This window comes from Eretmochelys imbricata, chromosome 2 (assembly GCF_965152235.1).
Source record: "Eretmochelys imbricata isolate rEreImb1 chromosome 2, rEreImb1.hap1, whole genome shotgun sequence".
Classification (NCBI taxonomy): domain Eukaryota; kingdom Metazoa; phylum Chordata; order Testudines; family Cheloniidae; genus Eretmochelys; species Eretmochelys imbricata.
Genome location: NC_135573.1, coordinates 65,023,456 through 65,167,634, shown reverse-complemented (window position 1 = coordinate 65,167,634; position 144,179 = coordinate 65,023,456). Strand labels below are relative to the sequence as shown.

Genomic DNA, 144,179 nt, shown 5'->3' with positions numbered 1-144,179 from the left:
AGCAGTTCTAGTCCCAATTACAAGGGAAAAAGGTCTTTCAATAAGGAGATAGTCACCAAGCCTGCAAACTGGAAAGCAGTTGGCCCATACCAGAGCACTGCAGAGGAACTGTTTTGAAACATGCTCTGGAAAAGGCTGGTGAAGTATGAGCCAAAAGCTCAAATAAATGGTTTGTCAACCGAGGAGCTTTTCCAGAGATTCTCCAGACACAACGGGAGTGGACAGCCAGGAACAGGTGCCCAGTTTAACCCAGGAGCACCACCCCAACATGCCTTTTGAGGAGGCCAAGCTCTCCCTCCCCCTGGATTTGTGGCTCCACTTAACAACGATAAGTGGGGGAGGTCTCCATCCATCATACTGGCAGGGGAGTTTGGACAGTTAGAGCAAAATATACTGGTGGACACTGGAGCCTCTATGTCCTTAATATGTACCCGAGCTGCTCCACAAGCAGGAAAGATCCCTGTCAGGGAAATTAAGACCCTGGAGAGCTACAATAAGAAAGAGAGTGGTACCATTCACTGTGCCACTGTTTTGCACAGTAGGCCCTCTGATGACTAAAGCTTCATTAGGACGGAAAGCTTTAGACGGGTATGGGATCCTGGGAGCCAACATCCTAAAGGATTTAAAAGTCATCATAGACCTACCCAATAAAATGCTGTGCAGGAATCCTAGTGAAGAACACGGAATGGTCATTCCCAAGGCACACAGGGTAAATGCCCTAAAGGTGCCAACTAAACTGAACTTTCCAACCTGGGAAAAACATGTGATGCTGATCACAAATAGACATAGGAAAGTTTTTGCATGAGACGAAATGGACTGTGGAAAGATAGATCCTGCTATTAGGCTTAGACCCTAAGCCCCAGCGGCAGTATAAATATCCGCTGGAGGCCAAGGAAGGCATCAGGTCAACCATAGAGGCCCTAAAGGCACAAGGGTTGCTGATCCCAGCTGAGAGCATCTGAAACACATCCATATGGCCTGTCTTGAAGGTGGACAAAAAGATGTGGCAGCTTAACATAGACTATTGTGCCTTGAATATTGTAACTCCTCGCCTTGCCACAGTCTTGATTGAGAGGTCTATTGGCTGAGCAGTCTCTAGAAGTAACAGGTTACTGAAAATATCTACATTAGCTGTAAGTTTAAGAGAACTGAAGAGATTTTTTTCTTATGAATTTAGATAAATATATGAAAACTTTAATAAATATCTGTTTTAATCTATCTATGGTTTTATATGTTGCCTCTTCTTTTAATGTTTGAAAGTGTTAATATAAACTAAAAGCTGTTGTGACAAGTTATATGTGGTGAAATTGAGCCTAATTTACAGACATCTTTCCATACATTAAAGAAAGAAGCACAAGGATGATATCTGAGGGGAGATTGCTCTGAGAGAATAATAAAACAGGTGTTTGTAATATACCAAATTAACCCTCTACAAATCCAGTGGATAAGTGGGGAGACATCCAGTACTTGTGTGGAGACATCTATGACATCATTGTAGTTTTAAAATCAGCTTTGTGCTCTAAACATAGACCACAGGCTGTCCTGTGATGATGCCCTCTTTCAGAAAGGACAGCACCTCCCATTGTTCCAAATAGAAGTGAATTCAAGCTGTTTGTGGGAAAGATGGTAGCACTGGATGCTGTCAGGAAGTCAAAAAGAACATTATGAGGAGGAGGTGAATAGCGTCAATGACCATTTTTCTAAAGGCAGCCTCTGGCCTGAGTCTCACTGAGACAGGAACTTGGCAGCCTTTTTGAAAGAGGTCAATTCTTCATGGAATTCTTCAAATATTATTCCTCTGTCTCTTCTGGAGAATTGTTCAGTTACTTAGGGAACTGATGGGCAGGATCCCCTGGGAGGCTAATATGAGGGGGGAAAGGAGTCCAGGAGAGCTGGCTGTATTTTAAAGAAGCCTTATTGAGGGTGCAGGAACAAACCATCCCAATGTACAGAAAGAGTAGCAAATATGGCAGGCGACCAGCTTGGCTTAACAGTGAAATCTTCAGTGAGCTTAAACACAGAAAGGAAGCTTACAAGAAGTGGAAACTTGGACAGATGACTAGGGAGGAGTATAAAAATATTGCTCAAGCATGCAGGGGTGTAACCAGGAAGGCCAAAACACAACTGAAGTTGCAGCAACAAGGAATGTGAAGGGTAATGAGAAGGGTTTCTACAGGTATGCTAGCAACAAGAAAAAGGTCAGAGAAAGTGTAGGACCCTTAATGAATGGGGGAGGCAACCTAATGACAGATGATGTGGAAAAAGCTGAAGTACTCAATGCTTTTTTTGCCTTAGTCTTCACAGACAAGGTCAGCTCCCACACTGCTGTCCTGGGCAACACAGTATGGGGAGGAGGTGAGCAGCCCTCAGTGGTAAAAGAACAGATTAAGGACTGTTTAGAAAATCTGGATGTGCACAAGTCCATTGGTCCAGATCTAATGCATCCAAGGGTGCTGAGGGAATTGGCTGATGTGATTGCAGAGCCATTGGCCATTATCTTTGAAAACTCATGGCGATCGGGGGTGGTCCCGGACTATTGGAAAAAGGCAAATATAGTGCCCATCTTTAAAAAGGGGAAGAAGGAGAACCTGGGGAACTACAGATGGGTAAGCCTCACCTCAGTCCCTGGAAAAATCATGGAGCAGGTCCTCAAGGAAACCATTTTGAAGCACTTGGAGGAGAGGAAGGTGATCAGGAACAGTCAACATGGATTCACCAAGGGAAAGTCATGCCTGACCAACCTTATTGCCTTCTATGATGAGATAACTGGCTCTGTGGATATGAGGAAAGCTGTGGAAGTGATATATCTTGACTTTAGCATAGCTTTTGATACCGTTTCCCACAGTATTCTTCCCAGCAAGTTAAACAAGTATGGATTGGATGACTGGACTATAAGGTGGATAGAAAGCTGGCTAGATTGTCAAGCTCAAAGGGTAGATCAACGGCTCTATGTCTAGTTGGCAGCCAGTATCAAGCGGAGTACCCCAGGGGTCAGTCCTGGGGCTGGTTTTGTTCAACGTCTTTATTAATGATCTGGATGATGGGATGGACTGCACCCTCAGCAAGTTTGCAGATTACGCTAAGCTGGGAGGAGAGGTAGATATGCTGAAGGGTAGGGACAGGCTCGAGAGTGATCTAGACAAATTGGAGGATTCAGCCAAAAGAAATTGATTAGGTTCAACAAGGACACGTGCAGAGTCCTGCACTTAGGATGGAAGAATCCCATGCACTACTACAGGCTGGGGACCGACTGGCTAAGCAGCAGTTCTGCAGAAAAGGACCTGGGGATTACAGTGGACGAGAAGCTGGATATGAATCTACATTGTGTCCTTGTTGCCAAGAAGACCAATGGAATTTTGGGATGTATAAGTAGGGGCATTGCCAGCAGATTGAGGGATGTGATCGTTCCCCTCTATTCGACATTGATGAGGCCTCATCTGGAGTACTGTGTCCAGTTTTGGGCCCCACACTACAAGAAGAATGTGGAAAAATTGGAAAGAGTCCAGCGGAGGGCAACAAAAATGATTAGGGGACTGGAACACATGACTTATGAGGAGAGGCTGAGGGAACTGGGATTGTTTAGTCTGCGGAAGAGAAGAATGAGGGAGGATTTGATAACTGCTTTCAACTACCCGAAAGGGGATTCCAAAGAGGATGGATCTAGACTGTTCTCAGTGGTAGCTGATGATAGAACAAGGAGTAATGGTCTCAAGTTGCAGTGGAGGAGGTTTAGGTTGGATATTAGGAAAAACTTTTTCACTATAAGGGTGGTGAAACACTGGAATGCGTTACCTAGGGAGATGGAGGAATCTCCATCCTTAGAGGTTTTTAAGGCCTGGCTTGACAAAGCCCTGGCTGGGATGATTTAGTTGGGGTTGGCCCTGCTTTGAGCAGGGGGCTGGACTAGATGACCTCCTGAGGTCTCTTCCAACCCTAATCTTCTATGATTCTTTGAGTAAGGGCTTGTCTACACTACCGTTTAAGTCGATGTAAGGTAAGTCACTTAGGGATGTGCCACTCGAGTGGGGAGGTGGGGGGAGAAGAGGAGGGACGCACGCTGTGAGCAGGGAGGGAGCCAAGCGGGGAATGGAGTGGGGCCTGGAGTAGAGCAGGGGTGGGCCTGGGGTGGAGTGTGGGCGGGGCCACAAGTGGAAGAGGCGGGATGGGGAGCTAGCCTCCCTGAGGGGAAGCTTCACCCGCCAACCATGAGGCTGGGGGAGGCTAAGCCTCCCCTAATGCTCCCTGCCGCAGCCTCGAGGCCAGGCCACGGTGGAGCTCAGAACTCCTCTGAGCAGCCTGGGCTCAGGGCTCAGCCCTAGTTGGCTGACCAGCTGGCCAGGGCTCCTCTGGACTATTCCGGGTGCCGGCGGCCCAGCTCGGGTTCAGGGCTGCTCTGGATACTGGCCATCCAGGGTTCAGGGCTATTCAGGCACTGGCAGGCCAACCTGGGGCTGCTCCATGTGCTGACCGGGGCTCGGGGCTGCTCCGGGTGCCAGTGGGCTGGGCTGAGCTCAGGGGTGTTCTGGGAACTGGCCGAGGTACGGGGCTGTGCCAATGAGGGCAGGGGGGAAGGGGCAGGGCCTTGAGCGGAAAGAGGCAGGGCAAGGGGCTAGCCTCCCTAAATGGTGACCTTTGAAAGCACCACCTATCAGGAGGCAGTGCTTCCTCAAATATGTGATTATACTCCCACCCTTTTCTACAGTTGTCTCCTCCCACAGTGGCTACTGTACACATTTCCATCTCGGGCATGGTCCTCCTCTTGAAATTTAATAATGAATGAGTAAGTCAAGTTGTTGCCTTATTGCTTAGGCAGAAGATGAACCTATTCTCATATATCTTTGTGAAATTTGTTTAACAATCATTAAGCGAACACTTAATATTAAAATGTAGAAATAGCTCATAGATCAATTAGTCACTGCACAATAACACTTTGTGCTCAATACCTGGTAAAATAGATTAATAGCTTAAAGAGAATTATTTTGAAATGTTTAAGCTTATTTGTAAAGCAGGTGACGATTGACCTCTAACTGCTGGTGCCACAGAAATTGCAGTTAGTGTGGTTAGATTTTGAAGTGTCATAATCAGGTTCCAGTTGTGTTTGAAATTTCTATAACAAATGAGCTAAGTGTACACATGATTTCTTCTAAGTGCTTGCTCTGCAAAATCAGCTTCAGCTTTGAAAGTTACATTAGGTTCTCTTTTGAGCATCACCTCTAGCAAAGGCTCTGCAAGCCAAACTAGATCCTTATCTACACCAGCACAGCCTCGTCCTCTGAATAAGTTTTGCACATTTGTAAATGATTGGAATTTAGAAGAGAATTATGTTGATACACATGGAAGAACAGAATTGAGTTTTCTCAGCAGTGTTGATTCTGCAACGCTAACCAGTAAAATCTCATTTCTTCACTTAAGAAGGAAACTTCTCTTAAGAAATAAAACTCTATACCGGGGTGGCCAAACTGTGGCTCGTGAGCCTCATGTGGCTCTTTTACAGTTAAAGTGCAGCTCACGGAGCCCCCCGCCTATTCTCCACCTACCAGACTGGGGGGAGGCTCGGAGCTTCTGCCCTGCAGCAGGGTGGTGGAGCTATGGGCTTTTGCCAGAGACGGCTGGTGTCTGCTGAGAAAGTGGAGAGTCTGGAAGTCTGCTGGAGAGTGGGAGACACAATTTAAAGGTTCACTACCCCCACAGATTGAATCATGCCCCCCAAGGCACACACCCCTTCTTACCCTCAGCGGTGCCTCCCTGCAGCTCCCAGGTGTTAGCTCCTTGTGGAGAGGTAGCAGGAAAGAGCTGGGAGCTGCAGGAAGCGGCTACTGCTTTAGTTCAGTGGGGAGAGACAGCAACAAATTTCTCCCTGCAACTCCCAGCTGTTTGCCACTCCCTCTCCCCACAGCCACAGCTCCCAGTTTGCCACCTCCAGCAGCTTCTGTGCAGGGAGGGGACCTGGCAGCCAGCACCATGTGACTAAGCGAGGCCAGCAAGCCCTAGCAAAAATCTGGGGGGGCACATTACCACATGTGCCCCCCCCACGTGTCACCTCTGGCTTCTGTCCAGAGGGGAGAGGGGTCTTGGGGCTTTAGCCCCATGGGGCACACTTGCCATGGCTTGGGGCTTCATCAGGAGTGGGGCTGAAGCCCCGAGCCCCAGCAGGTGTGCCTCAGCTTTCAAACTTCTGAAGATTGCTGTATGTGATTTGGACAGTAAGTTTGGCCGCCCGTGCTCTGTACGTGCACACACAGGAACAGAGCACTTGAATAAGAAGATAGCAGGATTTTGGTTTTTTTCATAGTCACATTTCAGAGAACTGCACTTTCACTGGCCCATCACTGATTTTACCTTGAACATGAAACCATGATACACATGTGAAGAGCTACTATCATGGTCCTTATATAAAATATAGTTACATGGGCCCAGATCTGCAAGAACACTTAGATGCCTAAACCCCACATTAAGGCACATAAGTACCAATTTTAGGCACTACTACAATCCAGAAAGACCCTGCTTGGCTATTGCTGAACCCTATATGTGCTCAAATCACTTGGTGCCTAAATTTTTGTTCTAAGAGTCCTCTAGATATTTAAGTTTTTGCCTCTGGGTATGTTCACTGCTTCACACACTTTCTGAAGGGGACTTGATTCAAACTCTTAGCCTAGGAGTTAGAGCACTCACCAGATTGCAGGAGACCCCATTTCAATCCTCCCCACTGCTTGATGGGAAGAAGGGATTTTAACAGGTGTCTCTCATCTCTCAGGGGAATACCCTAGCCATTTGGATATGAAATATTCTGGTATGGGGTTCCCTCAATCTCTGCTGTTGAACTCTAGATAAAGTCATTGGAGCAGGAGAACAAGACTCTGGGTTTCCAGCCTCCCAGGTAGGTCCCCTAACCACCAGGCTATAGCATCATTCTGCTCACTCTCTCTGGGCCAATGATTATTAACATGTTTATTCAGAGTGAAACAGCTTCACAAAGCTTGGAAGCCTGTTTCTTTCACCAACAGAAGTTGGCTCACTAAAAGATATTACCTCACCCACCTTATTTCTCTAGCAGAAACTTGAACCAGAGGTAAAAAGGAAGCAAATTCAATGCATATTTTCAGGGGAGTCAATTAATGCCCTTTACGGAGGGATAAAGTATATATAAGATAGAGGAGAATCAATTTTTCATTAGTTTCTGGTTGGAAGGGTTTGAAATGTGTGGAGACTACTGATGGAACTAAACATCTTAGAAATACAACTGGAAAATAGAAACATATATAATGCATCAAATATATAATGAATTACAGAAGCCTGTGATGGATGACAAGAGGTCCATCGGCTACAACCATGTGAGGAATTGAAGTGTAAGATTTTTTTAGAAGGTTAAAATAATATATTTAAACAATATTATAGGGGAGGTAGTAGAAGTCTATATACTGGGATTCTTACAACCTTTCCTTTGAAAAGCTCTCACCTCTATTGTTGTAGCAGACCTTTGATCATTCAGGAAGGAGAATGCCCTGAAGCTACAGAAATGTGTTGGGATTTTTAGTTGTTTTTTTTGTTGTATGACACACTTTTCATTTTTTACTGATATAAAAATGTTATAAATTGCCACTGCTCATCTCTGACATACATTCCTTGGGAAAACTTTGGCACAATACCAAAATAACTAAACACATGATCATTCTAAGATTGGGCTCATTATGATGATGATAGCATACTTACTGAGGATGGTGGGGTGTTGCCACCATTCTGTAGCTCCCCTCCCAGACTTGCCCATAGCCTCAGAGGCCCATGGCTTCCCATGGGGGCACAACTCCCTCTCTGTCCCTGCACCAAATGGCCTACACCGCGACTGAGAGAGTCTTATCCTGCTACCATCTAAAGCAGTCTCTGTTGTACCTCATATGGTAGCAGTCTGTTCCATAATGATGAAAGTTCAGACTTCAAACGAAACGTAGGGGGAAATCTACAAGTTCCATTTTGCTTAGGCACTTCGCCATTTTGTTTGTGAATAGTTGTTGTTTGTCCACCATGTTGATGACTTTTTTCTTGAGACAATTGACACCTTTTTCCCTCTGAGGTGGGAAAAGAGCAAGGGTCACGTGGTATGTGTTCTGCCTAGTAACAGGAGAACATAAAAGACTGGTGCACCTGAGAGAAGGGGCTGTCCTTCCTGGTGGCAGCATAATGCATGTTGTAGCCAAGACTACGAGGGATCTACAGAAGATCCCAGAAGAAGATCCAAACTCCCGTTCCAGTTACCTGTTCCTGATTAGTTCCTGTCTTACCTGTGTTCAAGAATCCTGTTGTACCTGGTCCATGAAGTCCATTGTCATGGGACCATTCCTCTGAACCTGGTGTAGTATGTCTGTACCTTATCTATGGTAAACTTCCTTGTCTTGTGAGTTTGGGACCTTGACTTCATGTCAGCTTGTTAAGCCAACCTGTACCTGAATACCCTTTGTGTACTCTCTTATTTGGGGGTCCTATTAGTTACTGTTTTAGCCTTTGTTAAATAAATCAATCTGTTTCATAGTTAGGCCTGTCTGTAGTTTCTCGCCGATGATAGATATGGGTTGGGGGAATGAGTCTGCTGGGTGGGGCTTTAAGGTGTGGAACCTAGGGCATATCCAGTTAACCACTGGCAAGATATAAGCAGAGATTATTCCTGGTTAACACCAAGCGGTGATGATGGGGGACTGCTACAGTTGAACAGAATATGACCCTCACATGCAGAAGAGAATAGGACTGTTTACCTTTTTCCTTAAAACAACTCCCCTCCCACACAACTACACACATCAAAGAATTACATTTTAAAACCCTATTTTAAAAGAATGATATTTAGATTGCAAAGTCAATGTATTTAAATGTTAGCAAATGCCATATTTACAGTTGCCCATGCAATCTTAATTCTGCCCCCTTGTATGTATTCAGTATGTCTTCAATTACATATTCACTTTTATGGTTCTATGGAGAGGTCTACCTTTGATCCCTCTTGCTTAGTCTCTCTGTGGGCAACCTGTCCAAATGACAGGCCCACACATGGACTTCTCTTGGGGCAGAGTCCTGCAGTTCATCCTACTCTTAGACTGGGTCCTCGGGTCAGAGAACCCCTGTTCACCATCCATGTCCTCAGCAAGTCGGAATACACCAGATTGAAAATTTTCCATTGGAAAATACTGATTTGACAGAATTGAAAAGTTTCACAGGAATGTGTTGATTCTGCTGAACTTTTGACAGAAATCAGGCAGGCTGGCCAGCCCACCTCCTTGCCAAGCTGGTTTTATAGGCAGCCTGACTCAAGGTGGCCTGCTCCCCAGCTGCCTGCATGGCAGCTGGGCTGCTTGGCTTGCTGCCTCCCCAAGCTATCCACCCAATGAGCAGGCAGCTGCCTGACTTGATGGCTGGTGAGCCAGCTAATTGGCCAGCACCTCACTTGGCTCCCTGGCTGGCTTGCCAGAGAGCCAGCAAGCTGGCCAACTGCCCTGCTCCCTGGCAGCTGACTAGGCAGGCTTCCTGGCTCCCCAGCCATGGCCTCTTGGCTGGCATGTGAGCTGCCTGGCTACCTTGCTGGGCAGCCAGTCAGCAGGCAAGATGGTTAGTTTCCCAGCTGGCAGACAGGCATATGCCAAAATGGATCCTTCTAGTCTGTGGGGAAATTCTGCTATGTTGATGTTTTGTTCCAATGTAAAACAAAACGTCGAGAACCCAGAATTTCCAGTGAAATGGAAATTCCCTTTTCCAGCCAGCTCTAGTTCACAAACTTTGCCTCCATTTTCCCAAGTTTTTGCCCTAATGGGCTTTCCTTTTTCATTGTTTGGGGCCCTGCTGAGCCTCAGTCTCTCCATTGTGAACCTACTCTTGTTGGGATGGCTGATACCAAGTCAGCCATGCCTCTCCTGTGAGGAACCTATGTCCAAAATGGACCAGTGCACTTTTATTGTTCTGCCCAAGGGAGGGGCATATTGCCAATTGATGCTTCATGTGAGGCCTTCTCTAACCGCACAAAGTCCTTAAGAAATCTGCCTCAAACTTCACCTGTTTGACATCACTATGAAGACTTCATTTCCCACTTACCCATCATGTTGAATACTAAGGTGTTTCAATGTCCAGAGACCTATTCTGGTCCACTGAGTCTGATGCTGGTAATGGGCAACTTTATTGCTCTAAAAGGAGCTGATGCCTAAAGTATTCCCCAATGTCAACCAAGAAAACAAGCTTTGACTGCAAGTTTATATCTGTAAATGGGAATCAGAATAGGTTAGCTTCATCTCATCCTATGCATCACTAGCTCTCCTGTCCTACTAGCCAAAGTAGACTCACCAGCCTGATGTGCAGAGACAGTTCCCCAGGAAAGGCAACTAGGAGACCACTTTCATGTCAATTTCATCTTGAAGTCAAGGTCCCTTGAGAGCTGTCTCCTTGTAACTACTTGGAGAATTAGGATGTCGATTTAATAGGCAGTAGGGTTAAAACAAATATAAGGAAGTCATTCTTCACACAATACACAGTCCACCTGTGGAACTCATTGCCAGGGGATGTGGTGAAGGCCAAAAGTATAGCTGGGTTCAAAAAAGTATTAGATAAGTTCATGAAAAATAAGTCCATCTATGGCTATTAGCCAAGATGATGAGGGGTGCAATCCCATGCTCTGGGTGTCCCTAAACCTCTGATTGCCCAAAGCTAGGTCTGGACAACAGTTGATAATTGCCGTATTCTGTTCATTCCCTGAAGCTTCTGGCACTGGCCACTGTTGGATGACAAGGTACTAGGCTAGATGGACGATTGGTTTGACCCAGTATGGCCATTTTCATGTTCTTATGATGTGGTGGAAGAGGCCACAACACATGAGTCAGTGCCACCACCTTCCTCCCCAAAGGCTGTTACACGGTCTGAAATCTGTCCTGAAATACTTAAAGAAAAAGTCCAGGATCTTCAGAAGAGGCATATTCTGGGGTAGAAATTGTCAGTAATGATTGAAAAATAGTACTGACTCTTCAACATCCTGTAGTTCAAGCAATTTGGAAAGTGGTCCTTCCTATCAAGTGAGGGCATTTTATAAAAAGCAAAGAAAGGACTTTTAGCTGACTCTGGCACCCAGTACTCCCATTTCCAGGAAGGCAGCTCTCTATTTCTCTACCAGCTCTCACAGAAGGAGTTTGAGTATTTTGTCACACCACTTGTTTTCTGGTAGGTCATGAGAGGTCAAGACAAAATAGTCATCTTAGCTCACCCCTCTCAACAAAGCAAAGTTGTTATACCAATAAAATAAAAACCAGCAGGATCTTATTAAAGGGGAAAAGGCAAAATGCCACATTTATTGTGAATACAGAAGGAATCATAGTAAGCAGTTAGTTATAGCTATCACATTCCATTCAATTTCATATTTATTCACACATTCATTCATATTCACACACACACACAGGTTCTGCAAGGTTTTTATCATAGTTACCAGCCTTAGAGTTGCTCATGCTAAGCCACTGGCCAGGTGGCGTGGACATGAGGAGGGAGCAGGGCCTTGTCAAATGCTCGTCTGATGCTCCTGGAAGTTGGTTTGCAGAATCAGACCCCAAAGTTCTCACTTTCTAGAGTCCATTTTTATAGGAATTTCTTCCTATGCCAGTCGATGGGAATTGCTTCATCATGCTGTTGCTGAATCAATCAGCAGATACCACATTCCTGACGGCTCCGTGCTGCCAGATGTTATCTTGTTCTTTGGTTCTCTCATCCTTGAGGCTGTTGGGTGGATTCCATTCTGCCCTCCGGGGGTCCTCTGGTTATTTCCACTTGACGCCTTCTTCAGCTCATGGACACTGGATTCTTAGGCTGGCACCTCCCTGATCATTCAGTTATTATCCACACCAAGCATCCATCCACATACATCCTCTATCTCTGTTTTAATCACAACTGTTAACAAAGCAAGATGAATACCACAAAAGGGCGGGGAGTCTCTGGGTGCTGTTTCTGTTGTTACAGAGTATTGCTTTGAGTCTCTCTCTGTGTGAGTAGTTGTTGTTACAAAGAATTGCTTTGAGAACAGACTCTGTCTTAGAATGTACTAACACAATTAGCAGCTTGCAAGTTTCACACAGAGAGGGAGAGAAACAGTACCAAAAACCAAGAGACCTCTTAATTAGTAATACCCTGGAATTTAAACTATGGGGAATCAAACTCATTTGTGATTTTAATACAGAACTTCTTTAATATGATCCAACAAAGTGCCTGGTTCTCCTGGACAGGAAGCTGTACTTTGAACTCTTCAGTTTCACATAGCCAATTACCAAGCTGTCCTGGGCAAGTATGACTTAATGACTTGGAAAAAGCTGCCCTCTTTATATGATGAGCTGCTTTAAGGAGGCCAAAGTCATTATGATTGTAGGTCAACAGGTCAAGAAATATATACTCTGAGTCACTTTTGATTAAGGCTGCAAGTCTGTCATGGAGGTCACAGATTCCATGACCTCCGTGACTTCGGCACCAGCTGGTGCTGGCTCAGGGGCAGCTGGAGCTGAGCAACCCCTGGGCCAGCAGTAGCAGTTTGGGTGTGTGGGAGGGGGCTCAGGGCTGGGGCAGGGGGTTAAAAGGTGCAGGGGGGGCACTTACCTCGGGGTAGGGTGCCCCCTGGCTCCCACTGGCTCCCACTGGCATGGCTCTGTAGCTCCTAGGCAACAGAGGGGCTGGGGGAGTGCCATGCAACACGCTGCCCATGCCTGCAGGCCCCACCCCTGCAGCTCCCATTGGCTGTGGTTCCTGGCTAATGGGAGCTGCGGCAGCCGGCGCTTGTGGCTTATGTTTAGTCCATACGCTGGGAAATTCTTGTACCCATGGATCACTAACGGAGGCCATTCTCCCCCTAAGTTTGGAGCCTTTGCAGCTCAGCTTGTAAGGAGGGATGAGTTAATTGTCCCTTAATGGGAGTGAGATCCATTCCCAGTGAAATGGGGGAAACCCCCTTGTAGAGCTCTGGGATAGGCATTCAAATGTTGTACAGTCCATACAGGTACAGCAAACTTAATATCACAACTAACCATGGTGTTTACACTACCGAAACAGGAATTAACATAAGGCACCATGGGTTGAATCCAATGTCCATTAATCTATACAATATTACATCTCGTTCTCACACACACGTATGCTTTACCAACATAGACAATAACAGACCCCTCTTCCTGGATAACATTGAAGGAACAGAGAGACTTATTCCCAGGTTGTGGGAAGAAGCATTCATCATGTTCCTCCAATGCTTGGTCTTCACAAATACAGCTCAAACCTTCTTTTTTCCTACACCCTTTTATATTTACTGTGTTCCACGCATTATCTTTCCGCCAGGCCCAAGGGTTAGGATCTCTGGAGTACATTACTGAGTTACCATTAATCTGTAATCGCAGTAGGACTACTGGGTGGATTACTCTAATTTTTTTGCCTGCCAGTTATCAAGAATAACTGCAAGCTTTGTTGGTGGTGATTGTATGAAGCAGTAACTAGTCTCCACTAATTCTTCCTCCGTTACATGGGGCCGAATCAAGCTGATTGCCTCCATAGGAATATGTCCTGCTATGGCTTGCCAAATCATTCCCATGATTATGTTCTGGGGGAGAGCCTGAGCTTGCTCACACACCGAGGTCAATGAGACATTATTCTGGAGCAGGGATGGGCAAACTGCAGTCCGCGGGCTGGATCTGGCCCATCAGGGCTTTGGATCTGGCCCATAGGATTGCCACCCCCGTGGTGCCGCGGGCCCCGTGCCGCTCCCCAAAGTGGCAGGTACCACGTCCCAGGCACCATCCCCCGCAGCTCCCATTGGCTGGGAACGGGGAACTGTGGCCAATGGGAGCTTCGGGGGAGGTACCTGCAGGCGAGGGCAGCGCATGGAGCACTCTGCCCTCCCTCCCCCAGGGGCTGCAGGGACGTGGTGCTGGCCGCTTCCGTAAGTGGTACAGGGCCAGGGCAGGCAGGCAGCCTGCATTAGCCCCACTGCACACCGCTGTCACCCTGGAGCCACTCCAGGTAAGCAGCACCAGGCCAGAACCCGCACTCCAAACCCCTCCTGCACCCCACACCCCAACCCCCTGCCGCACCACGCACGCCTCCTGCACCTCAACCTCCTGCCCTGAGGCCCCTGCTGCAGCCCTCCTGCACCTCAACCTCCTACCCTGTGCCCCCAATCCCCTGCCCTGAGCCCCCTGCCACACCCCACACCCCTCCTGTACCCCAACCCCCCGCCTGAGTCCCCTGCCATACCCTGCACCCCTCCTCCGCCCCAACCCCCTGTCTTTAGCCCCTTCCTGCACATTGCACCCCCTCCAATACCCCACACTCCCTCCCGCACCCCAACCCCCTGCCCCAGCCCTACATTCATGGCCCTGCAAGCAATTTCCCCACCCAGTTTTGGCCCTCGGGTCAAAAAGTTTGCCCACTCCCGTTCTGCAGGGACTGTACACCAGACATTATTAACTCTTCATCTTTTTCTATGAGTCTTTCCTACCCAGGAAGTACCTTACTTATTACCTGCTGTTCCTCACTTAACTGTTTCAAAGATGCTGTTAATGGGGTTCCCATCTTTTTTATATTTTCGGTGGGATATGATCATTTATTAGCCAGAACTTCTATGTTTGCAGCCTCAACCAAAGAGATTCCTGTTCCTACAGGTGCAATCCAATCACTTAATTTCCTTTTTACTCTATTTAGGTGGTCGGCCCCTTGCAACATTCTTATCCATTCATCCCAACCCTTATAGCTAGTTCCAATCAAGGGAGCACATACAGGTGCAATGTGAGAGATATTCATGCCTTCTAAGTGGATTTGAACCTCCTTCAGAGAAGTCTGAGATTGAAGAACCAAATGTTCTTGTTGATCCAATTTCAACACAAGGGGCCCTGAAATTGGGACTCTTAAATGTTGGAGGGGAGCGAGGTTTGTGATCAGGGCATCGAAATTTAAAACTGTTTTTTGTTGTTGGCCCAATTCCATTCTGTACAATCCGGGCTCATGGAATCCCTCCAAAATGGCAATGTGCCCATACAATTAAAACCAAATTATTGGCATGAGCTTGTCACAATGTGTGCCTTTTAATGGGACTACCCGGTCTGGGGGACCTTGCTGAATCAGGTCATGTCCAGCTAAAGTCTAGTTCAGCAGTTCCCAATTTACGAGGAACCACATGATATTCTTGCCTGCTGGTGTAATCAGAGACAGGTGCAGTTCATCTCCAGGTAACGGAGGCATCTGGGTTCCGACAACAATGATGACATGTAGGGGCATGGTTACTCCCCAAACTGCAGAGGAAACCAGGACTATCCTGAACCTTCCGCTACCGGGGACGCTGTCACTGGTTGCATTTGATGGTGTACATCCCTTTTGAGACCACAACGACTTACAGAAGAATGGGATGGAGTCTGGTATGGTCTTAGATTCATAATAAAACTTGAGTGACTCACCGGTGGCACTCTGCGTGCAATTGGCAACGCTTTCCCAGGGCAACCCAAGGAGTTGCCGACAGTGTAAAACTGATAGCGACGCTGCAGGGCTGGGGGGTTGCTCCCATTCCCATAGAATCCATGTATGTGGCACAGCAATTTTACTTCCTGGGCTCCAACTAGCAAGCACCTCCAGAGGTTTAGAGGGATCACAGGTTTAGCATAGAACCTGGACAGCATCAGACTCTAGACACTTATGAACAGCAGGGTACCAGTGGAACGGTAGGATGTCATGACTTGTGTTCGGGACCTATGAGGGGGCAGAGAAGAGAGAAAAAACTCCCACGCTCTCCACGTATATACTGGGAGAATCTGGGACCAATATTGCAGGGTGAACATGAAGCAGTGACCTTTGTGAGGGTGGCCATAATAAGTCAAGGACTCCTTTGGCCTTTTCCTGCCTCAAGATCAGGGTAGGCACTGACAAGCCCACCTGATGTGTTTTTTCCAACGGCCCCAAGCCATTCCTTCTTGCTAGCCAAGAAGGGTGGCTGGCAGGATGGAGAAGACAGTTATACTATTCCTTGTGGGTCAGGAGGTTTACCCTTCCTCTCTTTGAGCTGTGAGGAATGAAACCATTTCCGCCAGGGTTTCCCATTTTTTCCATTCAGGATTTCTACCTGATAAACACTGGGGCCAGATTCACAATAAAGCAGGGGCCATCCCAGGTGTGTGTCAAAGAGTACTCCTTCGCTGAAAACCTTCTGTACATTACTGGTTGGTCTAATTTCCATATCAAAGGAGGTTTTTTTCCAGCCTAGTTTCTTTGTCCGTGTTTTGCTGTACTATGCCCAGCTGTGCTGCCATTTGCTTGTGTAGAGCAGCTATCGTCTCTATTTAGGTTTGTACCCATTCATCTGTTATCACCTTCCCTTCCCAGGCACTAGGCAGTTCCACTCCCAATCACCAGCTTTCAGGCATGCACATTTGCCTTCCAGTCATAACTTCAAAGGGAGTATACTCATGTATTCGCCTTAGAGCCTCTTACAGCCATTAAGATGATTGGAAGCTTTTCATCCCAATCCCTCCCTGAGCTCTTTACTTGTTTTCTCAAAGCTTCCTTTAGCGTGTGATTGGTTCATTCAACTTGTCCAGAGGACTCAGGGTGTCCAGCTATGTGGAAACATCGCTTAATGCCTAAAGCCTTACATAGCTGTTGCATAACATCTCCCACAAAATGGGGTCCCAAATCTGAATAAATTGCTCTGGGAAGTCCCATTCTTGAGAAAACCATGTTAAAGAGCTGCTTAGCAGTGACAGAGGCAGTGTTGGTTTTAGTAGGGATGGCTTCCACCCTTTTGGAGAAGGGATCTACTATTACCAGGCAGTATTTATTCCCTCTGCTGGTGGTGGGTAAAGGGCTCATGTAATCTATCTGAATCTGGGACCAGGGACCCTCTATTATTTGGTGCCCCAATGCATTTTTTTGAACCTGGCGATCAGTATTAACCAGGGCGTACTGCAAACAATTATCACACGACTGATCTATATCCGCTTTCATGCCTGGCCACCACCCTGTATCATTAACCCTATTTAAAGTATCCTGTTATCCTCTATGCCCTTCCTCATGCACAAACGGAATCAGGTCCCCACTGTACCTGGCTGGGGACTATCCAGTGCCTTTGACCATCTGTATCCACTACCCACCAGACATCTCCAACCTGCTCAATTCTATATTTTCCTGTGGGATCTTTCCCTGTCTTGGTTAAGGACTGGATTTCTGAATCCCCATCTTGAAGGGTACTTAAGTCCAAGGTATCTATTCCTTTGCCTAAAGTTTTTCTCCAGCTACTGCCTCTATTTGTTCTACCTGGTCCATGTCTCTAGTGTGGTTACTAGTAGCAGCAACTTTGGCTAAGACATCAGCTCTATTGTTCCAGTGTGCTTTTCTGATGCCCCTTTGTGTGAGTCACCCAGGTGTCTCAAGTTCTTTCCTTGATCAGATTTGCAATTTGTCTGAATGAGAAATGGAGCGCCCATCTGTGGCTACCATTTTTCTACTCAACCAAAGGAGGAGCTACACAATGATGGCTCTGGCTGGCCAGTCAGAGTCAGTGTAAATAGTAACAGAAGTGTCCCGAGATTCATAAGCTAGGACAGCTCTAACTGCCTCCACCTCAGCTGCTTGGGCAGAATGGGGGCGAACTGGTCTTTGGAGCATCTTTCTCTCATTTATGCAGATGGCTCCATACCCTGTTTGGGGATGACCCATATGGTAGAAACTTGAGCCATCTGTAAACCAAATTGCAAACCCCTTCTGTTTAGCATCTGCAAGCCTCATGCCTCCCTTGACTGGCCACTCCAGGTGTTTTACAAGGGGGAGGGCACAGGTATGCTCCTCTCCTTCTAGCCCATACAGGGGTGGCAAAACGGCTTGCTCTTTTTTAAACTCGACTCCTCAGTTTACTAGGCTGAGGGTCCATTGAGCAATGCAGGGGTTAGAGACCTGGCCATCCTGTATTTTCCTCAATGTGATGTATTTGAGTGGGGAATGCACAGTCTGAACAATGACCTTTGACCCTACAATAATAAATTCCCAATCCGTGAGGCTCCAGACCAATGCAAGACACTCTTTTTCACAGGGGGTAAAGCCTTGCTCTGTTTGATCCAGGAGCCTGGAGGCATATGTGATGACTCTGAACTTGTCGCATTGCCTTTGGTTGAGAATAGCTCCAACGCTTGTCTCTGAGGAGGCCAATTGAATCACAAAGGGCAGGGCAGAGTCCAGATAAACCAGAGCAGGAGCACTAGCCAAACCTTGTTTCAAGGTGGCCAGGGCAGTCTGTTGGCCTGGTCCCCATTCCCAAATCCTGTATTTCTTTAATAATTGGTACAGAGGCTTGGCTTTGTCAGAGAACATTTCAATTAACTCTCTGGAGAAATTAAAAGTTCCCAAGAGAGCTTGAAGGGTGTGTGTGTCAGTGGGAACAAGTAGCTTTCCTATCATTCCTACCCTTTATTGATCAGGAGTCCGGCCATCCTCCCCAAGGCACACCCCCAGGTATTTCCCTTGTTGCTGTACTAACTGAGCCTTTTTTCGATTTACCTTAAATCTGGTTTCCTGCACTATAGTCAACACCTGGTGATTTACTTGTTCATTTCCGAAGTGGGGGTGTGTATTAAAATGTCATCCATGTATGAAATTCCGTGTGGGTGGTGGTCAGGGCACAAATAGTTCCACATCTTAGTGATGTGGGCATGACAAATACAAGGGGAAGAATGGAAATCTTGGGGAATCCGGCTGAAAGCATATTGTTGTCACATAGGTAAAAGCAAACTTATACGAACATGAAGGATGGAGCAGTATGGCCATGAAAGCATTAGCCAAATGGATCACAGAGAACCATTTTGAGCCAGCTGCTACCGCTGCTATGATTTCATTGTATTTAGCTACCACAGGGGCTGCTGCAGGGGTGGCTGCATTTAATGCAGAGAAGTCTACTGTCATTCTGTATGTGACCCCATCCGCCTTAAGGACTGGCCATACTGGTGAATTGCAGATACTTTGCATAGGCATGAGCACCCCTTGTTCCGAGAGACAGTCCACAGTATTTTTAATGCCCTCCTCTGCTGCAGCTGGGTATTTATATTGCCTTTGAAGAGGGGGATTTTTTTCCTCAATCAAAAATTCAGCAACTATTTTTCCACACTCCTTCTTATTTTCAGTCCGTACACTGGGAAATTCTTATACCCATGGATCACTAACGGAGGTCAGGGTGGCTGTGGGTGCCTTTATAGCAGCACAACGATGCATAGCAGAGATCTCTGCAGGCGCCCCTTCTAACTGCCATAACACACCATTAGCTAGATCCACAGTTAGCTGAAATGTTTGGAGGAAAGGAACACCTAAGATTCCCTTCTCGTTTCCCTTGTGAGCACAGAATTCTACTTGTCCCTATAGTCTGTCAATTTGCAAGGGAACACCCTGCCAGAGCGGAGCTTCCTGGATTTCTCCCCCATACCTGCTGAGCTGAACCTGTTTAGCAGTGGGTCTCCCTCCAGAGATCCACTGGTGACTTAGAATATTTACTTATGCTCCAGTTCCACTAGCAATTGGGCTAACATCCCTGGGTTCCCCACTGTAGCCCTCACTGTGGGTCTCCCTCATATGTCGCACTGAAGTCTTGCAATCAGCTGGGGAGGCCCACTGGGCACCCCTACTGATCAGCAGACTCCCTCGAGAGCCTCCACTCAGAAAAGGGGCAGGGATCTGGTTTTGACAGGGAGTGGACATGGGAGACGCACTCCATACCAGGGCAGTGGGCTGAGTGGGTGCTCCCTGCATTAACTCTGTTCTCTGCATGACCTGAGATAAAGCATTAATCAGGATGCTGAGGGGCTGGTGATCATATTTTCCCATATCCTCCCCTAAGTTCAGCAGCTCCGTCCAAATCATGTTTCTAAGGGTCTCCTTGGGTCAGCGTTGCCCAGGGTTGTGGGAGGCAGAGGGATTAGAATTGGGAGGGCGACTGGCAGAGTGAGGACCATTACTTGCAAATGTGAGAGCCTGCACAGGTTCTGAGGTAGTCTTGAAGCCTGCTTGATTTTTGCCACTAGTTCATTCCAGGTTAGGTATTCTACGTCCACAGCCCCCAAGGTCATTTTTGTCTGAGAATTTAGTCCTCCATAAGCACAGGCGCCAACTTTTGTCAGCGCCGATGGGTGCTCGTGTCCCCCCACCTCCGCCCCAACTCCACCCCTCCCGCATCCCTCCCCAAATCCCCACCCCAGCCCCGCCTCCTCCCCCAAGCTCGCCGCATTCCACCTCCTCCCCCTCCCTCCCAGGCTTGCCGCGTGAAACAGTTGTTTTGCGGAGCAAGCGCTGGGAGGGAGCAGGGAGAAGCAGGACCCAGCGGCGTGCTCAGGGGAGGAGGCGGAGCGGAGGCAGAGGTGAGCTGGGGTGGGGGGCAGGGTGGAGAGCTGCCGCTGGGTGCAGAGCACCCATCAATTTTTCCCCATAAGTACTCTGTATTAATTCAGGTCCCTGATAATGGGAAGTGTTAATCCCATTCTCTTCTGTCTTGGGTAATGAATCAGAGAGAACTGCCAGCATCTTCTTTCAAATTAGGTAAGCTTCTGGGGCCTCTTCTGGTTTCTGCTCTTCTATTATATATAGTTTCTTAAGGGAAGAAGCAGGCAGTAATATTTTAAGAGCACTTATCATCCATTCCCGGGGCCCACCAGCAGTCTGCTCCCAAGAACCTGTGCCTATGTCCAGAGCATCTGCATCACAAGGAGATGCACATAACTGAGCCAACTGGGTTAAGTCCATGCCATCAGCAGAGGGGTACATTTGCCAAATGCGAGCCAGCTACGCAATGACAGTGTCATGGTTCAGTGGCCCCATTCTCTCAGCAATAGCTTTGTCTTGACTAGGAGACCATCTTACTACATCTGTGACCAGTTCCGTTGTGGGAAGATTGCTCCTGCAACTATGTGTTTAACCTGCCTGGTGGAAACAGGGAAAACATTATGCATGTGTGGCCTATCGGGGTTGAATGGGTTTTTGGGGCCAACATCAGGGGTTCTCTCTACTTTCCCAGGGGGCTCCAAATCGCAATCCTCTCTCAACCTTACAGCTGCTACCACCCCCTTATGGGCGCTAAATTGGGCACACAATTTACTGATCTCTGCCTCACACTCCTGATGGCCTGTTGCTGCTTTGGCTGCCTTATTCTCATCTGCCAGGAAGCAAGTTGCTGCTCTCACTTATTCTAACAAAATTTTTGTGTGTGTTAACTCTTTCTTATACTGTTCTTCATTCCTGCTTGCCTTGTCTCTCTCTTCTTGCATATTTCTAAATACAGTCATCATTTTAAGCTTTTCTGCTATAAATTCACACTTGTCTGTCTCACATTTGTTCAAACACTGTTGTAACTGTTTTTTCTCCAGCTCCAGCCTTCCCTTTACCATTTCAACCATGTCCAGACATGCATAAAATAATGCTCATGCAGCAGCCGCATCTTTTCCTCTACCACGTGGCATAATGGTTGTGCAATGTTGTTCAAAGCTCAGACTTGCTTCAATCAGGGGATTCTCACCCGTAAAGCACCCCATTTCCCAGGGGCATTTCCCCTTCTTCATTACCCATCTCTCTAACATGTTGGTTTTCTCCTGTCTCAAACAAGCAGCCAAGGGTTTTTTTTCAGCCATCTCTACCTCCTTAGCTCACTAATGATCCCTACCAAAAGCCCTTTCACGCAGTCACAGTATTGCTCTAAAATCTTCTTTATTTTTAAGGCACAATTCTTAACTCCTTATTGCATGGTCCTACAGCTATTCTAAGCACGATTCTTAACTTAAAAGTTACAGGACGTTACCAAATATTCTATGAGAGAGAGACCTTGCTAAAGGAGCTTAATCTGAAAAAGGAAGAGACAGTTTGCTCAGATCTGTGCCTCAGTTTCCCCACTCAGCAGCAACTACTCAACAATTAGCACATGATTAGGGTCATGTGCTACCCACGCTCTCCACCAATTTGTTACAAGATTTGTCCATTACTTTGGGGTACGCTCATTTATTAGGGTTACTTTTCTAGGGGGTGGTGTTCTGTAATTCTATCAATGTATTGCTTGTGTCACTTGTGTTTTCATAGGGAGCTCTACTTCTCCCTTCTGCAAGTTCCCTCCCAACAGAGCTATCCTGCAGGACCTAGGTTCCCCAGGGCTGGGTTCTTCCAGCTGCAGAATCAGATGAACACACACACACATTAACAGAGCACGTCTGAGCAGACCAGATCAATCAGCACTCCCAAGCTGACCCCTTATATGTCCCTGGACACAGCAGGCTGGGTCAAGCAACACTTCCAAGCTGCCACCCTCATATGCCATGGGCACCGCACCAGAACAGAGTATGCTTGAGAAGGCTTAGTCAAGCAGCACCTTTAAGTGCCACCCTTATATGCCCCTGACTCCGCAGGTTGGGTCGAACAGCACTTCCAAGCTGCCACCCTCCTATTCCACAGGTTCAGCACGTCCCTATCCCCACTTTCACATTACAATTGTTCTGGTAGTAACCCACTTGATGAGCAATCCCCACAGGATTTTTCGGCGCTATGGGGATCTTTAGCTTAAGTAAGAGGAGCATTGCTGCAGAGCAAATGGAGAAGTCAAAAACACAAAAAAGAGAGAGGGAGGGAAGCAACCAGTTTAACCATAAAAGTTATTTATTGCCAGGTAATAACCATACAAGGAGAGTCAAACAAACAAAACAGTTACAATATTAAATCTAGCTTAAATTTGATTACAAAAGTCAGGTTTAGAAAACTATACCTGATCACACAAGTCAGGGTTAAAAAGCTATACCTAGCGTAGAAAAAAAAAAGAGAGAGAGAGAGTTGGGTTCTCATCACTCTGGGAAGCTTGAACCAGTCAGGGTTGCTAGGTGGTAGTGGTAGCTGAGTCTGGAGTGATCAGTGAGGAGCAGTGATCATGATCAGTCAGGAGCAGATGAAGTCCTAATGGAACTGATGCAGATTTTGGATCCAAACATCAGAACACTTACTTGAGCTTGGGTAGGGGTTTTTTGTAGGGATACATCAATGGTTCAAGGGAGAACACTAGATTTGTTTATGGGCAAACTGATAGCTCAAAGGAGTACACCAAAGTTGTTTTATTCAGGCTAGACAATAGGAACTGATCATTCCTGGCTATGGGCGGTGTTCCTTCGAGGGAGCTCACAATACAATTAGGCAGCTTTGGTATTTTGGATTAGTAAATGAAAATTAGGACTAAAGGGTGGCCGGAACCAGGACAGTAGGGAGATCAGTAAAGCAACAGCTAAGAGCTTCAAAAGAAAAATAAATATTAATAACATATAATATATAATTATGTAAATGTACATGGCCAATGTAATGTTATAGCAAATAAAAAGTGGAAGTTAAATCAAGCAAGGAGTGTGCATTCCTATTGACCATGCAGTGGGTATAAATAAATAAAAAGGGTAAAAGAAAGGTAAACAAGACATGCTATTTAATTAAAATCCTATAAGGTTTCCAAAGAGGAGCTATGACAGTTTGTGTATTCTTTTTCTGGTGGCAGTGTACTTTAAGAGCAGAAACCAACCCAGCAAATATAAGGAGTAAAGCCCAACCACCAAAATCCTATTCAAAAGTGCCATCTAAATTCTATTTTCTTTTAACAGGTTATTAATTATGAATGATGAAGCTACTTTGAATGGTGCAGTGGCCATTCAAAAAAATAACAAAACCCCCAACCATTGAAAAGTTCTGTTTAACTTCAGGGTAAAATAAATGTTACTAAGAGGGTAAAAACAAAACTATATGATGGAGTGCCATCTAATATAGTATTAATGGTGGTTCAAATGATTACAACTACTATGATCTTGGGAATATGTTTCTGGGTGATGAACTTAAAAAAGAAAGCACAGAAAGACATGAATATGATGCAAATGAAAGAAATGCTAACATAAATAAGAAAAACAAAAGCAGTGGAATGTAGGCATGGATTGACGTGAGTAATTGGACATGAGTGAGGCCCCATTTGTTGGGAGACAGGACTAAGACGTAAATAAATCAGCAGTCTCAAAACAGAATGTCTATACTAGCTAGGATAAGGAGGAACACCCAGGGATCCATTTACAATATGTAAGATAACAATGGACAACATAAGTCAGGAATGTAAAGATGAGGTAGAGAGTAAGTCATGCAGCAACAGCGTGTGGACAGAGCATGCTGTACAGGAATTAGTTCCTATAAAGTAACAAAGCCAATCCCAAAGCTTGTGATGCAATGTACAGTAAATACAATGCAATGTGTACATTTGGAGAAAATAAGAGGTTTGCTGTATAATTTTGGATCTGTGGTATACCCTGTATCCATCCCCTACGCTGAGCCTGGTCAACTCAAGTGTAGTTTAATTGCATGCCAATAAAGAAACCTGAGTGATGAGAATGGAGTTGAACTGAGTCCTTAGGAAACCGAGTGGAAGAGGTCTCAGGGGAACCCCAACACCATTCAAGGACTCATATCTGTTAACTGGGAAAAACAACTGAGTTTATGCAAAAGCTGAAGGACTCAAAAGTCATCTCTATTTTCTCAGGCTAGGAGATGGCCTAATATCATCAGAACCCAGACACTAGGCTAGAAACACACCCCAAAGCAAGCTACCTTCCTGAAGCAGAAATACAAAGTCTTCCATAAACTACTATAATTCAGTCAGCGTCTTCTGCAGTTGGTACAGGATACCAGATTTATCAAACTGCTTGAGAGCCTCAAACTGACCTTAGAGACAGACACTTTCCTTTCCTCCACCTTTGGCAACCATCTTTTTTTCCCCCTTGTGACATGGAATGGAATTATTATGAACCCATGAACCTTGAAAATCACAGAGAAGGACATTGTAATTCACACCATGATGTTCCTTGCTGCCCCTTTTCAGGGATCCCTCTCATGAGCTGATGCTAGGGGATATTTTATCCCTCTGTAATGCTGGCAAGCCAGATGCCAGATCTTGCCTAGGCTGCAGGCATTAAGAACTGACTTGTAGCTGGAGACCAGACCAGGTCACCTGTTATGTTAGTTTTGCTCAAAATGGGTATTAGCCTTATAAGAATGTATTTAGTGTTTAGACTCTATGAAAACTTGTATGTTGCTGCATGTATTAATCTCACTTATAATTCTATATCCCATGTTATAAGGTAATATTTAAGTGTTTGCTCTGAAACTATAAACCCCCATAGTCAGGAGAGAACCATTACCAAATGTGAAATACTCGTTTGCCACAAGAGGTGTTATCTCCCGCCCAACAAAAGAAGGCCCATAAACATCAGACAAACCATTGTGGAACATCAGAGGACAAAAGATTTTGTTGATTGCTCCCACCCTCCCCCACCATGCCCCATGAAGAAGAGATGTGCACATGAACTCATCCCATCATCTTGAATTCTGGGAGAAGGGAATAAAAAATCCTGACTAGAAGGAACTGCATCTTTTTTGGCTGTTTGAACTCTGAAGGGCCAGAGATCCCCAGAGTTTGCCTCCTGGGTCTGCCCTGAAAGCCACTTTGAATAGACAGAACACTACAACTCTGTCACTCTTAGGATTTAAATGATAACTCATTTGTGTGTATATGTTTACTTGCTTTAACCTGTAAATAACTCTCTTCTTCCTTTTTTCTTGTTAATAAGCCTTTAGACAGTTTATTACAGGATTTCTACAGGCATTGTCTTTGGTGTAGGATCTACAGTATCAACTAATCTGGTGCAAGTGACTGGTCTCTTGGGACTGGAAGTAACCTAAATGTGGTGCGATTTTTGGTGTAAATGACCATTTATCACTAAATCCAGTTTGTATAGATGGCAAGCTAGACAGAAGAGTGTAGGGACTGTCTGTGATGGTAAGATTGTTATAGCGATCCAAGCGTTCACATTTATCACCGGCTTCGTGAAATCCAATTATAAAACACACTACCAGTTTGGGCTGTCTGCCCTGATGTAGGCACTCACAACTGTGCGCACCTCCAGACAGTGTGACACCCTCCTCCACATAAAAGTCGTAGGAAAAATCCAACTGCAAGACCAAGGAAAGGGGTTTGACTCTTTACTTCCTGATAGCAAAATTAAAACAAACGGCCACTTAGGATACGCCTACACTACGTGTGCTATAGCAGCCCAGCTGCAGCTCCGCCACCCTAACTTAGTCCATTGCTACAGGGCCGGAAAGGGTTTTTCCATCACTGTAGTAAACCCACCCCCTTGAGGGGAAAAATTTGCCCATTAGATCGCCCACCTACATCACACAGGGCACAGGATTTTCACAGCGCAGGCTGATCTAAGTTTCAGATGTAGACCAGGCCATCGCGCGTAGAGACTCTGGGGCAAAAACCATCTTTTTAGACTTTGTTTGGCCAGCGCCTAGCACGGCGGGGTCCTGGCACCCCGCACAGCGTCCAAGGCCGCCGCAGCAATACAAACAACATCCCACAACGGATCTTAGCCGTCAGACCAAACAGCGACATTCCCGAGCGGGAGGGACACCGACATCCACGGCCCCTTCTCTGCACTCCCGGGAGGGGGCTGCCACGCTCGCCCCCTGCACAGCGAATGGCAGCGCCGGGTATGCCACAGGGCGGTAGGGCACCACAGCCTCGCTCCCGACCCCAGTCACCGGGAGGGCAGGAGGGAGTGGGGGAGGGACAGCCAGACAGGGCACCTGCCTCAGTCACGGAGGGGCCCCCCCCGAAGGATTCTCTCTCCCCTCAGGCACTGGGGCGGGCAGCCCCACCAAAAGTTTTTCTCTCCGAGCCTCAGGCAGCTGCAGGACTCCTCGCGGGTAGGGCAGGGGTAAGAGCTGCCTGTCACACGGGACCTCCCCAAACACCGGCTGCCTCAGCACTTCCGGGTCGGCGGGGGCGGGGCGGAGGAGGAGGTCGCCTTGCGTGACGTTGCTGAAGGGTTCGGGCTGCTGCTGCCGCTGCCTGTTATTGTTCCTGCTCTTGCGGGTTGCCGCCTCCGGACGCGGAGCAGCTCGAGAGGGGGGACAGCGCACGGGGCGCTTGAGAAGAGGGGAGCGGGCTCCGTTAGGTGGCTGTTAACGGTTTCGAACTCTCCGCTGCGCGAGCCCTGACAGCGCGGGTGGGGGCAGAGTGCGCGTCACTGAGGAGCGAGAGAGAGAGAGAGACCGAGAGGCGGCGGCGGCGAGGGCGGGGATTGGGCGGCCATGGCCTACGCGTATCTCTTCAAATATATCATCATTGGGGACACAGGTAAGAGGGCAGGGGAGCGGAGACCTTTACTGCGGAAATGGGGGAGGGTTGCGAGGCGGGGAGAGCGAGAGCGTCCGCGCTAAGCCCGACCCCGGCTGTCCCATTTCCGCAGTGGTGGCGTCGCCGACGTGGTGACTTCCCCCGCCCTGCGCTCGGCAGCGGGCCCCGCCCGACGTGCCTTTGGCCTGTGCTGATCAGCCCCGCACCCGGCTGCCCCAGCCCCGCAGGAGTCCGCGGTGGCAGGCGCTGGGGCCTGCTGCCTCTCCGAGGCGTGTGCAGGGCCTGACTCTGCTCCGGGCCCGGCCCTTCGTGGTGGGGAGGCGGCCCGGCCGGGGTCAGGCCTGGGGCGCTGGAAACCCGAGTGCTAGGGGAGGGAAGGGTGTCACGCCGGAAACATACGACACGGGAGCTGCCTTCCCGGCGGCTCCGGTGGTGGCTGATGCTGTTCGGCTCCCAGGGGCCTTGCAGAGGCCTGTGGCAAGGCCCCTGCCCCAACGAGGCTCCATGTGCAAGAGCCATGGCGCTCCAGGGCACTAGCACCCTCCCCTCCCCCCATGCAGTGTAACAGCACCTGCCATTTAACCAGGTGTGTTGTTTTTTCCACCTGGCACCAATAAGCACCTAGTCCAGCTACTTCAGGGAGCTAAAATGCACCTAAAAATGTAAGAACGGCAACATTGGGTCAGACCAAAGGTCCATCCAGCGCAGTAGCCTGTCTACTGACAGTGGCCAATGCCAGGTGCCCCAGAGGGAGCGAACCTAAGAGGTAATGATCTAGTGATCTCCTGCCCTCCATCTCCACCCTCTGACAAACAGAGGCTAGGGGACACCATGCCTTACTCATCCTGGCTAATAGCCATTAATGGATTTAATCTCCATGAATTTATCCGGTTCTCTTTTAAACCCTGTTATAGTCCTAGCCTTCACAACCTCCTCAGGCAAGGAGTTCCACAGGTTGACTGTGCGCTCAGTGAAGATGAACTTCCTTTTGTTTTTTTAAACCTGGTACCCATTAATTACATTTAGTGGTCCCTAGTTCTTATATTATGGGAACAAGTACATAACTTCCTTATTCACTTTCTCCACACCACTCATGATTTTATATGCCTCTATCATATCCCTCCGTAATCTCTTTTCCAAGCTGAAAAGTCCTAGCCTCTTTAATCTCTCCTCATATGGGACCCGTTCCAAACCCCTAATCATTTTAGTTCCACCTCTGCTTCTGTCACCAAATCTTCCTATTTATAGACTTCAGATGTTGCCTTCTGCCAGATCACCATCTGACTTGGTTCCTTTCTCTTGGTCAGGCACACCCTGGCTCCTTTCCATAGCCCAATGGCACTGGTGTGGCCGGTGTGGGCTCATCTCGAGCTTTGAGAGGCTTTAATATATGAGGCCGCTCTCCATGTTAGGGCTGAAAACAGCTAGCCATGGGTGTTAATATCAAGCTTCCCAAGTGAATGTGTTTCCTCCCCAGTGTGGGCAGGGCCTACAGCTAAGCAAAATTCCACACAATTATTTGGCATGGTAAGGTATCGTATTTTGATTGTGGCTAACTTTAAAAAAAAAAAATCTATGGTGTATCTATCTGGCAAGATTTTCTTTAAGATATTTTAACAAACGTGTAAGTGCTTTAAAATACTTTACTAAATATAAAAAGGCATTTAGACCAGGGATTCTCAAACTTCATTGCACTGCAACCCCTGTCTGACCATTAAAATTACTACATGACCCCAAAAGGGGGGACTGAAGCCTGAGCCCACCCGATCCTGAGTCTATTTTAACTTTAAATGCTGAATGTGGCACAATATGACAAAAGTCTAAGATGGAGGAAAATACCTGTGATTAGAAACAAGTTATTAATTTAAAACTATTTATTATAATTTCAGTTTCAGGATTCAGAATTTCTGATGGAAGCTTATAAAGGAGACAAAATCATGGCTAAAATAAATTTACTTTTAAAATGAGGGGTTCTGCTTGTAAAGGAAGGAGAGTCATATTTCTGTAAATGGCTGAAATAGGTGTATTGTGGAAAATCTTTTGAGAGTTTGTGATGTTTAGACCTCTTGTGAACACTTTAAGAATTCTAGTATGCCATCAAGGAACTGGCTTATCTGCACTAGTGTTTTCATACTGATCCAGAGATTATTTCAGGGATTTCCATGTAGAGTCTTCAGAGTTGGATCAGTTGGATGGTGATTCGGCAATTATTTTTCAATGTGTTGTAAAAAGAAAAACTAAAGGGAGACATTATTGAACCCTCCCAAAAGACTGAAATTAAGTTGATCTCCATTGCTCATTACTTTTTAACAGAAAGCAGGTTATGCAAGTAGTAACAAAAATGGTATGCGGTTATACCAAAACTGCATGTCTCTGATCTGAATCACGATGCCGAGTGCTTTTATTCACTGAAGTGCAGGTATCATAAGTGCTTTTTTTTTAAAAAAAAAATTGAAACTGTAGCTACAGAAAATTGATTGTAAAGTTGGCACTTTTTACTCAACCGATCTCATTGGTTTGTGTGTTCGCCTTACTCTAGTGACTGCTTCCTTCTGTTAGCTTCAGACAAGAACAGTTTTGGTAGAGTGATATGGATTCTGTTCTAGATCATATCTCAGACAGAATTGTTAATGTCCAGTTGCAGAGTTTCTGTTGTGGGTGAGGCACATGCCAAAAATAATATATCTTGTGAAATAAACATGGGAAAATAGTTTTACTTTGTGTAATGACCCATCCACTCCCAGTCTCTATTCAAGCCTAAGTTAATTGTATCCAGTTTGCAAATTAATTCCAATTCAGCAGTCTCTCGTTGGAATCTGTTTTTTGAAGTTTTTTCGTTGAAGAATTGCAACTTTTAGCTCTGTAATCGAGTGACCAAAGAGATTGAAGTGTTCTCCGACTGGTTTTTGAATATTATAATTCTTGACGTCTGATTTGTGTCCATTGATTCTTTTACGTAGAGACTGTCCAGTTTGACCAATGTGCATGGCAGAGGGGCATTGCTGGCACATGATGGCATATATCACATTGGTAGATGTGCAGGTGAACGAGTCTCTGATAGTGTGGCTGATGTGATTAGGCCCTATGATGGTGTCCCCTGAATAGATATGTGGACACAATTGGCAGCAGGCTTTGTTGCCATGATAGGTTCCTGGGTTAGTGGTTCTGTGGTGTGGTGTGTGGTTGCTAGGGAGTATTTGCTTCCAGTTGGGGGACTGTCTGTAAGCAAGGACTGGCCTGTCTCCCGAGATCTGCGAGAGTGGTGGGTCGTCCTTCATGATAGGGTGTAGAGATCCTTGATGATGTGTTGGAGGGGTTTTAGTTGGGGGCTGAAGGTGACGGCTAGTGGCGTTCTGTGATTTTCTTTGTTGGGCCTGTCCTGTAGTAGGTGACTTCTGGATAGTCTTCTGGCTCTGTCAATCTGTTTCTTCACTTCAGCAGGTGGGTATTGTAGTTGTAAGAATGCTTGATAGAGATCTTGTAGGTGTTTGCCTCTGTCTGAGGGGTTGGAGCAAATGCAGTTGTATCATAGAGCTTGGCTGTAGACAATGGATCGTGTGGTGTGATCTGGATGAAAGCTGGAGGCATGTAGGTAGGAATAGCGGTCAGTAGGTTTCCTGTACAGGGTGGTGTTTATGTGACCATCGCTTACTAGCACCGTAATGTCCAGGAAGTGGATCTCTTGTGTGGATTGGTCCAGGCTGAGGTTGATGGTGGGATGGAAATTGTTGAAATCATGGTGGAATTCCTCAAGGGCTTCTTTTCCATGGGTTCAGATGATGAAGATGTCATCAATGTAGCGCAAGTAGAGTAGGGGCATTAGGGGACGAGAGCTGAGGAAACGTTGTTCTAAGTCAGCCATAAAAATGTTGGCATACTGTGGGGCCATGCGGGTACCCATAGCAGTGCTGCTGATCTGAAGGTATGCATTGTCCCCAAATGTGAAATAGTTATGGGTGAGGACAAAACCACAAAGTTCAGCCACCAGGTTTACTGTGACATTATCGGGGATACTGTTCCTGACGGCTTGTAGTCCATCTTTATGTTGAATGTTGGTGTAGAGGGCTTCTACATCCATAGTGACCAGGATGGTGTTTTCAGGAAGATCACCAATGGATTGTAGTTTCGTCAGGAAGTCAGTGGTGTCTCGAAGATAGCTGCGAGTGCTGGTAGCGTAGGGCCTGAGGGAGTCTACATATCGAGACAATCCTGCTGTCAGGGTGCAAATGCCTGAGATGATGGGGCGTCCAGGATTTCCAGGTTTATGGATCTTGGGTAGCAGATAGAATACCCCAGGTCAAAGTTCCAGGGGTGTGTCTCTGCAGATTTGTACTTATGCTTTTTTAGGGAGTTTCTTGAGCAAATGGTGTAGTTTTTTTTGGTAACCCTCAGTGGGATCAGAGGGTAATGGCTTGTAGAAAGTGGTGTTGGAGAGCTGCCTAGCAGCCTCTTGTTCATATTCCGACTTATTCACAATGACGACAGCACCTCCTTTGTCAGCCTTTTTGATTATGATGTCAGAGTTGTTTCTGAGGCTGTGGATGGCATTGTGTTCTGCACGGGTGAGGTTATGGGGCAAGTGATGCTGCTTTTCCACAGTTTCAGACTGTGCACGTCGGTGGAAGCACTCTATGTAGAAGTCCAGTCTGTGGTTTTGACCTTCAGGAGAAGTCCACCCAGATTCCTTTTTTTTGTAGTCTTGGTAGGAAGGTCTCTGTGGGTTAGTATGTTGTTCAGAGGTGTGTTGGAAATATTCCTTGAGTCGGAGACGTTGAACCCCTCAGACAGAGACAAACACCTACAAGATCTCTATCAAGCATCCTTCAACTACATACAATACCCACCTGCTGAAGCGAAGAAACAGATTGACAGAGCCAGAAGAGTACCCAGAAGTCACCTACTACAGGACAGGCCCAACAAAGAAAATAACAGAACGCCACTAGCCATCACCTTCAGCCCCCAACTAAAACCTCTCCAACGCATCATCAAGGATCTACAACCTATCCTGAAGGACGACCCATCACTCTCGCAGATCTCGGGAGACAGGCCAGTCCTTGCTTACAGACAGCCCCACAACCTGAAGCAAATACTCCCCAGCAACCACACACCACACCACAGAACCACTAACCCAGGAACCTATCCTTGCAACAAAGCCCGTTGCCCACTGTACCCACATATCTATTCAGGGGACACCATCATAGGGCCTAATCTCATCAGCCACACTATCAGAGGCTCGTTCACCTGCACATCTACCAATGTGATATGTGCCAGCAATGCCCCTCTGCCATGCACATTGGTCAAACTGGACAGTCTCTACGTAAAAGAATCAATGGACACAAATCAGACGTCAAGAATTATAACATTCAAAAACCAGTCAGAGAACACTTCAGTCTCTTTGGTCACTCGATTACAGACCTAAAAGTTGCAATTCTTCAACAAAAAAACTTCAAAAACAGACTCCAACGAGAGACTGCTGAATTGGAATTAATTTGCAAACTGGATACAATTAACTTAGGCTTGAATAAAGACTGGGAGTGGATAGGTCATTACACAGTAAAACTATCCCTCCCTCCCTCCCCCCCATTCCTCAGACATTCTTGTCAACTGCTGGAAATGGCCAACCTTGATTATCACTACAAAAAATCCCTGCCCCGCCCCCGCTCTCCTGCTGGTAATAGCTCACCTTAAGTGATCACTCTCCTTACAGTGTGTATGATAACACCCATTGTTTCATGTTCTCTATGTATATAAATCTCCCCACTGTATTTTCCACTGAATGCATCTGATGAAGTGAGCTGTTGCTCACAAAAGCTTATGCTCAAATAAATTTGTTAGTCTGTAAGGTGCCACAAGTCCTCCTTTTCTTTTTGCGAATACAGACTAACACGGCTGCTACTCTGAAACCTGCTTCTAAACAGCAGTTACTAGAGGAAATAGGCCTCTATTTTATAGCATTCTAGAAATACTTGGATTCAGTTTTCAAAGACATTGAATTAGCTAGCAGTAATGGCTTCCCAAAGCAGGTAGTAAAAGTTTAAGGTAAAATAAAAATATTGTATTTCTATATTAATGGATAACTAAGCGCTCTGTATCAGATCATTTCCGTCAGACTTTTAAACTGGCAGGTGGTTATTAAATAGTGTTCTGTTTCAGTTGTTTCACATTTGTAACAGAGGACGCATCAAATATAAACTAGTTTCTCTGCAGCTATATGTCAATGCACGAGGGGCCTGATGCATTTTTAAAAAAAAAAAAACTATTGAACAGCTCCTTTTAAACTGCACATATTAAATCAGACCCGATTAAGATGAAGGAAGTCCTTTTAAGTTTACATGTAACACAGGCATCAAGTTCCTCATGTAGAAAGGTTATTTTCCTGATGGCAGTGACTTCATCTTACAGAGCATAAACATAGTGTTGTAGTGATTGATCATCTTACAGTAACCTTTTCAAGGTTCTGTGGATACACCATGAATTCCTTCCAAATGTGGTGATGGAGTCCCATCTTATAGAGTCATTCATCCTGGAAAGGTACTTCTCCCCTCCCCCACCATAAGCTTGAAGGTCCCTTCACTTTTATCGATAGGTTTATTGAAATCCTGGAGTCCACCAATCTTTTTAACATCAAATACAAAAAATAGGATTTCATGTTACCAAGAGAATCATCTGTAAACAATCTGCTGATTGTATCTTGCTCAAGTTTCAAGACTGTCAGGCTGCAAGAGAATCATGTCCAAGTCTTATTCCATTTGGGGTTGTGAGAGGTTATGCTACCTTTCTGGGTTCTATTACAGACCTAAAAGTTGCAATTCTTCAATAAAAAAACTTCAAAAACAGACTCCAAGGAGAGACTGCTGAATTGGAATTAATTTGCAAACTGGATACAATTAACTTAGGCTTGAATAAAGACTGGGAGTGGATGGGTCATTTTCTGGGTTCTAGACAGGGGACCAGGTTAGAAAGTGTTGGGGTCTCCTGGTTTCTATGCAAGGAAGCAAGAGTTAGCTAGCAGGATCATGCAATACCTAGAGCACATTAATCTCACAGAAAGCCAGCCTGGAGCACAGGAGAGGAAGTGCAAGCTAATAAGGAGCTTCGGAGTATGGGTTTCTCCGGCTATGTCTGCACTACAGAACCCATACTGGCATAGCTGTGCATGTGTAGCTCCTTAGTAAAGACATGGCGTATGCCAACAGGAGTTTTCTGTTGGTGTAGAAATGTCATCCACCTCCCTGAATGACGTTTGCTATACTGACAGAAGTCCTTCCGTCAACATAACTGCGTCTACACTAGAGGTTTTGTCGGCATATCTGTGTTGGTCCAGGGTGTGTTTTTTTTCACACCTCTGACAGACATACCTGCTGACATAACTTTTAAGTGTAGACCAAGCCTCAGCAGCTGGACTGGAAATCTACTTTTCATGAAGATAACACTACTAATCTGGTTTTGTTTAAAGGCAGTTTAGGGTTTTTTATGAACTGTTTTGTTTGGTAGTCTTTGAAAGTTTTGTTTTCTCTCTTTCTAGAAGAGGCAATACAAAGACTGCTGCCTGATTCAATACTTTTTACTTGTTCCGAAGAAGAAAACAAATGCGCTGAAACAACATTTCAAGTTACACATACTGTGGGACAGAGACCAAGAGAAGCAGAGACTGAGGAGGAGGAGGAAGTAGTTGTAGGTAGGCAGGAGAATTTAGGGAACAAATCAAGACTGTTGCCTTGAATTCAGGGTCTGACACTAGAACTGCAAGCTATAAGGTTAGTTGGAATTTCCTTCTGCCCTCACTATTGAGGGACTAGTGGAAGAACATGATTGAATATGCTTCAGCTGCCAGCCCCAAGTCTGTTGTTCAATAGATTTCAGAGATGCCAAATGGTAAACTCTTAGTATGTAACCAAGCATTATTGTTTAGATTTGGTTTATAAACAAGAGTTCAGGTTACTTTCTTTCTTGGCAAGGTGTGTCCAAACTGTTGGTCTCTGTCTTGAATTAAGCAGGAACTCAGGATATCTCAAATGTTCACACCCCTTCAGGATGTGTCTTAACCAAATATGTATAACAGCATTAAAAGAATGTTATGGCAACAAAGTGAAGAGCACACCAATTAGGAAATAAGAGTTAAGGCCTGTGCACTTTTAAATCTGCCCCTTTGTTTTTATGTATTATGATAGTAATTTATTACAAGATCACATACTATTTTTTTCCCCAGAACCTCTGCCTCATTTCACATACAAAATAACACTGCTGAATGAATGAGACAGCTGTTTCAAACATTGCAGGGCCATATAGTTTGCTGCCTCGCAAACACTAATGAATCTATCCTCACGACACCCCTGTGAGGTCATGAAATGCAATCATCATTTTAGAGATGCTTAACTGAGGTACAGGAAAATTGACTCCCAAGTTGCATGGGGAGTCTGTTGCAGCGGCAGGGATAGAACATGATTTTTCTGGGTTCCAGTCTAGCATATCATCCCTGGATTGTTCTCAACCTCTTGTATCCACAATACAACTGCAACAAATGTGGTAGGCATGCTCTGCATCTTGGAACAATTCACTATATAGCTCTGCCTAATTCTTGGTCTAATATGATTATGTAATTAAAGATTGTGTCGTGTATACATACAAGAGGGCATAGTTAAGTTTGGGTAGGCCACCTTATCTTTGTTATGTCCTGACTTTTGAGTGCTTCATTTTGCAAACTTAATGTTCATTTGAGCTCTTTGGGTATAAAATTTTGTGGGGTTTACCATATCTAGCTGTGCAGTTAATAAGGCAAAAGACTATCTTGATTCATACACACCTTTCTGCACCAATTCTCATTTGAGATCTGCCTTCCTCCCTCCATATCTTCATTCAAATTTGCTTAAACAATATTTGCATAGAATGTTGACAAACCACTAGGAGGTGTATTATAAAATCTAGTGCAGTGGTGGGCAACCTGCGGCCCATCAGGGTAATCTCATTGCGGGCCGCAAGACATTTTGCTGACATTGACCATCCGCAGGCATGTTTCCCCACAGTTCCCAGCGTCCCTGCAGCCCCCCCTTCCCGCAGCTCCCATTGGCCGGGAACGGCGAACTGTGGCCACTGGAAGCTGCAGAAGGTCATGCCTGTGGACGGGCAACGTCAGCAAAATGTCTCGCAGCCCGCAATGAGATTACCCTGATGGGCTGCAGGTTGCCCACCAGTGATCTAGTACCATTGATCTACTGAGTATGTGCAACAGCCTTCTTAGAAACCTTTATGATTTTCAAAAATCACAATTTACTTTTCCCAGACTACAGAAAGGCATATATGCCCCATAGACAGTCTTATACAAATTCAAATTTTTTTCAAATTGCCAAGTCACTATATCTGTCATCCTCCCTCCCCACCTCCCACACACAAAAACCAAAGTAGCAAAATATACTTGATAACTTGGAAAGGTATATTTTTACTCCACTTTTGTTCAAACTTTGATTTTTTTAAAGTTATAAGCAATTGAAAATGTAAGTGATCCCTCAGAATAGAAATGCTTGTGCAACTTTAATTATATGTGTCACTGACTAATAGAAAGGAGAATAATGAGAGGAAGAACTGTCTTGTAGTTAAGACTCTGGACTGGGACTCAGGAGATCTGAATTCAATTCCTGGCTCTCCTACAGACTCATTGTGTGACCTTGGATAAGTCACTCACATCTCTGTGTCTGCTTCCTATCTATAAAGATACTATTTTCCCCATCTTTTGTCTGTCTTGTCCATCTATGGCAGGGATTGGCAACCTTTGGCATGTGGCGTGTCAGGGAAATCCGCTGGCGGTCCGGGACAGTTTGTTTACCTGCACCGTCCGCAGGTTCAGCTGATTGCAGCTCCCACTGGCTGCGGGGGTTCGCCGTTCCAGGCCAATGAGGGCTGCAGGGTGCGGCGTGGGCCAAGGAATGTGCTGGCTGCCGCTTCCTGCAGCCACCATTGGCCTGGAATGGCGAACCGTGGCCAGTGGGAGCTGTGATCGGCCAAACCTGTGGACGGTGCAAGTAAACCATCCCGGCCTGCCATCAGATTTCCCTGATGGGCCACTTGCCAAAGGTTGCTGATCCCTAATCTATGGGGTAGCAACTGTTTTTGACTCTGCATCTGAATAGTGCCTGGCATAATGAGGCCTGATCTAAGCTGGGGCATCTAGGCATTACTGTAGCAAAGTAATTATTAACATAGTGTACACTTTAATCTTGAAGATGAGGAATCCACTGAGATTGGTTTCTTTTCTTGAGAGAAGAGAATTACTTGTATATCTTTACAGAAGAAATGCTTCATCTCAGTGGACTTCCACTTGTCCAGTGTCCTTTCCATAGGCTTGATGGTATTGTTACTCCTGGGGGAATTCTGCGCCACTGTGCACATGCAGGACAGCCCCCGCTTCCTTAAATTCTCTTTGCTTCCCTGCAGAAAAATGGTTTCTGTAGGGAAGCAAAGAGAAGCTGCACCAGTGCTCATTCACCCCTTCTGGGCAGCACAGGCAGGTGAGAGGTAAGTCACCGTGGGGGAGGAGATGGAAAGAAGGAGGGTCTGGGGATGCCCCAGCTGACCAGGGATATTAGTCCCAGCTGTGGGGAGATGGGAGGAGGACGACGAGGGAAATGGAGTTCCCTCTCCCCTGCACAGAGCAGGCGGGGCTGGGTCATATCAACCCCCAAAAACCTCTGCCAGCTGCAGGAAACTCTGCATTGGTGGGGATTTGTCAGGGGGATCTGAGTGCAAGGGGTGAGGCTCGGTGGAGTGGGGGTTTTGGGTGCAGGGGGAGAGACTTGGCGGGGGGGGAAATCCAGATGCACGGGTTGGGCAGACAGCGCAAGCAGTTCCCCTACATTGACCCCTTCCCCCACTTTCTTACCCTATTGCGCCTCAACTACGGAAGGAGGGGTCACTGTACGGGGAGCTGCTCCTCCTATCCACCCAACCCCTCCTGCCGAGCCTCACCCCCCCCCCTGCAACCAGAATCCCCCTGCCGAGCCTCACCCCTGCATCAAGAGCCTTTGACCGCCCCAGAACCCCACCTCATCCCCGGCATAGGGAGTCCCCCATCCCATTTAGTCCCAACCAGCTGCACCCTGAGCCCCCCACCCCGTGCTGAGCCCTAACCACCTTCATCTGGACTTCCCTGCAGGGGCCCATTCTCCCTGCACCCAGAACAACCCAAGAAGCCCTTGTGCATCCAGATCCCCCTGGACCCCCCCCCCAGCTGCGTGCACCCATGTTGCACCACACAGAACCCTGATACTTTTGAGGGAATTCTGTACCAAAAATACCATATCATACCATTGGCCAGGAAGGGCGAACTGCAGCCACTGGGAGCTGTGGGCAGCCGTGCCTGTGGACAGTCAATGTAAACAAACAGTCTTGTGGCCACTGCAGGTTGCCCACCACTGAGATACATCGTAAACAAAAAAGGGCAGACACCTGAAAGGCTGTTTTTTTTAAGTGTGGTCTGCTTGTTTTACATTGTAAATTTAGGTACAGTGTAGTCTAAAATTCTCTGACTGGAGAGCTAGTCAGATGTCTCCACAAGAGCCAAGAGTGGAAACTGAGCAGTTGAGGAAAAGAGATTTTTAGTCAGACTTAAAAAAAATTAAAAAAATGTTAAACACCTACTTGATTGAGCGACTAATATGGTAAAAAAGGAAGTCTTGGCTGAAGATTCAGCACACTTGCCCTTTTAGTTGAGGTGGCAGAACAAATGATGTCTCCAAGTCTTCCATCAAAACAAGTAGGGCCCCCTCCTCCCACCAACCTTTCATGTTGTCTTTATACTTCAAAGAAACATGTGGAGTGGGGGGAGGATTCATCACCTCTAAAATTTCCTATAATTAAAATGGAATGACTATGTTGAAAACTTATTTACTTTTCATTATTTATGCTGTTGGTGATTTGCCTTTCAATCAGTTTGACAATAAAAACACACACTAGTTAGTTTCACTTTCTTGTCTTCATGGGATAGATTAATGCTACAATGTTTAGATTGCATTCAAGACATGGCATTCTGATATTTTCTGTCTTAGTTTCTCTTTCCTAATGGTTCCTAACATAGTTAGTTTTTTTGACTGCCGCTGGACATTGAGCAGATGTTCTCAGAGAACTATCCATGATGACGCCAAGATCTTTTTAGAACCCATCATTTTTGTATGTAGAGTTTGGATTGTTTTCCAACGTGCACTACTTTGCACTTATCAACACTGAATTTCATCTGCCATTTTGTTGTCCAGTCATCCAGTTTTGTGAGATCCCTTTGTAATTCTTTGCAGTCAGCTTTGGACTTAATGATCTTGCATAAGTTAGTGTCATCTGTGCTGTTTACTCTTTTTCCAGATCATTTATGAACATGTTGAACGGTACTGGTCCCAGTGCAGATCCTATTTATCACTTTCTAGTTTGAAAACTGACCATTTGTTCCTACCCTCTCTTTCCTATCTTTTAACCAGATACTGATGCATGAGAGGATCTTCTGTCTTGTCCCATGACTGCTTACTTTGCTTAAGAGCTTTTGGTGTGGGACCTTATGACAGGCTTTCTGAAAGTCCAGGTACATTATATCAGCTGAATCACATTTGTCCACATGCTTGTTGACACTCTGAAAGAACTGTAATAGATTGGTGAGGCATGATTTCCCTTTACAAGAGCCATGTTAACTCTTCCCCAACATACCATGTTCATCTGTGTGTCTGATAATTTTGTTCTGTACTACAGTTTCAGCTAATTTGTCTGATGCTAAAGTTAGGCTTACTGGCCTGTAATTGCCAGAATTAACTCTGGATTCTTTTTAAAAAACAGAGTTACATTAGTTATCTGCCTGTCATCTGGTACAGGGGCTGATTTAAGCAATAGGTTACATACTGTAGTTAGTAGTTCTGTGATTTCATATTTGAGTTTCTTCAGAACTCTTGACTGAATACTATTTGGTCCTGGTGACTCATTACTGTTTGTTTAATTATTTTGTTCCAAAATTTCCTGTATTGACACCTCAATTTGGGATAGTTCCTCAGGATTGTCACCTGAAAAGAATGGTTCATGTATGTGGGGATCTCCCTCACATCCTCTGCAATGAAGACTGATGCGAAGATTTCATTTAGCTTCTCAATGGCCTTGTCTTCCTTAAGTTTTCTGTTAGCACCTTTAGTGCCCCAACTGATTGATTGTTTGGCAGGCTTCCTGCTTCTGGTGTACTTTTTAAAAAAAAAAAAAAAAAAAAAGCAAAACAACAACCTGTTAGTTTTTGTGTTTTTTGGTATTTGCTCTTCAAATTTTTTTGACCTGCCTAATTATACTTCTATGCTTGACTTGCCAGAGTGTGGTCCTTTCTATTTTTCTCAGTAGTATATGACTTCCAATTTTTAAAGGAAAAGGAGTACTTGTGGCACCTTAGAGACTAACCAATTTATTTTAGCATGAGCTTTCGTGAGCTCACGAAAGCTCATGCTAAAATAAATTGGTTAGTCTCTAAGGTGCCACAAGTACTCCTTTTCTTTTTGCGAATACAGACTAACACAGCTGTTACTCTGAAACCTGTCAATTTTTAAAGGATGCCTTTTTGCCTTAACCGCCTTGTTCACTCTGCTGTATGTATCTTACTTACGATTGCATTTTTTTTTTGCTCTTACTTTTTTTTTTTTTTTTTTAAATTTGGGGTATGTGTTTAGTTTGAGCCTATACTATGGTGTTTTTAAATAGTTTCCTTGCAGGCATTTCACCCTTGTGACTGTTGTTTGATGTGATTTTTGACAGTTTCACTGCTGTTCACAGGGTTTTGAATAGCAAGAGTGGAACTAACCAGAGTTTTTTGTTAGGGCATGTCTACACTGGCAAAGTTACAGTGACGGCAGTTACAGCACTGCTTAGAGAGCACAGAAGGAAAACCACTGTTGTATGTTCACACTGACAATTGCCTGCGCAATAGCGTGTTCACACTTCCGGCACTTGCAGCGCTATTTGGAGGTTGCACTCTGGGCACTTATCCCACAGAGCCCCTTTTTCTCTTTTGCAGCTAAGAGTTGTGGGAAGGCGGAGGGGGTCGCATAGCATCCTGGGTCCTGTCCCAGTGCCCTGTGATGCATTGCTTCCCATCCCAGCAATCCTTGTGCTTCCATCTGCATTTGGCACCATCTTTCAGCAGTTTGTGTACTGTGCGCCCTGCCTCTTTTGGGCTGCAGGAATGGATCCCGAGCTGTTGACCAGTATGCTGCTCGCACTGAGCAACACGTCACGAGTGGCAATGGAGTTATTCCTTAAACTACAACGGCAAGAGGAGTGCGACATCGATCTTGCCATCCATAGCAGCTACGACATGAGATTGCTTGTGGCATTCCCGGAGGTGCTGACCACAGTGAAACGCCACTTTTGGGCTCGGGAAACAAGCACTGAGTGGTGGGATCACATCGTGATACAAGTCTGGGATGACGAGCAGTGGCTGCAGAACTTTCGCATGAGGAAAGCCACATTCATGGGACTGTGATGAGCTCATCCCAGCCCTGCGGCGCTAGGACACAAGAATGAGAGCTGCCCTGTCGCTGGAGAAGCACGTGGCAATTGCACTGTGGAAGCTGGCACCTCCACACTGCTACCGATCGGTCACTAACCAGTTCAGAGTGGGAAAGTTGGCCATTGAAGTTGTGTTGATGGAAGTGTGCAGGGCCATTAATCCCATCCCGCTCCGAAAGACCGTGACTCAGGGCAGCGTGCGTGACGTGGATGGCTTTGCACAAATGGGCTTCCCTAATGCCTAGAGGCAATAAATGGCGATTCCAATTCTGCCACCAGACCACCTAGCCACGAGTACATTAATGGGAAAGGGTATTTCTCAGTGTTTCTCCAGGCGCTTGTGGATCACTGTGGGCATTTCACAGACATTAACGCAGGCTGGTCCAGAAAGGTGCATGATGCATGCATCTTTCAGAACACTGACCTGTTCAAGAAGCTGCAAGCAGGGGCTTTCTTCCCTGACCAGGAGATCACTGTAGAGGAAGTCAAAATGCCCATTGTGATCCTGGGAGACACCGCCTACCCCTTAATGCCGTAGCTCATGAAGCCATACATGGGCAACTTGAGAGCAGCAAGGAGCGGTTCAACAGCAGGCTGAGCAAGTGCAGAATGACTGTTGAGTGTGCATTTGGCTGTTTAAAATTCCGCTGACAGTGCCTCTATGGGAAGTTGGACATGGCTGATGACAGTATTCCTATGCTTACAGCTGGGTGCTATACACACCGTAATACTTGTGAAGGGACGGGTGAAAGCTTCACTCAGGGCTGAACCGCAGAGGCTCAGTGCCTGGAGGCTGAGTTTGAACAGCTAGAGACCAGGGCTATTAGAGGGGCAAAGCGTGGAGCCGTAAGGATCAGGGATGCCTTGATGCAGCAATTTGAAGCTGAAAGCCACTGATATTTGTTGCTATGCTTGGGATTGCAGTGCTTGTAATTCTAGGAGGTGATTGGTACACATGATGCAAGAAGGGGGCTTGACATTATTGTATGTTGCTTTGCAGTGCTCTTTTTGCTTTCACTTAATAGAATAAAGATTGCTTTCAAACCAACACAAATCTTTTATTAAAAGACAACAACCGAAGGGGAGAGTCACACGAAAACATTCATCAGCAGGGAGGGGGACGGGGTGAGGGAAGAGAAGGTCTCAAGAGGAGGAGGGGTCCTGGGACGGCTACAGATCATACCCAGCCTTCTCCTTTGGAGTGCAATGCAGCAGGTACTGTACTTCAGCAGAGCCAAACTGTAGAGGGATGGGTGTTGAGTGTAGTGCGAGTCCACAGTGCTGGACTGTGAGGAGGGAGGAGTGGAATGCTGTGGGTGGAGCCAGGAGGTTGATAAGTGTGTTGGCAGTGTGTTGAGGATGCATGGGAAAGACTTCTGTGGCTGCAGGGGAGGGTGGGCTCGAAGCTGCTAGGTTTGAAGAGCTAGTATCTCCTGGAGCCTGTCCACTTGGCGCTCCATAACATTTAAGAGCCGTTCCGTGGCTTCTTTCTGGTGTGCTGCGTTCTCCTTTCGGTCCCTCTTCTTGTTGTCCCGCCACTTCTTCAATTCCTTTTTCTTGGCAGCGGAGTGCATCATAACCTCACTGAGAAAGTCCTCCTTAGTTCTTCTTGGCCGCTTTCTAATTCTGTGCAGCCGTTTTGCTGCCAGTAACAAAGAGGGAGGCCGGCTCCCAAGGTCATCTCTTTGAAGTTTAAATGCAACCTTTTACAGAAGCAGTATTGTTTACAACACAGACAACACTGATTCAGTGCTTTAAAACACAGCCAGTACTCACACTTGTCACTAACTGGCTGACCGCGGGAAAGCACACCTTAGCCACAAGACCCACAAAATGGTGAGTAGTTGCAGGGGCAGGGTAAATTACTCTTCCCATACCCTACTGTACACTGGGCACATGGCTCTTGGGGAGAACCAGCACTGTATGGGGGGGCCTGATAATCATTCCTGTCCCCACACTTTCCACAGGAGGTGATCATTATGGAAGATATCTCGCTAGCGAGGGTGAGCAGTGAAACAGGGGAGGATCTTCCCCAAGCCTGCGGCTCCCGCCTGGTGCCTATGTGGCTCACCTGTGTGTAGCAATTCTCTTTTCTCTCTCCCACCCCCCGCCGCCCCGTGATGGCACAGTGGCGTGGGAAAGTTACCATTAACGGGGCAAGAAACAAAGCAGCACTACCGAGGAACCCTGCAGCAGTGGATTGCCCAGTATCTCCACTAGAGTTTCCTGGAGATCTGAGGAAGATTCCTGTGAAGTGAGGGAGTCTATAAAAAGCCTGTTCCGCTGCTCAGACTAGGCATGCGGTGGGATACAAGCCTGCTTTCTGCAACCCTCCTGCCCTCAACGACTCGCTTCAGTAGTTCACAAAATCAGATCCACTTACCAGGGGCCTCCTCTCCTGTTTGTGCCTTGCCAAGATCCGACTGCTGTAATTGGCCAGGCTCCTCCGGGGTAGAAGAGAGCTCCTGAATGCATGCATTTCTGGCCTCCGAGTCATCCTCTGCCTCTGGGTCCCTCTCCCCCTCTTCGTCCAAGATTTCCTCCTCCTGGCTCTGTCCACACTCGACTGGCATGCGAGCCAACAAAGTATCCGCAGTTTGCAGTGGAGATGGGGTTGCCACCAAGTATTGCGTCCAGCTCTTTGTAGAACTGGGAGCTCATGGGTGCTGCACCGGAGCCGTGGTTTGCCTCATGTGCCTTGTGATAGGCGTTCTGCAGCTCCTTCACTTTTACCCTACACTGCAATGTTTCCTGGTCATGATCCCTTTCTATCATGCATTGTGAAATCTGTCTGCAGGCATCATCATTCCTATGGGTGGAGCACAGCTGGGACTGCACAGCCTCCTCTCTCCAAATGCTGATAAGGTCCAGCAGCTCAGCATTGCTGCCAGTGGGGGGATCGCCTGGTGCGTGGAGCAGGCATGGCCACCTGGAAGGATGCGCTAAGACCACTGCACACATCACCGAGCAAACAGGAAGGGGACTTTCAAATTTGAAAAGGAATGTACAGGGTGGGGATGACGGCTGGTCATCTGAGGGCAGGGCAGTAGAGTTCAAAATGATGACCAGAGAGGTGTGAACATGCACTGTGGGACATCTCCTGGAGGCCAATCGCAGCGCTGTAATTGCCAGTGTCTATGCTGGCGCTGCAGCGCTGTGGTCCCGGTGCAGAAAGCTGGACGCATCTCATTGGGGTGATTTTTTTAGAGCGCTACAACTGCACAGTTTCTGTGCACTAAGTGGCTTGGCAGTGTGTACACCTCGGGAGTTACAGCGCTCAAAGCTGTTTTACTGCGCACAAACTTGCCAGTGTAGACAAGGCTTTAGTTTCATTCTCCTGCTCCTTAGTAAGTCTGAGCAGTAGCAGAGTGGCTACAGCTGTCTGCAGATTTAGGAAGACAAAACTACATGGTTTTATATTAGATTCAATTTGGAAGGATATCTTAACTGTTAGGTTCAGAAACTTAATTAATTTGAAATGTAATCCCAAATTCAGCAGAAATTGATGGCTTGAGCCTCCTATGTTCTCCAGGAAAAACTTCCCACTTACCATAAATGATTTTTTTTCAAGCTATGGTTTAAACTGCCTAATAGTGTCACTTTGTTTAGCTAAGTCTGAATTTAATTTTCAGTCTAAATACATTGCTACAAAGAAACAAGGACAAGACTTTTGTGAAAGCTTGTTCAGCAATATAGACAGCGACCCAGATCTTTGGACTGTTGCATCTTAAGCTTGCATTAATTTCATAGAAGGGTTATGTTTCCAACAAGGATACTCTACCAAAAGTCTTCCTGTGGCTTTAATTAGACAAGATACTTTACCCTGATGCGTACATTTGCTTTTGTCAGTGAGATGAAACGTTCTTGCCAGAGGTGGTTGTGTTTAAGTGGTGGGAAACAGGAAGTGATTCCTACATGCAAAATGCTTGGAGGATTTCAGATGACTCTATAAATCTATTAATAAAAATATTTTTCCCTAGCCAGCTGGAAAGATGAACTACTAATTTAATGAAAAACTGCAACCAAGTGTTAACTAGGGAATCTTGCCTCTTAACTGTCTCCCTCTATCCCTTTCTGAGAGACTTCACTCCTCTTACATTTAAATTTGCCTCAGTTTTATACAAACCTATTTACATACTTCTGATATTTTTGGTTATAACTCGCTGAATTATGTAACTAAAGCAAAATACCACATTTCCTAGACATGCGTAAAAGTTAAAGAAAAGGAAGCTGAAAGGTCAGTGTTCTATACTGTTGGCAGGCAGCAGTTCTGTCTGCTGATGACGTTATGTCTTCATATAACTTAAGTACATTTTTTTTTTTTTTTTATGGACCTTCTACTTTGTGGTGCCATTCTTATGGCCTTGTTCTGCCATAATGCAACAAAATCTTGTAAGAGTCCTAGTGGTTTTGCTGTCACATTCATGTAGGCTGTTCAATTACATTCTCTCTGTTCTGACCCCACCACCAAGATTGCTATCCCAGACACCCCAAAAATCACTGTAGGATTGGAGTTCCCTGGTGCGCTCTGCTTTTTCTCTGTTTGGTAGGTTGATGATCAGATTATTCTGGCCACATTTTTAAAGGTAGCAGGCATGTATCTGGCAGTGTGTAAGCAGCATGAAGGAAGGGAAATGGAAGAGAGAAAGGTAAAAGTACAAGTGGAAGTGATAGAGAAACTGTTCGTTGGGTACTGAGAGGGAAAAGTGCCGTTCACATTACAGAGTGAGAGAATGAAAGATAAAGTGTATTATTTTAACTGTTAATCTTCGAATTGTGGTTGTCACTTTCCAGACACTTGTGAAGTTGTCTTAAAATATGTAAGACAAGGATATAATAATATAATATGACAAGGATAAACAAATGTCAGGGCCTGTATATCAAAATGGGTCTAATAATAAATTGTCTGATATATATTGTTTTAAATGAGTTATAAATTAGGTTTTAATTGCTGCAGCTTAAATAAAGTTTTTGAATTTGCTTGAAGAAAATATTCTCTCTTTCAGGTGTTGGGAAATCATGTTTATTGTTACAGTTTACAGACAAGAGGTTTCAACCAGTGCATGACCTTACTATTGGTAAGTTCTTCCTATTAAATATTCTATTGAAAAAGTATTTAAAAATAAGGATCTATTTTTAAAGGTGATGGACAGCTAGATGCCTCAGCATGTTGGTTACAGGTTGTATATCCTTTCACTTAATTGCCATTTGTTTTATTGTGGCACAAATCATGTGTCTTTGCTGTCTGCTGCCTGTATCATAACTGATGTGAAATAAGATAATCCAGTTCCTAGTGAGTAAATATTCACATCACAGAAGTGCTCCACAATCATAATTTGCAACCTCCTTAGTTGCCTCTGTAGGAAGGCCATAGATTGAGTGGGCACAGAAACTGGTCAGGCTTGAAGCACGTTAGTAGAATGCTGTGGAGAGCTTGCATTTGCTCAGTGGGTTAGACTTCAGTCTCCAGGGGTCTCTGCCATTTGCTATGAGCATAAAATTAAGATTAAAAATAAAGCAGACTTCAACAAATAGACACCTTTGTTTACTAGATGAGAAATTGTATAGAGTTTCCTGATGGTGAAAGGTCGAATTGTGGATATGATTATCACCTGGAAGGGCAAGGTTTGAGGCCTGGTTGCGCAGCTGGACGGGCATGATGGGGCGGGGGGTTGCGTGTGTGTGTGAGGTGTGTCTGTTGGTGGGAGAGCTAGATGAAATGAGTGAGCTGGGAGGGAATGTATTAGCTATGACCTGACTTTTTTTTTTCTTTTTTTGTATGAAACAAATGTGCAAATTTTTACTTTCTGCTGTGAAGCAGATGGATACTTCTGATGCATGGTATGAGAAGTCATTTTTCTCTTGTGGTCAAGGCTGGTCTTCAGATGAGTTTTTCTTAGGCTATGCTTGAACAGGCACCAGCTAACAATGAAATTGCAGAATCTTTTAACTACAATTCAGGTTATTTCAAGGTCCCTGTTAAGGTAGCCTCCCCAGTTATGCTCAGCCTTCCACAGGATGGACAACATGAGGCTGTACCCACTTTTGCTTCCCACCCTCTTGTATAGTTTCTCGTAGATTAATGAAGCTCCTCTCCTGTGGGAGTACTTAAAATTGACGTGTGCAAAACAAACAATCGTTTCTCTTTTAGCAGAAGAGTGCAAGATGGTCTGTCTCTTGACAGACCTCCCAGACATTGTACGCAGCTGTCTCTGAAGTACTTCAAACTGTCAGCCTTAGCAGCAGCTTTGTTCCCCCTAGTTTTGGAACCAGATAGGCTGGTTGAATAAGGAACTGGGACTTGGTCTTTGGAGGCAGATTTCTTGTCATCTTTCTTTCAAGACCAGGGCTGTCAAGTATGTCAAATCGTGAATAAGATTCACACATTTGCCACACTGTCACGTATTTCTGCAGCTATCTGGATTCTCTTGTATCTGTCTGGGTGATGGTAAAGAGCTGCGGTTCCTATGATGACTACAGTGCCTGCTCTGCCTATCTCACCAGCAGCCAGCATTGGAGACCTGAGGGAAGGCAGTTGCTGGCAGGAGGGGGGCAGGGGTTGGGATCTGGAGTTGTTAAAAGGTTTGGGCCTATCCAAGGACAAAATGGGGGATAGGAACAGAACTTAGGAGCATGGCGGGGAAAGGAAAGAATGGGAAAAGTTTGCCCCAGGTACTCTATCCACCCACCACAATTTTCAGGCTGTGCCACCCACATGTACTTTCTCCCAGCATGCTTTTACTATGTTGTTAACCAATTGTAGTTAATAAAATAGCAATATATTTATAAAAAAAAATATTTCCCCTGTCATACTGTTTAAATATGAACATCTAGTAATATAGTAAATGAAACAAGGACTTCACACTGCTTGGCTCTTTGGGGTGAGGTTGATCACTAATTTGGCTCCTGAACCACTGAGGTCTGAATATCACTGCTATAGAAAGACACTTAGGCTGGGTTTTCAAATGTACCTCTGGGTATTACAGTTCCAACTTTCAGTGGGATTTGGTGTATAACTTCCTTAAGCTCCTTTGAAAATCCCACCCTTGCATGTCTGCAGACACTAGCCAAAATTTTCAAATTAAGTTCCTAAAACTAAACTATTAAATCCTTATTTTCCAGTAGTAGTGAGTACCTGCAGAACCCATTGACTTTGTTATGACAGGGAGAGTTCAGCAGCTTTAAAAATAAGGTCACTTCTGTTTAGGTGCCTAACCCTGAGTTGAGGAGCATAATTTCACACCCAAATTTGAAAACTTTGCCCACAGTATTTACCAAAACTGTTGAAGCATCTGTTCTTAAGAAATAGTCCTGTGCTTATGTACTGAAGAAATGCCCCAGATCCCATCCTGTTGATGTGCCATGTCCACTCAACAAGTCTCTTTTACATGTAAATAGCTCTGCTCGGATGGGCAGCATCAATCTTTTGCTGTTATGATGTGTTAGTACTATTGGTATAATTTATAGTGTTTGTTAAACTGGCCTGTTAGTGAAATATATCTCCTTGACTATGGTCACTTTCACTATACCTTACACTCACCAATAAACATTGCCAATTTAATCCAACCTTGAGTAGAATTCATTTCTTTTTCAGACTAATCTCATTTTTACCACTGTCTCTCCAAGGTTGTTTTTTTTGTTTTTATTTTGGGTACTTAGCACCAGGGCTTTGGAGCGGAGCCTGGAGCTGGAGCGCAGAGCAGTGGAGCTGCAAGTTTTTGCCTGGAGCTGGAGCAGAGCCAGAGCACAGAAAATCTTGACTGCTCCAGTTTTTTTTTTTCCCATTTTCAATCCAAAATGAATTATATTTAGCACAAAAGTCTTAAAGGTGCCAAAAAGTTTCAGATTGTATAACAATTGATATTAACATCTACTTTACCACTTTACGTAATGTGTCACAGTTGTTTTCACTTCGGCCGAAATCAAGATTTAACGTACAGATACAAAATTACAAAGCTTTTGAGATATGTTTATTAATAGATATATTAAAGAATCAGATAATTATCAGACATCCGGCAACACTGCAGACTGCTCCCACCCTTGTGCCAAGGTTAGGCGAGTATATACTCACATAGATTAGTTAGATAGTTAGATTAGTATGTGTTGATACTTCTTTTGTAAGGATTTATCAATGAGACGCCCTGAGTGCTGCGATTACGGAGAAGTGTGACGCAAGATGCAACATTTAAGATATCACAAACAGGTATATTGCAAAAAAAATGTTTTTATTTATTGATATATTAAGATATTGCAAGAGATATTAACAACTTAAGCTCATTTCTCATATGGGCTCCCGTTACTGGTACGTTTGTTCATTTGTATGTGCTCCCGTATCACTCTGGCAGACTTATTTTATATGTCATCTGTTCAATGGTCTTTTGGTAACACTGTTCGTAATTTTAAATTTACTGGAAAAGTCACATGCAGCAGGCATATAAATATACAGTAAACATTTTTGCATAAATTAGGAGTGATTTTTGTGATATATCCAGAGTGAGTGGAAAATGTCTAGCACAACTTTGGGGGTGAATCCTTAGGTCATTTTAAGAAAAAAAGTTTCTGTGAACACATGTCCTAAAATTCTGCTTAAAGGAGCTACAGTCCCTTCAAGGAGGTGATGAAAAGTTAATTTCTGATTAATATCTCAAAAATGCTTTTAATATAATTCCATTACTTTATGTCTGTATCTTAGCGTTAGTATGTACTACCGTATTACATTATCCAAAATTATTTAAACCATAGGCCTCCCAAACTGGTGGTTGGTCATTTTTATTTCATATTTCAAGAAACACTTGTTGGCTGCCCCTGGCTACAAGTGGTAATATTTTGTTCCCCGTTAAAGTTTATTTTCAACCTTGTAACGTGTAGCCTCGTTACTTCCCAACAATTAATGTTGTAGAACAGCGATAGCACATACTAACGCTACAGCACATACCAAATTTCATTGATATATCTATATTAAAGCGTTTTTGAGATATTAAAAACTTGGAAAATATTTCTAATATTTTCCCTCAAAATTTCATAAGAAAACCTAACTTGCAATTTATAAATAAAAATTTATATTCTGTATATTAAAAATACTTATTACTTCATTAAAACTGCAAGAAACATGTTAAAATATACTTTAATAATAATTTTGTGTAAAAAGAAAATGCAATCATTTTTGTCCAGAAAATCCAAAATAAATTAGAAGTACCTTAAGTGGTTAAGATATCACAAGCAGGTACATTATAAAAAAATATAATGCTTTTGTTCATTGCTTTTCAAAGATCATAACAAGAAACATTTGAATGCGGTAGCAGCACAAGAAGATTTGGCCATGGCTTCAACAAAAAAATTCAAATCTGCCCCCCATAATTGATAGCAGATTTACGGAAAAGGATCTCAACGACAGCTTTACTTTTGAATTTGAAAAGCCCAAATTTGGGCTTTTGGGAAAAGCAAAGAAGCAATCAGCAACATGCAAGATGGAAAAGGAAGTGAATAACGAGCTCAAACCATGTAGCTTCAAGACAAGTGAAGCAAGTGCCGTGAAAAGTTTCAACCTTTGGCGGCATGTAAAACTTAACCATCCTGAAAACTATGCGGCTCTGGTTACAAAAAGGGACCAGGAAGATGAGGCAAAACAGAAAGCTGGCACAGCTAAACGACGTTCATCTGGCTCTTTGAAAACTGGAGAAAAGATTTTTTGCAGAGCTTCATCTGATAAGAAAGTCAAAATTGAGCAAACAAAATTTGACTCATATTTGAAGTCCTCAAAGGTTACAGTCACTATGGATGCCAGTACTTTCCGTGAAGGGCTGATAGAAATGGTTTGCTTGAGTTCAACACCGCTCACTACCTTCAGGCTAAAGAACAAAGGGTTCCAAAAAATTGCAGGCGAAATGGGTCGGCAGCTTGGCGTTTCGACGGGGCACAATGCGGTTCGTCATTTACTTGTCAGCACAGCTGAGTCTGGTTGCGAAGAGCTCAAGAAAGCTTTGGAGCAAAAATTGTGCTACCTGAAAATGGATGTGGCAACCCATGGAAACAGAAATTTCCTTGCAATCAATGCTCAGTACTACGAAGAAGGAAAAGATAAAGCTGTGGTAAAAACCTTGGACATAATCGACACTGAAGAGCATCACAATTCTTCGTACATGAAAAGTCAAGTAAAAGCTATTTTAAAAAAAATTGGGATCAGTGAAATGGAAGTGCTGAGCATCTGCGTTGACAATGCAGCAAACGGGACGTGTGCCGTCAAAAATTTCAGCAAGGACAATGAAACCATTTCTACCTCTGAGAACAGGGATGTGGACAGAACTGAAGCTATTTTGCCTGATGAAGGAACTAAAGGAATGGATTAAATTGAACTCAACATGGATGCTGCTGTGCAATGGGTTAATGACCCTAGCCTCATACTTCCAACATGGCTTCATGAGGACGACTCAAAAGTCCAACTGATGAGGTGTGGTATTCATGCTCTTCAGTTGGCAATCTGGGATGGACTGAACAAAGAACATAAGAAATTTCTGGCAAAAATTCAACAAGTTGTTGTCAAACTACGAACCCCAAGTATTCGAAGTGTTCTGCTTGATCTACATGGGGTAACTCAATCTTTGGATACTGTGATTCACCTGGGATTCAACATTTGCGATGATTGATCGGCGTCTTGTTTTTCAATCTTACGGTGAACAAGTGGCTGCTGCTGGAACAAGAGAACTCAAGTTCACAAAAGCTGAATGGGACGAAGTGAAGAACCTGCGAGACCTCTTGGCAAAGCCAAACCAAACAACCGTGAATCTTCAAGCTGTTGATGTAACCCTGGGAGTTTTCATGAAGGAATGGCGAAAACTGTCAAAATTCTTGCAATAAAATGGTGGACAAATTGCAGAAGGAATTCTATCCTCCATGCAGAAACACAAAGAGAAGCTTTTTGACAATATTCATTTGCTTGCTGGAGTTTATGTTGACCCATGGTATCGGATTCTTCTTACCTCAAGGGAAATACTAAAGGCAAAGGAAGGGCTCCTTGATATTGCTCGACGACTCGAAAAACAAAATCTGTTGCTACATTTGAACTCAGTGAAAGAGGTTGAAGAAAATGAAATACAGCAAAAGGAGTCATCAGCAATCGAATTTGCAGTTTCAGGAAGTTCACATCCTTCAGAAATAGCAGGCTTCAGTCTCCACTCTGAATTTGTTGGAGTGTCCATCCCTGAGACGTCTTCAACCATCACAGGGAAATGGAGATAATTCAAGCACCAATTCTTCAGAAGATGACGTCTTCGAAAAGGAATTGGATAGACAAGAAAGACACTGGCGAGTTTCTGCGATTCATAATTGTAATGAAGCATTATTCGAGAGAAACTTTAGGGAAGATTGAGAGGCGATGGAGCCTATTGGTAGGCTAAAAGTTAAGTCTGTTTTTGAGGCCATTCACAGCTAACCACACCGCATTCAGAGCTGCCTGTAGAATTGCTTCAAGCATGCCAACAACTCAAGCTAGTGTAGAGTGACTGTTTTCGGCTTTAAAGTTCATTTTAAATGATTTGCTGCAGGTTATGAAAGACAACTTGATTGCTTCAATAACTTTTTACAGAATGAATTATGAATGATTCTAGTTTGTACCATTGTGGATATTTAAATTGTTTTAAAAGTCTGAATAAAAATGTTCTTTCCAAATTACAGTATGCACTTTTTTTATTTAGTTAAAAATTAATTTGAGTCGGAGTGCGGAGCGGAGTCGGAGCAGTCACTATTGGTGCCGGAGCAGACCTGGAATGGAGCAATTCAAAAATGTGATTGCTCCAAATCCCTGCTTAGCACTTACAGTTGAGGAAGCTAATGGCAGCCTTGAGATACTTTGATTAGTGCTCAAAAATTCTATAATTTTACTTTGACGCATCAAGGTATTAAATTCTAATATAAGCACAAACTTCTCTGGTTAAAAATTGACCCTATCCATCAAAAAAATGCTATTTACAGGTGAGAAACTATGAAATTCTTTACAGGATATTGATTATACAGTGGTAGCAATATTTACTTCATGCTTTTATTGCTGTACTAACTGCAAATGGTCAGAATTTTTACTTTCAGTCTGTTTGAATTTCTTGCTTATGTAAAACATGTATAAATCTATATTTTGAGAAAATAATGAAAATCAACATTATAGCATTCCAATACAATCTTAGGTATAGAGAACAAAAATAAGTACGGTTGTATGTTTATCTTTAATTTCCTCTGTAAGCCTAAAAAGACACATAGGTGTGTTTTTTTGTTTGTTTTTTTCACCCACTTGAACTAAGGAAACAAACACCTTTTTATTAAGTCTTTTGGAAGATTTAGAAAAAGCAGTGTACATTTAAAGCAGTAAAGGCAATATAGGAAAGCAATTAGAGCAGTGGTTCTCAACCTATTGTGGGCTGTATATGCAGCTCTCTGTGTGGCCCTGAGAATGTCCGATGAGCTATAGCTGTGTGCTGATTGGGCCGTGTGTTGAGAACCACTGAACTAGAGTATAATATAAAGTAAAAGTGCACTGCAAGGTTGCCTCCTATGGTTACAAAATTGAGTTAAGTCTACCCCACCTGTTTTAATTTCATGTTGGATAGATTTTTCCCACTTGGGTAGTAACACTGTAACTCTTAAAATCTCTTCAGGTGTAGAATTTGGTGCTCGAATGATAACAATTGATGGAAAACAGATAAAACTTCAGATATGGGATACGGTAAGCAAAATAAAAATGAGTTCTTTGTATATACATTTAAATGTATTTATTTTTTGTAAAGATTAAATATTCACTGGTTCCTCTAAATTTTTATATTCAAAGTACTTCTTAAAAATTGTGCCGTTTCTTCTGTTAAATGAATTTAGCACTGTAACTCTCAGGAACAAAGTCAAAACGCTGTGAGAAGATGGGAAGGAATAGAAATCTGTAATAAGTACTTGTGTTAGGTATAAAATGTATCTCTAGCTGTACCTCTGAAGCATGTTGTGGTGGTGTGAACCTTTCATGGACATGAAATATATTTTTCCTGTGTATTTAAGGAGAGATGCTGCATTTTTAATATTCATTTTTATTTCATTATGAGAATAACCAATTTAATTATAGCCGAGTGTTTGTTTTTTAACTGTGGAGTTTCCTCCACTGCTTGATTCTGTCCAGGAGGTGCTCAACAATTTTTTTTTAAACTTAGACTTACTACTGATAATGTATTTTTCTGTCTCCTTCCTTTCCCACCTCTCATATTTGTGATGGCCAGACACGTGGCCTTTACTAAGTTCAAGTTACCTCATTTGGTTAAACTTTTTGTTAAATGTGAATATTTCCAGCATTCATATGTTTATTTTTTTTATTTTCTATTTGAAATTTGTCAAAATATAACTTCAGTTACTTTTTCCTGAATTTGTGTTGTTCAGGGGTTTATTTATGGTGACAGTGAGTTAAAAACTGCACTCAGTTTAAGGTCCCATATTTTTCTAAGTATGTAAGAAATAAGTGATTTGAGAATCTTTGTTGCATAAACTAGATAATGAGAAAAACATCTTTCTTTTAATAAATCCCCTCCTGTTCTTGGAGCTTGTGGCATCAAACCCAACATTTTCCTGTATTTCCAAATAGAGACTCTCCAACTGAATAGTGTTGTATGTATTTATCACCTTTTTAAAAAAACAGTAAATTTCTGCAAGAGAAAGTATAACCACCACAAATGTCTCCATTCATGGGACCCATAGTAGGATTTTTTTTCTTAATATACTTTGCAAATGCTCTGGGTTTGGATGGAAATGCCAGTGCTGGCTTTGACAGGTCAGTTAATTCAAGTTCTAGTTTCTTAAAACCAATTAGTAACACTTTAGTTTTTTAGTAGCATGAGATAAAATTCACCAACAAAAAGACTAAGTTAACACACATATAAGTGTCTTCATTCTGTGAACCAGTTTTTGTGATTTTCCTGTAAATACCTCCTTACAATTCTTCACCTATTTTGTGGTATTTTCTTCCTCTTCTGTTGGTACTATGGACTACCAGAAAGTGTTCTGTAGACCATAGTATGAGAACTCCTACTCTGTTGCCTTGGACTTACTTCTGAACTTGGGTAGCTACAGGTTTATATCTAAATATTCTGGCTCAAGTTATGGCTGTGGAAGGCTCTGAATTTAGTTAGTGTAATTCTGCTTTATAACTTATACAGTCGGTATAAAGAAGTACACTGAGAGTTTGGAGTGGGGCAGGCTTAGGCCAGGGGACAGGTATAGTTGTGAATCCACTGGCTATTAGGGCCCTACCAAATTCATGGCCATGAAAAATGCGTCACGGACTGTGAAATCTGGTCTCCTCCCATGAAATCTGGTTGTCTGTGTACTTTTACCCTATACTATATAGATTTCAAGGGGGAGACCAGTGTTGTTCAAATTGGGGGTCCTGACCCAAAAGGAAGTTGCAGGGGGGGTCACAGGATCGTTTTAGGGGGGTTGCGGTATTGCCATCCTTACTTCTGTGCTGACTTCAGAGCTGGGCAGTTGGAGAGTTGCAGTTGCTGACTGAGGGCCCAGATCTGCAGTCAGCAGCGCAGAAGTAAGGGTGGCACTACCATACCATGCCATCCTTCCTGCACTGCTGCTGGGGGTGGCTCTGCCTTCAGAGCTGGGCTTCTGGCCAGCAGCTGCTGCTCTGCAGCTGCCCAGCTCTGAAGGTAGCACCAGCAACAGTGCACAAGTAAGGGTAGCAGTACCACCTCCCCCAGTCCCTGCTTGCGCGCGCGCACACACACATGCACACACAGACACACACACACAATAACCTTGCGACCCCCCCCCCCCCCCCCAACTCCTTTTTGGTCAGGATCCATACAATTACAACACCATGAAATTTCAGATTTAAATAGCTGAAATCATGAAATTTATAATTTTTTAAATCCTACGACTGTGAAATTGACCAAAATAGACTGTGAATTTGGTAGGGCCCTAACTGTAAGTTTATTTTGTCTTGTCTTTGAACCTGAGTTCAAAAGGGGAGTAGTCTGTACCTTCAAATAGTTTTTTTTCCAACACACAGCCTGTGTGCAAGGACCAGTGTCTGAACCACAATGAGGGTTTACAGCTAAGTTGTAATCCACATTTCACCTATAAGTATCTCCATCCCAGCTATCTTTTGAGAGAGCCTCTAACTTTGCATTCACATATGTTTTGGTTATACAGTGGATGCCATCCTGATGAAGACAACTTTTGGTTATTAGCAACGTTTTCCCAAGAACCAATTCTGTCCCATTGACTTGAACATTAATAGAGTTTGGATATTAGCAACTGTCGTGCTGCTTATTGACAACTTCTTTGGAAGAGGGGTTCCACTAGTAATTAATTAATTGGCTCTGAGTCTGCAGCCTGGAGATGGCAAGAAGAGGAACTATGCAGCATTGTGGCCCCCCCTCAGTGTCCTCGTTCCCCATGGAAAGTCCTAGCTGCAGGCAGGTTTACAGGGCTGCAGCCAGCAAAGAAAGCATTGGGACATGCCAAGCCTGGCCCGTCAGTGCCAGGGCAGGGTGCATTCCAGAGAGTGCAGAGAGACGCATAGACTTTAAGGTCAGAAGGGACCATTATGATCTTCTAGTCTGACCTCCTGCACAACGCAGGCCACCGATTCTCACCCACCCACTCCTGTAACAAACCCCTGACCTATGTCTAAGCTATTGAAGTCCTCAACTCGTGGTTTAAAGACTTCAAGGTGCAGAGAATCTTCCAGCAAGTGACCCATGCCTCACGCTGCAGAGGAAGGCGAAAAACCCCCAGGGCCTCTGCCAATCTGCCCTGGAGGAAAATTCCTTCCCGATCCCAAATATGGTGATCAGCTAAACCCTGAGCATGTGGGCAAGACTCACCGTCCAGGCACCCAGGAAATAATTCTCTGTAGTAACTCAGATCCCACCCTATCTAGTGTCCCATCACAGGCCATTGGGCATATTTACTGCTAATAGCCTTATTTTTGCAATTAACTGATCTTTGACTATCTCATCATACCATCCCCTCCATAAATTTATCAAGCTTAATCTTGAAGCTAGATATGTCTTTTGTCTCCCATGCTTCCCTTGGAAGGCTATTCCAGAACTTCACTCCTCTGATGGTTAGAAACCTTCGTATAATTTCAAGTCTAAACTTCCTGATGGCCAGATTATATCCATTTGTTCTTGTGTCCACATTGGTACTGAGCTTAAATAATTCCTCTCCTTCCCTGATATATTTATAGACAGCAATCATATCTGTCCTCGGCCTTCCTTTGGTTAGGCTAAACAAGCCAAGCTCTTTGAGTCTCCTTTCATAAAACAGATTTTCCATTCCTCGGATCATCCTAGTAGCCCTTCTCTGTACCTGTTCCAGTTTGAATTCATGCTTCTTAAAGATGGGAGACCAGAACTGCACACAATATTCCAGATGAGGTCTCACCAGTGCGTTGTATAATGGTATTAACACCTTCTCATCTCTACTAGAAATACGTCGCCTGATGCATCCCAAGACCACATTAGCTTTTTTCACATCCGTATCACATTGGCGGCTCCTAGTCATCCTGCGATTAACCAATACTCCAAGGTCCTTCTCCTTCTCTGTTACTTCCAAGTGATGCGTCCCCAGTTTGTAACAGAAATGCTTGGTATTAATCCCTAAATGCATGACCTTGCACTTTTCACTATTAAATTTCATCCAATTACTATTACTCCAGTTTACAAGGTCATCCAGATCTTCCTGTAGGATATCCCAGTCTCTCTCTGTATTGGCAATATCTCCCAGCATCATGTCATCTGCAAACTTTATTAGAACATTCCCATTTTTTGTGCCAAGGTCAGTAATAAATTAAATAATATTGGTCCCAAAACCAATCCCTGAGGAACTCCACTACTAACCTCTTCCAGCCTGACAGTTCACCTTTCAGTATGACACGTAGTCTCCCCTTTAACCAGTTCCTTATCAACCTTTCAATTTTCATATTGATCCCCATCTTTTCCAATTTAGCTAAATAATTCCCCATGTGGAACCATATCAGATGCCTTACTGAAATCAACGTAAATTAGATCCACTGTGTTTCCTTTGTGCCAAACCAACCTGATCTCCTCCTTTGAGAAGGTAACATATTTTTTGACAGTCTACCTTTTGTAAAGCCATGTTGTATTTTGTCCCAATTACCATTGACCTCAATGTCCTTAACTACTTTCTCCTTCAAAATTTTTTCCAAGACCTTGCATACTACAGATGTCAAACTAACAGGCCCGTAGTTACCCGGATCACTTTTTTTTTTTCTCTTTCTTAAAAATGGGAACTGTGTTAGCAATTCTCCAGTTATACGGTACAACCCCTGAGTTTACAAATTCGTTAAAAACTCTTGCTAATGAGCTTGCAATTTTATGTGCCAGTTCCTTTAATAGTCTTGGATGAAGATTATCAGGGCCCCCCGATTTAGTCCCATTAAGCTGTTCGAGTTTGGCTTCTACCTCGGATACCGTAATATCTACCTCCATATCCTCATTCCCATTTGTCATCCTACCATTATCCCTAAGCTCCTCATTAGCCTCATTAAAGACTGAGGCAAAGTATTTGTTTAGATATTGGGCCATGCCTAAATTATCCTTAACCTCCACTCCATCCTCAGTGTTGAGCGGTCCCACTTTTTCTTTCTTTGTTTTCTTCTTATTTATATGGCTATGGAACCTTTTACTATTGGTTTTAATTCCCTTTGCAGGGTCCAACTCTACATGGCTTTTGGCCTTTCTCACTTTATCCCTACGTGTTCTGACCTCAATAAGGTAGCTTTCCTTGCTGATCCCTCCCATCTTCCACTCCTTGTAGGCTTTCTGCTTTTTCTTAATCACCTCTCTGAGATGCTTGCTCATCCAGCTTGGTCTACAATTCCTGCCTATGAGTTTTTTCCCCTTTCTTGGGATGCAGGCTTCTGATAGTTTCTGCAACCTTGACTTGAAGTAACTCCAGGTCTCCTCTGCCTTTAGATCCACAAGTTCTTCAGTCCAATCCACTTCCCTAACTAATTTCCTTAATTTTTTAAAGTTAGCCCTTTTGAAATCAAAAACCTAGTCACAGATCTATTTTTGCTTATCCTTCCATTTAGTTTGAACTGAATTAGCTCATGATCGCTTGAACCAAGGTAGTCCCCTACAACCATTTCTTCTATGAGGTCCTCCCTACTCACCAAAACCAAATTTAAAATGGCATCCCCTCTTGTTTGTTCAGCAACTACTTGGTGAAGGAATCCATCAGTTATCGCATCCAGGAAAATCTGAGCCATATTATTATTACGAGCACTTGTCCTCCAGTCTATATCTGGGAAGTTAGTCCACGATCACACAATTACCATTAGTATTTACTTAATTAAAAACATTGGAGGTCTCTATCCGTATCCAAATCGGATCCCAGTGGTCTATAGCACACCCCAAGTGCTGTCCCAGGGGAGTCTGTGGTAGCTTTCTTCCCGAATGTGATTTTTGCTGTCACAGGGGAGTCTGTGATTTTCTTCCCCAATGTGATTAAGACAGACTCTGTCTTATCCATTCCATCGCTTCTCATTTCTGTACAGTCTACCTCATCATTGATATACAATGCTACTCCACCACCTTTGCCTTTAGTTCTCTCTTTCCTAAACAGCACATACCCTTCAATACCTGTACTCCAGAGAGAGAGACAATGGAAAGCCCTGGGAGCCCTTGCCGGCAGCCTCCCCTTCCAGTCTGTAATGCTGGATCTCCGTCAGGGGCTCTCCTGGCATTTGGGCTGCAGCCACCTTCTGTGCTGTTGCCCTGCCTCCAGGCTTTCACTTAATGGCAACTTTCAGAGAATGGCAACTTTTTGCTGGCAACCGAGAGGTTGCTAATAACTGGCATCCACTGTAGTTGTAATATAGGTTCAGTGTCTGAGAGAGCAGATGTTCCTGTTTCAGAAACTGGCTGTACACCTCCACAATGAAAGAAGATTCTTTCCAATTCCTTCAGTGGTGTTGTATCTTCTTGTGTTCATCAGGAATTTCTCCAAAGTTCCCTTGTATGTGGCAGCAACAGAATTAAACCAGGTCCTTGCTTAAGATGTGGCTTTAGGTGGAAGAAGAGGGGAAAATGTTTCCTGTTGCCCTTATCAGGACTTCATGACCTTTAAGGAAGCTAAAATTGCTTCTGCAGATAAGTGTAGGCTTTATTTAAAACCTGAAGACCTCAACAGTGTTCATGTTTTCACACAGTGATCTCAGTAGTAAACAGGAAAAGCTTTTGGTTTCTGTGACTTAAAGGAGATATCTTTAATATGTTCAAAAGGATGGATTTTAATTTCACAACCTCAACATAATAAGCACAAGTGTATCTAATTTAGGATGGGAAGAATGGGCACTGGATTTTGCACTTGGATATCTTTATCCCTCTAGAAAGCCAAACTGTTTTTTTGAGATAAGGATCTCAGATTTATTTATTTTTTTCCTCCTGCTGAGAATAGCTCATCTTAATTAGCCTCTTACAGTTTGTATGGAAACTTCCACCTTCTGTGTGTGTGTGTGTGTGTGTATATATATATATCTCTATCTATCTTACTATATGTTCCATTCTATTCATCCGATGGAGTGGGCTGTAGCCCATGAAAGCTTATGCTATAATAAATTTGTTAGTCTCTAAGCCCTGATCTACACTGGGGGGATTAATCTAAGTTACGCAACTTCAGCTATTTGAATAATGTAGCTGAAGTCAACGTACTTAGACCTACTCATTGCGATGTCTTCGCTACGGTAAGTCGACTGCTGCCGCTCCCCCGTTGACTCTGCCTGCTCCTCTCAAGGTGGTGGAGTACAGGAGTTGACGGGAGAGTGCTCGGGGATCAATTTATCATGTCTACACTAGACAAGATAAATCGCCGCCCCTTCCCCCCCCCCCCGATTTGGCGGGTAGTGTAGACATACACTAAAATGCCACAAATACTCCTGTTCTTTTTGCAGATACAGACTAACACGGCTGCTACTCTGAAACCTGAGAATGCTGAGGATTATTCTGAAATCATATGTTACTTTCTAGGTACTAAAAAGTGTCCTAAAAAGATAACTTTATCTGTGGACAATTCAGCAGCTATTTGTTTTACAAATCTTTAGGAAAAAGCTCACTCTTATGATAAATGTGTGTCTTGAATAACTTTGCAGGTAAGTTACATTGCTTTTACACAGATTTTCTGAGAATGCCCTGAATTAGTTGGAAGTGAACCAAATTTTTCTGGAATAAATAATTGCAAGGTGGATCAGTCGTTTACTCCTGGTGGAATTCTGTGCACAATATTTTAAAATTTTGCATATTTTATTTGTCATAATTAACATAATATAATCATGGCAGTTTCAATTATTTTCGTAATTTATTTCAGAATACCTGTCAGCAAGTATATCTCTAACAATACAGACCAAAAAAAAAGATTCAGGAAATGTTTTTTGACAAATAGATTCCTTACTAGGCAAATTAATACAGAACTTTGAGTAATTCATTTAAACTACAATATCGAAGATATTTTCCACACCCCTCAGAAGCAGTGCAAAGGCTTGGGGTAGTCCGGGGTAATGGAGAACCTGAGGGAGAGGGAGTGAACCTAGAGGATTGTTGGGTGTGGGTGGGAAGTATGGAACAGGTTTTTTGCAGGGGAGGGAGCGATTGTTAGGGAGTTGGGGAGCCTTGCCCATGCTGACCTGACTGACTTCTAGCTTCTCCCGTTCAGTCAGGCACATTTGCCCCTGTCCCCATGCGGCTCTGCAGCCCACCTGTCTCATGTTTCCATGTGGCCCTGCAGCCCCCCTTCCATTCAGCCCTTGGCTCAGTGCTGTCACCCCAATAGCTCCTGAGTCCATGCCCCAGTTTATTGCCCCACTAGCCCTTCTGAACCCCAGCCTGTGCCACCTAACCTGGTTCCACAAACAGGGTGCTGTAATGGCCATAGTTGGCTGCTGGCCGTTACTGCCAGTCAACTGGCTGCTGGCTGTTCTGGCACCACAGCAGCCTCTAGTGGGAGAAAGGCAGAATTGCAGCACTTCTTTGGCAGAATCTATTTTCTGTGCAGAAAATCTGCGCTAAACATGAATTCTGTGCGTGCGCAGAGGTGCAGAATTCACCCAGGAGTAGTCATTGCATGAAAGTGTGGGCTTGTGTGTGGTTGGATTCTCTAATTTATTTACACATCTTGGGTGTAAAATTTCAGAAAATATTGCAGAACTACAGTTTAAGGGCACATATTTGTCTCCCCTTTCACTCCATCTAAAATATTTTATTCCACAGATCATACTTTAAGAACTGTTCCAAAGTGGCAGCCAACCTGGATATCCTTTTGCCCAAATTTCATGGGCTAGTGCTTATCTTTAGATTTACACACACAACTGAACTGAGAGCTTATAAAATGTGTGTAAATTAAATTAATTATAAAATCTCAGTTACGAATAGATAATATTTGCAGTTAAAGGTCACGAACTTTCACTATGTCTTGTAAAGTTTGTATAACTTGTAGCACAAAGGGACCCCACTACTGAATGGGGCCACTTCGCTACTGTAGTACAAACAAGTAAGTCACTTATGTCCAATATAATTTTTTTATGCATTATATGCCACAAATCAGAAAATAAAGCTTTCTACACAAGAAAAAAAATATAGCAGTGGCACAATTTAAATTTAGTGAGGAAACTAGTAATTTGAGTGTGTCCAGCATCTTGTATTTCTAGTGTCCAAAAACTTGATTACTGAGAAGAAAAGGGTCTTTGATCCTTACTGACAGCAGTCTGATTGGAAGTAGCATAGGCTTGTTTGCACATAAAAGGCCAAGCAATAAGATCCATTTATAGTCTCAAATGAAAACTGCAAGTGTGTATTATGCACCGTACAGTATGGTTGACAACAAGCATCTTTCTGGGGCAATAGGAAGGTTAAGTTTCACCGCTGAGCAGAGGGCCAGCATATGTCTAGTGCACCACTTATATCCCACTTAAATTTTCAAGATAGAACTTAGGTGGGACTTAGGAAAGGATTAGTGAATGACAATTTGAATTGTTTAAGAACACTTTACTAGATATCCAAAAAGCCATAATCCCAAAATCAAGGAAGGCGGCCAGGTGTAATCGGGAAATAAAGAAAGCTATAAAAAATATTTTTAAAAAATAATAAATGGAAGAAAGGGGAAGTTGATTATAATAAATATAAATCAGAAGCTAGAAATTGTGGGAAATTGATAAGAGAAGCAAAGGGACACAACGAGAAATCTATGGCCAGCAGCTTTGAGGACAAAAAGGAGGAGTTCCTTTAAGTATATTAGGAACAAAAAGAATCCTAACTATGGTATTGGTCCATTGCCATAAGGATAAGGTAGAATTATCAATAGTAATGCAAAAAAGGCTGAAGTGTTCAATAAATATTTCTGTTCTGTGTTTGGGGGGGGCGGGGAGAAACAGATCATGTTGTCCTATATGATAGCACTCTTTCTGTTCCACTAAAACAGCAAGGAGTCCGGTGGCACCTTAAAGACTAGCAGATTTATTTCGGCATAAGTTTTTGTGGGTAAAAAAGCATTTTTTCAGGCAAGATGCCACACATTAAATGGATAAAAGCTGGCTAACTGATAGGTCTCAAAATGTAAATGGGGAATCATCATCGAATGAGTGTGTTACTAGAGGGGTCCTGCAGGGATTGTGGTTCTTGGTCCTATGCTATTTAACATCCTTATTAGTGACCTGGAAGAAAACATAAAACCATCACTGATAAAGTTTGCAGATGACACACACATTGGTGGGTTGGTAAAAAATGAAGAGGACAGATCACTGATTCAAAGTGATCTGGATTGCTTGGAAAATTGGATACAAGCAAACAGTATATATTTTAACATGGCCAAATGTAAATATATATATCTAGGAACAAAAAATGTAGGCCATACTTACATGATGGAGGACTCTATCCTCAGAAGCAGTGATTCTGAAAAAGATTTAGGAGTTGAGGTGGATAATCAGCTGAACGTGAGCTTGTAATGCAACACTATGGCCAAAAGGGCTAATCCAGTCCTTGGATGAATAAACAGGGGAATCTCGAATATGAGTAGAGAGGGTATCCCTCTATTTGGCACTGGTGCAGTTGCAGTTGGAATACTGATTCCAATTGCAGCGTCCACAAATCAAGAAAGATGTTGATAAATTGGAGAGGGTTCAGAGAAGAGCCATGACAACGATTAAAGAATTAGAAAATATGCCTTATAGTGATAGACTCAAGGAGCTCAATCTGTTTAACTTAACAAAGAGAAGGTTAAGGGGTGACTTGATAATAGTCTGTAGATACGTACGTGGGAACAAATATTTAATAGTGGGGTCTTCAGTCTAGCAGATAAAGGTATAACATGGTCCACTGGCTAGGAGTTGAAGCTAGACAAATTCAGTCTGGAAATAAGGCTTAAATTTTTATTTTATTTTTTTAACTGAGAGTAATTAACCATTGGAACAATTCATCAAGGTACATTGTGGATTCTCCATCAATGCCAATTTTTAAATCCAGATTGGATGTTTTTCTAAAAGATATACTCTTGGAATTATGTTGGGGAAGTTCAGTGGCTGTACTATGCAGGAGGTGAGACTAGATGATCACAGTGGTCCTCTCTGAGCTTGGAATCTATGAGTAGGTGTTGTGCAGGCCTTCTGCGCAGTGGTGAATTTAACCCTGCTCTTGGAGAGTTTTTGCCTGGGATATTTTAAGCCATGAGGATACATTTTCAGCCTCATAACTATATACATGAAATTATAACCTGTAACATTACTATAACAACAATTACTATAATATAATTGTAACAACAATTACTATAATATCACGATAGCAACAATGCTTGGTGCATCATGAGCCTTCCGCAGACACCCAAGATGACAAACTTTGCATTGGATACCACACAGTCATTTTACAAGGATGAACATGGGGATGCTGGGTGTTCCCCCGAGGTACAGAGCGTCACAGCGTGGTAAAGTTCCTACAGCGTGGGGGAGAAACAAGGCAGCTCTGCCAAGGAGCTTTCGGCAAAGGATTTTAATACCTATGGGAAAGTTTCCTAGAGATTACTATGGAGGATTCCCAGGACATCCCAGTGTACATTAACAAACTTTTCTGCCTGGCTCCCACAGGCTGTATTGTTAATTTCTGACCCTTATCCCTCCTCTTCCATGTAACAAAGTAAATGAGAGCTCAATCTCCATACACTATGCAGTATTAAAGCAGAATGAGCACTTACCGGAGTTCCCTTCTCCTGAATCGTGTGCACCAGAGCTGGAGTGCTGGGACTGGTTAGACTCCTCTGAAATCAAAAAGAGGTCCTGATTTGCCATGCCACCAGATGACCCTGTTGACTTTTGTCGACAAAACTGACAAGGTCTGAGTCAGTGGGGCTGTGACAGCAAGGCTGCAAAGGGTTCCCTGTGCTGCACCTGGAGCCTTTCAGAAGCAGGGTAGCTTCCCCCATGGCTGGGGGGTCGTCCTCGCAGTCCTAGCCAGGGATCTCGGCTCTATCCGAACCTCTGTATTATTCAAATCCCTTCCTTGTACTCCAGCATGAGATACGTGCTGTGGAGGTTTGGATAATAGGGTTTTGGATAAATGGGAATATACTGTATTGGCTTTTACAAGGAGCCTGATTAATCCTATTTCTTTATGTCTATTCTATATGAATGTATAATATAGTGTCAGACCCGTTTTTAATTTTGGATTCAGCTTCCAGTCTGCTATTTTCATAAATGTCATTCGTGGCATCATAAATAGTTAAACTCAAATTGGTCCCACCAGATCAGACTTGCAAAGTAGTAACATGAAGTCTTTTTTATAAATGTCTGAATCAATGTATTTAATATAAGGTTATTGGAAAAATGTAAAGCTTATTTTATGGCTGCTTAATAAACACTGCTTTTCTCTTTACTTTTTTTTTTTGCTGGTATCAGGAAGCCTTAACATGTATGTGTTTCAGATTAGCAGGGTTTAAAATTATGCATATTTAAAAATCAATTGTAGACCATTTTATTTGGTATTCTATGTGTATTTACCTGCTATTTTGGCCTTCTGCAGAAACACATTTTCAAAAAGTACAATATTTGATACACGCTTTTTTTAGAATAAAAGACATTACTTATTAAAGAGCAAAATCATACATTTAGATTTATATGCAATTAATTGTCTTCTCTATAGAAACTTATTTATCCACTCTCTTATTCTATGTAGGGTGAAAAGAAACTACATTTAGTTAGAGTGTTGAGAACATATGTATGAGGGCATGCTTGATGTAATGCTGATGATTGTGCCCTCAAACAAGTATTAATTACTGAGCTGTAAATTCACTTATCACCTCTGTCAAGTGGTGGTGGTAATAACTAGGGTTGATTATTTGTGGCAAAAAATGGCAAAAGTGATGACTATTCTGGCAATAAAATAAAAGTATAGACTATTGTGGCTTTTTTCTAAGGGGAAGTCCTGGTGCACGATATTTTTCATGAAGGGAAATTATGATACTACATCAGATATTTGACAATAAATGTTTACAATAACTTCAAAACCCATGTGCTGTATGTACATGGAGCCAAATTTGTAAAACTTCATAGAGCCACTTGCTCAGTAGCAGGCTAGACAGGGTGACCAAGACTACGATTTTTCAGGGGGGTGGGGGGGAGAAACCTGTCATGTTTTTTGTGATGGCATTTATGATCGTGGCAAACAGGCAACCTTAATGTAGTAGTATCTGTGGCAAATGCCTAACCATATCAGAATAGCATAAATACGGTCTGATGTGATTTCAGCATATCACATACAGTACTTTGGAACACTAATATTTCTGTTTGTGAGGAAAATTTTTTTGAGTAGATACAGACATGTATTTCACTTAAGGATGCGTGTGCCCAGCACACAGGAGCCAGAGACTTTTGCCTAGCACTACCTGGAGAGGGTCAGCACTCGTACCTCGTGGCTGTGGCCCCTCCCGGCTATATGAGGCGGTGCGACACTGATTCCCCTCAGGGTGGCGCGCACACACTCCCACACAATGTTGCTAAGGAGTCTTTTTCACTCAGCTCTCTCCAACCAAGTCAGTGACTACCAACATTTCCCTTCTGGGTTTGAGGGAAATGGGGCACATCTGGACTCGTTGAGGGTGCAGGGCCTGTGTCCAGAACAGGAAGCCTAACTCCATACCAACGTGTTGGAACCTTGGGCCATCCACAGTGCACGTTGTGTCTTCTGGGACTACATCATACACTCAGTGGTTCGCATACTCACAAACTATCAAAACAATGTACCATGTGAACAAGCAGGGATAACATTCCATGTTACTGTGTCTGGAGGCAGTCAGCCTGTGTCAATGTTTTTGCATCAAAGATGACAACATTCCAGTAGCAATCCATTTGCCAGGAACGTAAAATCATCTTGCAAACCATCTCAGCCACGAGTGGTCCTTGAAGTGTTCTCTGGGTCGTCTTTGCAACATGGGGCATCCCCATCATCAACCTGTTTGTGACGAGGGAAAACAAAGTCCTCTATTCTGCTCCCGGAGAGGTCTCAGTCCAGGCTCCCTCTCCAACAGCTTCCACTGCAGCTGGCAGTGGGCTCGTTTTTATGCCTTTCCCCCTATTCCGATCATTCTACAGGTCATCCTCAAGCTCAAGGCGGATCAGGCCAAAGGTCATCCTCGTTGCTCAAGTGTGACCAAGACAGTACTGGTTTTCAGACCTCCTTGCTCTATCAGTTCAGCCTCCCATACTGCTTCCTCTCCGTCCCAACCTCCTCACTCAGGACCATGACTGCACTCTCCATCCTGCGATCAGCTCCCTGCACCTTATGGCATGTATGCTACATGGTTGAATGAAGAGGAGCAGCAGTGCTTGGTGGCTTTCCGACAAGTTCTCCTCAACAGTAGGCCGGTCTACTTAGTGAAGTGGAAGAGGTTTTTGGTGTGGTCCTTGACCTGTGGGATCTAACTGACAGGGCTCCCATCCAGGACATATTGGAGTACCTGCTATGTCTTCAGAAATCGGGCCTTGCTCTCAGTTTACTGAGAGCGCATTTGACAGCGGTATCTGTGTTCCACCCCCTGACTCAAGGGAAGTTATTTTTTTCCATGCCATGCGGACAAGATTTCTGAAGGGCAGGGTGGATTTGATTTAAATCATGATTTAAATCACTAGTCAGGAAGACTCGATTTAATCATGGATTTCTATATAAAAGTGTATTCTTGTTGGTTGTTATAACCTTAATACATATTCTTCACAACTCCGAGATAGATGAGACCCAAACTGGGTCTCTTTTATGGCCTGCTGCCATTAGAGGTTTTCCCTTTTAGTGAGAGAATGGTATGGTAGATCTCAAATCAGTGAAGGCTACACTCAGAAAGACCTCAAGACTTCTGGAATATGCTGCTCAGACAGTTTCCTTTTTGTTTCTACTGCCTGTCCCTCCCCTCTCACATTTATCTCCAGTCTTCTTCTCATTGTCCAGATCTGTTCCGCCCCCAACAATCTTCTATTAACTGAACTTTCTGAAAGTTTGCACTCTTAGCCCTGGTCTACACTACGAGTTTAGGTCGAATTTAGCAGCAGTAGCTTGATTTAACCCTGCACCCATCCACACGACCAAGCCTGTTTTGTCGACTTAAAGGGCTCTTAAAATCAATTTCTGTACTTCTCCCTGGCGAGGGGTTTAACGCTAAGATGGACCTCGCTGGGTCGAATTTGGGGTAATGTGGAGCAACTCGATAGTATTGGCCTCTGGGAGCTTTCCCAGAGTGTTCCATTGTGACCACTCTGGACAGCACTCTCAACTCAGATGTACTGGCCAGGTAGACAGGAAAAGCCCCAGGAATTTTTGAATTTCATTTCCTGTTTGGCCAGTGTGGCGAGCAGATCAGCACAGGTGACCGTGGAGTCCCAGAATTGCAAAAGAGCTCCAGCATGGAGGTACTGGATCTGATCGCTGTATGGGGAGAGGAATCCGTGCAGCCAGAACTCCGTTCCAAAAGACGAAATGCCAATATATTTGCCAAAAACTCCACAGGCATGTTGGAAAGAGGCTACAACAGGGACACACAGCAGTGCTGCATGAAAGTTAAAGAGCTGAGGCAAGCCTACCAAAAAACAAAGGATGCAAACGGTCTCTCTGGGTCAGAGCCCCATACAGGCCGCTTCTATGATGAGCTGCATGCAGTTGTAGGGTGGGCCCCTACCACTACCCCATCACTGTCCATGGACATCTGTAAGGGGGGAGTCTCATGCAACAGGGATGAGGATTTTGTGGATGAGGAAGAGGTTGAGGATAGTGCACAGCAGGCAAGCAGAGAATCCCTTCTCCCCGGCAGCCAGGAACTGTTTATCACCCTGGAGCCAATACTCTCCCAGGGCGGGCTCCCGGACTGTCATAAATATAAAGGGAAGGGTAAACCCCTTTGAAATCCCTCCTGGTCAGGGGAAAGCTCCTCTCACCTGTAAAGGGTTAAGAAGCTAAAGGTAACCTCGCTGGTACCTGACCAAAATGACCAATGAGGAGACAAAATACTTTCAAAAGCTGGGAGGAGGGAGAGAAACAAAGGGTCTGTGGGTCTGTCTATATTCTGTCTTGGCCGGGGATAGACCAGGAATGCAGTCTTAGAACTTTTAGTAAGTAATCTAGCTAGGTACGTGTTAGATTATGATTTCTTTAAATGGCTGAGAAAAGAACTGTGCTGAATAGAATAACTATTTCTGTCTGTGTATCTTTTTTGTAACTTAAGGTTTTGCCTAGAGGGGTTCTCTATGTTTTTGAATCTAATTACCCTGTAAGGTATCTACCATCCTGATTTTACAGGGGGGATTTCTTTATTTCTATTTACTTCTATTTTTATTAAAAGTCTTCTTGTAAGAAAACAGAATGCTTTTTCATTGTTCTCAGATCCAAGGATCTGGGTCTGTGATCACCTAGGCAAATTGGTGAGGCTTTTTACCAAACCTGGTCCAGGAAGTGGGGTGCAAGGTTTTGGGAAGTATTTTGGTGGGAAAGACGTGTCCAAACAGCTCTTCCCCAGTAACCAGTATTAGTTTGGTGGTGGTAGCGGCCAATCCAAGGACAAAGGGTGGAATATTTTGTACCTTGGGGAAGTTTTGACCTAAGCTGGTAAAGATAAGCTTAGGAGGTTTTTCATGCAGGTCCCCACATCTGTACTCTAGAGTTCAGAGTGGGGGAGGAACCTTGACACGGACCATGAAGTCGGAGAAGGCACCTCTGGTGAGTGTACCTTTGTAAATATAATACAGGGTTTAAAAGCAAGCTTGTTTAATGATTAATTTGCCCTGAAGACTTGGGATGCATTTGCGGCAAGTATAGCTACTGGAAAAGTCTGTTAACGTGTCTGGGGATGGAGTGGAAATCCTCCAGGGACATCTCCATGAAGCTCTCCTGGAGATACTCTAAAAGCCTTTGCCATGCAGTGGAGGGAGGCCTATTCATGCTGAGCTGTTCACGTTTGGCTGAGAGGGATCTTCCCTGATACTAGCCACGCAGTTGGGGTGGGGCGTGGTGAAGCACATGTGCTATGTAATGTGAATTGCTTGATTTAGTGTGAAATAGTCTTCTCTTTGTTCTCTAAAATGTATCTTTTTAAATACTACTCTCCCTTTTTTTTCCTCCCGTAGCTGTAAATGTTTCTACGCTCCCCCTATCATCTCCGTCCCAGAGGCTAGGGCAGATTAGAAGGTGAAAAAAACGCACTCACGATGACATGTTCTTAGAGCTCATGCAGTCCTTTTGCACTGAAAGAGCTCAGCAGAATGCGTGGAGGCAAACAATGGCAGAGTCCAGGAAAGCGTTAAATGAACATGTTGAGAGGAAGGAGGAGCACGCTAAGAGGAGGCAGGATGCAATGCTGAGTCTAATGGGGGAGCAAACTGACGTGCTTAGGTGTCTGGTGGAGCTGCAGGAAAGGCAGCAGGAGCACAGACCGCCACTGCAGCCCCTGTATAACCACCTGCCCTCCTCCCCAAGTTCCATATCCTTCTCATCCCGACGCACAAGAACATGGGGGGGAGGCTATGGGCACCTGGCCACTTCACTCCAGAGCATTGCCCAAGCAACAGAAGGCTGGCATTCAATAAGTTTTGAACTGTAGTGTGGCCTTGTCCTTCTCTCCTCTCCTCCCCTCATCCATCACCCCACCCGGTGCTTCCCTCCTCACCCGCTTCTCCTGGGCTACCTTGCTAGTTTTCCCCCTATTTGTGTGATGAATTAATAAAGAATGCATGATTTTGAAACAATAATGACGTTATTGCCTCTGAAAGCAGTGATCAAAGGGGGGAGGTTGGCTGGCTTACAAGAAAGTAGAGTCAACCAAGGGGGTGGGTTTTCATGAAGGAAAAACAAACAGAACTGTCACACCGTAGCCTGACCAGTCATGAAACTGGTTTTCAAAGCTTCTCTGATGTGCAGGGCGCCCAGCTGTGCTCTTCTATTCACCCCGGTGTCTGGCTGCCAAGGGATTTGCCTCAACCTCCCACCCCGCCATAAACATCTCCCCTTACTCTCACAGAGATTGTGGAGCACACAGCAAGCAGCAATAACAATGGGAATACTGGTTTTGCTGAGGTCTAACCTAGTCAATAAACTGCGCCAGCAAGCTTTTAAACTTCCAAATGCACATTTTACCACCATTCTGCACTTGCTCAGTCTATGGTTGAACTGCTCCTTACTACTGTCCAGGGTGCCTGTGTATGGCTTCATGAGCCACGGTATTAAGGGGTAGGCTGGGTCCCCAAAGATAACTAACTATAGGGATTTCAACATCCCCAGTGATAATTTTCTGGTCTGGAAAGTAAGTTCCTTCCTGCAGCTGTTCAAACAGACCAGAATTCCTGAAGATGTGAGTGTCATGCACCTTTCCCAGCCATCCCACGTTGATGATGTCAGTGAAACATCCCTTGTGATCCACCTGTGCTTGCAGCACCATTGAAAAGTACCCCTTGCAGTTTATGTACTGGCTGCCTTAGTGGTCTGGTCCCAAGACAGGGATATGCGTTCCGTCTATCGCCCCACCACAGTTAGGGAACCCTATTGCAGCAAAGCCATCCACTATGACCACATTTCCCAGAGTCACTACCCTTGATAGCAGCAGCTCAGTGGCTGCGTTGGCTGCTTGGATCACAGCAGCCCCCACAATAGATCTGTCCACTCCAAATTGATTCCCAACTGACCGGTAGCTGTCTGGCGTTGCAAGCTTCCAGAGGGCTATTGCCACTCACTTTTCAACTGTGAGGGCTGCTCTCATCTTGGTATTCTTGCACTTCAGGGCAAGGGAAAGCAAGTCACAAAGTTCCATGAAAGTGCCCTTACTCATGCGAAAGTTTGGCAGCCACTGGGAATCATCCCAGACCCGCAACACTATGCGGTCCCACCAGTCTGCTTGTTTCCCGGGCCCAGAATCGACTTTCCACGGCAGGAATCTGCCCCATTACCAGCATGATGTCCAAATTGCCAGGGCTCGTGCTTTGAGAGAAGTCTGTGTCCATGTCCTCATCACTATCGTGATTGCGCTGTTGTCACCTCCTTGCCTGCTTTTGCAGGTTCTGCACCTACTGCAGGATAATGCATGAGGTGTTTACAATGCTCACAACAGGAGCGGTGAGCTGAGCGGGCTCCGTGCTTGCTGGGGTATGTTCTCTGCAGGAGAGCAGAGTTACAGCGGAAGTGGTGGATGATGACGGATGCCACGAGAATAGATATTTATACAGAACGACGAGAGGACCTGCAAGGTGGATTCATGGCACCAGGAGAGCAGAGTTGCAGTGGAAGCGGTGGATGACTATGACGGTTAGCAGTCCTACTGCACCGTCTGCTGACCGCAGTATGGCGTCTGCACAGAAAAAGGCACAAAATGATTGTCTGCCATTGCTTTCACGGAAGGAGGGGCGACTGACGACAGGTACCCAAAACCACCCATGACAATGTTTTTGCCCCATCAGGCATTGGGAGCTCGACCCAGAATTCCATTGGGCAGCGGAGACTGCGGGAACTGTGGGATAGCTATCCACAGTGCAACACTCGGAAAGTCAACGCACACCACAGTACTGTGGACGCACTCTGCCAACTTAATACGCTGGGGGTGGGACGACAACACAGTCGACTGTATAAAATCGCTTCCTAAAAATCAACTTCTATAAATTCGACCTAATCTCGTAGTGTAGACATGCCCTCAGAGAGAGGTAAGGGACTGACTGTGTGTATGCAAATTTGCAGAGGGACTATAGGGTTGAGGTCTGTTATTTGTCACCTCTATATATCTTTTTTTTATTTATTTTAAAACATTTTTGCTGTTAACAAGCATGTTCTCTCTGGAGACACAAATTCACAGTTTGAGAACTGCAAAACTAAGCCTCTCTGATGGTATCTTCTAGACTTAGCACTGAGTCCCATCGAGTAGATAGAAAGATTATTTAGGTTAATCTATACACAAGCCGCTGGAACCCCATAAGATTGGGTCCCCCCTAATCCATTAACTATTGGAATTCATTTACAAAACTTTTCTTAAACATTACATGAATATATTGTCTCATACTATAGAATTAGAATGTATAATCCATATTACATTATAGCTCAAAGTTATCTCATCATGGATCTTAATTAAAACTGTCTTTAGATAGGGTTTTTTTTTTCCCCCCTCAAAAAGCATTTTATCAAAAAAAATCTGATTTAAATTAAAAAAATCTGTGGGATTTTTTTTATTTTTTTTTTATCATTGATTTTTTTATCCACCCTGCTGAAGGGGCTTCTCTCCTCACATCCTCCAGTCTAAGAAACAGTTCCCTTGTGAGACATGAACACAGTCCTGGCAGCTCTGATGGGCCCTTCCTCCAGGCCCCTTGCGGCCTGCCCACTGTCCCTCCTGTCTCAGAAAACCATGTTCCTGATTGCTATCACTTTGGAAAGAATGGTGTGAGAGTTGCAGGCCCTAATGGCTGAGGCACCTTATACTCATTTCCCCAAAGACAAGATAATGTGATGACCACACCCAAAATTTTTATCCAAGGCAGTCTCTCAGTTGCATCTGAATCAAGCATTGTATTTATTTGTGTTTTTCCCTGAGATGGACTCTTCCCCAGAAGAACAATGCCTTCATGCTCTGGATGTCAGGGGATATCTAGCCTTTTACCTAGACAGGAGCAAACCATTTTGTGTTTCTCCTTGCTTGTTTGTGGCAGATGCAGACCGCATGAAGAGGCAAGGGATCTCTGCACAGACAATCTCTAGATGGATACTGTCTTGTATCAAGGCTGCATATGAGATGGCTTTGGCTATGCCTCCTCATTGCACACGGGCTCACTCCACAAGAGCACATCGATAGCGTTCCTCAGTGACGTTTTCATACTGCACATACTGCACACTTGCTGAGCAGCCACGTGGTCATCCATGCATCTGTTTAGGGACCATTATGCTATTTCTGCATCTTCCAGGCTGATCCAGGTGTAGGGATTGCAGGGCTGCCCTTCCAATTGCAGTAAACTCCAAACCTCTCTGGATTCGGGTACTGCTCACAACTCACCTAGTTGAAATACACGCCTGCATCTACTCAAAGAAAAATAAATGGTTGCTAACTGTAACTGTGGTTCTTCAAGATGTACTCCATGACCACACGGATGGAGGGTGGGAGTCTCCTCTCAGGCTTTTGGTGCGAAGCAACTGAGGGGGATCAGAGTGGCACCACCTCATATAGCCAGAGGAGGAGCTACAGGCATGTGGTGCAAGCACTACTCCTCAAAGGGCACTGCTAGGCAAAAGTCTCCTACTCGGCACACTGGCACGAACACACCTCAGTGGAATAAACGTCTACGTCACATCTCGAAGAATCAGTTACAGTAAGTAACCCATTTTTTACCAGTGTGTGAGTTTGAGAACTATTCACTTGCTCGGAAAAACAAAAATCATATTTGTAGAATTCATGGAGCGTCTGGGTTTTGGAACTAAGGACAGAGTTGTAAAACCTTATTGGCATCCTGTCTGTGGTACATATAAACTTGAACAGCGTACAGAGAGTAGCAGTTTTTAACTTTGTAAAGATGTATGTGTGGGCATAGCACCTGAAAAGTAGCTAGAGTCCTGTTTGATACAAGTGTTCCAAGAAAGCAATTTAAAAAGTATAATTTTAAGTGTGTGTCTGTGTGTGTGTGTTTTCCCCAGTGTGCTTAGGGCATAAGCTTTTAATAAACTGTTTGTTACTGGTTAGCCTGGAAGGTCATAATGTTATTTGAGAAACCCATGTACACCACAGCACAACTCTGCTAAAACAAAATATTCTTAACAATGTGTGTGGGTTTTGATTTTGTTTTCTTTAAAGATTTAATATTATGGATTCTTTTGTAGAGTAGATATGGCCTATGTCACTCTTGCTAGTGAACTCTTCTCCCTGATTCAAGAGGGCCTTTCTTGGAAGATAAGCTTATTCAATGGGAGTAAGTTCCTTGCAGATCCAGTAGGCATATATGGCAGAAGCCTCTCTTTTTCGATAAAATATCATGTATGCTTAATATTGTTTTCATTTTTCAAAAATCATTATCTTAATTTCAACTGAGTAACAATATTTTACTACCTGTGGGGCCTTCTCCACATAAACGTTAGTATGTCCTAATCCTACTCAGTGGCATTTTCTGACATCACTGGAAGACATATTGTACTATGTGGCTTAGAATTAGAGGTGAACGTTTCACATCTCAGTATTTATAATAACATGGTTGTCAGATGCTGGTGAGCATTTCTCTTGGGAAATGGGGGAAGGGAGCTCAGAGTCTGCTGCTGTGAATTTCTGCATTTTCCAGGAGCTGAATCTTGATTAGGCCTACTCTTCTGTCCACTGAACCTGTTTAACTTTCTGTAAATTGTTTACTTACTGTACAGTTGACTAACTACATTTGTCATTAGTTCCCTTGCCCTGAAGAATTTAATACTGTCATATATGCAGAAATGGATCTCTACGAATAGAAATAGTACAGGTGAATCTTCTCTGAAAGCTGCATGATGACACTTCCAAGGGGTTAGGGACATTTTGGTCTGCGCAAAGGGGTAAAAATAAACTGGAGAATCTTTCACGATGACCACAAATATCAATCGGTGGGCCACATCCCTTGTGCAGAGATACCTTTGTAACAGAAATTCTTATCTACAAAAAAGAGAAACTGCCTAATATATGCAGGATCTCTGGTGTTTGTTTCACCAGTGGGTATGAAGATGACTCTTACATCCTGTTGCCTTTTGGCAAGCATTATATATCAAATAGAAAGGAAACTGATTAAGTGGAGAGCAGAATGATATGAAATTAAATTCTGAACCATTTTCTGTTTTTCATAATAAAATGATTACTGAAAGAATTCCATCTGAAGACTGTTGAAAGCTGGCTGCAGTTTATGATATAACGGATAAAATCTGCATCCTTGGCCTTCCAACAACCTTTACACCAGCAGATGGTGGGCGTAAAGATGTCATTCATCATTTATTTACAATGGGCTTTATTTATTCTAGTGTCAACAGCTGCCCCAGGGAGCGGGTTATTGAATTCAAATGTGAAGCTCTGGGTTATTTGCTTCCTTTCAAATTTGTCTTCAGAGCTTAGTTGCTAGGAGTCCATTCTGTGTTCTAATAATGATTCATGTATTGTGAAGCCATTCAGTAAATTGGGTTGTCAGGGATTGCCAAAAAAGGTTTAGAGGTCTTGTTCCTGATCTTTCTTTCTCTCTCTTTCTTTTTTTATTAATGACATTCTGCTGTAGTCATCTTCTTATATGTGACTTTTCTTTCCAGAACTAGTGAGGTTTTGTTCCCCAAGCCCTCCCCACTCCCACCCCAAAAAAACCCTCAATGTAATTAATAAGTTGGTAGCTTTCGTCACAGATGGTAATTTAATAAATGAAATAACTGTACTTTGTTTTCCTACAGGCAGGGCAAGAGTCCTTCCGTTCCATCACAAGGTCATACTACAGAGGGGCAGCAGGGGCTTTACTAGTATATGACATTACAAGGTGGGAAACTTACTGAAGGACATCAGAAATATTTTAGAATGTACAATTTTTTTTTTTGTCTGTAGAAATGTTATTGATACGTTTAGATGTCAGTGAGTAAAATAAACTGAAATACAAGCCACGCGAAAACTGTAGTAAATGGAGTATTAATGTCACCTGGTTTAAATGTTGAAAAGTTAAGAAATGCCAAGTGAAGGTTGAACCTTATCTCTGTACCATATGGTCTTTAATTTCATGATTTACTTTTTTTTCCTCAAATACAACACGTACGCACCTGGGATCCTAGGTGGGCTTGTACTTGGGTGGCTAACCTTTGTTGCCATCTGTGTTGCCACAACTTTACGCCTATTTTTAGTGAGCTATCACAATCAAAACTAGCTCAGGTATACCTGCATGTGTTGCAATCATGTCTCCTATGCAGTATATTCTTAGAAGCCCCGCGGGATGTATAATCAAATAATTTCCAATTATGGAATTTACATATGCTGTGTGCTCATTTATTGCAAACCAATGGAGCTTCCAAGTTAGGGAGAGTAAAGTGCTTGTCAGTAGCTTTTCTTTTGCCCATTTCTTTTTTTTAACCCAGAAAACTAGGAAATTAGGACTGTCAATTAATCACAGTTAACGCAAGTGATTAAAAACAAATTAACTAGATTAAAAAAATAGTTGTGATTAATCACAGTTTTAATCACACTGTTAATAGAATACCAATTTAAATTTATTATAAATATTTTTTGATGTTTTACTACATTTTCAAATATATTGATTTTGATTACAACACAGAATACAAAGTGTACGGTGCTTACTTTCTATTATTTTTTTTATTACAAATATTTGCACTGTAAAAAAGATAAACAAAATAAATAGTATTTTTCAGTTCACTTCATACAAGTGCTGTAGTGCAGTCTCTTTATCCTGAAAGCGCAACTTTCAAATTTAGAATGATTTTTTTACATAACTGCACTCAAAACCAAAACAGCATAAAACTTTAGAGCCTACAAGTCCACTCAGTCCTATTTCTTGTTCGGCCAATCGCTAAGACAAACAAGTCTTATGGAAGATAATACTGCCCACTTCTTATTTACAAGGTCTTATTTACAAGGTCACCTGAAAGTGAGAACAGTCATTCGCATGGCACTGTTGTAGCTGGCAATGCAACGTATTTACGTACCAGATATGCTAAACATTCGTACACCCCTTCATGCTTCTACTTGTAGGCTCTAAAGTTTTACACTGCACAACTGTACTTAGTTTGTAAGTGCAATTGTGTAAAAATAAATAAATAAATAATTTTACATTTGTAAGTTGCACTTTCACAATAGAGATTGCACTGCAGTACTTGAATGAGATGAACTGAAAAATACAATTTTTGTTCATTTTTTTTACAGTGCAAATATTTGTAATAAAAATAATATAAAGTGAGAATTGCACACTTGTATTCTGTGTTGTAATTGATATCAATATATTTGAAAATGTAGAAAAATATCCAAAAATATTTAATAAATTTTAATTGGTATTCTATTGTTTAACAATATGATTAAAGCTTCTATTAATTGCAATTTTTTTTTTTAATATTATGACAGCCCTATAGGAAATTCTGTACAAGATCTTTTAAAAGTTGTTGCAGCTGCATGGGTAAGCACTAAGAAAATACCAGAGTTCATGCTGAAAGCAGAACTTTACCGCTGCTCTCTGCGTCCATTGTCAAGTCAACCTATACACCTCCCAGTTGCAGTGTAGATATACCCTAAGACACATCGGAGGCTTCTGAAGGGCTTACACCATTAGCCCCTGCTCCTGGCTTGAAAACTGTGTCGGTAGACATGAGGTTCTGAATTCAGGATTAAAGCATTAGTGTTTTCAAAGTGTGCAGCAGACCTCCCTTTGCACCTTACAACGTTTGCCGAATCCTTGCCGTGGTTCATGCATGTTTTCATTACAGTTTTTCATTACATATCTAACTTATTCACATTTACAAGCTAACAAAAAGGTGAAAAGTGCAATGTATAATTTTTTTTCAAGGATTATAACTACTGAGTTAAAACAAATTTCATCAGAACAGGTAGCAGCTTTCTCAATAAGGGCTATTTTCATTCTAAGTTTCATCTTTTGCAGCCTCAATTGTACATCTGTTCAAAAAGAGTTGTAATTTTTTTGTGATTTTGTTTATAATGGAACAAGCATCTTTGTGCAGAAACTGTTTTTGGGGTGGGTTTTAGTACAAGGAGAGTGAAGACTATGTAAAATTTTTCACTTTTCTTAAAAGAAAAAAACTTAAACTTCCTAAAATATATATTCTTTTAGGCAGACACTAAACCTGGAAAATTGATCACCAGAAAATGGGGGGTAGAATAGAAATCTTTTATCTTGACTGTAGCAGTTGCTATTGTATCCACTGCATTGGTGTGTTTTGTTTTTAAAGTTTGAATTATTTAGGTAATTTAGAAGAATTCTTTACAATGTATGGAGCCTTTTATTGATTACTCTTAATGAAAGTTATAGTCATGAAATCTACAGTTATATTGGTGAAAGCATCTTGTTTGAACTTACTTAGTAGCAAACTTGCTGATTTTTAGGTGAAGACAACCACCATTTTGTCCTTGCTTCACTGTTTACTGCTGCTTGTCTGCTTGTTCCTTTCCCCCAGGGGGCTAGCTGTTGTTAGCAGGCATGTTTTAGAGCTCAGTGAGTTCACTGCTTGAGTCATGAGGTGGAGCTTCTGAGGCAGCATGTCTTCTGACTGGCACTCTGAACCCTGAACCTTGCATGCTGACTCTCTCTGCTGATAATGAAACAACAAAAACCCTGGAACGCTGAACTTGAGGTGTCTTTGAACTTGATGAGCTTTCCTTCCCATCACCCACCTCCTTCATCCATCCCTTTACCCCTGACTCCTTTAAGCTGATAACATCCTAGCTATCAGAAAGAAGGAAAGATGCAGTTAAAACCTCCCATACTCCTTGTGGCCAAGAAAAGGAAGAGGGAGGTATGGCAAATAGTGGATCTTGCAGCAAAATGGAGCAGCAGCCTGTGGCATAACTCAAACTGGAAATCTTCATTAAAACTACATGAATAACACAATCAATACATATATATTAGTTTAACAAATCTTCATTTTCTGCATCCTTTTCAATGCATTTCATGCTATTATAAAACTTTATTTTATTTTTCAGACTGCCAAGATGTACTTGCCACGGAATATGGGTGAAATCTTGGCTCCATTGAAGTCAGTGGAAGCTTTGCTATTGACTTCATCGGGGCCAGGATTTCACCCTTTATGTCTTATGTGTCACAGAGTATATTGAGCTTTGATTATGCTTACAGGATATTGGCTTGTGTGTGAACTTAATGTAAGATATTTTATCACTGAAGTAAATTACTAAAGAAAAATCTGTGGGTGATCGCATTTGAGCAAATACTTTTCTTTCTTGAAGCATCACTCTTAATTTTCATTCTTGTTCAAACTCAGGAGAGATACTTTCAATCACTTGACAACCTGGTTAGAAGATGCTCGCCAGCATTCCAATTCCAACATGGTCATTATGCTTATTGGAAATAAAAGGTAAAAATAAACCTTTATGAAATAGAAGCTAATGAGTTTTCAGGTAATAAAGCTTTATGACCTGCTTGTTTAGGTAATAGTTCTCTGATATTTGTGGTTCTTTGTAATCAATGTAGTAATTTTAGATCATTTTTAATCTTTAATGAACATAAAGATTTTTCAGTGCACAAAAAAAACCAACCCTTTTTTAAATAGTCTGGATGTAATAACCTCATACGTGGATGAGCTATATGCACTCCTGCTCTGGCTAGATCATTCAGAAGTCATTTTAATTTAAAAAGACAAAATCCAGTAATTTGTTTAGGTTTAGTTTTTGATGCTGTTTATTAATCTTCTAAGATTATATGCATCTCTTTCTGTTTCTAATACTACTGGAAATGCAAATTTTTGCATGTTTATGCCAGAGTGGTTACAGTTTTTCCCTAAATTTGACAAAAATCTGTGCCTTTTCCTGAAAGAATGGTGAGGAGGGGGAGAAGAAGCATTTTTATATATAAAACTCAAAACTCATACTATGTGATTCACTTCATAAGCACATTTATTCTGAAAAAATTAAAAACACACACACACACTGTCCAAAATGAAAAGTGTGTTCACTAAGTGAAACTAAAGTAGATCTGGTTACATTTTTAAAAAGCTTGTACATCTCTGTAAACTAGTTGGAAAAATAAAAAATGTTTGCAACAAACTGACACAGTAACTGATTATCTAGACCTATTTTTCTTGTGTCTGGCCTTAGATACCGATATACTTTTTATCCTACTTACTTGCATTTTCAACACCTAGCCTATTAATTTTCAGCAAAAGCAATCCAAATGTACTAAAAATGCTCTCTTGATTCTGAAACGGTTGAACAGGAACTTAGGTCTTTAGAACAATGACAATTATTAAATCAACTCTCATCTTGAGTTTTCTACCATTTTGATTCAGCAAACTGACAAAACATATTAGCAAACAGATTTTTTGGTAAAAATCTGGAACTTCAATTTCAAATACTAAAGGAGAAGGTAGAATTTCAGGATTTAAGTGATCTGTCAGCTATATTATAGTTGCCTTTTCCTGGTCTGAGCTCAAGCTATCTCCATGCCTGAGCAATTCTACAAAGGTGTCAGTTGTAATGGTGATTTTTGTAATGTGGATACCTGTCCACTCAGTTGAACTGACTACCAGCTCATTTCACAATCTGGCTCATTCATCTAATATTTTTCCATGAAATCTTATTTCCCTGTAAAGTTAACTTTTAACATGCTCTGAAGTCAAGTAATTGTGAAAGCTGCCTAAAAATTTCATAATGCATATAATTTGGAAAAGGACTGTATGGCTAACTGACAATTTTCCATTAGCCAGTGAAATGGATTGAGTAGTCAAACTGGCAAATGCTAACATTACTGAATGAAATGTACAAACTACACCTGTTTTACTTAAATGAGTGGTCACACATTCTTCCGGTCATGTGAGCTAAAATATGGCTGTGGGGGAAACAGCATATCTTGTGGCAAATTAGATCTGTATTGTGTGTATTTGAGATATAAATACCACATCAGTTTGCGTAATACATTTTCTCTTTGTCCAGCCGTGTTAGAAGAAAGACAAGAGATGATAAATGTGGTAGGCTGCAATTTCATTCACTTAAAATATCTGGGAGTACCTGGCAATAAACGGTACAGTGCAGGTCATGATCATTTTCTTAATAATTTCCACGTAATACCCAACATTGTCCCAGCCATCCCATTGCTGGGACCCTTCTTCTGTCACCTCATATAAGATGAAATGGAGGCTATAAAAGATTAGCTCCCTGCTGTTCAAGTCATAGGAGCCCTAAAACCCCTTTCTCAGGTCCCGTAAGGGATGCTTTCCATCAAATCCTTTTTCCAGTCCATTTTATCAGATAGCCATATCCCTTGCATACCAAAGACCTGCACTAGACATCTGCCATGAGTTTTATGTACTGTGTTGCAAAATATTATGCCATGAATCCCGTGCTTTACCTCACTGGGTCCCAGACCTGCTGATGGGGAAGGCGAAGGAGAACATCCTGTCCCAGCCAGTCCGGCAGTGAGGAAAAAATTCCTTCCCAGCCCCCAAAGAAAAGGGTCAATATTGCAATCCCCACAGCTGGTCATGAGAAAAACACCTGGTCCTTTTGCATAGTTGTGGATGGGTGCTACCAGCTCAATCCTGGTAAAAAGTGCTTCTTTGGAGCTGCCTGGGGTATAAATAACCCCCATATACACTCATCTCATCAGCAGGAAAACCAGTGACCTGACCCTGACCTGGCCTCAGCTGCTTCCTGCCCATCCATGTAAACTTTCTGCCTCCTTCCCACCCATTGTAGGGAGATCCCTTAAAGGGGCAGCATCCCTTTTCCACCGACCAGCAAGATAAAGACCTCCTGCATGAAGGCTACCGTGAGCATGTTTTCCCAAGCTGCTAGGGGACTCATCTGTTTCTCTTCTGCTAAGATATACTGCATATTTTGAATGTATTATTTTGCAGTTATGCTGATATGTTTACTATAACACACAACTAGGAGTGTGATGATCTGTTAGTTTGCGTGCCACAATAATTAATATCACACTTAGAACTCCTATTGCTTAAACATAATCTGTTAATGTACAGAAATCTCATAACTTTGTTACTTTACAATGTGGTGAGATTTTTTTAAATGCCTTTAGAAAGCTACAATCCTGAAGCAAAAGGAGCAGTAATCTCCAAGAAACAACCTTTCTAATTTTTCTTTAGATTTCACTACACTTTAAAGGAAAAAATACACCCAGCTAAAATGTATATACTACAGCAGTAGTTTTGTTTTATTGAATTCTGGTAATGGGGAAGATTACTTAAGATATGTAAGTGTCCCTAACACCACAATCCAAGATATTGCTTAAATTGATGTTTCATTGTAAACATTTGATAAAGTATGTGCAAATAATATAGTCAGAATAAGACTGTACAGTGCAAACTGCATTGTTACATCTGCACAATAACAAAGCACCAAAACAATACAGTTCCTATCACTTAATCCTTTCAAAAGAAGAAATAATGGCAAACCATTATAGCTATACTATTCTGACAAGACCAAATACTTTAAATTACTGGAATGGGTGGGTAGGGATAGGATTGCAACCTGGGGTACCAGAAGATACAGATAAGACTTTACCTCCTGCCCCCCCTCAAAAAAAAAAAAAAAGAAAGAAAAAAAAAGTTGAGAAATAGTGGGTTTGGACTGGATTCACCCCTCAGCTTACTCCAATTTTAAACTGGTGCAGCTGCATTGAAATCAATGGAGTTGTTGTAGTAGTTTAAAACTGGCATAACACTGTCATGGGTTAATCTTATAGTGGCTGAGACTTAATACCCAGCATTTCTTTTCTTTACCCCTTTCTCCTCCCCAGTCCTCAGATTTTAGGAAATGTTCCTTTACTTTAGCTCTTCAAAAAAGTGAATAAGTAGAATTTTGGGGAATAACTCTGACATCTCCTTAGGAAGATTAAGTTGGAAACAAAGAAGCCTTAACTCATTAAGTTAAGAAAACGAAGTACAGGAGAATTTTCAGTTTTTATAATTATTTTTATAATGATGCACACGCAGGGGTGCGTGCGTGTGGGTGGGTGTGTAATATCAAGGCAGCAACCTGTTCTGTCAGATATTTGCATGAATATTTGAAATGGTTACTTAAATTTAGAGCTTTGTTCTGCATTTGTGTTTTAACACATTAATTGTAAGGACATTTTAAAATAGCCTACAAATTCTAGACCACTTTTGAAACTTGCAGATCTCAACTGACTGACAGACACACTGCATATGCATATTAGCTCAAGCCTCAAAGTCATTATCAGGGCAGGTCTTCCAGAACAAACACCCTGCTAACTTGCCCCAAACTTTGAGTCAAATGTTTAATATGATGAAAAATTTTTTCTTAAGTCATATTCATTACACTGGTTTCAGAGTAGCAGCCGTGTTAGTCTGTATTCACAAAAAGAAAAGGAGTACTTGTGGCACCTTAGAGACTAACCAATTTATTTGAGCATAACCTTTCGTGAGCTACAGCTCGCTTCATCGGATGCATTCAGTGGAAAATACAGAGAGGAGATTTATATACACACAGAACATGAAAAAATGGGTGTTATCGTACACACTGTAAGGAGAGTGATCACTTAAGATGAGCTATTACCGGGGGCGGGGGAAGAAAACCTTTTGTAGTGATAATCAAGGTGGGCCATTTCCAGCAGTTAACAAGAACGTCTGAGGAACAGTGGGCGGGGGAATAAACATGGGGAAATAGTTTTACTTTGTGTAATGACTCATCCACTTCAGTCTCTATTCAGGCCTGAGTTAATTGTATCCAGTTTGCAAATTAATTCCAATTCAGCAGTCTCTCGTTGGAGTCTGGTTTTGAAGTCTTTTTGTTGTAATATTGCGACTTTCAGCCCCCAACTAAAACCTCTCCAACGCATCATCAAGGATCTACAACCTATCCTGAAGGTTGACCCATCACTCTCACAAATCTTGGGAGACAGGCCAGTCCTTGCCTACAGACAGCTCCCCAACCTGAAGCAAATACTCACCAGCAACCACACACCGCACCACAGAACCACTAACCCAGGAACCTATCCTTGCAACAAAGCCCGTTGCCAACTGTGTCCACATAGCTATTCAGGGGACACCATCATAGGGCCTAATCACATCAGCCACACTATCAGAGACTCGTTCACCTGCACATCTACCAATGTGATATATGCCATCATGTGCCAGCAATGCCCCTCTGCCATGTACATTGGTCAAACTGGACAGTCTCTTGCGTAAAAGAATAAATGGACACAAATCACATGTCAAGAATTATAACATTCGTAAACCAGTCGGAGATCACTTCAATCTCTCTGGTCACTCGATCTCTGACCTAAAAGTCGCAATATTACAACAAAAAGACTTCAAAAACAGACTCCAAAGAGAGACTGCGGAATTGGAATTAATTTGCAAACTGGATACAATTAACTCAGGTTTGAATAGAGACTGGGAGTGGATGAGTCATTATACAAAGTAAAACTATTTCCCCATGTTAATTCCCCCGCCCACTGTTCCTCAGACGTTCTTGTTAACTGCTGGAAATGGCCCACCTTGATTATCACTAAAAAAGGTTCCCCCCCCGCTCTCCTGCTGGTAGTAGCTCATCTTAAGTGATCACTCTCCTTACGGTGTGTACAATAACACCCATTTTTTCATGTTGTGTGTATATAAATCTCCTCACTGTATTTTCCACTGAATGCATCTGATGAAGTGAGCTGTAGCTCACGAAAGCTTATGCTCAAATAAATTGGTTATTCATTACACAGTATCTCTTAGTATCTTTTATAAATGCAGCTATAGTCATAGTATATATACTAAGCCAAAGTATACAGTCAAAATTGTTATATTCACACAAGACAATCAAAATACCAGATACCTGTCTTATGATGCAAAATTGAAGTGCAGTTGCTGTGATTAAAAAGTAAACATGTAAATAAAATATTATACAGATACTTCACTCTGGTATACATTGTGTTCATGAGAATTGTCATTATAAAGTCAATATGGCATTAATATCTGTGGCTGACCACTACAAGATCTTATCTTTTTAAATGTTTGTTCAGTTTACAGTTAGCTATTTTACTTGGAACGCTGTTTGCAAATACATATTTTGCATGCACGGTTTAGGTACAACTTTTTGAAAGTGTAATCCCTCCTGTCCAAAATGAAGGTAAGCAGAATGGACAGGAAATAAATATATCACTCTGCACATGTAACAAAATCCGAGTTAAGAATGAAATAGCCCCAGCTATTACAATTACCTTATGTAACTCACAAAATATGATGTCATTTTTTTAGTTGTCCAATCCAAATACACTATTTCCTAACCTACAATAATAAATTTTCACCTAAACTTCTTAGGAAGTCGAAAACGAGTAGTTTTGTATATCAATCACTCAAGCTCACCTGTCTGTTGTAAAGGAGTCTTTATGGGTATGCAACTTCAAGACCAACAATTAGTTTTTGTAAGAAACAAGGTTTAAGGCAACATAGAATCATTTAGAAATGTTTCTCTTTATGATTTGTAATAATTTTTTGTCTGAGTATAAGCTTTCTTTTGTTTCATTTGCAAACCCCACATGGCAATGTTGTGTTACTGCATGTGAACCAGAAAATGAAGATGACTGGTCCCTTTTTATTTCACAAAAAGTCTCTTATTTGTATAAATACATGCTTTTTACCAGTTTAAATTTCTGGAGGGTGGATCAATTGATGATGCTACATTTGAGAGGAGAGATACTTGCCTCTAACAGTAGTTCTCTGAAGTTAGTGTCTATGCATGCATGCTCCCCTATATTTTCCTTCTGGAAGCTGGTTTATTACGGTTCATGCTATGGTTAAAGTCTGGGTCAAAAATAACTTATTACTTCAAACAGATGTGGTATGACTATCCCTTATGGTACCACTGCTGCATATCTTATTTGAGGTAAAGATCTAACTGATAGATATGAATAGTTCCCTTGATGGGAAGCACATGAAAGCCATGTGAGGTACGTCTCTAAAGAAACTGCTTCTGGAGTCTTTTTACTTGTCCAGGTAAGTAACTCTGTCTCTTCTTTGGTCATCTTAGTGACTTAGAGTCTAGAAGAGAAGTGAAAAAAGAAGAAGGTGAAGCATTTGCACGAGAGCATGGACTTATTTTTATGGAGACATCTGCCAAAACTGCTTCTAATGTCGAGGAGGTAACTGCTCTTATAATTGTTCTTGATAACCTTTTAATTAAACAGTTGGTTTTAAGCTTTTAATCTTTTAACATATTTTCCCACTCCTTTATCCTGAAATTTTTTGGAATCTCATTTTACTCTCCCTTTTAGAAATATGACTTGAACCCTACTCTTCATTTTTCTATTTTGTTTTTTTTAATATTCTGAGACAAAGTTCAGTAAAATGTAGTGGACACATCAGACTGAGTAAATTGCTGAGATTGCAGTGTTTAACTTTCCTGCTATGCTACCTTTCTACAAGAATTGACAGATATTTATCAGTTTAAGAAAGCTAAGATGTACGTTTACAGCATTTCAAATATAGTGTCAAAATACTGAGTGTCGTAAACCTAATTTGCCATATGCCTCTTTCTCGAGTTTTTGTTAGCAAAAAATCATTGGTCACCCGATGAAATTAATAAGCAGCAGGTTTAATACAAACCAGAGGAAGTACTTTTTCACACAACTCTCAGCTAATCCGTGGAACTCATTGCCATGGGATTTAGTGATGGCCCAGAGTATAATTGGGTTAAAAAAAGAACTGGATAAGTTCATGGATCCATCAATGGCTAGTAGCCAAGATGGTCAGTGATGACCCTAAACCTCTGATTACCAGAATCTGGGAGTGGAAGCTGGGAATGGATCACTCTATACTTGTCCTGATCAGTATGTTCCCCCTGAAGTTCTGATATAGGCCGTTGTTGGAGACAGGATACTGGGCAAGATGGACGATGCTCAGACTCTTCTGTTCTAGTATGTATTTCTGACTGTTAAGTCTGATTTTGGCACTTTTCATACTGTGTTCACTTTTGATAGTGGATTTGTTGCCCATTAGCTGTCAGATATCAAAAGGAAAAACAAGGTAAAACTACTTCTCGTAAAAGGAAGCTGGAAATAGAATTACAGCCTTCTTACTCCCAGTTGAGGCATAGGGCTTTCATGTGCTGCAATCAGAAGTAGTCCAGTTCTGTCTAGGGAAGTTGAATACAAGCTTCCTGAGCTATGTAAGATATAAATTCTCTCTGCCTGCTGGAGGGATCCATACTTTGTATGAGTCAAGCTCACATCTAGAGTCACTAAACAGGCTCCTACTTATATTTTCCCAGACTGGTCAAGGTTTCATGTGGTCTAAAGCAGTATTGCTCAAGCTATCTGATGTGGGGGACCGGCAGTTTTTTTTCCCAATGTGCGCACAGACCAGCAGCCGATGGCTTGCGGACTGGCACCAGTCCGCGGACCACCACTTTGAGTATTACTGGTCTAAGGCACATGTATTCACCAAAATAAACTTTAAATTTACTGAAACTTTCACAATGGTGCAAATTCAGTGCCTGTGAAATTTCAGGTGACTTGGTTTCACAGTGGCAAAATTGGGGTGGTTGTATGAGGGTGAGTGTTAAATGAGGGTTATAAGTGAAGACTTGCTCAGCTTTAACTAAGCCGACATGTCTTCATAATATGCTGGTATAGAGTATGTGCATCCCAAGATAAGCAAATTTTGTAATGTATTTACCTCATCAGTGGCAAGAATTTCTAAAAATGGGGAGGCATTAGAAGAATGTGGGGGAAGTAGTGTGACACTGATATTCTTCTCCATCCCCATGTAATCCCTCAGAAGAATTTTGGGGCAGTGAGCCTGATGATAACCATCCAGGAAATCCAATTTCAGTTGCTAGTAACATAATGGAAGAAATATTGAGATCAATAAGCCTCTAGGGGATAATGGTACCATGAACAATAAACAGCATGCATTCATAAAATAGACATCATCTCACTTTTTTGAACAGAATTAGGCTATTGATGGTCCCTAGTGAATTTAGTAGGACTGTCAATTAATTGCAGTTAACTCATGCGATTAATTAAAAAAAAATGAATCATGATTAATCGCAGTTTTAATCGCACTGTTAAACAATAGAATACCAATTGAAATTTATTAAAGATTTTGGATGTTTTTCTACATTTTGATATATATTGTATTCTGTGTTGTAATTGAAATCAAGGTGTACATTATTTTTTATTACAAATATTTGCACTGTAAAAATGATAAAAGAAATAGTATTTTTCAGTTCACCTTATACAAGTACTGTAGTGCAATCTCTTTGTCTTGAAAGTGCAACTTACGAATGTAGATTTTCTTTTTTGTTACATAACTGCACTCAAAACCAAAACAATGTAAAACTTCAGAGCCTACAAGTCCACTCAGTCCTTCTCCTTGTTCAACCAGTCGCTAAGACAGAAAAGTTTTGTTTCCATTTACAGAAGGTAATGCTGCCTGCTTCTTATTTACAATGTCACCAGAAAGTGAGAACAGGCATTTGCATGGCACTTTTGTAGCTGGCATTGCAAGGTATTTACATGCCAGATATGCTGAACATTTGTATGCCCCTTCATGCTTCGGCCACCATTCCAGAGGACATGCTTCCATGCTGATGACGCTTGTTAAAAAAAATGTGCTAATTAAATTTGTGACACAATTCTCTCCCAAAGAGTTCAATATCCCCTGCTCTGTTTTACCTGCATTCTGCCATATATTTCATGTTATAGCAGTCTCGGATGATGACCCAGCACATGTTCATTTTAAGAACACTTTCGCTACAGGTTTGATAAAATGTAAAGAAGGTACCAGTGTGAGATTTCTAAAGATAGCTACAGCACTTGACCCAAGGTTTAAGAATCTGAAGTGCCTTCCAAAATCTGAGCGGGACGAGATGTGGAGCACGCTTTCAGAAATCACTGAAGAGCAACACTCCGATGCCGAAACTACAGAACCCAAACCACCAAAAAGAAAATCAACCTTCTGCTGGTGGCATCTGACTCAGATGATGAAAATGAACATGTCAGTCCACACTGCTTTGGATTGTTATTGCACAGAACCCATCATCAGCATGGACGCGTGTCCCCTGGAATGGTAGTTGAATCATGAAGGGACATATGAATCTGGCATGTAAATATCTTGTGACGCTGGCTACAACTGTACCATGTGAACGCCTGTTCTCACTTTCAGGTGACATTATAAACAAGAAGTGGGCAACGTTATCTCCTGAAATGTAAACAAACTTGTTTGTCTGAGCGATTGGCTGAACAAGGAGTAGGACTGAGTGGACTTGTAGGCTGTAAAGTTTTACATTGTTTTATTTTTGAATGCAGGTTTTTTTTGTACATAATTCTACATTTGTAAGTTCAACTTTCATGATAGAGATTGTATTACAGGACTTGTATGAGGTGAAATGAAAAATACTATTTCTTTTGTTTTTTGTAGCATAAATATTTGTAATCAAAAATAAATATAAAGTGAGTACTGTACACTTTGTGTTCTGTGTTGTGATTGAAATCAATATATTTGAAAATGTAGAAAACATCCAAAAATATTTAAATAAATGGTATTCTGTTATTGGTTAACAGTGAGATTAATCATGATTAATTTTTTTAATTGCTTGACAGCCCGAGTTATAATAGGAAAGCTTTATGAAATAGGAAGGCTTTGCAGAGTTTTCTAAAAGAGGTAAAGAGCACTTTTTAATTATCTTTTCAGGCAGTACTAAGTTAAGAGGTGGCATGAACAGGAAATAATCAAAGGGATCTAGAGAAGTTAAAACTGTAAGCAGGAAATAATGAGCTTTGGCTTATAACACACGAGATAATGGGTATGGGAAAAATGAGGGAAATACTTAAGAAAGCATGATGCTAAAAGAAGCCTAGGTGAGATGGTGAACACAAGTAAAATTTGATTTTACGTTGAGGGATGGGCAGGCAGTGCTGTTTTGAGCTGCATAGGCAAAAGGTGTCACATTGTGAAGAAGTGAGGTGAATAATAGCTTTCCATAAAACATTGTTGAGGCTGCACTTACCTGCATTCAATTCTGGATACCAGTCAGTAACAAAAAGATGTCAAGAAATTGGAGGGTGTCCAAAAAGAGGTTATTTCTGGCCTGGAGGGATTAATTTATGAGGAAGGAATTATAAAGAACTAGAGGGACATGGTCTTGCTAGCCCTCTTTACTCAAAGCTCCCATTGACTTCAGTTGACTTCACAACTGAAGGGTGGTGAAATGATAGTTTACGTGTATTTGAAGATAATCCAACTAGAATTAATGAGATGAAACAAAGCAAAAGTCATGTGGGTCAGATATCAGGAATGTTTATCTTAATGGTGACTTACAGATTATTTTTCCAAAGGGAATAGTGGAAAGAAACATCATTGCTTGAAAAATAAATTTGGACTATAAAATGCCTTAGTATATGTACTGTTTGGAACAGTTCTGCATTGACAGGGAGATGGATGTGATGACCTAACAGATTTTCCATATTTAACTTCTTTAAGTGTCTGGATTGTTACAGTAACATCGAATATTTCCAAATTAACTCTCATCAAATAAGCATCAAAACAGATTTATACTACTTTCTACTTTTTGTCTATCAGAGACATTGTCAAAATGACTATTGAACCAAGATACGTTTTTACTTAATTAACCATAACTATGCCAAGAGCTATCATAGCCCCTACAGAGGTGGTTCACTATCTTTTCCATGTAGGTGGTCCCCTGCCTTCTATCCCTTCCCATTTAGCAATATGGAAAGAATAGGGTGGTTGTAACCTCCAGGTTGGGAACCCTGATCTTAGTGCTATAAGTATCCAAAAAAACCCCACAAGCCATGTATTTATGTAGCTAATAGGTATATGAATTATGCAATTTAAGAAATATTTAAAGCAGCATAAGCACCTGCCAGCCCACTAGACCCTTTTTTGTATCCCAGTTTGTGGAGGCTTTTTGCATTTTAAACTTACATCATATATTTTACAGACCTTAGCTCAATTTAAAAGACAAAAAGCAGTTAAAAACTGAGGGCACAAAAAGTGTCCTAGGAAGCTGGCAAGAGGGATTGGGAGATGCTTATGCTATTTTATAATAGCAGATATTTACATAGGTATGGAAATGCACAGTTAGTCCACTATACTAATGCACTAGTTGTCCTTTGTCTAGTTATAGAGCCGGGGAGTTTTCTGTTTTTCCTTTTTAAAAAAGAAAGAAAGATGCACTAATGCCACATTAAGTCATACAGTTGGGTGTTAAATTGTGTTGTGAATCCTTAACTTTTCCTCCCTTATACATGCATTACAACTGGATCTTTCAATTCTTGATCACATTATCTTAGATATGTATTGTGATCTTTGTGTGTGAACATGTATATAATGCACATGTACAAAGGGGTAAAATTTAACTTCAACCTATATGTTTCTTGAATGTGCACTGTACAGCCATAATCTTGAATTAGCATGGCATTATGCATTTAATAGGTGACAAAAACAGTTTGGATAAAGGGAGCACCAGGTTGAGTTGTTGGTGTTGGCTGTAAGCAGTAATAGTCTCATTTTAATGGGAAGCAGCATGGTCCATTAGATTAGGAATCAGGAGACTTTGATTATATCTCCTGGTCTGCTACTGACCTGCTGTGTGATCTTGAGCAAGTTGCTTCACCTCTCTGTGTTTCAGTTTCTTCATATGTAAAATGGAGATAATGCTTTATCCTGCTTTGAAACTTTTTGAGAGTTATAGGTAAAAAGTGTTTTATAAGAACTAAATATCCTCTCCTTTTAAAAGGTAAAGTAACAAATTCCTCTTAGCACCTAATGGAGAGAGAAATGTTAGGGTAGATTAGTTCTGAACATACTGAGTCTCTCACACCAACTGAACCTTGAACTTTCAAGAGACTGGGTTTCTGCTCCCAAGAGAATCATTGGTTAGTGCACTGGGCAATCCCAAGTAATGATGAACAGTGCGTTCTGTCTCATGCCCCTGTCTCCATGTTACCATGATCAGGTGGTGAGGAAGAAGAGGGACAAAGTTAGCAGAGCCCAAGAAGGGATAGAGCTTTACAGTAGTTATTGACATATTGAATGGTGGGTTAGTATCTGCAAATGAGGGATCAGCAGATGATTCATTGGGAGACAAATAGCAGGGCCGTGAGGGAGAAATGGATAGTTCAGTAGCCTAGTAACACATACAAAATCTAGGTTGTTAGTTTGAACACAACCCAATTCATTAATATCCCAAAGTTGCTACTATCTTACTACTGCACGGTGGCTACTGTGAAATAAATTAATGGTCAGTACTTCCTATTAGGGTCATCACATGAATTGCATTCGCCACCTTTTGGTAGAGTACACTTGTGGAGAGTGCAGGGAGAGAGGTTGCAGTCATGAGGTTATGGTCATGAGGACTGAACTGTCTTTCCACTCTGGTGAAATATATTGGGACAGAGTTGATGCACATTGACAGGGTAGAATAGGGAAGTTTATTGAAGAGTTGTCTATGCTGGTCATATTTTATGGGTACTTGTGGCTCCAGAGCGGCTGCTTCAACTGTCTTCACAAGTACTAAATTCATATTTAAAAAATTATGGAGATGTCAGATTCTAGGTTCCATTATTTTATGGGACAATAAAGGGACTGTTCATCCTAAGGTAGTACCCTTCTTCCTCCTTCCCTCCCCCCTAGTTAAATATGAGTGAGTTACTGCTGATGGACAAGATGAGAATAACATTTGATATTGTTAGATGGAATATATTCCTCCTAGAGTAGGTAGGGGAGTTGGAGATAAACTATGAGGAACCCGGTGTCCAGTGGGAATAGAATTTAATGGCAAAGTGATTTGTCAATATGGATATTGAAGTCTCCCAAGGTAAAGGATTGTCTCTCTCTTGAGGGTATTAAGAAGTTAATATTAAGGAGTTGTTTAAGGGAAAGGGATAGACCTTGAGTTCTAGCTTTTCAGAAGTGGTTTTGAATCAGTAACGTCTTATTAGTGGATTAGTTGTGTAGGATTAAGTTTCATGGTATGTCTACACGGTAGGCTTAGCCTGCGCTCCTTCCTGTATTTGCCCAAACCTTCCTTCTGTCTACCCACACAACTTTCAGGTATGTGCTCATTTGTGTTTTGAACCCATGCTTGCTTTCATGGCTGGGGGTATGGTTAAAGCCTAAACTGCGCTTTAGCATTGGCCAGCACATGCCCACTTTGCAGTGAGATGCAGGCAAATGCCAGTCCTCCACTGCCCTTCACACCGTTTCCCCTCCCCCAAGGGCACAGGCAAGTTCTCCTGCAGCTGACAGTTGACTGGAAAGAATTCTAGACCATCTCAACACACAAAACCATTGCATATGCCCCAGACACACACAACCAAGTGTAGAAACAGTAAGGAACAGAAACATGGAGAGGACTTTGCTGTGGGAATGCTCATACTAAGGCTGGGCTAACCCAGGTACTCAGATGTTGGCACCAATCACCTGGGTAATTATCAGATTGATAGTGGAGAACTGACTAGTCACATGGTGCTGGTTCTTGTTTCCAGCTCTTAAATTGCACTAAGGGAAGCTAAAAAAAACTTACTCTTTTCTAACATTAATTATCCATGTAAGTAATTAGCGTAGCTTCCACAAGGATAATATCTGATAACAAATGGGATGGAAGGTGGCCCTAGAAACTCTCCATTAAGAAGTGATGCATATTATTTAAAAAGAGGGGGAAATTGACAAACTCTGAACAAAACTGAACTGTTCTCAGAGACCAGCCTTTCTCCAAAGTAAACTTATTTTTTAAAAGCACACTATATTGCACTTCTGCCAGTTAAGTTTGCTTGGTTGGGTGATAGGATATGTCTTTTAAACTTTAATCAGAGAGTAATAAACAGCTATTAAACATCTTGATTTGGCTAGCAGAGATTCTAGTTTATATAACTTGCAGAACGCCATGCTAACATTAGGGGTCTTAAACCTCATAAGTAGGCATATTAAATTCACTTTTTAAAGAATAGGGGACACTTAAGATTTGTAGTGACAATGCATAGATGCATGTTCACTGACAAGTTATCTCTGTTTCTAATAGGAAGATATATTTAGCTTCACTTCTGCTTCCAAGCACACCCTTTAGTTTGTTTTAGAATTAACGTATGACAGTCTGTGCTCAATTGCATCTTATTATTTAATGGTGGAAAATAAGAATGAACATTTAATTCCAGGAGTTGGCTGAATAGAGATGAATATCATATCTGACATTTATTTCTGGCTAACTAAAATTCCAACTTATTTTTAAATTTTCTTGATTATTTATCCTCAAATTGTTATAGCACATTACCTATAAATTTTTGACAGTATTTCAGATTGTTGACCCGGTCAGCTGAAAATTTGAATTAACAATTGATAACTTTAATGTGGCCACCAGATGGCAGCATGTTACATGAACAGAAAACAGTTTGATGTTTTTTAGTTTTAAGCAAAGGAAGAGTTTGTTTCCTTTTATTGCTGTATTTCTGTTTAATTTTTCCACTACTTTTGTGTTCATGAAGCTTCAAAAATCAGCAGTGATTGATTCATTTATTTATAGGCTTTTCTGTAGCTCTCATCTTAGCATCTGAGACCCTCACAAACACTATGCAGGATTTAGCCTTGCCATCAACTTCTAGGGTAGAGAGATGATGTTATCTCCACTTTACAAATTGGAAAAGCAAGCCACTCTTTTAAGTGACCTGACCAATGTGTGTCTCAGCCTGCAGCAAAGTTAGGAATAAAATCCAGATTTCCTGAGTCCCAGTCTACTGCCTTAACCTCAAGATATCTCAATGAATCGATTCTTCTTTATTTGTGGACTCGTGAAGTATTAAGACAGCTGCATGCAAGCGATTCACTTATTCCAGATCTGGAATCCCAGTAGTAATGGGCAGAGTGAGTTCATTCTTCCTGCTTGTTAGTGGTAGGGTCCAGTGAGCAAAGGCTACCTGTCTTGCTTGTTTGGTAGTGTAGATACTTACTGCAGTTGATATCCTAGATGATTATTAAGGTGAGTTGGATTGTTGGAAATACTGCTCTCATATTGCTTATCCAGTAAGCATTCATGTGTGTTTGCTTTAAGGGAATCAGAAGGTCAATGTGCTCCATAAATTCATGAGATATCATGTTATTTTTATTTTCACCCCCAGATAGTTTTCCAATACAGACTGATCTAACACCGTTCATATAATCTCACTGATCACTTTATGCTTAATTATGAAGATGAAAAACTGAGGCTTAAACTTGCACAAGGAGATCCCTGGTTGTAATTATTTTTTGTAATAGTGGTGGGACATTTTAGTTAAATGGAGGTCACATAAACACATGAAATTTCAAAATATATATCGAATGTTTCACATAGTACAATCAGCATATAAATGACTTTTGGTAGAAAGTCAGTTATGCTGAATTCACCCACTTTCTTTTGCTAATTGGGGCACTATAGAATCCTGAAATTGGTATAGAGCTCTTAATGTGAGTCAACTACAATTTTTAGTTAGTTTTCTTAAGACTCATATTTTTAAGTCTCCTGATGGTTTGAACCATGGGCTGACTTAAAGTATGAATTTCTAGGAAATTAACTGAAAATTGTAGGTTTCTTTATTTTTTAGTGGTAGATATGAAGTGTTTCACTTCCATAGCTGACTAGTTCTTTCAGAATCAGTGCCAGCGAAGAAAATTTTAAAAAGTAAACTTACCAAGTATTGTTATAGTACATGAAAATCCAACTTTTTTTGAAATCAGGATTAAAGTTAATATATAACTTCATAGAAGTGGTTATTTCCCAGTGCAGCAGGCTAATGCACAGTGCATTACCACTAATAGTTGGTGCTGCAGAACCACCGGTGTCAAGTGGTTAATCTGTTACTTAAGTTTTCTAAAGATAACCAGTTGAATTAGAATATTTTTATTACTTTTTCCTACCATTGTTAATCACACACTTTTGTAGGCCTCAGTTCAGTAAGTGTGTGCCTAACATGAAGCACATGAGTAGTCACATTGAAGTCAAAAGGACTATTCGCATTCTTAATGTTAGGCACATGCTTAAGTACCTTGAAGAGTAGGAGCCCTGGTTGTGATCCGGGTTCCAAGGTCACTGAACAAAAATGATTTACATTTGATTATTTCATATGAGTGACTGAAGTACTCCTAAAACGGTTATCTGCTGAATGTTAAGTTTGAAATACCTATATTTTCTTTAGAGAGACTTACCACTGTATTTTGTAACATTTATGCTCATAAATTACAATGCCGTTTTCTTTGTCTAAAATAAACAAAGCCCTTGGAACTTATTTTGTTAGTTTACCTTTTATTTTAATAGAATTAACAGTAAGGGTAGGCATGCTCAGACAGTGACTTCTAGGACTAGTCGTCTTGTATGTGCCAATTGTTAAGTGCTTGTTTACATGAAGTTATCATAACACATTTTCAGGACTTCATGGTTCTGTTTAATGTTCTAGTTTAATGGAAACAAGTGAATATCCACATAAGAGCTTCCAGCTGTGTGAATTTCACAAGCTTTGACCATAGTTTTCAATTAGTCCAGTGTATAGGGCCATTGCAATAATTAGTCCGTTATCAGAAACAAAGATAAGTTTCTTCTTTATATTGAAAACTTCAATTTCTGAGGAATGTGAATCAATTCGTAGTTGGCTGAAAGCCAGTTTCTTCTCCTCCTCAACTCTAACACACGGTTGAAAAACGTACTCTCTTCCTAAGTGCCTGTGAATCTGCAATGATTAATTCTTCTCATTATTTTGCTGCAAATTCTCATGACCCTCTGTGATGATTCGATCACCCACTTAGAGTTTATGCATATTCATATCTTTCCGCTCCTGCTGCAGTCGTTCAAGTCTCCTTCACTGGCTGTGGTGTGTGCTTGGTGCAGTAATTGAGCTGCAGTAGATTGATTACTCTGGGGAGCTGTAAGGCCTTTAAAGGTGAAAACATATCAGTCCTGTTAATTAGGAAACAAAGCTCTGGTGGCAAGTTCAGCAGTCAAATGCTTCCAGTGTAGAAATGAGGAAAGGTATGATTTGTTCCTCTCCATGAACCCTGTTTACTTTTTTATATTTGAATTAGATCCACATCAGCTGTGGTGGGCTTGTGCAGAAGATAGAATCCCTTTTATGATTATACAGAGATGGTGTTTCAATCTGAAGAGAATTTGATTTGTAATATTGATTATAGATATTATCTATTGTCAATCAAACCTTAAATTATACATTGTCTTTCAAGAGTTACTTGCCCTATAAAGCTAAATAGGGCAAGATTACATTTTGTATCTCAATACTAATGCTAATCTTTCTCCAGTAACTTCCTTTCATTTGACTAATGTGTTAGTTCTGACCTTAAGTGTAGTATAGCTAAATCGTTACTTTGAATTCAAAGATACGTTTTCTGAAGACAGTATAAAAAGCCCAGGTCTTTGGCTTTTTACTATTCAGATGACTGCCTGTAGCCTCCCAAGTAAAAGATTAATTAAGAGAAAAAAATTAAAATTGGGTGAATATTAAATGATAGTATAAGGTTTTGTACAACAGGCAGAGCATCCTTACATCATATTGTAAGCACCGTTTAGTTTTACATTGCTAAGCACTCTAATCTAGAATGGAATATTACAAAGATATTAAGGGTGGGAGAACCATCTGCCACATTATCTGTCCATAAGGGTCAGAAATAAATTATTTAAGAGTAATTTATACATATTTTAAAAACCACTTTTCTCAGTAATGACTGGACGACAGATTTTGGGCTACATATGCTACTACAAAAAACACTGTTTTTGTAAGCTGTGTGTGATACATGCTATTTCGGATGTGTTAATGGACATGATCTTCATTAGGGCTGTCGATTAATCGCAGTTAACTCAAAAAATAATTGCGATTAAAAAATTAATCGCAATTAATTGCAGTTTTAATCGGACTGTTAAACAATAGAATACCAATTGAAATTTATTAAAGATTTTGGGTGTTTTTCTACATTTTCATATATACTGTGTTCTGTGCTGTAATTGAAATCAAGGTGTACATTATTTTTATTACAAATATTTGCACTGTAAAATGATAAACAAAAGAAATAGTATTTTTCAGTTCACCTCATACAAGTACTGTAGTGCAATCTCTTTGTCATGAAAGTGCAACTTACAAATGTAGATTTTCTTTGTTTTGTTTTTGAGTGCAGTTATGTAACAAAAATGTAAAACTTCAGAGCCTACAAGTCCACTCAGTCCTCCTCCTTGTTCAACCAATCGCTAAGACAAACAAGTTTGTTTCCATTTACAGGAGGTAATGCTACTGTCTTCTTCACAATGTCACCAGAAAGTGAGAACAGGCATTTGCATGGCACTTTTGTAGCCGGCATTGCAAGGTATTTACGTGCCAGGTATGCTAAACATTTGTATGCTCCTTCATGCTTCGGCCACCATTCCAGAGGACATGCTTCCATGCTGATGATGCTCATTAAAAAAATGTGTTAATTAAATTTGTGACTGAACTCCTTGGGCTAGAGTAGTATATCTCCTGCTCTGTTTTACCTGCATTCTGCCATATATTTCATGTTATAGCAGTCACGGATGATGACCCAGCACATGTTCATTTTAAGAACACTTTCACTGCAGATTTGACAAAACACAAAGAAGGTACAAATGTGAGATTTCTAAAGATAGCTACAGCACTTGACCCAAGCTTTAAGAATCTGAAGTGCCTTTCAAAAGTCTTAAGAGAGCAACACTCCGATGTGGAAACTACAGAACCCAAACCACCAAAAAAGAAAATCAACCTTCTGCTGGTGACATCTGACTCAGATGATGAAAATGAACATGCGTTGGTCCGCACTCCTTTGGATTGTTACCAAGCAGAACCCATCATCAGCATGGACGCATGTCCTCTGGAATGGTGGTTGAAGCATGAAGGGACATATGAATCTTTAGCACATCTTGCACATAAATATCTTGCAACACCGGCAACAGTGCCATGAGAACGCCTGTTCTCACTTTCAGGTGACATTGTAAACAAGAAGCGGGCAGCATTATCTCCTGCAAACGTAAACAAACTTGATTGTCTGAGTGATTGGCTTAACAAGAAGTAGGACTGAGTGGACTTGCAGGCTCTACAATATTACATTGTTTTATTTTTGAATGCATTTTTTTGTACATAATTCTACATTTGTAAGTTCAATTTTCATGATCGAGATTGCACTACAGTACTTGTATTAGGTGAATTGAAAAATACTATTTCTTTGGGTTTTTTACAGTGCAAATACTTGTAATCAAAAATAAATAAGTAAGCACTGTACTCTTTGTGTTCTATGTTGTAATTGAAATCAATATATTTGAAAATGTAGAAAACATCCAAAAATATTGAAATAAATGGTATTCTATTATTGTTTAACAGTGAGATTACTCATGGTTAATTTTTTTAATCGCTTGACAGCCCTAATCTTCATACCTTATTGAGATCTGTGGTAAAACTCCCACTGACTTTAGTGGGAGCAGAATTTGACCTTTCATGTGAGTATTGGGCTTTGTAGAGTATCTTGTTATGTCCATATTTGTTTTGTCTCATTAATATGATCTAATTTTATATTGTTTCCATTTCAGGCATTTATTAATACAGCAAAAGAAATCTATGAGAAAATCCAAGAAGGAGTCTTTGATATTAATAATGAGGTAACATTTATAGTATTCTGATAGCATGTTCTAGTGAGTTACTTTATTTTTTTTAGAAAGCACAAAACTTACAAGACCTTGGATCACTTTTTGTAACCCGTGTATTACAGTATTCTGCACACACTGCAGTAAAACATTTGTACATCCCGTTTTTATATAGATTCACTTACTATTGTGATTTAAACAGATTAGAATTAAGTGGCCCTATCCATTGATGAAACATCACAAAACCATATAAATCCCCAAAAGGGAGAAGAAAATCCACTTCCATTCACTTCCCCATATGGTGTCATCTGCTTTCAAAGATAATTTTCCACTGTGTAAATGGGGAGACCATGTTAATGTGCCAGATGTACTACATGAGCTGTCCAGTGTGGAAGAGGTGGTGTGGGAGCATAATGTAGTAAAATCTCATTCCGTGGGCAAATTAGTGATTGGAAAAATAAGGGAGAGGTGTCATTTGATTTATAAAAATCTTACAGAATCATAATTTCAATGATATTGCCCTTTGTGGCATGTCATGGGGACTTACCGCCCTCCCAGCTCCTCGTCCTCCGATTTGTGGAAATTTTGATAGTACGGTGTTGGCCTGAAGCAGCAAACCGCGGTCACTGGGAGCCGCGATCAGCCAAACCTGCGGATGTGGCAGGTAAACAAACCGGCCTGGCAGGGGCTTTTCCTGCACAAGTGGCGGAACAAGTTTGGGAACCACTGATCTACATGTATTGCTGCACCATCCCGAAAGTTGGCTTTGTCATCATTTCAACCTCATTGAATTGCTTCATCTGTTCTGTGATGATGATGATGATGCAGCTCTCCATCATGCTCAACAGATTATTATGAGCAGAATGTACATTGGATTTGTGGAACTGGTCTTGCAAGTCCTGAACCCTTTGGGAAATTACTTTAGACACATCAGTATGCTTGTCAAAGAAGACATGTAGGTAGCATTTTTGAAGGGCAACAAGCATTCTGTTGTGGGCTTCCATAGCGCGTAACATCATTTTCTTTTCAAGAATTTGGTTTACAGTACTATCACTGTTCAGAATCCCCCCCAGATCTCAGGAACACCAGTGCCATCAACAAAGGATCCAATTATATGTATCGCTGTAAAGAATATGTACAGTTCACCAGGACATAGACTCCACCATCCACAAAGATCATCACAGGATGTTGTTTGCTGTTGAACAGACCTGTAAAGGACCATGTCTAGTGTCATGACATATTTGATTCAGTTATGCAGATATATTTGTTCATGTGTTCCAGCTGCATAAAGAATGTTAACTAGCAGGTATGACTGGCAGGATGCATACATGGGTCTTCTGCTCTGGCACCATTTGTAATGTTGTATTAAAGGCTGACCATATTGGAGAATGTACCTTTCTCCTGGAATGTTGTGGTATGCTGTGTCCTGGGTTTCCAACTCATTTGAGGGTGTGTTCTATCTCTTCAACTGAAACCATACTCAATTATTTTTTTTGCCTCTGAAGTGCATCTGACTTTTGCACAAACCAAGTGAGGTCAAGGTTAGTGAATGTAGAAAGCTCTACTGTAGTTTATGTAACTGCTACTTCATTGAAAACTGGACTTCTTGGCTTCAGAATTTTTGGATCTTGATAGGAAAATGAGTGAGTTATGAAGTTAGTAAGCTCCTTCAAGGACTGAGTTTTTTGCTGGTTCAGATAGCTCTTGAGGAAGGGACTGACCCCATTAATTCACTTCTAATAGCAGACCATCACATTGACATAAAGGATACCTTTGCCACATGGAACTGAATGAAGAATTGTGTCTTCCTCCAGACCCTGTCTAGGATAGTTTTATATTTAGTGCTGTTGAGAACTTGGACTTCCTTGAAGATACAGCAGATGGCAAAGAACCTAATTTTCAATTGCAGTCTCCAGGTGGAGTACTCTGTTTTGGAATGAATTGATAAGCCAACAGCTACTTATGTGTAATCTACCACTACCTGTCTCACAGTTGTCATGCATGTGTTGGAAACCTGCCTGTCACTCAAACACATGTACATGAGGCTTGTGCTATTCTTGCTTATTAATATACTTGTTCTGAAGTAATTGAAACTACTGATGCACTTCTTAAAGAGGTAGAACAGGTCACACAGTATATATATATTTTTTTTTTTAGGTTTGTCCTCCATTATGGATCCCTGAAACTCCCATATACTCCAGGACAGAATAGTTTTCCATATAAATTTAGCAGCTGCAAACAGTCTTAATATTACTATTAACATCAGTGCTTTCTTCTGCTTTTGGTATCCTTAAAAGCTGCAAAAAGTTGTGGTGCTATGATGCATTTCTGCAGATAGGATTGAAAAAGCTACATCCATATCCCACAGTTCATCTTCAATAAGTTTAAGAGCCTTTCTGCTAAGCATTCGTTCCTCTTCAATCCCTTCAAAGCACACTGTACTTAGTTCTGCGTTGGCCATCACCACCACTTTCCCATCCATTAGAGCGCTTTTGAGGCAATTTATGAGCTGAGTCGCACAGTTTGCAGTCGTAAAATCAGTGTTGGTTTCTGTTGCTTTGCCCTTTTGACATAACACATTGTATACGTTACTGGCGTAAGGCTTGGTGTAACACATTACATACATTTCTGGCGTAGGATGTGATATGCAATGTCATGTACGTGGGTGTCTTTTGGGTCAATGTACCCACTTTACTTTCCCTGCAGTGCTCTTGCTAAAAGTGACTGCTTCATGTAGTTTCTCACCTGTTGAAACGTGCTTAATGGTTGCCTTTGAGCTTACTGCAGAAGAAGCAGTTGTTGTTCTCAAAATGTATGTTTTGGGACCTACTATTAGGTGTCTCGCCCATAGCTGACACTTGTCCCAGAATCCTCAACTTTTTCCTGTTGCTCAACGTACTTCCTCTCCAACATTGTCAGATTCAGTTTATGGGTGCACTTCTTATAGCCTTATATAGTAAGGTGCCACCGAGCATCGTGTTTAACTTTGCAGTGGTATTCTCCAAAGAGTCAGCTGCTCTTCGTCTCCCAATTGATGCCTAAAAATTATCAAGACCAAAGTAAAAACAAGGATTTTGTAATAAATTACTCTAGGAATGTAATTAATTATGTTATATAATTATGTGCATACTGTTTCCGGACGGATTCCAGTAATTTCTGGCTGGATGCTGACTTCTTAACCGGTACTTCATTACTAAGGCTACACTTTAGTCACAGGTATTTTTAGTAAAAGTCATGGCTGTATCACGGGCAGTAAACAAAAATTCATGGCCCGTGACCTGTCCATGACTTTTGCTATATACCCCTAACTAAAACCTGGGGTGGGGGCCCCACGGGGGCTGGGGGGAACGGCCTGTGGGAGTGGGGTGGGGGCGGACTCCCGACCCAGCTCCTGGGAAGCAGCGACCCTAGCTCCATGTGCTGCCTCCCCCCCAAGCCTTGGTTCTGCAGCTCCCATTGGCTGGGAACTCCGGCCAATGGGAGTTGCAGGGGCGGTGCCTGCGGGCGGAGGCAGCACATGGAGCTAGGAGCTGAGGATGGGGAGTTCCTGTTACCCTTCTGGCGAGGCGCCCCCCCCCCAAGCACTGACCCGCACCCTATCTCCCAGCCTTGAGTGCCCCCACACCCAAACTCCTGCTGCTGGGGGGCGGGAGAGCCCAAGACTGCCCCAGCAGTGACCAGTGCACCTGTACTGGGGCCTGCCCAAGGTGGCCAGGCGGCCCTCGGGCCAGGCGCACCAGCTGCTGCAGAAGTCACGGAGGTCATGGAAAGTCACAGAATCCGTGACAAACATGGAGCCTTACTCATTACAACTCTTTTGGCATAATAAACCAAGCTGATAATCAATACCACTGAGCTGCTTCTTTTTTAACAATAATGGCAAATAAATTTGAGGTACTTCTTCCATTTATAGTAATCTGTGACATTAAAAAATTTAATCAGGTATTATGTTCTGAGCATTAACTGATAACAGAGTACTGTTAGTCGAGAGCCACAATTTAACTTTGAGAGGCCTGCATGTTTGACGTACCTCTGTTAGAGTATAATTTAAAAAGCTTTGATTTTTAAACATTTTCTCAAATGTTATCTACAGAATTATTCTAGGGTTGTCATGTTTGGTACCATTGTGTTCGTGGGAGAAAGGGCTTTTGAATGATATCCAGCTTGACCATGATGACATATTATCAAAATTTCCACCAACCAGGGGATTAGCAAGTACACCCATTCACTCCAGATAGGGTGACACCACTGAAACTGATTCTTTAGATTTTTATAAATCAAATGGCACCTTCCTATAATTGTCCAGTAATTACATGTATTCCCAGACTGAGGGGGGAAGAATTAACTTTGAGAATTACATGAAATATGACTAAATAATACAGAGTTACATAGCTGGTTACTATAGGGAGTAAAATACTGCCCACTGTTAGGAATTTCTGTAGGCAAAGTAAAGATTATGGCTTGTTCTTATTCTGTAGTAAAGAAATTCTTAAAGCCAAAAAAACCCGTATGTCTTGGAACAACTGAAAATTTCTTCTCTGGATCAACGTGTACTGTCTCAGAGTAGATCTCTGTGATGTATGTCCTTAAATTCTCAAGTACATCATATGCCCTTATATTGAATATGACTATGTGAGAGGGCTCTGGGTAGCTCAGGGAGAGAGAGCCTTTCACATCTGATCACTGGTTCAAATTCAGTACAGGTTAGTAATCAAAGTTATCATCTAATATAGCTCTTCATTGCCCTATTGAAGTAAGTTGGTGGGATCAGTCACGTTCTCGGTGGACTAATGTCCACATCACAAAACAGCAGCACAATCAGCACTAATTGGCACCCTTGTTGGCAGTCTGGGATGTCCTTGGCACATAGCCTTTCTTTCACCCGTAGAGATGTCCCTTGAGATCAGTGCTAAGGCCAGTTGGTTGGAACCACATGGAGGATTGTGCACTGCCACCAACCATTCTGTACCTGTTCTGTGGATAGGGCTTTCATTTTCTAGTCATTTTCTGACTGCTTTTAATGGACATGAAAGTCACTGAACTGTTGGGGAAGATGGCACAAAGGAATTAGCAGAACTGCATTAAGTTGTTTCAGCACATGGAAGCTTAAAAAGTAAAAAGTTATTTCTAGTTATAGTAATAGACGTTATTAGTAAGGCATTAGAGAGAAGCTTCACTACCACTCCAGCTGCTTGAACTGTGTGACCTGTAGCTAAATAGGACTTCAGTCTTAAGCATAGGTTCTTAAAACAAAGATCCCAGCGTCTCAAAAATTATTTGTAAATTTTAATTAATATTTCATTATGTTGATATCCTTTTTTTCATGCAGCTTGTTCAGTTTTTCAAAATTCTTCAGGGTTAATATAGCAGAAAATCTTGAGTTGGTTTAAAGGAGATGCCATTCAGTTAGAAACTGATGCTTTATAAATTGGACAGTAATCAGGGCGTCTGAAGAGGCATGCTCATTGTATCTGTCGAGTTTCATATACTAGCTGACTGCTTTACTGTGCCTTATGGAGCTTTGATTGCAATATGCTGTCAAGAGCCAACAGTCCGTGCTATTTATTTGGCTTAATGCCAAGTCTGGCTCCTTGATTCCTCAAGAAGTTGCTACCAGCCCAGAGGGGGCAAAACCAATGAGCCATAGGGCATGCTTTTTATTAAAGAGGAGTCAAAGAGCGAAAAGAAACCACATCAGCTGCTGTCAATACTGAGCTAGTGCCAGAAACCCCAAGGCTACTACTGTTGCAGAACAACTGCCAAGCACTATAAATCTGAGATTTACTGTGACGCAAAGTTTCCTTAAGAGCTTAATTTCTGAAGCTACTGTATTACTTTTCTCAAAGTGCTGTATTTTTAGGTAAAATCCACTTGAGGGAGTGAGGGTTAAGATACAAGTGTGAGTTTGATGAATGAAAGAGCTACGCTGTGTGTGGGTTCTTGGCAAGTTGCCATGTCTTTGGGGATCATAGAAATTATTGATGACACAGAACACTCGTATGCCCTTAGCCTGTACAGCTGATTCAACATGGAAATAAATGCTGTCTAGAGAGGAAAAGTTGTACATTGTATTAAACCAGTGGAGGTTTTGCATCTCTTTTAAGTGTGCATTAGAAATGTATATATGTATTTTTAAAAGTTTGCTACTTTATGTGGAATAGCATTTAAATACTATTCTTCTTGTGTGTTTATGTTAACAGTTTGATAACAGGCAGAGTTCTGTTTTATAGCAGTGAAATGGAGAAAAACTGAAACAAGAAGGAAAATGTCTTTCCCTTAATTTTACTTCCTTATTTGTATCCAGGCACAGTTTTAAATAGGAGTTTTTTCTGTGGTTTATTGTATATGAAAGTAAAAGGAGAACTTCTTTTAGACATGTGCATAAACAAAAATTAATGGACTAATTTTAGTCTTTTCCAGCATATTAAAATGTTTTAAAATAGTAATTGCTGTGTATTCAACTTTTTTATTTCAGGCAAACGGTATTAAAATTGGCCCTCAACACGCTGCCACTAATGCAACACTTGCAGGCAATCAGGGAGGACAACAAGCTGGTGGAGGCTGCTGTTGAACCTATTTTTACTTTCTAGCTGCCCGACTAGGGCCCACTAACTTGTTCTTTCACCCTCCCCCCACTGCAGCTCAACTGAGACATGAAACTATTGTAAGTTGGTTTCATGCGGCAGAAGAAGACTTTATCCTTCAACTTCTTGTATAACTTTGAATAAATGGTTAATGTTCACTTAAAGACAGATTTTGGAGATTGTATTCATATCTATTTACATTTGATTTCTAGTTCAGTTGATGTGATTATTTTTGTTAAATGTTGTCTTGTGCCCTTGACTACAAACTGAATTGTATTAAACACTACAAAATCATCTGAGTATTTTAATCAGTTTGTGTAGTTAGGTTTCCAACTACTGTGGTTACCTAATGTTTAATATTGTAGAGCTGTCCAAGTTTTTGTCAATTTTCAAGGCTATAAAGAAAAGCAGAAGGACTCTTTTAATTCTGTATTTATCATTTACTTTCTGTATATATAGTTTAATAACCTGCTTGGGTGTATTTGCCAAGCTAGAATTCTTTAATGCATTTGCATAAATTCTATACTATTTAGAGCTTGAAAACTACAGAAACATTATTAGAAATCGCTTGGATGCTGAATTTTAAACCTTTTTGACATTGTTAGCATGTTCATCCTTTCCTGCCATTATCTTCAAGTCCAAGAAAAATGCTTAATGTATATTACTGGAAGCTACATATGTGTTAACTATTTTAATGCCAAATGTTTGCTGTTTGTCCACAATTTCCACAGCACCTCTTCAGAAATGGATTAGCAGTTTGCCTTAATGAATACTGTAGGTAAAAACACAGTATAATGAATGAAAAATACAGGAGGAATCGATACCCTTTTAAGATGGCACATTATGAAGACTGATCTTTTCTTATATTTTTTTCTTGTTTACCGCTTGATTTCTCAGTATATTTTTCATGCAGGACAGTTTTTCAACCTAGTTGTACAGTGACCGTGTAAAGTTTTCTTTCAGTGGCAACTTGTAATCCTAAATATATGGTAAGCATCTTGTCTGTTGTGAAAGGGGTGTGACAATAAATCTGCCAGATTGAAAATCTTGATAAAAGCCAAAACTGGAAATGCTTTGGTACTTTACTCAATATGGTGGTTTATTTTATTTTTTCTCATAATGAAATAGTTAACAGTGCAAAATAAAATTCTGTGTTTAAGTATTTAAACTTGTTAAAGTGCAGAATATTAATATTGGTCTGACTGCAAATGAGGAAAACTTCCAATTATTTTTCATATTTATACATTCAAAAATAAAGGGGTGACACTGATGCTAGCTCGCGCTTCATATATCTCTCTAAAGGAAAGAATTTCAGCCACAAGTTTTGTCTTAATGGACCAGCAGAGACTGAGGCATAAATCTGGGGACGTGGACTCCCCCCTCAATTCATCCACACTTACTGTCAAGCTACAAAAGGGAACGTTAACATCAAAAGTGATAAAGCTCACTCTGAGAAGTGTAACATAGCAATGGTTCTGAGATTAAATAAAGTTTAAAAGTATGTGAGATAAAAGTATCTTTTGCAATTTTTATAAAGGGGGGATGTTATTAATGAGCAAATGATCATCACCGATTCTAATTTTAGACCTCTTCCTACCCAGTTATGGTTGTAGAAGTATTGGAATCTGTCTGTAATACATTATATCCTTCACCTATATTTTCAACTAGTGAACATTGTGAGACCATTATAATGTAATTCAATATTTATCTCAGTTATGAATATTAATTATTTGTAATATAACATCATTTGAAGCCAAAACTGTGTACAACTTGAAACATTTATAAAGTACAAAAAAGAAAGGGTTTGCCTTGTGCTGACTCAGAGGTTTGAAGAGTATGGTGCTACACCGATTGAATCCATTCTAATCAGTTACATGGGTAGTGGTGGTAAAAACAAAGCTAAGAATAAAAATCTACCTTGGATCTGAGTGGTAGTCTAGCAATACAACTTGCTACCTTATGTGAGCCAAGAGTCTTTTACCTTATGTGAGCCAAGAGCCCAGGATATTGGGGGCTGGCAGTGCTGCAAAGATAAAGTGCTTGATCCTGGAGCTGTGAGAAAGGAATACAGTGCTCCATAGTAAACTCAGGCCATTTTGGAAATTGGAGCCAGCCTTCCTTGGCCATAGCAATTGTCAGTATAAGAAGTCTAATGGACAAGAGCTTCCCCTTTTCCAATACAGCCTCACCCCCAGGAAAAGGGCAGGGGGTGATCATGTCCTGTATGAGTGATAGGTTTTGGGGTAGAACTAAAGAAGCATCTGACAACCATTTCACCTGCTGAAGGCTTGGTGGACTCTACATTTTATAGAATTGGAAATCTGAGCATCTCTAGCAGAGAGCCAACCTTAGTTTTCAGACTATACTAGTATTGTTCAGAAGTCTGCAGATTGGAATAAAATCTTGACTTTGATCATGCTGCTAATCCTACTCCAGTAGAAGAATGTAGTAGGAGTTCTGCTACAGAATCCACTGCTGTCCTAGTCCTGTTACTGGTCATAATCTGGTACTTTCAAGGAGGAGCTAGAACAGGCCTAATGTTAGTTCCTGGGGGTGTCCTGCTGCCCTACTTCGGCCACCAGCTTAGTGTGAAACTTATCTTTAAAGCAAATACTTTTCACTGTAATATACCATCTGCATCCTTTTGTTGCTTTTGTGTTTTGAGGAATTACCAATTTTTTTCGTGGATATTCAACACTCCCACCAGCAGCAGGCTGGACTAGGGTGGTTGTAATTACACGGCACACTTTACCAAGGTTATGACAATTCTGTGGCAAATATTACAACTTTATTTACACCTTACTAGCTGTGATAATTTGTCTAATTTCCTAGTTGCATTCAAGAAACCCATTGCATTTTTATGGCCAGGAAATTGCTTGGATGACAATGGAATTTAAATATTTGTGTACATCAGGGACTTAAACAGCTGCTGTAATCTCATGAAAAGCCACTACTAGCAATGGAAAAGTCATATCAAGGTACACTATTATGCAACTTGCTAACTGTTTCTGTCCCTCTCGTAACTTACAATATGGAGTAAAAATACTGCTGAGTACAGAAATGGTAAATTCAGGATGGCAAATTCCCTCAAGAAACTTCTAGGCTTTTCTGTATCATTCCTAATGTGAATAGTAACCAATCTCCCGGAATCTAGGAACACTCACTTAAAGATTCTTGCCCACAGTGGTTTTATGCCACTGTAATTCCAACAACTTCAGTCGTTAGCTCTGATTTTACACCAAAGTGAGATCAGACTCAGGCCTTTTGTTAGTTAAAGGTAGCAGTATTCCCTAACACTGTTAAAATACACTAATTTGTTGGGCTTATTTGTTACATAGAATAGTGTTATATAAGTGGATGGATAGACCATCTGTTGAATAATTACCAGGAAAAGAAAATAACTCAAAGTAATGTATTCCACATGTATACTTATTTTGTACATTTACCCCCATAAGTTTGACCTCTGGATAGTCTGTGAATTTGTGGGGGTTAGGACAACAAATTAACAAAGTTGGAGGTTATGAGGCCACAAGCATCCTAAAAGCCAGTTGGCTCTGGATGTTCTAGAATAGCAAGGTCTGCTTCGAAAACACTTCAAACATGACTCTGCCAGAGATCGGCATCAACTGTTCTATAGAAACTTCATGTATCTTCACCCAGTGACAGAGCATTACATCTTTGTTCCATAGTGGTAGACTGTTTTCATGCTCTTTTGTTAGTGCCATGGAGTTTTTCAGTAGATACCATTATAGAATTTAGTGATAGACACCACTTTTTAATGGCTTTTGCTTCTACTCAGTAGTACAAAATGTTTTAGAGAGAGACACCCATAAAAGACTCTTTTAAACAGTGCTGTTGTACAAGACATGTAAACATGCAAGAAATGCTTAGTAGCATTTAATAGATGCAGAAACCTGTGATCTGCCAAATAATTTTCTCAGAGTTGCTTAGAAATGATTTAATATTGCAAAAGTTTATTTAAACATGGTAGAGCTTTTGTCAATTTCATCCAACAAAAGCTCTTCACAATATTAGTCTTCTTTTTTCCCCTTCATATGGTTTAGTAACTTCATTTGGGTTAGAGGAGCATTGTGTGCGGTTCCTTTCTTTGTCTTCAGCCCCACCCCCACCCCCTTTTTTGTGGATGTTGATAATATATTAGGTGATATTTTAAAATACATAATTCTTCTAAGAAAAATACTGTTCTGATTTTTGGTGGTTGTGACAGGGTGTACCTACCCCACCCTGTCCCAGAAAGGGTTAACTGTACATTGCAGACTGAGGAGGCCACACCCTTCCACCCCTGCTGGGCATACTCAGGCTGGAGCTAGGATATAAAAGGAAGCAGCCTGGGTAGGCTGCTGAAGGGGAAACATGCAGATTACACACACTTTCCTAGGAGCTGATACAGCCTCTGGACTACAGAACCAAGGCAGGCCTATCCCCAGACAAATCCTAGCCTGCCTGCAGAACCCAGAGAGGGAAACGAGAGTCAGGAGCTAAGGACCACTGCAGCAGAAGACAGGATAGGAAGCAGCCCAGGGGACTTAGACATTGTTCTGGTTATAGAACTAGGAAATAGGTCAGCATGTTTCAGGGGATCACCACTGACTCATTGGTGAGTACCCTCGCCACTGCCAGGGCCCTGGGCTGGGAGTCATAGAAGCAGGGAGGGCCCGAGTCCCCCTCCCCCATATGCCACAACTCTCTAGGCAGTGTCCACTTACCTGACAGGCCAATAGGCCACACAGTCTCACAGAAATGGGCAACTTTAGTGACTCCAGCCAGTAGGCCAATGCAGCCCTGTGAGGATGGGCTGCTTTAATGACTCTGGCCATTGGACCACTCAGTCCTGGAAGAAAGGACTGCCTATTGACTTGGGCAACCATATCAGGCCACTCTGCCCTGAGAGTGAAGGCAGATCAAGGGACTCTGGTCACTAGACCATACTATGCCACTTTATAATCAGGCTCACTTGTTTTTGACTGTATGTGACCTGACACCCTGCGACAGGGTGTACCCACAACAGTTATTTTTTAAAAGCGGGGGAAGGGACTTACATTTTTTGAATTTTCCTCATCACCATTCTGTCTCAGTTGCTTCTTGGCCATCCCCTGGGTTTGCTGTGAGGGGAATCCAAGCTGCTGTGCTCTGGAGTCCCAGGGCTGTTTCAAGGTCCTCAAGCCTGATTGGAGTCCAGCCACTGCCCCGATCTCAGGGGCCCTAGGCACAATCTCTGCCACGGACCCTTCCAGTTGCTGGAACCCACTGTCTAGCTCCATAAGCCCTCTGGGCACAGACTCCCTGGTTACTTACACATACTGCCCAGAACTCCATCCAGTGGTGTGAAGCTTCTAATTTACCGTGTAACTCTAGCAGGAGCATATAGTACGTGTGAAACAGTCAACACAGGTGTGCACCTCGTCCAGTCTTCATACTCTGTTATATTTAATCCTGGAAAGCGCAGGAGAGTACAGACCATAGAAAACAATAAACATTCAGAACTACAATCCCCTTCCATAGCCCACCCTTTCCTTGGGGCATCCATCTGTGTTATGAGGGGCTGACAGGGTTGTCAGTTCCCTTGCCTATTCTGCCCCTGCGCTAGCCTCCCTCATCTTAATCTAGTGCATAATGGCTCTTCTCCCCTCACCCCGTTCACCTCTGAGTCCCTTTATAGACTCCTATTGTGGTCACCTGCTAACTTTCCATTCTGTTCCAAGCCCACCTCCTTTCAGTTAAGAGGAGGAAGTGTCTCCTTCCAGCTGCAGCAAACGCACTGTGCCAAAGTGGTTTACCTTGAATGAGCCATTGTTGAATGCTGATCATTCAACATTGGCTCTGGCCTGGCAGAGTCATGATGCAATCCTGCTAACTCAAGGCTGATCTATGTACATATAGGCTTTTTATCAGGCCTGCTGGAATGTTGATCGAAGGGGGGGGGGCATGAGGCCCTGCTACTCTCCATGGCCCCACCCTCTGCTCCTCCTCTTCCTCCCTCCCCCAGGCCCTGAGCAAGCTAGAGCTGCTCAGTGGTAAGAGCCGCCCAGAGAGCCTGGGCTGCTGTGTGGAGCCCTGGACCCTCCACCTACTCTGAGGGGGGATGGCCCCCTAGGGCGCACCACCCAGGGCAGCTGGAGGGTCCTGGGCTCCCTGAGCAGCTCTTACCACTGCACAGCTCCAGCTTCATGCGTGGCCTTGAGTGGAAGAGGAGGGGCAGGGCTGCTGAGAGGAGCTTGGCCTCATGGCATGGAGGGGATAAGGCCCACTTCACCCCCAACCACCGGGAAGAGGTTGGCACTGGGGTGGGGGCTGCCACTGGTGCTCTGTGCCTGCCTGAAGTTTGCAGTTTGTGGTGGCAATGTGGGCCTGTGCCCTCAAACTATGCCCATTTTAAAAATTGTGTAGGTATGGCCCTCCCACATTTTAAAGGAGGGGACATGGCCCCCCTTTGTTCCAGTACCCCTGCTTTCTATGACAGTCATTTCATGGTACAACTTCATAAAATCATTCACTACTATGATCGTCTAGACAGAACTCCCAATTTGTCACGTTTCTCCCCCTTTCAAACAAGAATAAAGCAGGGGATGTGACAAGTATCTCAGGATGAACAGGCACTCCACTTCTAGACAGAGCATCTGCTGTTACTACTTATTAATTTGAACTTCATACGTTGTCATTAAACAATTCCAATGATGGTACCAATATGCAGTTTCATGCCATTATAGGTCAGTTCCTGTGTTCATACCCCTGTGGGGAGAGGTGTGTTCCTTCCCCCATCCCATCAGCTTTAATTATATCTCAAATGACCACACAAACTATAAAGTAAAAGGCATCTTTCCCCCTCTTTCCCATCTACACTTCCCCTAGCGGTTGCCTCACATCCTTCTGGGGATTTCTCCATCCTTTGCCAGGTATCATGAATTTGTCAGCACTCTTTACTACCCAGTCTCCCTCATTCCAGAGGAGCGCTGGCATACATCACCTCTTGGCCTCGCCTCAGTTTGCCTTTCCCTGTGGATATTTGAATCACAGCACCTTTTAGCTGTGCCCACTTTCTCTGCTCCCAGTGGAGTTCTGGCATCTTCTAACTGTATCAGTGGCTCACCACTCCCAGCAGGATTGTTGGCCACCACACCTTCTGGTTGTACTACAGTCTTCGCAGTCCCAGCAGAGTTCTGGCCTGTGAACAATATGGCCATTTTCTGTATTATCGTTGGGAGATTTTACTGTATTAAGTTACTCTATCATTGTGGATGCGGGATTGTATTCCATGGGAGAGGATGACCACAGCTTCGTCAGGAACTCAGCACATTGGGGGTGATTAGGCACGTTGACTCAGGTTGTGCGGGGCATGGATCAGCATTCACATCACACGCCTCAGTGCCCAGCCCAAGCCAGGGAAGCTAATGATTCAACCACCTCACCAAATTCGATGATGAATGCTGGTTACGTACCACCTGAGGCATGTTGCTCATATGCTAAGAAGACACAGGTTGTAACACCACCAGACAAGTAGCACCACCTGGAGAGGTTTGCATATACTAGTTTAAACTGGATTCTGCAGAGACCAACAGACAAAGGCAGGCCTTTTGGATAAATAGCCTGAGTTTACACTGATTTAGGGCTTTCTTTCTGATCCAGCAAACAAACAGGACCTTCTGTCCAAGGGGGCTCCCAATCCCTGGGGAGGGGGTGGAAGGATTTGACCTACTGGAGCCCCATAAGACTGAGCAGTGACCTCTTGTAAGCTGTTAGCATGCATATAGGAACATGTTTTTTAATATGTTTTTTCTGTAATGCTTTCACCTTAAGAATAACTGCATGTACCTAGGAAGAGCTGTGTGGTAACTTGCAGCTGAGGGCAATTACCCTCTTCACTGCCTTCAGAGAGAAAACAAAGCACAGATGCTGGCCTTTTAGTCAGTGGGTCTTACAGGGGATATCCTTGTGTAGGCAGGAAACCGTGCAACCAGAAAAACCCCGGTCAGAAGGGAGACAGATATGGGTCCCTGCTCAAGCTGAGGAGCCAGGAGCCTAGAGTGGGTGTCCATGGTGGACCACAGAGAGGGAATACAAGTGCAGTTGCCCTGAACTGGCACATAACAAAGGCTCTGTGTTTGTCACGGAGGTCATGGATTCCAGGACTTCTGCAGCGGCCCGTGCGGCTGGCCTGGGAGCTCAGGCAGCCCCTGGGCCAGCCACACCAGTTGCTGCTGGGGCAGTCTCGACCCCCTGCAGCAGGAGTTTGGATATGGGGGGCTCAGGGCTGGGGATTGAGGCATGGGGCGGTGCTTACCTGGGGCAGGGGCACTCCCCAGGTGACAGAAATTCCCTTCCCTCAGCTCCAAGCTCCACCTGCTGCATCTGCCTGCAGGTGCAGGCACCGCCCCCGCAGCTCCCATTGGCCATGGTTCCCAGCCAATGGGAGCTGCAGAACCAGGGTTGGGGTGGAGCAGAGGTCACCGCGTCTGGAGCTAGAGGTCATCGCTTCCCAGGAGCTAGGTAGGGAACTTGCCCCAGCCTCTGCCAAGCCATCCCCCAAGTTTTAGTCTGGGGTGTATAGTAAATGTTCTGGACAGGTCATGGGACGTGAATTTTTGTTTACTGCCCATGACCTGTCCATGACTTTTACTAAAAATACCCATAACTAAAACATAGCCTTACCCATAACAACTCTTAGCTGAACCACTATCTCACTGCTTCTAGCAGGATTCTTCACCACAAACATTCAGCACTGACTCTGTTTCCCTGGTGAGGGTAGACATCAAGTTTGCCCCCTCAGCCACTGAGTGTGACTATGGCGGGTTTCCTCCTGAGCCCTCAGGGTTTCACCCTGTTACATAATTACAGAAAATTACGTATCAAGAAAAATAACTTCCCCAGATTCCTACAATCAGAATCCTAGAACCTCTTCAGTGTCCATGTTGACTAAGGGCTGCAGGTAATATACCCATAGCTGTTTGCTTGCTAGCCTCTGATCAGGCACACCCTTATGTCCTGGGTCCCATGGGCATGACTTGACTGTCTTCTCCTGTCTGCAGCCTGTTTGTCCTGGTTAGCAAGCTTCTCTTGCTCCAGCTCTGTCTGCTCACTCTGATGTCTGACCCCCAGCTCCATCCATCTTTCTACTTCAGCCTCCATTGCTTTGGACCTCTTACCATCACTGCCACGTTTGCTAGATCCTGTGTGGCCCTGTCGTCTTCATCACCTACAAGCCCTACAGGAAAAAAAAGGGACCCCTTCTGGCCCTATGTCTGAAGCACATGCCCCATCGTGCGTCATGGTCACCAGCTCTGATTTCTTTTGATCATCAGCAGTCAGATCTCACTGCACACAGAAGCCTAGGAGCTTCTCCTTCTTGAGCTGTTCATAATTCATGCTTGCTAACTCACTTTTACCTGAGACAAACCTGCTCCTGATTTTCAGTTTAAGAGCAAACATGTTTTTAAAAGCTTCACACACCAGATAAATCCCAAACCCAATCTCTACAATAGAATGGCTCCTCTGTCTCTAAACTTTTTGTTAGAGATACGTAGATATAACTAGGAAAGGGTGGGTTTTTTTGTGAAGTAGTTTGTCCTATTTATAATCCCATGCATAACAGAGTAAAATCAAATTGCATATTTAGGTTTTTACACTAAATGGGTGTCAGTATTTACTGCTGGGCCCTCATGACTTCAATCCATCTCAGATCAGTTACAAGGAATACCCCATTTCTTATCCAAATGTGTCTTTTTTCCCCCTTTTGATGCTATTTGATTTGTATGTCCTTGAGGCCATCAACTGTGAAGGCTACCGCGAAGAACAGCAGCAGATATTGGAAATGGAAATTGAAGTTGCAGTCAGGTCCAGATGGTATACCACCTGAAGTGTTAAAACATGGAGGAAGAGGCAAAGTCATGGTCCTTTGCAAACTATTTAACCTCATTTGAACAAAGGGTGAAGTTCCTGAAGACTGACAATGCTCAATCATTGCTCTTTAAGAAGGGTGACCCAACGGATTTCAATAAGCACAGAGGAATAAGTCTTATAAGCATTCCTAGCAAGTGATTCTCAACCAAATGAAAAGAGCATAGGAAATCCTTTTTTGAGTCACAAGCTTGCTTTTGATCTGGACGTTCCACCGCAGATCAGAGATTTGCTTTTAATCAAATCTTGGAGAGACGCAGAGTTCAATGCACCCCTGTTTTGCACATTCATTGACTTTAAGAAATGCATTCAACGCCGTTAATAAAGAAATGCTCTGGAAAGTACTGAAGTGGTATGGTTTATCAGCAAGCTGATTCAAATGCTGCAGATTCTGTATAGCATAGGCATGTAATAAGTGTCAATGACAAGCTGGCAAAGTGGTCTGAGGTGAAAACTGGAGTCTTCACAGTTCACAGGGGTTGTTATGATGAAAAGTGGATAGCTACTGACAGCAGAACATTTGCATCCCTGAATAAAAATGTTTAGAACCTTAAATCAGTATCCATGATTACCCACATTACTTTACAGCTATGAAACTTCGGTACTGACAAAGCATCTGGAGCAAAAGCTGCAAACATTTGAAATGAGGTATCTGTACTGTATTGCAGATATGATAAGACTTGATAGATTAAGAAATGCTGACATTTGTAGAAGATAGAAAGTGCAATGCAAGACAACAATCATTAAAACACATCAGTTACAATGGTTTGCTAGAATGACCCCATGCAGAGTGCCTAAAATTGTTCTCAGTGGAAGAGTGCATGGTGATAGAGACCATGGCCATTCAAGGAGAAGGTAGTATAACAGTATATAAAACTATCCAGGCAACCCCCGCAACAGGCTCAAATGGTGGCTCTAAACAGCTGTTGATAGAATCTGCTCGTAACCTCAGCCCCACCCAACCTTAGCACTGGGGAGAAAAGAGAAGATGATGATACATGCTTTCCCAGTTCTGTTACTCTGACTATTTGAATATGCCTCATGCACAGTAGTGTTGACCACAAGGTTTATATATCATATTGTTCTTAAAAGGACACTGTCATACTAGTTTTATGCTAAAAAGCATACATTTTTAAAGTTCTGCATTCTTGTATACAGTAGTCTTCAATTATGAGAGAGTTGGAGTGCCAAAACCCCCTTTGGAAAAACCCCTTGGGAACCTAGGCTGGCAGAGCTGTAATCAGACACTAACAGTGTCGCTTGCTTATAATTACAAAACTGAGAGGATATGTAGGAGAGAAAACAGAAATATCAACAGAAGAACTGGAGTTGGCTTTCCAGGGAAGGAATAGTGGCTTCTGAAGTAGAAAATGGCTTAAAAATTTATTATGATTGAAGTATTTTAATCCAAATGTAAGAACCCCAACCACCCTTTACCCTTGCTACTTTTTGCCTTCAGTTTTCTTACCTTGGGTCAAGTTCTCCCACAGTTCCCAGGGCCTGAATTAGCTTAGTGTGAGGTGGCACTTCTGTCAGTTACTCTAAAGGCTCTTTTTTTCTGGCAGGATGAATTTAGTCACAGCTTTCTTCTTGTTTTGTCTATTTCCACTTTATTTTCTTCCTATATACTCTCCTATTCATCTTCAACTTATTTTGTTTATCCTCTTCCATTCTGCCCCCGTTCTACCACTCCTTCAAGCCCCTTTCTTTCCCCCTTTCCCCTGCAAAAAAAAGTCCTTTTCCTTTGGCTGATCCTGCCTTATTACAGTTTAGGAGCTTTTGTCCTGCTCACACACCTACTCCTCTGCAATTCCTATCATACCTCTGTTCAATGTTCTTCCTAAGTGACTTATACAAAGTGGTTCTAAGAGCCAGGCAGAAGAAGACACTAAAACGACTGATTTTGAGAAGCAGAACTCCCACACCAGAGTTAGGGAGCTGGAGTCCAACCAGTAAAATGTTATTCTACAACCCTACTACACTAGACCAATTACTTCTATGCTTTGTAGGTAATGTAGCCCATATTTCAATTTAGCATGTGAGACAAGGAATGCATCTTTCTCCTCCTGGTTGTAATCATGTAGCAGGTGAAGAATTGCATGGGTGCTATGTGTTCTCATATAATGTATGCATGATTTTGCTTGTGTGGGGGACATAATCTATTTCCTTCTGTTTTTCCCATTCAGTACTGGAAAGATCAAGGTTTTCTTTAATGTAAACCTGCACTAATGTTAATTGTTAGGAACCATGCAGAAGACTACACTATAAACACCTATGTTCCTAGAGAGTTAATGCCTCCCTGTCCCCTGCCAAACTACAGTTCCTCTGCCGTATAGCTATGTGCTAACCTTATTAAAAATATACAGTAGTAATTTGTTTTATTATCGTATCGAAGTCCCAGTTTGTAAATAATCCATGTCACTGCCATATAAGTAGCTGATGAAATGTCTTTACTAGGTTTGCTGAGCATGAAAGAAACCACACCATTTGGCAATAAAAACTACTAACAATCTAACCAAATCAAGACCACGACAAAAGCAGCATGTTGTCGATCTATCGTTTTTATTTTTGGGACAGGTTTTATTATTTTTGGAGCTATTACAAGACCTACGTTAAATATTGTGGATAAGAGGAAACAGACTCTTGGCAAACGTGGAAAACCAATTACAGCATATTACTCTACTCTGGCTCCAGAAAAGGAGGGGCTAAGCCAGACATTTATTGCCTGCTTTCCTTAACAGCTGAAAAAGTGTTCTGCTGAAGGATCAGCTTGAGTAAAGAGACTATAACTATGACAACCTTATTGCAGGCAATCCAAGCTGGGGAAGGTAAAATGACACACTAAGCAATCAGTTTTATCTAAATCTAAAGGGGAATACTGCTGTCAGGGGAGCTTTGATTAAGGAAATCACTATTCTATATAGATATATTGCTCACTTAAAAAATAGTGCCCTTGGTTGCAACCTTCACACTTTAGGCCTTCCTATCAGGGTAGTGAACACTTCTGAAACTTGCTATAGGAAATACAATGGAATATGTGTCTGATCTCCTGACTTGACAGATAATAAATAATTTGATCCTATATTTTTGAAAGAGGTAAAATAAGGAGAGGAGAAAATCATTCTAGTTGAATGTTTTAACCAGCATGTAGTCTAAGTAGCATATTGTTACAAATTAGTTTGGATGGTACCTTACCTGTTTCTCTTATCATTTGTAAAACTACATCTGTGTCAGTATGCAGGTGTACGTGAAGCAATGGATCAGCGTGTGTTGAAGTCACAGAGCCCTATTTCTTCTAGAATGTAGATGGGGTTGCTCACAGTATACCTCCCATAGAGGTTGGAGCCACTGATGGACATATTTATAAATGGGGAGAAAGTCAGTCTTTCACTTCTTTGGGGAGGGAGAGTAGGAAGAGTTATGGTGTACTTACTGTAACCTGGTAGGCCTCAATGGTCCCCCTTCATTTCTGTGTGCCAAGGAAAGCCCAGAAATATGGACTGACTTTGGTGGAAACTGGGGATGCTCACTATTTGTCAGGGTTGGTCAAACAGATATTAGGAGGCAGGATGCTAAAGAGCATAGATCAGAAGAAAATAAGGCAACTGAGAGGGAACTATTAATTGAGCAGACAGGATACGGGATAATTGAAGAAACATATAGGATCTCTCTGATTATGACTGAAGAGCAATTAGAGAAACTAAGTTTAGTTGCAGGAGAGGACACCCTTCATCTCTATGCGATTGTGTATAAAAAAGGTGGATAACAGAAGAGTATTCAAGAGGACAACATTGCAGTTAAACTTACTCCTTACTTCTGAAGGCAGAAACTGAAACTAAGGAAGGATTAGCACTCTCGGGCTCACAGAAACAGCTTCTGTTTAGAGAAGGTAAGTGAAAGATGGAACAGATCAACTCGTGATTGAAAGAGAACATAACTTCTGTTAAACTAATTTATTTAAAATCTTTAAAAAAACAGATAAAAAAGGAGGACTTGTTGAATTTGCACTGTTCAAGCATTGGAACCATTTAAAAAGGCACTAATACAAGCTAAAGTTGTGAACAAGTTAGGTGAAGATATTGAGAAAATGTACTAAAGTACCCTAAATCAGTGGCTCTCAACCTTTCCAGACTATTGTACCTCTTTCAGGAGTCTGATTTGTATTGCATACCCCCAAGTTTCACCTCACTTAAAAACTACTTGCTTACAAAATCAGGCATAAAAATACAAATGTCACAGCACACTATTACTGAAAAATTGCTTATGTTCTCATTTTTACCATAGAATTATAAAGTAAATCAACTAGAATATAAATATTGTACTTACATTTCTGTGTATAGTATAAAGAGCAATATAAACAAGTCATTATCCCTATAAAATTTTAGTTTGTACTGATTTTGCTAGTGCTTTTTATGTAGCCTGTTGTAAAACTAGGCAAATATATAGATGAGTTGATGTATCCCCTGGAAGACCTCTGCGTACCCCCAAGAGTACATGTACCCCTGGTTGAGAGCCACCGCCCTAAATAGCCAAATTCATGGGGAACAGTTGGCCTCTACATCCAAGCGGTGATGTGCATAATTAATTTCTAGGTGCTTGTTTGTGAAACTTGACAGCAAGAAGAACTTCAGGGGCAGAATCTGTACAAGTCCGTGGTCAGAAAACATAAATAAATGTATTTTAGTTCTAAAACTCTCTATATTTTAACATGTGTTGACTTCCCCCCTTAAGCTTTGAAATCATTTTTACTATAGAAAACTATGGCCTAGGAGAATATAAACACAAAGCTAGCTTTACAGAATTATAGCAATGAAAACATTTTAGCAGATCTATCCGTAGCCATGCTAATTAATGGAAACAGGAGTGCCATGTTGTTAAACTCAAGGATGTTCGCCTTCTTTGGTAGCAGCAGAGTGGCTGGAAACCTGATATTCCAATAGTTTTATACTCCCTTTAAATGTCCTGCCCCTCTATACCTTCAGAAGAGGGGCATCAGGGCAGGCAGGGCACAGACATGGGCCAACAAACACTGCTGTTCTAAACAATTCTAATCTCTGGTGTAGAGATATGCAAACACCCAAGACTGGAATACAAATAGACAATCGTTTGAACGTTAGTTACATAAAGTAAGTAACCTCTTTTTCCAATAGCTTCCTGAAAAAGAAATATGTGACCATGTTAAATCTGTTGATAAAAGGTTGGACAACTAGTTGATCACAAAATGTTCATAAGCTAAATTCTAGATCTAGTCAAGATCTAAAAAAGGTTTCTTAAATTCATTGCTTTAAATTAAGGAAGCTTCAATAGAATGAATTATACCTATATGAATACTTATAGAACATTTTGAAAATATAAAGTGTTCTACAAAGTAATTTTATTTCCATGTACTGTAATGTTTTACTTGCTTTGTATGTATTTGGCAGTAAATGGCTTCTTGTACCACTTCCATTTTGGTTTGATTTGAGTAAGTGGGATGTAATATATGTTGTGAGGGAAAGGATGTCCATGAGACAAAATATGGTGCTTGCTGTTTAAAATTAAAAATAAATAAAATAAATCCTCTTCTAAGATTATTTTGTAGATCTATGCTAACTTTATACTGTTCTACCGCTGAAAACCTTTTAGCGGAGATGATGCATAAATCTTGATGGTGGGGGGGCCATAATATTAAGGTTGCGGGGGGCATATGACCACCCCACACATCACCTCTGGAGGGGGGGACATGGGGAAAGTTGAAACTTACTTGCTGACTTTGGCTGGACTTTTGCTGGCAGCTGGAGTAGAGCTGAGAAATCACATGAGAAATCCCATCCTGTGGAGGCAGGCAGTCAGGAGCTGTTTTGCCTGCAGGTGTGAGCCTGGGAGTGGTAGTGGAAGAGAGCCCGACCCAGGGAGCAAGGGGAGGAGGAGGGTAGCTCAGCACAGACTGCTGTCCTATCAGACAAGCTGCTTCGTGTCCTGGTGGAGAATGCAGAGAGGGGAAGGGACAGGGTTGCTGGAACAATTTGTTTAATGGGGTTGCTGAGAGCCACTGAACCAAACTGTAACCCCTGTATATCGGGGTGGCCAACCTGAGCCTGAGAAGGAGCCAGAATTTACCAATGTACATTGCCAAAGAGCCACTGTAATACACCAGCAGCCCCCCATCAGCTCCTCCATCCCGCTCCCAGCGCCTCCCACCCACCGGCAGCCCCACTGATCAGCGGTTTCGTGGCATGCAGGAGGCTCGGGGGGAGGGGACCGAGGGCACGGCAGGCTCAGAGGAGGGGGTGGAGTGGGGGCAGAGCCAGGAGTTGAGCAGTGAGCACCCCGGCACACTGGAAAGTTGGCTCCTGTAGCTCCAGTCCCAGAGTCGGTGCCTATACAAGGAGCCGCATATTAACTTCTGAAGAGCCGCATGTGGCTCCGGAGCGACAGGTTGGCCACCCCTGCTGTATATAATGGAAACCACTTCAAGCCGGGGGTGCTGCAGCACCCTCCGCACCCTTAGTTCCAGCACCTATGGGAAGGGACCGAGCCCACACATCCCACTGCACATAGAGATGGTGCAGGACTGGGTGGGCTTTGCCCTGCTACATCAGCACTTCATGGAAGGCAGAAACAATAGTGATCTGTGGTGCTGATTTACTAAATAATTCTGGTACCTTCACTGGCTTTATCTACATTTCTGAATCTAACTCAGATGAACCACCTGGTTTTCCAAACTCCAAAGATTCTTCCTCATGTGTTCCCCATTGCATCTTCTGCATTTCACTCTTCTCTATTATTTACTCTCTCCTGTTCCCTATGTCAATTGGACCCCCTCTGTCCAATTGTTTTTTGGAGGGGGTTGTTAAAGGATGGAGGGGGGGCAGACGTGAGGCAACACAGGAGAGAGGGGGTTTTACTTGTAGTGCCCTAGCTCTCTGAAAGGGTTGTATTCCAATATCACATGAAACAATACCTTTTTAGTTTACACTGTGAATGGGGTCCCATCTTTCTCTGCTATGTGGAGTGGAGAGGAGAAAAGATGCTTGATTAAAAGGTGCAAAGGGCTTGGAGCCAAAGTGGTCTGCTCTTCTTCCCCTCAGGAAACCCTGAGTCTGGAGTGTGTCGGGAGGGAAGGAGAAGGGCTAGCATTGTAACTAGGAGCCAAGTGTCCTACTTTAGTCTGCTCTCCTCCAAATCTGGGGGTATTCAACTGTGTTGCCTACTTCATTCAAGTTGTGACTATATTAGAGTAATTGGTACCTGTTTTTTGCAACAGTGCAGCTACACTGTAAGCACTAGCATAGATAGAGCTCAAGCAGTCTTACCACTGTGATGAAAATCTAAATTATAGACAAGACCTCAAAGGGGCAGTAGGGCACAAGTATGGTGGGGGAAATCTAATAATTAGCAGCACCTGAAGAATCTGAGCTGTAAGGTATCCAGTAACAGTGCTGAAGGTGTTAGCCCATTCACACAGATGCTCTAGGATTTCTAGGGTTGGGATTCAAAGGCACACGCCTTGTCCTTTGTGAAACCACAAACTCTTTTCTCCTGTGGGTGAATTTTGTGGAATTTTCTGATTCCTCTTTTTCTTTCCTGTGGCAATGCAGGACTTCTGCCATTTCTCTTCCTCCACCCATTTACTTCTGATCACAGAACTAAATATTAATAGTAATTTATGTACAAAGATCATGACTTGATCACAATTATAGTTTACAACCTAAATGAACTCCAGACCAGTAATGTATATAATTGGTGTTGTAGTAGGGCCAATTTCACAAAGCTGAAAACAATTATAAGCCAAATGAGCTGGGAGGAAGAATTTAATCAGAAAAATGTTAATGATAATTGGGAATCATTTAAGAACACCTTACTAGCTGCCCAAAAAGACACAATCCCACAAGTGTCTTTAGAGGGGAAGTGAAAGCAGCTATAAAAATAAATAAAAAAGAAAAATATGTAACAAATGGAAGAAAGTGGGAAGTTGATAGTAATGAATATAAATCAGAAGTTAGGAATTGTAGAAAACTGATAAGGGAGGCAAAGGGATACAAGGATACATATAGGGACAGCAGTGATAAAAACAATAAGGAGTTTTTAAAATATATTAGGAACAAAAAGAATCCTAACAATGGTGTAAGCCCATTACTAGTTGGAAGAGACACAATTATTATTAATAATACAGAAAAGGCAGAAATGTTTAATAAATATTTATATTCTGTATATGGAGAAAAAACAGATGATATAGTCTCATTGTGGTGATTACACTCATTCCATTCTGCTAGTATCTCTGAAAGATCTTAAACAGAAGCTACTAAAGTTAGACATTTTGAAATAACCAGGTCCAGATAACCTGCATCCAGAGTTTTATAATTGCTGATTGAGGAGCTTACTGAACTAGTAATGCTGACTTTTCAATAAGTCTTAGCACATTGGGGAAGACTTCTAGAAGACTGGAAAAAAGTTAATGCTGTGTCAATTTTTAAAAGAGTAAACAGGATGACTCAAGTAAATATAGGCTTGTCAGCCTGACATAGAGCTTGCACAAGATAACGTAGCACATCATGTGGGACTTGATTAATAAAGAATGATGGGAGGGTAATGAAATTAATGCCAATCAACATGATTTTATGGTAAATAGATCCTGAAAAACTAATTTGAGATCTTTGTTTTATGAGATTACAAGTTTGGTTGATAATGGTAATAAAGTTCTCTAAGGTGTTCGACTTGGTACCACACATTTTGATTAAAAAAACAGAATGATATGAAATTAACATGGCACACATAAAATGGATTAAAAATTGGCTAACTGATAATCTCAAAATGCAATTGTAAATGAGGAATCATCATCAAGAGGGGGTGTTTCCAGTTGGGTTCTGCAGGGATAAGTTCTTGGCTCTATGGTATTTAACAGTTTTATTAATGACCTGGAAGAAAACATAAAATCATCACTAATAAAGCTTGAAGATTACACAAAAATTGGGGGAGTGGTAAATAATGAAAAGGACAGGTCACTGATTTAGAGCAATCTGGATAACTTGGAAAAATGGGCAAAAACAATATACATCTAGGAACAAAGAATGTAAGCCATACTTACAGAATGGGGGACTCTATCCTGGAAAGTGTTGATTCTGAAAAAGATTTGGGGGTCGTGATGGATAATCCCCAGTGCAACACTGTGGCCAAAACAGCTAATGGGGTCCTGGGTAGGATGTATAAACAGGGGAATCTCTAATAGAAATTTGGCACTGATGTAATTGCTTCTGGAATACTGTGTCCATTTCCTGTGCCCACAATTCAAGAAGGATGTTGATAAATTGGACAAGGTGAAGAGAAGAGCCACGAGAATGATCAAAGTATTAGAAAACATGCCTTATATTGATAGACTCAAATAACTCAACCTATTTAGTTTAACAAAGAGAAGGTTAAGGGATGACTTAATTACAGTCTTTAAGTATCTACATGGGGAACAAATATTTAACAATGGACTCCATCTAACAGAGAAAAGAGTAACACAGTACAATGGCTGGAACTTAAAGCTAGACAAATTCAGACTGGAAATAAGGCATAGATTTTTGATAGTGTGTAATTAACCAATGGAACAATATTCCAAGGGTCGTGGTGGATTCTCCAAGATTGGATGTTTTTCTAAAATATATTCTCTAGGAATTATTTTGGGGAAATTCTGTGTCCTATGTTACACAGGAGGTCAGATTAAATTATTACAATGGTCCCTTCTGGTCTTGGAATCTATGTATCTACTATTATTTGTATTACCGTAGCACCTGTTGGTCCTTGACTCCATGGTGCTGGGCACTGTACAAACACATAATAGGACAGTCCCTGACCTACAGAGATGTGATTTTTGCCTTCTCTCTAATAGTTCCTATCTGCATCTTCATTAAAGTCACAGTTGTCTGTGTGCAAGTTTTTGTTTTGCAATCTATTTAGAGCATTTTTTCTTAAAGATACTTTGTATGACAGATTCTATATAAAACTTTGGTGGGTATCCATCGTCTCCCATCCTACATAAGGTAGTGTCAGGAACATATACAGTATTAGGACTCCATTTACCAGAAAACAATGATGCAAAGAAATTGTGAGTGAAACTCACCCAAGAACAGCCCCCATCTGCTTCCAGTTCCGGAGACTCCAGCCAACATGAAAGGAGCCCTTGCCTCACTTTTCCTGTTCTGCCTACTCTCTTCCTTCTGATTTGCATTCTTTTTTTATTTCCCCTAGAATTTTTAAAGGAAAAAAAAGAGAGAGAGAGAATAGGTATCCCAGAACCTCCTTCCTCCCCCCCCCCCCCCGCCACTCCCACTGAAGCCAGTTAGGATCCATGCATAAGGGAAAGCTGGTACTCATTCTGTATGTAAGTCCTCTGCTGAGAGCAACAGAGTTCACAGAAGGAGCAATTTAGGGATCCAGTATCAATCTTTATTTTTCTGGGTTGTTGCAGGGTCTGATCTCACATCTGCTAATGGAGCAAGCTGTTCTGTCTGCTCAGAGACCTGTTAACCTTTCAGTTTTCCTGTACCTGCATCCTCTGCAGGGTGAAGCTTGGGGGAGAGCAGTGATTTCTCCTTCAGAAACCTCTCTCTACCTCTGCTCCCATATTGGATTCATCTCGGATTACCTCTAGCCCCCGGCTTTTCAGGAATGTTTCCATCTCCTCCCTTCTAAACTCCTACTAAGACTGGGTCTACACTACTGCAGTAAGTCGACCTATGATATGCAACTCCAGCTACATACCTTAGGTCGAGTTACCGCAGGGTCTACACCATGGGGGGTCAATGGGAGAAAAATCTCCCGTTGACTTACCTTACTCTTCTTGTCAGGGGCAGAGTACAGGGGTCGACTGGAGAGTGATCTGCAGGCAATTTGGTGGGTCTTTACTAGACCTGCTAAATCAACTGCCGGTGGATCGATCCCCGCTGTAGTGTAGACCTGCCCTAAATCCCACCCACTCTGGGTGGTGTACTCTAGAGAAGCTCATTCTTAAACCTGTAGAATGTCCTTGTCAGTAAGAAGTCAAGATTTAAAAAAGGACTTTAGAGCCCTTAAGAGTTCATGCCTCAGCCATCTCATATTCACACGGCCTTATTAGCTCCCATCTTTGTTTCATTCTTATTACAAAGGTCTAGCATTACCCTATTAACACAGTGAGATCCATCTGACATTCAAGGAAAGTAGCTTTGTGTCCTGAGTAGTATAGAAGGCTGGAAGAACAATATGTTCATTAATATGAAATTCTGTGTTCATCTTTGTGAAAAAGGCTAAAAAACATCATTTTCCCTGGAAAGAATGGTAGATATGGAGAGGTATTAGTGAGAGAGAGCACAATTTTTCAGTCCTTTCGACCTTAATAACTGCCAGCCCCAAAACATCTTTGATAGTAATAGATTTTAGAGAATTGTCTCCAATAGGGCCCTGGGGACAATTAAAATCCATCCTTAGAGGTTTTTAAGGGCCGGCTTGACAACGCCTTGGCTGCCATGATTTAGTTGGTGTTGGTCCTGCTTTGAGCAGGGGATTGGACTAGATGACCTCCTGAGGTCTCTTCCAACCCTAATATTCTATGATTCCAGCCTCTGTACAGCTCAGGACACAAAACTACTTTTCTGGGATGTCAAATGAGTTAAGTTTTCCCTATGTTCTCCTCAGGAAAGGTTTAAGTTGTTCAATAGGTTTGAGGGCTGCCATTGAGGAAAAGCTGCTAACCGCTTGTCTACACAAATATTTAGTTTGGAAAGCTGGGGTATAAATCTACCCAAACTAGCCTGCTGTGTACTAAGTGTCTGTGTAGACTCTGCTGCCACACACTAATATTTGCCGAGTGTCCTTTGATCTACCGTGCTCTGAAATGGCAAGACTACCATTGCCAGATGGATTGTGGAATAAATTTGTCTAGTGCAGGAACAGGCAAAGCTCCCTCCTGACATGACTGTCAGGAACCACTGCTAGAAGTCTCTTTCCTTCCTGTACAGTGATAAGTGAGGCATCTTTCTGAGGCAGTAGCCCCAATTTAGATATTTCACAGGATGGGGTGGGGGCAAATTCCAGTCCCTGCCTCCTGCAGATCTTGTCTTCACTCATCCCCCCGCCTAATAGGGACCCCAGGTCTCCCCTCATCTGAGGAGTCATCCCTCTCTCTTAAGCACACAGTGCATGAGCTGGTGCTAGCCAGTGTCAAGTTCTCAGCAGACTCTCTTGTGCTCCATCATACAGGAACAGACTCCCCACGTGCCAGATCACTCACTGAAATCTGGCCCAACCGCCCTTCCCTCTGTACATTGTGGTGCCCACACAGCCAGAGCAGTGCTCAAAACCACTGACAGCACCCATACTTATTTAGTATGGGACCACTGATTGAAAGTGGCTGGGTCATGTGCTTTCCTTCCCCCTGGCTACATGGCCTATGGAACCTTGAGCAAGTACAAAAACACTGGGGGACGAAGTGGAAGTGACCCTCAAATTAGTGCCACTCCTTTGGTGTATGTACAGTGGCAAGTGACACTCCATACATTTATAACATCCTATCAACTGGATCTGCTATCTACTAACTCCAGACCCCACCTTTGCTTGGAAAGTGTTTTAAGTTCCATTAAAAAATTCCTTCTCCTATATGGTGCTTCTTACATCCATCTGTTTCTGACAGACTTTCACGAAATGGGAAAAGTGAGACATAAGACAAGCAAAAATTACATACCAATGTTTCCATTACCATAACTTCCTTTTTCATCCTACACCCTGCCAAGAAAGGGTGCTGCTGCTTTTTGTATACTTCTCTATTTTTTCTTTACATTATTACTATAGCAGTAGATAATTGGAGGAGGAAGGGAAGGACTTGTGTTTATGTACAAGAAACCTGTCTCAGTTTTTTCCTCTTTTGCTTCCTGCACAGTGGAGCAGTAACACAATCTGTCCCTGACCATCCCTTTTGTGGAATGGGAGAAAATGAGACCACAGGCTTGTCTACATGCACAATTGCAGCAGTTAAACTAAAAGTGTGAGATTTAAAATCAGTTAACCTGGTGCAGAAGGCTCTGTGGCACGCTTAGAATGATCTAAAGCTGCTTTCATTTGATTTAGCTTAAGTTGATTAGGACCAGGTTTAGACTAACACGCAGTAAGAGCGTATCTATGTGGGGTTTAGGTTAAACGAGTGCAGTGTCTGCATCTAGACAAAACAAAAACTAATGGAATGACTAATAGTTTTCCCCCCATAAACCTGAACCTCTAAAACAGCGGTCACTTCACAAAAGGGCCAGTTTGTAATATTGTCTTTAGCTGTTTAAGTCTTTAAGGGCCCTGTTTCTGTGGCATCCTGCTTTCCTGGTTAGAAGTGGACTCGTCTCCCCGCAAAACGACCCCTGTGTCATTTCCTGTTTTTTCTTTACCATTAAGTACGTGGGTGCCAGCCCCAGAGCACCACTCCCGCAGCTGGGATTCCTCACAGGAAAGGGAAGGGCTCTGGCTGCACGAGGGCCATCTTCCCTCCAGGCAGAGCTGAAGGAGGAGGCTCCTATTATTTTGTTAGAAGCTGGCCTAGGCAGTAGCAGGAGGCCCTCGCTGAGGTCAGGGCCCGTTGTGCTGCATGGGGCACAGACACAGGGAAGGGCTTTCAGTGTGACTAGCCCGGACAAGGCGGGATGGGGGGAGGGGCTATCAGGTATTATCCTCCCCACTGCCAGGGGCACTCAGGGCGCCAAGGCACGCACACAGCCTGGCAGGGCCAGGGCAGGACAATGGCCCGGCTCACTCCCCCAGGTGCTGTGGCAGGAAGAAGGCAGGGCCCAGAGTCGTCCCCATGGGGTACAGCGAGGGGGACCGCCGCAGCGCGTGGGGGACCGCGAGGGGGATAGCGGGACCTCCCCAGGCCGCGCGCGGCAGCGAGCCTCATTGTCCGGCCTGCCCTGCCCCGCTCACGCGCGGCGCGGTGGTAGGGGCCTGTCTCTTTAAATGGTGCTGGGCAGCTGTTCGGACATTTACGGGATTAGCCCTGGGCCACCTGGTGCCTGAGCTCGCTCGCTCACCCCGCTCTCCTGACGCCCCCTCCCCAGGGAGCGGAGAACCTGCCTGCGCCGCACCAGCCCAGCACGGGCCTTGGGGGGGGGGAGGGCCCCGCCGTTCCCATTGGCCGGAGACTCCAGCCAATCAGCGCGACGAGGAAATTGCCGTCAGGGAAAGGAAAGCCCTGTGATGGTGACGTCACGGGTCAAGCGGCACCTTCAGCGGGGATGGAATCCCGGGCAGAGGGGCCGGACAGGAACTGCGGCTGCCGCCCTGGAGGTGCGAGAGGGGCCGGACTGAACCGACCTATGGGCCGAGGCGCGTGTGACCGCCCCTGCGTGGGGTGCTTGGGAAAAGAGATCCGGGCTTCGGGGGGTTGTATTCGTGGGCGAGGGAATTCCGGGGAGCACAGGGAGCTTCCCACACCTGGGGCGGGGCGGGGCGGGAGGGCGATCACGGGGAGCGGAGGGGAACGGCCCACGGGGGGTGTGGGTGTGTGTGGGAGCGATCCCCGTGAGCTGCCCACGAGGGGGATTGGAGGGGAGCGATCCCGGGGAGTTGGGCACGGGGGGATGTGTGGGAGGGTGATCCCGGGGAGCTGCCCACGGGGGGGAGGGAGCGATCCCAGCGAGCTGCCCATGGGTGTGTGGGGGAAGCAATCCTGGGGAACAGTGCGGAACTTCAGGGGAAGAGCATCGTGGAGGGGAATGGGGCTCTGTGAGGGCGAGCTGTGGGGATAAGGCGACTGCTGGGTAGTGAGAGGTGAGGGGCATTGTGCGCGATGGTGGGGGAGCGGAACTGTGTGTCATGTCATGGAAGAGGAGAGGAAAGGCTCTGCCACAGGAGGGATTCCCAGGGGATAAGTCTGGGGAAATGGGGGGTTGGGGGGTATCATGGCATCATGCTCGGTTAGGGGGACTGGTGGTGACTCTGGAGTAGAGGGGTGAAGATGAGGGGGATGTTGGGGAAAGGGAGGAAGATGTTACAGGGTGAAGAATCTTGGGATTAGGAGGGATTCTTTGTGATCCTGATAATTAGAGATGGCAAGAGCCAGCAAAAGGTACACTTGAGTATTAAACTGACACTGTGTTGGATTTCAGTTCATTTTCAGATCTCTCTTCTAAAGATTAAATCTTTCTGTGTGTTGCCTGAAACTGCCTCTTCTCCAGTTCCCAATAAACTGCTGTTTGTTTCTTTAATTTGGGATAATTCATTCTACTGGCCATCCTTACTGCTATCATCTCCTTGGCCTTGTACAGATTTTCTAGCTGTTTAACTGTATTTTCTTTTTAAAATGTCCTTTGTGGTATTTTCACATCTTTGCTTAATTTTCACAAAGAAGATCTTCCAAGTCTCATTACTTGGCGAGACAGACTCCTCCATTTGGGGTTACTTTGAAGGCAGTTGTTGCAGAGGGTTTCACTATGTGTGTTGGAATGACACATTTAAAATCATACTGATAATATAAAATATTCTTCCTGAGGCTGTCACAACTCCACATATTAGAGTTATCTTTGTTTAACATTAATTCTTAGATAATGGGAATATTACTTCCTACAATAAATATGTCTCTATCAACTACTGAGGCGGCTGATGTATATCTACTGCTATTTATACAGCGTTCATAACCATGCTATATAATATACTCATTTTGAGGCTGAATGTTACATTATAAATAAAACTACAAATATACCTATAGCTAGTTGTTTTCAGTCTTCTTTTCCTCAGTGTAATAATGGAAAATTATTGATAGTTTCACTTTCTTGTATAAAACATACGACATGAAAATTCGCAGTCATCTTTTTCAAAATAAAAATAGAAGCTGTTAGCTACTATTTGAATTACTGATTTAGATTTTAGATTTCCAGACTCTTACTTTTTACTTTTAGTTACTTTTAGATTTTCAGACTACACCTATCCAATTAGTACAAGGGTGAACGTAGTACAACTGCCTATCTGAGCATATTAGACGTTCTAAAAATTAACATTCTCAGAGTAGTCTCTATTGTTCTGGGCATGATACAAATGTATCAAAAGACAGTCCCATCCCATTCTGGTTTAGAGTTTCAGAGGATTCTGAGAGTTTGGCTCCCAAATTACACTGAAATTCAATGATAGTTGGGTGCCTAACTCCCTTAGGCATCACTGAAAATCCCAGCCAAAATGGTCCAGGACCGTCTTTCTGATGTTTGTACAGTGCCCTGCAGAGTGGGGCTCAACCCTAATCAGGGCCCCCTGTGAGCTATTATAAATAATACTTAATAGTAGGTCAGGAAAGTAGGTTTTAAATTTCAGTCTTTATAAACCAGGTTCATTAACAGGTTTATGTGCTTCCTTGGGAATATGCTTTGTAGGAGTTTAAAACAAAGCCAGGACAGGGAAGCTTATTTCTATTTGGTCCAAATTTGTCTAAAAGATATTGTGTCTTTCAAAACTGACATCCCTTGTTAGAAAGAGCAGGTAACCTTAATACGCTTGAGTGCCATCCAGTTGAGAGTGAGTTGCATAAAGTCAGGTCAAAGTGAATCTCTTCTCAATTACAGTACCATGTGGATGGGATCTGACTCTGCAATACTATAATAAACATGGCAATTGCCGGCTTTCTGTCATTCACATGCTAACTCAAAAGTACACAGTAGGGAAGCAGACCCAATAATAAACTTGTGTACTTTTTCAAAATAACAGAGCATTTCAAAATTAATTACTTCCTTATTGTACTTTTACTGTTTATTTCATAACTATTCTTGTAGGTAATGCCCTTTTTCCATGAACATTCTCTTGTTACTGAATGATGGTTAGCCTGAGCATGGCTGATATGCAAGGGAAGTGAGGGATGGGAAAGGACTGGTTTGAGAACCAAAATTCACCTTTGCAGCCTGGGGTCAGGATTCTTGTGGCCACCCCTCCAGCCTATGGGCAGTCACAGCCTGTCACCACTTGCACAATGTTTTGGGACCACTAGAGCTTCATGATTCTATATCACATAGCCCCTTCCTTGCAATATTTCACATTAGCCTTTGCTGTAGTCTTTGTAAAATGGGTGCAGAAACCTTTACTGCAGTGGTATGGAGATCCTCATGTGTGTGTGGCCCCTTCACTCTCCACCTGTGCCCCTATGCCTCTATGTTGCCCCACCACAGGCTTTATGTGGTGTGGAGGGTCTTATAAGGGCACTTGGCACATATGTAAGAATTTCACCCATAATGAATGATCTGATTCAGTTTTTTAGGGGTCCAGTTCTGCTTCCATTAAAGTCAATAAAGGCTTGCCCTTGTTTTCAGTATGGGCAGCACAGGACCGTTAATAGAGTAAATATATACAAGGGATTTTGGTCCCGATCCTCAAAGACAATCAATGGGAGTTAGGTGCCTAAATACATTTGGGCATCTGGGCCTTTGTGGCTATGATTCATATCATAGTTGTTTTTAATCTCCCATTTTATTTTTGCTGTCACTTCTTCATTTCTGACTACATTTGGAACTGATTGTAGAATCCTTACACAGACAAAATTCCTGTCAGAATTCTACCTGACTAAAGATTGTGGGACCTGGGTCATATAAGTAATAATTGCCAGTAAAGATATTTGTGTAGCGCTGATCAAAAAGAGGGTACTCCACACAAAAAATGGAAATACAATATTTCATTCAACAACTTTCATTAATTCTTTCCTTTTATAAAAATTTTCAGAATTAAACATTTATTTTGTTCAACAATTTTTAAAAATCTCATTTCAGTGGAGGAAAAACATTAACTTTTTACTTTTTATAGTGGTGGTGGAAGAGGAGAGTGAATTGACTGAATTTTCCCCCTCAAAATGAAATAAAGAATGTGGGGTGTTTTGGTCAAAAAATGGGGGAGGAGCGAAGGGACAAAAACAAATTTTCTTACAAAAATTTCCTCTTTGTTGAAAACCCATTTTTGTTGACATTTTTGACCAGTTCTATACTTTCAGTACAGTTGATTCATTCACATATGAACTCACCCAAAAACTTCCTGTATTATATGTCCTTGTGCCTAACTTGATATTTTTTGTAGATAAGGTCAATTTAGCATTTACTAAAATAAAAAAAAAAATGTGGGACTCGATATAGGTGTTCTGGATAACCAGTTTTTCATTAACTAAGGCCCTCTCTCCAGAATGCATCCAAATGAATTAGTACTAGACTTTAAGACATAAGCATACTATTTAATACAAAGTTTCTTTCTCACAGAAATGTACTAATACTTGCTTGTTCCAAACCTGTACCTATTTATTATATTCAAAATAAAACTCCCATGGAGATGGTTGAACTTTGGATGCAGTGTATCTGACTCAGTGTAAACTGTTGGTTTTGCTAAAACAACTCCTTTACCTTCAATTTTATTTTCAGGCAGGTACAGTACATCATGGAAATGTCATTTGAACCTGAAAACTATGCCAGTATATTGATGTCATGCTGAGCTATTTGTCATTTAATGGATAGACAGGTTAATTTTAAGTTCAAATTTTAAGGACTTAAAAAACTTACAAGGAATACTACTCTTCTTTCTCTCTGTACCCCTCCTCCAATGTACAGCCAATTTAAAGATGAGGCAATATATTGTATGCCGTATCTAGTTGTTTTGTTACATGCTGATAACGTATCAATTTAACTCTATTTAATAGAAAGACAAGCAGCATCTGAACAAAACATAATATTGAATTGATTCCAGATATAATTGGCCTGCATTTTTCCTCTTATTCCATCTTTATGACCTTCTAGAAATTCTCTTGATCATATGTACTAAACCGGCTCTGATCTTGCAAACACTACCATGTGTATTATTTACTTCTGACTAGTCTCACTGAAGTCATCTTAGCAAGCACTATGTATGGTAGCAGAATTAGGTCCCAAGTTTCCAAAATGTTCTGTTTTGTTTGTTTTCCCTTTCTATATATGTAAAATGATGGTGGAGTGGTAATGTCACCATGTTTAAAGTTAGACCTGGATTTTCATTTTAAAAGGGGTGAAAATGTTTTAGAAAATCTCTGTTTTGAGTTAAAGGATCAATTTCAAATGCTTTTTGTAACTTATAGAAAATTCAAGCCGTTCATGACATTTTGGTTTCTTTCCCCTTCAATATGAGTTAACTCCAATTTATAATTCCAGTCTCTAACTTTTTTCTTTAGACCCCCTTTTTAAAATATACTAGAGCAATCAGGGATATGCAATTTAAATGTGTGTGATTGTTTGCCATGTGGAGTAGAGACAAATGTTTGTGAAAAGTTCCAAGATGATTTCAATGAGTAGTTAAGGTTTAAGAAGTTATTGTTTTGAATGTTGACAAAACTTATGTTGACATAGTGTTATTAATTACACATCATTGATGACAGCACAGGAGTTATATTTACATAATGACAAAGGGCTAGGACAACATAATGTATCAGATATGCTGCCTGATTCTACACTGGAACATTTCAGAAGACTTAATTGTAAACCAGACTAACCAAGAGTATCTTAACACTACCCCCTACCCTGGCCTTTGCTATCTCACATCTCAACTAATATAGCCACCTCCTCTCTGGGCTTGATAAATCCCCAACTTGCTCCCCTCCCCCTTAAATCTTAAAGTTGTGGCAAAAATAATCTTCCTGACTCATTGTTTTGATTACATCACTCCCCTCTTTGTATCTTTCCACTGACTCCCCTTTTCCCACTACCAAGTTTGTGCCAAGAACAAACTACCTGTCCACACCTTGTTTGGAGGCCTGCCATTGGGCAATCAGATTGCCTGCAATCATCAGGATTGGCTGGTAGGTGATAGGGAGATCGCCATATGAAGTGATGCCAGGTCGAAATGGGCCTCTTCCTGCTCCACCCTCCATTCTGCTGCAATTTCACCTCTTCAGAGCAGCAGTGAGTTGAGTGTCTACAGGAAATATTTTGTTTAAGTTATAAGTTTAATAAAGCTGTGGCTACTTGATCATGCCTGTCTCTATCTTCATTTGCTCCCTGCTAAGGAATAACTTTCAATGCTTACTTCAAAATAACTTTCAAAATTTCCTTTCAATGCTTGCTTCCCATATCATCTCATGCTAATATGCATTTAATAAAAATATTTAAGCACTTTGTTAAACAGAAACCAGAAAATAATAGCAGCATGGAATAATTTCATTAACTTCTGGATGTGGGTTTTAGCAAAAATGAGAGTGCATATTATGTTTGAACAGTACAGTATAATTGTTATGTACACTTCTACAAATATTTTTTATTGTGTAAAAGGTAAAGTTATGTATGAAAGATCATGTATTTAAAAAAAACCCAGAGAACTCAGCAGAATGTTCTCACTTGGAGAAAAAAAAAGTATTTGGTAAAATTCTTCCCTGGTGTAACTTATTAAAGTCAAATCAATTAAGTTATTTCACCAGAGATTAAACTGATCCATTGCCCTATAAACTGTGCAGAAAACACTTGTACTGAATATCTGTGTTTCTTTAAAAATCATCTCAGTGTTATTCTTAAAACGAAAACTAGTATTCAGCAGATATTGCTATTTTATAATATAATGTAAAGTAAAATCCTGCCTCCTTAAAGGGAACCTTAATGTATGTGATCTCCATGCTAAAAAAAGTAAGTTCTATTTTTCATTAAAGAGTAATATGGGAACTTATAGCACCCTACAAGGCAACGATACCTAAACTGCAACCTAAGAGCTAAATATGAGGTCGTAGCATCACAAAATGCAAATCACACCTATCTCCTCCATAACCTCAGGATGAAGATAAAGCTGATCAGCTGCATGGTTTTATCACTGATTAACTCAAACAGCAAGCAATTTCTGTTCATCCATCAAGAAATTACAAACAAATATTATGGTTGTGCACAGTTATTTCTAATATAAAAAAGTGTAAGTGAATTTATGCAAATTAGATGTGAATTTGTTTCATGTTAACCAGGTTTCCATTGCAGTTTCCTCTGTGCTGCAAAGCTGAGACACCCCTATTTATGGATAAGGTGGAAGGATGGTCATCTGTACATAGGAAACATGGGGAGAGAGATGCAAAGGAGAGGGATTACTAAAAGTGTAAAACGTGTTCTTTTTAAATATTGTCCTTACTGGACCAGAGACTTGTCCTCAGAAAAGCATTAAAAGTGCCAATTATGGCTGACTGCTTATTGTGTAAAATCTTTGCCACTTTTTTACATTTTATTATTCTTAAAAACTTGAACACAAATGTTCGGATTAATAAAGTTCATTTTGAAAGTTATTAGGCACTATACATGTTTCACCTGTAACAAAGTGTAATAGGTTATAGCTGCATTTTAAAACAATAAAACAAATTTTATTGCTGATGCGTTTTGTCACACTGTTTATTAATATAGGCTAGTACTTATGGTACTGCTTCACCAACCCTATGCTACCTATTATCATGAGAGGTTTGGGGATGGTTTACTGGTTTAGGCATGGAACTGTGAATCAGAATGTCTTGAGTTCTAATTTTGGCTTTCACAGTGATTCCTTCTGTGATGCTGGGCAAGTCATGGCCTGGTTTTCAGAGGTACCAAGCACCTACAACTCCAGGTGAAGTTAACAGGAGAAGAAGATGCTCAGCAACTATAAAAATCAATTAATATCTCTTCCTTAGTATTCTCATCTGTGAAATGACGACAAAGGAAGGAAAGCTCACTTATCAAATAACTGGAATTATCTGAATGTATTGCCTTTGCAGATCCAGACTGTACTGTTTTTTTTTTGGAAAGCACCTTGATTGAACTTGAGATTTTGTTTAAAGAGACATACAGGAATATAGACATCAGATTTCTCTATGAGTGTGTTACCATATTACATAACGAGTATCATTACAACACTTATGACTTATCATTTCTAGTGATTTTTATTAAACTAAGGGAAATATATGATTATGCATATTTAACAGAACAGGCATTTCTATCAATTAATAATATTTCAAAAAATTAGACAGTTATGCAGGTTTTTTGCCGGTTAATGTACTTTGTGTATTGAATAAAAGAGAACCTTTTCCCAGTGTGTCATATATGGACTTGCTTTTGTTAGGAAAGTTGTCTGCAAAGATAAATGATAAATGAGTTGTTATTTTGTTTCCTAATTGACTAGATGATATCGCTTCTCTTAAAGTTAGGTTTCCATATAAAACAGTTCTACAAATTTTGAGAAACATAGTGCCTAACTTGAAAGTACTGGTACCATGGGAAAGTGAAAGTACCATGGGAAAGTAAGCCAGTTCAAGTTAGTTTTTATTTCTAAATTAGAAAAGTTTCTTTATTGAATAGCTGACTAATGGTATGTATTCCATGACTTTCCTAATCTTTAAAGCTCTCTGGTTTGTGATTTGGGTTAATGTCTGGATTATTTGCAATGGGTGTCATTGTTGAGGGAAAAGAACTTTCCCCAAACCCAAAAAGTATTCTTTGCTAAAGAATGTGTATACATTTCTGGAGGCCATGACTTTTTATTAATCTGTGGTAGCATAGCAATGTTTTCACTGCCATAATATTCTAGGTTATAACTATTTATAAGAACATTAGCAACTTAAAATCACACTTCTACTTGAATATTTTTTTAAGCTGCTAACCACTATACATCTAGGTTCATATGTGGTCCCCAAGAGCACAGAACTTGAGTGCCTCTTGAGTATTTTAAAATAGAAAACCACAACAACACTACATGTCTCTTACTTTCCAGGCCCATGAGACATAGCTTGATCAATCTGTTCTTTGCATCTGAAGTCTTTATTGAAGGAAAGCCGAGTTAAAGAGCTGAGTTTGGCTTTCAATTTTTATATGGTGAGGTCCGTGGTCTGTCTTAAGTCTTGTGGGAATGAATGCGATAGTCTGAGAAAGGTCAGAGTCTCCTCTCCTGTTGCCCAAGAGTTCCATTGCTCCAGTGGAATATAGCTGTTGAGAGAAGTTATGATCACAGAGGCAGAAGTGACCTTTAGGTAACTAGTTCAATTCCTATGGATGGTTTGAATATCAGGACAGAGTCCTTCAACTGAGCTTTGTATTCAAGAGGGACCTGATGCTGAGAGGAAAGCTCCAGGCTGATCTGCTTGTGGCAAAATGTGTTACTAAGCAGATGAGCTATTGCATTTTTTACCATTTGGAGCTCTTTCAGGGCATGTGGCTTCATTTTTAAGTATATTGAGTTGCAGGGATCAAGCATGAAGATTAAAAATATGTGGTTCACCATGGCCCAACAAGAAGGGGAGCAATCTACTGAGTAGATGGAATCATGGCTGTTTGGACATTGTGGAGCCCAAAAATACTCCAAAGCTGCAAATTGATGCAATGACCTGAAAGCAAATGTCCTCATGACGGGTATGTTGTAGAGGAAGTAAACTCTTTAGTGTTCTTCACGTGTTATAGAAACAAGAATTGCCATACTTGATAAGATCAGTGAGCATCTGGTCTAGTGCACTGTGTCCAACAGCATAAGTACCAGAAATCCTGAAGTGGGCAGTTATGGAATAACTTGCTTGTAGGAGAAGAAACTTCCCCATCTCCTTTGGTTACACGAGAGTTTATATCCGTTCCAAACTTTTTTCTTTTAATCCCAGTGTAACTTTTCCTAAGAGTTTCACTTGAATCTTGCCTGGAGTTTAGATTTAGAAAGATCTTTCTCTAGCTGCTGATTTCAAATATGTTTTCAGAAAGCTAGAGATGGAACTGTTTGTTTGATGTAAAGAGGATGTAGAGCTAAGTGTCAGCTGTGCTCTCATGGCACTTCAGTATGCATTATCTCATCTGCTCTCCCTGGTTGAATGATATGGAGAAGAAGATTGAGTCTTGTGGGATTCCACTGCCAGGGGCTTTGGAGGCTGAGGAACAGGCTACAGCTCACAGCAATCCTGGCTTCAGTCTGAGATGAACGAATGAAGCCATTTCAGGGCATTTCTGTTTACTCTTGCAGATTTTTGGAGGAAGGACAAGAGTATTTGATTATCAACAGCTGCAGTGAATTACAGCAGGATGTACTCCCCTTGCCTATGGACAAGAGGACTTCATTCCCCAGACCTTCAAGTGCTGTCTCTGGACCATGCTTTGGCCTAAACTTTAGCTGAAAGGTTCCTAGAAGACTGACAGCTACTTGGAGACTGGTTTTTGCTAGCTTCTCAGCATGCTTAAACACTGAACAGTCATTTGTGAGATCATTAACAGTGAGTGATAGATTACAATGATTTTTGGACAGAAAAAAATGGGCAAGAAGAAACTGCACTGGAAAGAATCTGTCACCCACCCTGAAGCATACTATAGCATGACCAATACTAAGTCAGTAGCTGCATGGGATGGGGCACTTTAGCAGAAGAGCCTATAGGAGTCAGGGATTCTTCCTATTTCTTTTATTCCTTGGTTTATTGGCTGGATAAAGGTTTGTGTACGTTTTAGAGTTTGGCTGAGTCCAAGAGTTTTGGGGTGGATCATGATGATCATTCTCTTCTCAAGACAGAGAGAATTCTTATTTCCTTCAGAAGTAGGAAGTGGTCTGACCAGGGCAGGGATGGTTCTTGCATTTATGTCCAATTTCAGCCTGAGGATCCAGTCCGAGGCTTGTGCATCTGGGGATTACCTGTAAGAAACCTAAGGTGGAGAGTTCAGGTAGGCAGGCTGGGGCTATCATATCAAACACAGCATCTTCATCTCCTAAAATGATTAGTCTTGTGCACTTCATCCACTGTGTCAGACAACATTTCTATCAAAACCACTCAAAAGCCTTTGGTGTCTGGGACTTTATGGATTAGCTGGATGTCCAGGTTAACCTTATTTCTGCACTCACAGATTAAGTGGGTGCACTCACTGGATTTTGTTTTGAGTTAACTGTTCCTGCATTTGATCCTGGGACTAGAACAGTTACTTCCTTCAGATTTGTCATCCCTGCTCAGTGAGCTGTTTAAGATTACTATAACAGACATTTTAGAAGGAAAGCTTCAACATCTCTCTGACCTCATCCCACTGAGCTTCCATTGCCCTGGAATCTATCTTGAAGTGTTGATTCCCCATCTCAGTTATTTGATTTGGTGCCTTCACTTGGTGCATAAATTTTACTTCCTTCTTCTCTTTTGAATCTCACTTCAGTCAAATTCAGAAGAGAGAAGACCTCTGAGTATTGTATTGGGCATCTCTTCATGTTCAGGAGACACTAACCATAGCTTATTAGAGAGAATAGAGCACCTGAGATCTCCTGAATCTTCCAAATGATAGTCATCTAAGTCTAAACCATATCCCATCCTGGAGTGCTTCAAAAGGCTCTGCATCAAAGCACATGGCTAATGAGCTGAGATGCAGCCTTTAAAACTCTCCTGATTGAGAGTGAGATGCTTTGAGTCAAGAAGATGTCAAGGTTTGGGATATGTGCGTAGAATGTCCTTTGAACTTCAAGATCCAGAATCAGTGCAAGGCAGCAGCCCTTCAGTATAGATATCCTGAAATCACAGAGATTAAGGTAGATAGGGTCTTCTGAAATGCGGCCTAACTCCTTGCAGTTCTTCGGACATGAAGAAGCAGATGTATTTGCATCTGTAGCTTCTTTACATAGATGTGCCTCCTTATAGTCCCACAATGTTCTGTACTTCACATTGGTAGTTCTTGAACACTCAAAAGTTCCCAGAGTATTTATGAATTGTTGTAGGAAATGAGGCATGGACCAGTGAGACCTTATAGCCTTAAGCCCTGACATCGCACTGATGATTTCTTGGTGTTGTACACATCGGTGTTGTAAAGTTCCATCCTATCTTTCTTTGAAGTGACAGTGCCTAGAGCTGAGTATCACATTTCACTAAATCTGCCTTTTAAAACAGAAAAGTCTACACAACCCAAACTTCCCAATGTATTTTCATGTGAGGGTAAGCCATGCTCGTTTTATAACACTGAGGCTTTAACACAACAAATCCTAATGCCATTCAATTATCTTAACTGTTTTATTTTGGAAACTACATTAACTTCGCTAAAAGAGTAATTATATACCTGTAATTCAACTTCTCTGAATATAACATTTGACTGAATTCCTATTCATGCCTCTTCCTCCCATCACATGGTTTTCTAATGATTATATATATTCTCTGATGGTCTAATTCATATATATATGTGGTGTCTGTTACAGTTAGAATTCTGAACTCTGCTTTCTGCTCATCAAGAAACTGAAAGGGAATGTTTTAGGGGAGCATGAGTCCCTGGCTGTTAGTATCAGAATGATTT

At 42.2% G+C, this 144,179-nt stretch overlaps 1 protein-coding gene and 1 long non-coding RNA gene across 4 annotated transcripts; one reads left to right on the top strand and one right to left on the bottom strand.

The window, feature by feature from the left end:
* The first annotated feature begins 26,861 nt into the window (after positions 1 to 26,861).
* RAB2A (RAB2A, member RAS oncogene family) lies at positions 26,862 to 109,258 on the top strand. The gene is made up of 8 exons (XM_077810227.1): positions 26,862 to 27,187; positions 46,705 to 46,776; positions 54,340 to 54,407; positions 77,614 to 77,696; positions 81,166 to 81,258; positions 87,896 to 88,007; positions 101,453 to 101,521; positions 107,982 to 109,258. The coding sequence occupies exons 1-8, from the start codon at positions 27,142 to 27,144 to the stop codon at positions 108,075 to 108,077; spliced, it is 639 nt and encodes a 212-aa protein (XP_077666353.1). The 5' UTR covers positions 26,862 to 27,141; the 3' UTR covers positions 108,078 to 109,258.
* An 11,338-nt stretch (positions 109,259 to 120,596) lies between these two features.
* Positions 120,597 to 132,099, bottom strand: LOC144261091 (uncharacterized). Of its 3 annotated transcripts, none has more exons than XR_013345146.1 (5): positions 132,012 to 132,099; positions 131,376 to 131,568; positions 128,087 to 128,210; positions 123,746 to 123,960; positions 120,597 to 123,156 (listed from the first exon to the last, which is right to left on the bottom strand). It is a non-coding gene; the product is annotated as an uncharacterized LOC144261091 (long non-coding RNA). The 3 variants fall into 3 exon arrangements; XR_013345147.1 differs by lacking the exons at positions 120,597 to 123,156; positions 123,746 to 123,960 and adding exons at positions 126,170 to 126,899; positions 127,070 to 127,103; XR_013345145.1 differs by having other exon boundaries at positions 120,597 to 123,960.
* Between the last annotated feature and the right edge of the window lie 12,080 nt (positions 132,100 to 144,179).

Coding starts and splice junctions, on each gene's coding strand:
- RAB2A (XM_077810227.1), top strand. CDS start 27,142: ATGGCCTACGCGTATCTCTTCAAATATATCATCATTGGGGACACAG. Junction 46,777..54,339: donor AGTGCATGACCTTACTATTG/GTAAGTTCTTCC, acceptor AAATCTCTTCAG/GTGTAGAATTTGGTGCTCGA. Junction 81,259..87,895: donor ATGCTTATTGGAAATAAAAG/GTAAAAATAAAC, acceptor TGGTCATCTTAG/TGACTTAGAGTCTAGAAGAG.